The following is a 144,179-nucleotide window of genomic DNA, read 5'->3' as shown; positions in this document are numbered from 1 at the left end:
GTATAGTTTTCTAGAAAAGAAAATGAAAAACAAAAATTGCTTTTTGACTGGTTGCCATTTTTGAGTAGCCCTTAGCTATTTGACTAGTGATGCTGCTCATGATATCCTCGGCAGAGTCAAACATGGACATATGGAGAAAAGATTAGGCTATATGTGAAACAGAAGCAACGTTTTGTCTTTTTTTTTTGTAAAATTATATCGAAAGCTAGTTTAAAAGAGCAGGGACTTTTAAATTTATATTGTAGAAAACTTACGAAAAGTAACATCACATTTTTAATTTACGCTTTGACGATTACACCCACTAAATTTGGTTAAACAGGCATTTTTTCTTCTCAGGCAGTTAATATATAGTGTAACTTCGTTCAATAACAGGCGATATCAGTCAAATTTTCAGTACTACAGTGGAACACATATATATTTATTTCGATCTAAACCATGACAATCTTGACCAAAACCATGACGAATTTCTCGACTCTTAACCGAACCATGTCAATCGCTTAACCAAACCATAGCAATTCCGATATCCTGCTTATTCTGCGTTAATTTCGAGAAACAACAATTTGAATATAGATCGTTTGACCTCCAATACAGATTCAAGCATCTTATTTGCTTTTTATCTGCTCGTGTGACTAGAACTGAGGCAATAGTTTGGGGAAGAAACATAAATTAACCATGTCAAACTTATCCAAATTATGACAAAATCACTGTACTAAACGTTCCTCGATATGATGACCTTACTACCCGTGAGTCATATAATGTAGTTGTGATATCACATTATATAAAGAAATGTAGCATGCTAAGTGGATATCACAAGATGACAAGTGCAAATCAAATAACGACAAGTCCAGGTCATATAATGATAATTCCAGTCATATAATGATAATTCCACATAATATAATGATAATTCCATAAAGTATAATGGCAAATAGCGCATATTATATAATGATAAGTGACATCATATAATTGTGATTACATATAATATAAGTGAACGTCACATATCATGTTTATTATTGAATGATTTGTAATTAAAATAGTTCGTTTATATATGTGTTGGTGTTTGTTTTCGTTGCACTTGGGTGTTCTCGTGGTCTCCGTTTGTTTTCTTCGTATAGTTCACATGTTCCTTCGGTTTAAGTTTGTAAATAAATGCAACAGTAGTATACCGCTGTTCAAAACTCATAAATCTATAGAAAAAAAAACTAAGGGAAACGCATTAAATATAAGAGAACAACGACACAACATTTCAAATGTGATACACACAGAAACGAACTAAGCATTAGACAAAATCCGATGAGAATAACAAATATAACATTAAAACTAAATACATGACAATCGATATATGACTTTTGAACAACGACAACCTTATTAAATATAGATCTCTGATTTCGTTAAACTGTATAACGAAATCAGATATCTATATTTTTAGATTGGAACAACGGTATAATGCTACTGTTGTCCTTATAATAATATTTCATTATCGAAATACGATGTTATATCATTATGTTAAATATCCTATCGCTGTGATTCTATGTGATAATGATATTGTTTTGTAGCTTAAAGTAGGCTATTTATATTGTGCAATAATGTAAGTATGAATAAATCATCTTATGTAAGATAATATAATTCTTGTAAACATTTTACATTGAAATAAAAATTCACATTTACCTTTCATTGTTTGAAACAATTATCCGAACAAAATATAATTAGGATAACATATACCATCCATGTTAGTTTAATATCAGTGAAATATCTATCCGAACAATTATTCTTATATTAATGTTTTAAATTATGAACTTTGGATGATGAAATACCATGCATTGGTTGGGTGGACAGTGTATGCTAAAGCTTATGAAGTAATGAATGGACTATTTACATTGAGTTTCGTTGTGCATATATAATTATCTAAAAAATAACTTTTCATTTACCAGCAAACAAAAATATTAAAAAAGATCAATATAAAAATAACGTTTAATAATAATAATAAACGTTATAATTCAAAATATAGTTTATATGAAAATTCGATTCAGTTGTTAAAGGTAAAAAATTACAAACAACACTTTGATGTCAAAGCCTAGTTAAATAATGTATCATAATTGTCTTTTGGAAGAGAAGCCAAAAACACCAAAAGAACAATGTTACATTCAAACTCACAAATCGAAAACAAACTGAAATTACCATTGCAAAAAAACAAAAAACGAAAACAGCGAAAAGACAAAAGGACATACAACTCAACAAAAAAAATATTTGAACCCAACAAAGTACGGGGAATCTCAAGTTATCTGGAAGGGCTAGCTGATCCTGCTACACATGTCACCTGTCTTGTTGTTCATGAAAGTACAAATCTGGTGACAAGTCTAGTTCTGTAGTTAATATTCGAGAAAATGGGGACAAGTATGTGGTTACGACAATTGAAACATTTCCATCGTCATCTTTGAAACAGATATTCCATAACGACCAACCAACTCATGATGGCGTCTGTAAATTTGCGAAGGAATGATTTCAACTTCATCACTTGTTTGTACGCAGCAACCCTATATCGAGGAAATCGTCAAAGGAAATGTGAGCTCTGGAATACCATTTTAGTTGGCAGATATGTATTACGTATATATATAGGGGCTGCTGGAGTGTTTCTAGCATGCAATGCAAAGTTTATACTTGAAATTATCCTTTTTGTCGTATAGGTTTGTTATCAACCGATCTTCATTGTCGATTTCTAGTGCAAGTCAAGATATGAGGCAGACTTAACTGTACCTGATGTATATGTTGTATTCTTTATTTTTTAAGTTCGTTTAGAAAGATGTGTTAAATGTAGTCACAAAAATGTGAACTGTTTATCAAGATGACACAATTTTTTAAGCAAAATATGAAGTTAAAGGATATTGCTATGTTCTTTTGAAAGCATCCAAACTCCTACGATCCATTATTTTGACTATTCCTCAGACAAAAACAAGCATATTTTCAAAGGTTGAATCCCCGATGCGAAAAGATATAATTCCATACTTTGATTGGACGTTGCCAATGTGACTAATGACCTTTTCAAAACCCCTGAAAACTGGTATCTGTCATCGGGGAAACTCGACCTTGTCACACCATCCAACATTTTTCTATAACAAATAATTGAGAAAGATCTCCTGGGTTGTTTTATCTATGTTCATGATGCTAGTTCTCTGAATTTTGTACTACAGAAACTGATAAATCGAGTCAATTCATTTTTCAAACATCAATATACTCTTCTGTTAATTGTGCACTGTATTGTGCTGCGTTGTATAAATGAGTTCCAGGAGACTAATAAATTCCATCACAAGCTTTGAACTACGACAAAACTTCGAGATGTAATATACGAAACGTTTGATAGATTCTGAATATGTTGTATAAATAAAACCAAAGAGTCAGCGTCAATATTAATCCAAGAACTAGATGGTTTGTGTACTTTTCTTGGTTGCAATACCAATTCCCCAGGTCCCATGTTCAGTAGTTGAATTTACTTATTTTTAAGTAAATTGATCAAATTTGTATAATCGCCTTTCAATATTATTTATTTTTATTGATTGTGAAACATTTATTCCCAAATTCTGGTTTACTCTATCGGGAATGTGTAAATAATCATTTATGGACACACTAACTATTTGTCAAACCTTTCCAGATTGACTACAGTACGTTCTGTGTAACACTGCAACCTGCATATTTACCTTCATATCCAACCACTAAGCAAGGTTGCAAACCACTAATATAACTATTGTTGAGTGGGGAAACGGATTGACATGGAGATGCTGCAGTTGACATATCAGATATATGAACCATGTTCTCTTGTGTTGCCATTCTCCACTTTTGAAAGCCATTTTCTCCTATCAATAAAAAAAATCATGCTTGCCATTCCAATTATATTTGCAATGTCAGATCTATTTTGATCGACGCTTTGGATGGAAATGGACATATCTGCGTGAGTTGCTCGGCATAAAAATATATTTTGAATATATATCATATCCATATTGAAAAGAGCATAACGTATGTGACTTGTGTTTTTCCTTAGTGACACAAAAAGTAAGTGTGCTTATCACAAACGTGAATGTTGCAAATTGTTTTGTCTCTATTTTCCTCCATTTTCTCATCTCATCGGTGTCTATTTAAGCAACGGTACCATAACAAAAAGAAAAGAATAATTCGGAAATCTCTTTTGCTCAATTAGCAATTTTAATTAATATTGATATGCAAGAAGAATATGTGGGTTAAATGAAAACTGTGTGTGCCCAAACATGGAGGATAATTTTTGCAAGACAGAATTTCTACCTACCTATTCTATGAAAATTCTCAAGATTGTATACAAAAATGAAAAGAATGAGTCTATTGACGATTTTTTTCATATTTAGACTCATTATTTTTTATGAATATTTGGTCAAACACTAAAATCAGCATAACATCAGCATGTAACATAAGAACGAAGTATTAAAATCAGTTTAAAAAGGGCTTAACAAATCAGATAGATACAAATAGAAATGTATCTAACAATAACACAGAGTGGACGTGGTCCGGTACTTGTATATCCCTGTGATCTGAGAGTAATTGTAGATACTGACAGCTAGTTCAAAGCCACAAACAACTTATAAAAAAATCATGCATCTAAGACTCAATTACCAATGAGTACACATCCAACATCCAATGAATTTAAGATAGTGTTAAGACGTCACAAAAAGTCAGAGAAAAGCATGACCTTGTGCAATGCCAAGATACAGGTACAAACATTATGTAGATTCATGAATGTGTATATGTATATAACTTATTATCAAAGGTACCAGGATTATGATTTAGTACGCCAGACGCGCGTTTCGTCTACATAAGACTCATCAGTGACGCTCAAATCAAATATATTTATAAACCCAAACAAGTACAAAGGTGAAGAGCATTGAGAATCCAAAATTCCAAAAAAGTTGTGCCAAATACGGCTAAGGTAATCTATGCCTGGGGTAAGAAAATCCTTAGTTTTTTTTAAAAAGTTCAAAGTTTTGTATTCAGGAAATTTATAAAAATGACCTAATTAAAAATATTCATGTCAACACCGAAGTGTTGACTACTTGGCTGGTGATACACTCGGGGACGAAACGTCCACCAGCAGTGGCATCGACCCAGTGGTGTAAATAGTTATCAAAGGTACCAGGATTATAATTTAATACGCCAGACGCGCCTTTCGTCTACATAAGACTCATTCGTGACGCTCAAATCAAAAATATTTATAAACCCAAACAAGTACAAAATTGAAGATAAAATTGAGAATGGAAATGGGGAATGTGTCAAAGAGACAACAACCCGACCAAATAAAAAAAACAACAGCAGAAGGTCATCAACAGGCTAACTAAGGCCAGAGGCTCCTGACTTGGGACACGCGCAAAAATGCGGCGGGGTTAAACATGTTTGTGAGATCTCAACCCTCCCCCTATATCTCTAACCAATGTAGAAAAGTAAACGCATAACAATACGCACATTAAAATTCAGTTAAAGAGAAGTCCGAGTCTGATGTCAGAAGATGTAACCAAAGAAAATAAACAAAAATGACAATAATACATAAATAACAACAGACTACTAGCAGTTTACTGACATGCCAGCTCCAGACTTCAATTAAACTGACTGAAAGATTATGATTTCATCATATGAACATCAGGCACAATCCTTCCCGTTAGGGAGTATCATACTATCATAACATATATGAGAAGAACATAACCCGTGTCATGCCAACAACTGTTTTAGAATAAATGTGTTTAGTTCCGTGAAGAGCATTGAGCATTCAAAATTCCAAAAAGTTGTGCCAAATACGGCTAAGGTAATCTATGCCTGGGATAAGAAAATCCTTAGTTTTTCAAAAAGTTCAAAGTTTTGTAATCAGGAAATTTATAAAAATGACCACATTATTGATATTCATGTCAACAATAGTATTTAGTTTGCTTTTGATTTACTGATAAAACATCAATATTTATACAAATATAAACAATATTCAATAAGATAATTATAGTGTTGAATTGATAACCTTTAAGAAGAAGTTTATTTAAACGATAGATAAGTTTACCAGGATTGTTTCTAAATTTCCGGGCACGGTAAACAACATTTCCGTAAAAATGAGAGAATGTGCTCATTTTCACTTTAAAACCAATGCCTTATATCTATAGAAGAATTAAGTAAAGGTTTTAAGCCTGGCTTAATAATTTACCAGTAATACATAGATAACGCTCGTTAAAATAAATAAACAAGCACGGGCATAGCGAACTAGTTGTGAAATATAAACACCGTAAGATGATGAAAAAGGAACAAAACCTTTAAAAAAGGGAAAATTAACAATAGGGAACGAAAACTTGACGCTTGGGCCGTAACTTCAATTGTGCAGTTTCCCGTGGAAAACTGAAATATCTAAATCTAGGAAAGGACAGTTATTGTGTATTTCAATTTCCCATTTATCAGCAGTAATATACCCTCTGCCCCATCATATGGTGTTTACATGTCTCAGTTGATACGTTATGCTCGTGCATATTCACACTATACGGATTGTGCTCCTTACACAGAAACTGTTCCATCAAAGTTATGACATAGATAGATAAACAATTAATTATCTAATTACAAACACAATTCTATATTAATATTGTGGTAATTGTTATAAAATACATCAAATAACATAATTGCAAACCTAATCTGGAATGATATCATTTTTTAGAAATTTACTTGTGACGTCACTTTTGTGGCGTTGATACAGTCGTGTTGCGGACAGTTCGTGGATCTGTTGTGCTGTTTTTTTAGTGCTGTCCTATGTTGTTTTACGTGTTCGTTGTTATTCTGTAGTTAGCATGTCGAACGTACTATAATTGTATTGTTTATTTGTGTATTCCTTTGTACTGAATGTTCTTTAAAATTGTTTTTGTACTGTATTCCTGTCATGTTATGTTGTCATTTTAGTGATATGTTAAACATAAACATTGCCTTAAAAAGCGCGAGGTTGGCTAGTCACAAAACCAGGTTCAACCCACTATATTTCTTTTATTTAAAATGTTATGTACCAAGGCAGGAAAATGGCAGTTGTTATCTTTTAGTTCGTTTCTGTGTGTGTTGCATTGTTGTTTGTTTTTTGTTGCACAGTGTCTGTTCTTTCGTTGTTTTATTCTTATAGTTGATGTGTTTCCCTCGTTTTTTGTTGGTAACCTGGATTTTTTTGTCCCTCAATCGATTTATGACTTTTGAACAGCAGCATACTACTGTTGTCCTTATTTATTCCATTAGTCAAGTAAAACAATATACCAAAATATGGTTTGTCTTTAATCAAGAAAAAATTAAATACCTAGATTGTGTATTCTCAGGTCAAGTCAACTGAATATATGATTAGTAAATTTAAATTTGTAACTTTTAGAATATTTCTGACATTCTATAAAGCATTGCATATATATATATCGTATATATTGATACTCCATTGTAATATATGCGTCACAAAATAAAAGCATTATGCACTTCTCCTGTTCCCAGTTCTCTGTCGTGATTACAAGTGCTTCACATACCTCCAACAGTTTAGAATATTTATCCCGAAACTGTTTTAGCATCTATTAAACAGGCCTTATTTCGTGTCTTACTTTAACTTGACCTTGGTTTTAAAATCGAATGATTTTAAATTTTGTTTAAATAATTGAAAAAGATTTGAGTACTTGAACTCTTGTTCCTATTTGAAATGTTATAATCTAAGATGATCCGGTATTAACTTTTGAATGGTGTTGTGCCAGGTTAACCAATTTTGTTGGTATTTTTGTTAAATACTTACAAAAGGTGTTTACAAAGTTTTCGCAGGTATTAGGTCACCTTCTCTGAAATTATGCTCTATGGTTTTGATAATAATTTTATCCAATGAAATAATATTATTTTAATCAAATACATCCGCCAATCATGATACAATTGGATTATGTTTTCGTAACAGATATAAATATCACATTTAAATACTTTTCATTCCAAATTTTATTATAGTCTATGAATTAGAAAATGCACTACATTCTATCGCATTTAAAATGAAATATCATGGCAAATCGTCCTTCACAATTGTCCGTATTTGTCAGCATATAATTGCAATATCTCTGTCACCCGAAATAGACTTGTATAGTATTGTATGTTTTTGAAATACTACATGCTCTTGTTTATGGTGTATTGTTATAATTGTAATTCTAAGTGGATTTCAATAGAATGATCTTGAATAAATGAAAGTAACCTTCATTAAAACCAAATTTTAAATTACTGCCAAATATTAGTTTTGCATTGGTACACTGGACGATCAATTTCGCATCTACTCTAGCAGCATTATGCCAATTGAAGTCAACACCAATTATGCCAGATGAAATCATCAAAGAACATAACTTCCCAGAAAAATTAAGCACAGTAAATTTACCCTCTATATGGTGAATGGATTGATAGACCTTTTGCGTCAAGTGTTAAAATTATATGTTAGCATCACCGACGCACTCCCGCTGGAAAACTTACAACCTACTCATGCTACGACAGACTCCGGATCTACTTCAAACGTCAATTTAAGTTTTTGACTTGACCTGTCAATGATAAAACTCACAGCCTGTAACACTCCAGACGTGCAAGCTACTGGGAGACAACCGAGGTGATTTGTATGCTCAGTTTGGGTAGACTTTATTTCTGATAAAACCACAGTGTACATTTGTACGAAACTAAGCTGAGTGTCGAGGTTAATAGTATTAATTCTATTAGTATTAATAATATTTATTAGACCTAACAATACAGGTGTTGAGGGTAAGAGGTTTATCTTCCACACGTAACAGAAATTAAAATTTATTTAAGAATGTGTTAACCAATTTAATACAGCTTAAAATGTGTTATGATATTAATCACGAGTATGAAACGTGGCCAAAAAGCGAATCTATTTATTTATTTCAAACTATAAATCATTATTGGCGTCTTTAATTCAGCACAACGAAAGTTATTCCGATTTGTTTTATTTGGCAACTATGTTTTTTTTCCCTTTGACTAGCAGAATTTTGTTTTGCATTATTTACAACTATATGTTTCTTCCATTGGACATCCAAACATGATAATAGAAGGCTGTCAATGTGAATATATGCTTCGCCAAAACACTGTAAGAACTTCGTTATATGCTGCATAGCAACTGTGCAGATGTCAAATATTTTTTACAAGATATTTTGTTAAGTTTAAGGAATTTTTTGAATGTTGAATAAATATTTAAAACGTCAAAATCATTTTTTTTGTGTGTGTTTTTGTGCAAATTTCCATTTTACAGGCGCCAGACTATCAGTTTAAGACCTTTTTACTTTTAAAGACGCTCAACGTGCAGTATCGTAAGTTGGTCTGTAACTTTTTTTGGCTGGAAACATAATGACAATCACAGTACGGTGTAGTGTTGTTATTAATTTTTATTGTTTTATTTGTGTTTTCATCTTGTTCTCCTCTTGGTTGTGTTTTCTGTCCATTGGCGTATTTTGACATTTTGTAGGAATAGTACACTTTCCTAAAGCTCGACCCCGGTATGTGATTTTATCTCTTGGATGTGGTGGACTGGTTGTGTGTGCTGCTCTTTGGTCGGTTTGTTGTGGTTTCAACACATGACACAGTTGTTTTTTTTATCCATTCTCACTTTATTTAAAATGTTAAGTGCTCTTATCGGAGATCGTACTTTGTGTCTTCAGTTTTTTGACTCCGTAAAATGTGTTATGATATTAACCACGAGTATGAAACGTGGCCAAAAAGATAATCATTTATTTATTTCAAACTTTAAATCATTATTGGTGTCTTTAATTCAGCACAACGAAAGTTATTCCGTTTTGTTTTATATTGCAACTATGTTTTTCCTACGAATTGCAGAATTTTGTTTTGCATTATTTACAACTATATGTTTCTTCCATTGACACATCTTCACTTTATTTAAAGTGTTTAATGCTCTTATACTGAGACCGGTACTTTGTGTTTTCAGGTTTTTTTTGTTGCTTTGTTGCTTCGTGCGGATCTGATGAGTCTATCGCCCTTTTCAGACGAATTTCAAAGTTGTTTTGTTACACCACTGTCCCATATGTTATGAGAGGCATGATCACTCACAAACATGTTAAACACAGGTAACATTCTGTGTTTGCCTCTCCGAAGTCGGGAACCTGTAATTGAGTGGTTGACATTGGTTGCTGTCAGTCATGTTAGCTTTTCATGTATTGTTTTATAATATATCAAGCCGTTGGTTTAATTGTTTAAATTTGTTTATATTTTGTCCTGTATGTTCAATGGGCGTCAAGTTAGTTACCTATTCCCTATTCGTTACCTATTCCCTATTCCCTATTCGTTACATATTCGTTACCTATTCCCTATTCCCTATTCGTTACCTATTCGTTACCTATTCCCTGTTCCCATATTCGTTGCCTTTTCGTTACCTATTCCCTATTCCCTATTCGTTACCTATTCGTTACCTATTCCCTATTCCCTATTCGTTACATATTCGTTACCTATTCCCTATTCCCTATTCGTTACCTATTCGTTACCTATTCCCTATTCCCTATTCGTTACCTATTCGTTACTTATTTGATTTTTAATATCCTTCCCCCTTTTTAATTATTGCATGGAATAGTTTAATATGGCTGCCGTTACCATGGAAACGGCACAATTGTGAAAAAAAATCAGTTTTTGGTTTTTGGTGAACTGTTTGGATATGCTTCAACTCAGAATCATCATATTTTAAAACAATGTAGGTGCACACTATATACAGGTGTTGGATGATTTTGGCGATCATTGGAACTACTATGTTGCCATGGAAACTACACCAAAATTTTCAAAATTCTCAAAATGCTCAAAACTTCATGAAACTTCACAGTAATGATGAGCAACATTGGTAGATGTGACATTTGGAGTTGGAATTTCCAAAATAGGTCTTGTTACCATGGAAACAATGCAAAAGGGTCAAAAATTTCAAAAATAAGAATTTTGAGTAAACTGGATGAAACTTTACAGGAATGGTAACTGGCATAAACAGAGTTGTATTTTGAAGTTCGAATTTTCAAAATGGCCGCCGTAACCATGGAAACAGTAAAAATATCAAAAATTTCAAAATGTTCAAACTTAATGAAACTTTGCAAAAATGTTACTAGACATCTGTAGATGCTCTCTTTGACTTTTGAATTGTCAAAATGGGCTGCCGATCACCTAGTAATAGGGGGAATGGTGCCATCAATTGCTAGCAATTACAAATCTAGTTGTTAATACTCTTACATATGGTAATAGTTCTAAATTTGTTGAGGTAAAATGATCTTTTTATGACCTATTTATATGTGTTTGTGCTCAACCGATCCTTTTACTTCATGTTCGATACGCATTTGTTCCTTGCCTGTTTTTTATACGTTCTACCTTTTAACTGCTTTATGTACGTATGTTTGAAGATGGATCTTTGTTCGACGGGATGAAATCACCGTGTTAGCGCTTGCATAAAAAAGAAGTTGTGGTATGATTGCCAATGAGACAACACTCCACATTAGACCAAAATGACACAGAAATTATCAACTATAGTTCACTGTACGGCCTTCAACAATGAGCATAGCCCAAACCGTGTAGTCAACTATAAAAGGTCCAGCCATGACAACCTCATACAATTCAAACAACAAAACTGACGGCCGTATTTCATATACAAAAAAATAAACGGAAATATGTAACACAAAAACAAACGATAACTACTTAATTTCAGGCTCTTGTCTAGAGACAGGCACATACTAACATAATGTGGTGGAGTTAAACATGTAAGCTGGGTGTACATCGTTTCGGAGCATGCTATTACCTTGTTTAATTCGTTCCATCACTCGCTTATAATTCGCTTATAATACGAGTATCCTACGTTGCACCTTTTAAAACATCATTTTCAATTGTTTTGTTGTCTCTGGTGGAATATTTGGGCTCTTAGAGGTGATATAACTCTATAAGTGCATTTCTATCCGTTCCAGCGCTCGGATAATACCCTGTTAAATATTCGTTACTTATTCGCTTTTAATACGTTTGTTGTACGTTACACCTTTTAGAAAAGAATTTTCAATTAAGTTCATATCTCTGGTGGTGATAATGTGTTCTTATAGATGAAATACCCATATTAGCGCATATGTACTCGTTCCAGCGCTCGGATAATACCCTGTTACTTATTCGTTCCTTATTCGCTTTTTATACGTTTGTTGTACGTTGCACCTTTTAGAAAAGGATTTTAAATTGTGTTCATATCTCTGGTGGTAATAAAGTGTTCTTATAGAAGAAATATCCATATTAGCGCGTATGTTCTCGTTCCAGCGCTCGGATAATACCCTGTTACTTATTCGTTCCTGCTTCGCTTTTAATGTGCGGGGTATACGTTGCACCTTGAAATAAATCGTTTATTAATTGTGTTCATGTCTCTGGTGGTACAATGTGTTCTTAGAGATGATGTGACCCTATTAGAGCACATGTACCCGTTCCAGCGCTCGGTTAATACCCTATTAACTATTCGTTACCTATTCACTTATAATACGTTTGTTGTACGTTGCACCTTTTAGAAAAGGATTTTTAATTGTCTCCATGTCTCTTGTGGTAACAATGTGTTCTAAGAGATGAAATTACCCTATTAGCGCGCATGTACCCGTTCCAGCGCTCGGTAAATACCCTGTTACCTATTCGTTACCTATTCGCTTAAAATACGTTTGTTGTACGTTGCACCTTTTAGAAAAGGATTTTCAATTGTGTCCGTGTCTCTGGTGGTAACAATGTGTTCTTAGAGATGAAATGACCCTAATAGCGCGCATTTACACGTTCAAGCGCTCGGTTAATACCCAGTTACCTATTTGTTACATATTCGTTACTTATTCGCTTTTAATACGTTTGTTGTACGTTGCATCTTTTAGAAAAGAATTTTCAATTAAGTTCATTTCTCTGGTGGTAACTATGTGTTCTTATAGATGAAATACCCCTATAAGCGCATATGTACTCGTTCCAGCGCTCGGATAATAACCTGTTACTTATTCGTTCCTTATTTGCTTTTAATACACGAGGTATACGTTGCACCTTTTAAAAAAAGGATTTTCAATTGTGCCCATGTCTCTGGTGGTAGCAATGTGTTCTTAGAGATGAAATGACCCTATTAGAGCGCATGTACCCGTTCCAGCGCTCGGTTAATACCCTGTTACCTATTCGTTACCTATTTATCTATAGTACGCTCGGTTAATACCCTTTTACCTATTTGTTACCTATTCGTTACCTATTCACTTATTATACGTTTGTTGTACGTTGCACCTTTAAGAAAAGGATTTTTAATTGTCTCCATGTCTCTTGTGTTAACAATGTGTTCTTAGAGATGAAATGACCCTATTAGAGCGCATGTACCCGTTCCAGCGCTCGGTTAATACCCTGTTACCTATTCGTTACCTATTTATCTATAGTACGTTTGTTGTACGTTGCACCTTTTAGAAAAGGATTTTCAATTAAATTCATATCTCTGGTGGTAATAATGTGTTTCTATAGATGAAATACCCCTATTAGAGCGCATGTACCCGTTCCAGCGCTCGGTTAATACCCTGTTACCTATTCGTTACCTATTCACTTATAGTACGTTTGTTGTACGTTGCACCTTTTAAAAAAGGATTTTCAATTGTGCCCATGTCTCTGGTGGTAACAATGTGTTCTTAGAGATGAAATGACCCTATTAGAGCGCATGTACCCGTTCCAGCGCTCGGTTAATACCCTGTTAGCGATTAGTTACCAATTCACTTATAGTACGTTTGTTGTACGTTGCACCTTTTAGAAAAGGAGTTTCAATTAAATTCATATCTCTGGTGGTAATAATGTGTTCCTATAGATGAAATACCCCTATTAGAGCGCATGTACCCGTTCCAGCGCTCGGTTAATACCCTGTTACATATTCGTTACCTATTCACTTATAGTACGTTTGTTGTACATTGCACCTTTTAGAAAAGGATTTTCTATTAAATTAATAACTCTGGTGGTAATAATGTGTTCTTATAGATGAAATACCCCTATTAGCGCGCATGTTCCCGTTCCAGCGCTCGGTTAATACCCTGTTACCTATTCGTTACCTATTCACTTATAGTACGTTTGTTGTACGTTGCACCTTTTAGAAAAGGATTTTCAATTAAATTCATATCTCTGGTGGTAATAATGTGTTCTTATAGATGAAAAACCCCTATCAGCGCGTATGTACCCGTTCCAGCGCTCAGATAATACCCTGCTTCTTATTCGTTCCATATTTGCTTTTAATGCACCAGGTATACGTTGCACCTTGAAATAAATCGTTTTTTAATTGTGTTCATGTCTCTGGTGATAACAATGTTTTCTTAGAGATGAAATGACCCTATTAGAGCGCATGAACCCGTTCAAGCGCTCGGTTAATACCCTTTTACCTATTTGTTACCTATTCGTTACCTATTCACTTATTATACGTTTGTTGTACGTTGCACCTTTAAGAAAAGGATTTTTAATTGTCTCCATGTCTCTTGTGTTAACAATGTGTTCTTAGAGATGAAATTACCCTATTAGTGCGCATGTACCCGTTTCAGCGCTTAGTAAATACCCTGTTACCTATTCGTTACCTATTCACTTATAATACGTTTGTTGTACGTTGCACCTTTTAGAAAAGGATTTCCAATTGTGTCTGTGTCTCTGGTGGTAACAATGTGTTCTTAGAGATGAAATGACCCTATTAGCGCGCATGTACCAGTTCAAGCGCTTGGTAAATACCCTGTTACCTATTCGTTACTTATTCGCTTTTAATACGTTTGTTGTACGTTGCATCTTTTAGAAAAGAATTTTCAATTAAGTTCATATCTCTTGTGGAAATAATGTGTTCTTATAGATGAAATACCCCTATTAGCGCATATGTACTTGTTCCAGCGCCGGGATAATACCCTGTTACTTATTCGTTCCTTATTTGCTTTTAATGCAGGTTATTTACCGTGCGCTGAAACGGATACATGCGCGCTAATAGGATCATTTCATCTCTAAGAACACATTGTTACCACCAGACTTATTGGCACAATTAAAAATCTATTTCTAAAAGGTGCAACGTACAACAAACGTATTATCAGTGAATAGGTAACGAATAAGTAACGAATAGGTAACAGGGTATTAACCGAGCGCTGGAACGGGTACATGCGCTCTAATAGGGGTATTTCATCTATAAGAACACATTATTACCACCAGAGATATGAATTAAATTGAAAATCCTTTTCTTAAAGGTGCAACATACAACAAACGTACTATAAGTGAATAGGTAACGAATATGTAACAGGTTATTTACCGAGCGCTGGAACGGGTACATGCGCTCTAATAGGGTCATTTTATCTCTAAGAACACATTGTTACCACCAGAGACATGGACACAATTGAAAAACGATTTATTTCAAGTGCAGCGTGTAACCCACGCATTAAAAGTGAATAGGGAACGAATAAGTAACTGGGTATTATCCGAGCGCTGGAACGAGTACATACGCGCTAATAGGGGTATTTCATCTAAAAGAACACATTATTACCACCAGAGATATGAACTTAATTAAAAATCCTTTTCTAAAAGGTGCAACGTACAACAAACGTATTATAAGTGAATAGGTTACGAAAAGGTAACGAATAGGTAACAGGGTATTAACCGAGCGCTGGAACGGGTACATGCGCGCTAATAGAGTAATTTCATCTCTTAGAACACATTGTTAACACCAGAGACATGGACACAATTAAAAATCCGTTTCTAAAAGGTGCAACGTACAACAAACGTATTATTAGAGAATAGGTAACAAATAGGTAACAGGGTATTATCCGAGCGCTGGAACGGGTACATGCGCGCTTATAGTCGTATTTCATCTCTAAGAACACATTCTTACCACCAGAGACATAGACACAATTGAAAAGCCTTTTCTAAAAGGTGCAACGTACAACAAACATATTTAAAGTGAATAGGTAACGAATAGGTAACGAATAGGTAACAGGTTATTTACCGAGCGCTGGAACGTGTACATGCGCACTGATTGGGTAATTTCATCTCTAAGAACACATTTTTACCACCAGAGACGTGGACACATTTAAAAATCCTTTTCTAAAAGGTGCAACGTACAACAAACGTATTATAAGTGAATAGGTTACGAATAGGTAACAGGGTATTAACCGAGCGCTGGAACGGGTACATGCGTGCTAATAAGGTCATTGCATCTCTTAGAACACATTCTTACCACCAGAGACATGAACACAATTACAAAACGATTTATTTCAAGGTGCAACGATTACCCCGCGCATTAAAAGCGAATCAGGAACGAATAAGTAACAGTGGTATTATCCGAGCGCTGGAACGAGTACATACGCGCTAATAGGGGTATTTCATCTATAAGAACACATTATTACCACCAGAGATATGAACACAATTGAAAATCCTTTTCTAAAAGGTGCAACGTACAACAAACGTATTTAAAGTAACGAATATTTAACAGGGTATTATCCGAGCGCTGGAACGGGTACAAATGCGCTCATAGAGTTATATCACCTTTAAGAACCGAAATCTACCACCAGAGACAACAAAACAATTAAAATTCATGTTTTAAAAGGTGCAACTTATGATACACGTATTACAAGCGAATTATAAGCGAGTGATGGAACGAATTTAACAAGGTAATAGCATGCTCCGAAACTATGTAGACCCTGCTTACATGTTTAACCCCACCACAATATGTTAGTATGTGCCTGTCCCTAGACAAGAGCCTGAAATTAAGTAGTTATCGTTTGTTTTTGTGTTACTTATTTGTTGTCCGTTTATTTTTTTTGTATATGAAATACGGCCGTCAGTTTTGTTGTTTGAATTGTGTGAGGTTGTCATGTCTGGGCCTTTTATAAGTGACTACACGGTTTAGGCTTTGCTCATTGTGGAAGGCCGTACAGTGAACTATAGTTGATAATTTTTGTGTCATTTTGGTCTATTGTGGAGTGTTGTCTCATTGGCAATCATACCACATCTTCTTTTTTATGCAAGCGCTAACACGGTGATTTCATCCCGTCGAACCAAGATCCATCTTCAAACATACGGACATAAAGCAGTTTTAAAAAAGGTAGAACGTATAAAAAACAAATAAGGAACAAATGCGTATCGAACATCAAGTAAAAGGATCGGTTTAGCACAAACACATATAAATAGGTCATAAAAAGATAATTTTACCTCAACAAATTTAGAACTATTACCATATGTAAGAGTATTAACAACTAGATTTGTAATTGCTAGCAATAATGGATGGCACCATTCCCCCTATTACCAGGTGAGCGGCAGCCATTTTGACAATTCCAAAGTCAAAGAGAGCATCTACAGATGTTTAGTAACATTTTTGCAAAGTTTCATTAAGTTTGAACGTTTTGAAATTTTTGATATTTTTGCTATTTCCATGGTTACGGCGGCCATTTTGAAAATTCCAACTTCAAAATCCAACTCTGCCTATGCCAGTTACCATTCCTGTAAAGTTTCATCCAGTTTACTCAAAATTCTTATTTTTGAAATTTTTGACCTTTTTGCATTGTTTCCATGGTAACAAGACCTATTTTGGAAATTCCAACTCCAAATGCCACATCTACCAATGTTGCTCATCATTACTGTGAAGTTACATAAAGTTTTGAGCATTTTGCAAATTTTGAAAATTTTGGGTGTAGTTTCCATGGCAACATATAGTAGTTCCAATGATCGCCAAAATCATCCAACACCTGTATATAGTGGGCACCTACATTGTTTTAAAATGTGATGATTCTGAGTTGAAGCATATCCAAACAGTTCACCAAAAACCAAAAACTGATTTTTTTCACAATTGTGCCGTTTCCATGGTAAGGGCAGCCATATTAAACTTTTCCATGCCATAATTAAAAAGGGGGAAGGATATTAAAAATCAAATAAGTAACGAATAGGGAATAGGTAACGATCGATAATAGGTAACTAATAGGGAATCGGGAATAGGTAACGAATAGGGAATAGGGAATAGGTAACGAATATGCAACGAATAGGGAATAGGGAATAGGTAACGAATAGGCAACGAATAGGGAATAGGGAATAAGTAACGAATAGGGAATAGGGAATAGGTAACGAATAGGCAACGAATAGGGAATAGGTAACGAATAGGTAACGAATAGGGAATAGGGAATAGGTAACGAATAGGGAATAGGTAACCAACTTGACGCCCATGGGCCTTTTGTTGTAGCTGAATATACGATGTGGATAATATCCAAATCTTACCGCGATGTCATTTTGTCTTTGGTGGATAGTTGTCTTACTGGCAACCATACCACAGTTTCGCTTATTTCATATTGATTGCAGAGATGTGTTGCTCGTGTTGTGTGGATGTAAGAGTTAGATTTTCTACGGACAACTTTTTGTTCGTCCCTCAGCGGGATAATCATATGTCCCTGGCCAATGCACAAGATTATTGATTTGAGCGTAGGAGGCACATTTTAATAGCAGCAGGTGTTTAAATTGCTTCCAGTTGCTGGAATGATTTTCTGATGTAGCCTTGTATATCATTGTTATGTATGTACTACTGTTTTTATACTGGTACTGGAGAGTTAAAGTGGGTTTTTTCTATACGAATTTGTATTCTCTATTCTTTTTTTTGTAAGTGTTTTTGTCTTTAACCATGTTGATAGTGCGATAGTTTCTGAAACCTTTCATAGACTGGGGACAAATAAGAGCTTTATATATTTGTATCGACGCTTGTTAACTGTTAAATACTAAATGCAATTGCTAGATTTCTTTTCATTTTTTGATCGTTTGTTTGCAGTCTAATATTATATCCCACATCTCCTTTTTAATAATAATCATAATAAAAATAGATGTAGGGATTTGGCACAAGTAATCAAATATGGAACATTTTTTTCTTTGAAACAGCAGGATTTACAAATTCATTCTTATAACATACCTGTAAAACAATTACATCAACAAAAAAAGTAATTTCCTCTGGGGATGCTCTCATTATGATACTATTAACATATAAATAATTTATATTGCAAGTTTTAAACGAAGAAAACGGTTACTTAAACAGTGTTAGATATAATACTGAATAAAAGACACTGTAACATCTGATTCAGAATAAATTACTGCTTAACTAAAGTACAAAGGTGAAAATATGACCTGACATAACTCCTAAAATGTTTTTGGTTTCTCATTAAAATTCATTTACATCTCTGTCCTTGCACCCCTACCATTTGATAGCAAAGGTATACTGGGTACACTTCATTTAAAACCACCCGTGCAAAATCGTGCATAAATTGAATACAACTGCACCCATTTATATTTTAACAGTTATACTATCGTATTTAATTGAATTAATTATTCTTTAGTTCAAGTTCATATTCAAATCCATAGGTAATGCTAATGTTGTTGAATCTTATTCCCATTATGAAAATCTCAGCTTAACTTAAATCATATTTTGTGTGAATTAGGTCTCTTAACTTCCTCATAAGTAGATTTTTTTAAGCTATTATTCCTTTTTTTTTGTAATGCCACCCATAAAGTAAGTTTTTTGGAACATTTTCTTGATATTCAGATTTTGCATATTTAAACAAGTTTTTTTTAAAGCAGTTGCTGCATCCCAGTTATTAATGGGATATAAATTTCCTAGTCAACATCCAACTGTAATATACAGATTTTACCTATTTTAAACTTCAACATGTAAAGTGAATTCATGTATTAGGACGTTATCCTCATTGGGTATATCTAATTTACATCATTATATTTTGGTGTATGCAATATGACAAGTTTCAATAGTTTAGAAAAGGGCAGGAGTTTGATTTAATATTATGATAAAGCATGGAAAATGTAGGACACTAAATTAAATATAATGACATCAAGGTATAAATAGGTTTATATCAGTTGATCAGAAATTATACAATTAGATCATCTCTTTAATATTTAACCACTTTACATATTTTATCTATCCAAGGACAATAACTGAGAAAAAAATCTGTTTTTGGTTGTTGTTTAAGACTTCTTACAATTATCTTAAATAAATGGAAGCTTAAGAGAGAGCAAATACAATGAAATTTCCAATACAAATAATATAACATAGGGGCATAACTCTTTAAGAAATATTTCAAAGTCACTGGTCTCGAAGTTGCCCAAGACATTTCTATTATAAATCTTCAATAAAAATTTGATAAAAAGCTAGAAAGAATTGTACACATGAGAGTGCTTACAGTGCAATATAATTCATTTAATTAATATTTCCATGGGGCATAACTCTTTTAAAAATAATTGATTGCATTGATTTTCGAACTTGTCTGAGACATTGTTGATAAAAATCTGGTTAGATTTGGTCACATGAGAGCACTTACAATGAAATTTCACAAATATTATTTTTAAGGAGCATAAGCTGCACAACTCTTATAAGAAAATTTGATTGGCACTGATTTTAGAACTTGTCCGAGACATTGCTGAAATAAACCTTTGATATAAGTTTTAAACAAATCTTACAAGAATTGTTCAAGAGAGCGATAACAAGACTGGACGGATGGACATTACTCCCAATAGTTCTATGTACCCCTGCAATGCATTGGGCAAGGGACAATAAAATTATCATTCTTTATGAAATATTTTTCATAAGTGCGTAAACTGAATATATACATATTTATACATTAAGCTAAAAGGTATGATACAAAAATGTGTAAAGTAATTCATGCTTGTGTGGTAGAGCAAATTACTAGGGAGGATTAAACTTAAAAGTCTTATTATATTATATCATTCAGTGTTATTAATCTATCAGCAATGTTTACCAATGTTTACAACTTTTAACAGTGCTTTTCAATATTTTTAACAAAAATATATGCTGCACGCTGTTCAAGGCTGGTGTATGAATATCAATGCAATGTAATTATTGATTACTAAGAGATTCCAGGTCCTATGAATTACATATTCAGCACATGAAATCTTACTTAATTCAAATAAAAATTAAAAAAACTGACAATGAGATTGACAAAACCTGCAAAAAGAGATGAACTGATATAATGCAAGCTATTAAAATCTACACTTGAAATCTATGTTTGATGTTATCTATTCAATCTTATTTTCAATATCCCACATGGATTTTTACATTGTCCTTTACAAAGAAGAAATAGTAATTTTCAAGTCAGGCTACTTGCACTAAAAACAAGTTGCTTGATATATGAATGAATGGACTTTAAACGTCTGTATTCAGAATAATGTTAATATTATGTGCAAATTATTTAGTACCAGGTTTATAAATGAAGTCAAATTTTACATACTAGTTTCTAAGGTAACAGTTCAACTCAGATTCTGTTCTTTTTCCTTATTGCTATGAGTTAAAAAGAGAAGCAACAAAACTAGTTTTAAAGTTTTTAGATTGTGTCATACAGGGATAAAAACTAAAACCTACAGATACCAAGGCAATAATTTTATAACAGAACCAACAAAAAACGTCAGTTTCTAATCTTTAATACAACATTGGCTTTCCCATTTAAACATTATGCAATACATTAAACATTTTAATTTGTGTTTTAGAAATATATATTTGATACTGAAATTCATTTCAGTAGCTTAATAATTTTCTTGCAATTTATTATATTTTTGAAAACCACTCCAAATAACATACAATAGAATATCATAGATATAACATAACAATTCAAACAAACAATATGTACCATAATACTTTTTCCCAAAAATAACAAGATAACAATTTAACATAACAAAAAAACAAATCATTTTAAATTAGGTTTATTAATTATATTGTCTGTATAATGTCCAGCAACACATAGCACATACAAATCATGGTGATGAATTACAATACTTAGTGGTTGATATAAATTGTAGAAACCTTTGGGAAATTCAGTATTATAGCTTTTTTATGTTTAACACATTCAGAAAACACAGTGCATTTGTAAAAACAAATATTGGAAAATCAATTTTCTTGTTTCAAAGTCACATTTTCATGTCATAATATGTTTTAAATTTTCTATTTTAAAAACTAAAGATCTTGTATTTTATTTCAAATGTATTATTAAATCATATTTAAAAACATGAAATTGATGATGGCAATCCACTTTGACCCTCTATATAATGAAAAGCAACATTCACTTTGAACATGACCGACCGTGCAAGGGCTGTATAGCCAGTCAAGTCAGTGTCTTTGAACATCCACATTCTGACAATGATGTTACACCTCAGAGCATGCCTGGATTGATTGATTAATTATTGATGATTAACACTTCTTACAGCACACTTGACTAAATCATGGTGGCAGGTTTATTGATGGATATAGACAGAGTAACTGGAGATAACAGCTAAGCAGAAAACAAGCCTCTAAATTCCACATAGGCGTCATAGGTATAAGTGATTGTTGTGGATTCACTTTCTTGTTCATTCTATAAACTTGGTGTTGTTGGCAGCTTTTTGATAATCTGCTTATCAGAGGATGATAAAGCCTGAGTTAAATGCACGTTAAATGCTGTCCAATTGGTTTGAATATTTCAGCAATAACATCATTTAATAATCACACATCTTATTGAGGTAACAAATAAGCTTGATGGTCAGATTAAACAAAGCAAACAAGCTTTACCCACTGCATGAACCTATTATTTTCATCGTATAAATCAAATATAACCAAAAGCATGTATCATATTTTCATTTTGTATAAACCAAATATAACCCAAAGCATGAATAGTGTTTTCATTGATGTGAAAAAATAACCCTAAGCATGAAACAAATATGCTTTAAAGCCCCAGATTTGTTCTTGTCCTTTTCTCTGTCAGTCATTTTCCTTTACATAAGCCTTTATCACTTTAGCCATACTAGCTATATCGGGAGAAAAGATCTGACAACATCCTCCTATCCATGTAGCTCCTAAACCAATCCACTCTTTGATCTGTTCTGGTCTAAGGGGAGACGACTCTGCTCTACCATACCACCTTTAATAAATGTATAAGTACTGTAGATCAAAGGGAAAATAATATAGAAAACTAGAAACTCAAGTCAGGAAGGGGTCCACTTCTATACTTTTGGTTTTGGTCACTTTGAAACAAATGATTAATACTCATGCAAACAAAGCAATACATGTTCATTGGATGTCAAATTTAGATAAATTTTGACACAAGGAATTAATCATAGGATATTACGAATATTTCATAGTTTCTCAGAAAATTCATACTATGAATTTGTAATGTATTTTTGCTATCATTTTAAAATTCATTTTACTTTTCCATACAGATTCAATTTGAAACAGCAAACTAATGTTATGGAACAAATTTGATTAAAAGCCCTTGTAGAAATAGATGTTTCTCAAAATTTGTGATAGTTTCACCAAAAAAATCAGTTTTTACCTTTTTTTTACACAAGAAACCAAGTTTTACCTTTACAATAATATTCATTTTAAAATCCTACAACAAAAATCACAATTGTTTTAACAACAATTTGTATCCCACATTTTCACAAAAATTAATTGATATACCTTCCTTTTATAGATATTAACACTTTGAGTTAACTATTGAAATGGGTTGAGGCAATCTTGACCTATCATACAACATTGAAGTCAAAATGGATCAACAGACAGAGTGATCAAATAACTATAAGCCAGTGCAGACTAGTTTGCGGGGGCTTTAATAAAGAGATATAAAGATATGAAGAAATATTTTAGGTAAGATAAAACTAAATATTGTTTGAAATAAAGTTAATAAGTGGAATCAAGGCCATATTAAATGGTGTGCCAAGGTCACAGACATGTATACCTTACAAGGATTCTATATACCTAATAAAGTTGTCCATTTAATCAAAATAACCAAAATGATCAATTGATAAAAAAAACTGTGAGTAATCAGTATGCAATTTTTAAAGCTGTCACTGAACCATAAAAAGAAGGTCAAGGAAATGTACATGTGCCTTTTATAAATAAAAATCAGACCATAAGGTCTCAGTATACAAGATAAAGATTTTTCAGCTCTTCTGAATTGTGAAGCTCTTTAAAGAAAGCCTAAGATGTAGCCAGAATTTCATACTGTATATCTCATATTCTTCAACATTCATCTTTGGTTAGACAAAAATGAAAGTTAAAGGAACAGGCAAGGGAATAAAATAACAAACACTGAACAAAAACCATTACAGACATATAATGTTAGTTTATAAGGATGGTTATAATACTTACATATTTTTCAGTCTATAATTCAAAAGAACCTCTCTTTACTTGTTTCAAGACATTTAATGTAATTATACATACACATGTACACTGTACACAATTTCACAGTCAATTAGATTTGTTTTTTTAAATGACTCTTAATGAAATGGATGTACTTAAACATGTCTTATGAATAAGGCTAAGTAAATAAAAATATTATACCCTTTTTCTGTAGACCAATCTTCTCCACTGTTAGGTTTAATCATCACAGCTTTAGTTAAGTTTAAATGCTGTAAACTTTTTAATAAGGGGGAGATAAACCTTGGATGAGTACAGTTAATACCAACAGCAACAACATTGTCGCAGAATACCACTTCCTTTACTGCATCTGAGAAAACTTCACCATACCCTGTATGATTTTCATCCTATTCATTTTATAAAAAAAAGAAAAAACAAAATTTATATAACAATATATAAGATAGAAATCAAATGGATGCAGGCTAGATATATCTGTAAAATTCTTCCTGATGGAGGCAAGATTTTTAACAATTCTGCTTTTCATTTATGTTCCAAAACATTTTTATTGCTTTCACTGTGTTACCTTAATTCTTCCTTATAACATCAAATAAGTACTAATAATCATTTCCACTATAACTATTAGATCTTTAAGCTTTTTCTCTTTTATATTATATTCTTTTCTACCTGAATATTTAGCTTATTTCTTTGATATATCAGGAATTATGTATGAAACTTAGTTTGAATCAATAAGTACTTAGTTTAAATTAATAAAACGATTTCCCATGTTGCTATCTTTTCTCTAACATAACAAGTATAATAGGACTTATACATTTGAACAATACTTAAATGAAAGAATATCTATCTTCACTTACTTTACATGTATATGAAACCCAACACTTTATTCCTGGAAATTCTTCCGCTAATAAATCTACGACTGCTTTTGCCTCAATAGATGAAGGAATTGTTTCTATTGCAATATAATCAGGGTTGGCTTCAACTAATGCTTTTATTCTTTGTCTGTGGCCATCTTTAATTTCCTAAAAAAAACAAACAGCAATAAATGAAAAATATGAAATTAATATTTTTAGCATTCTTGACCTATACAGATTTAGCATGCAATTTCTCAAATCTTACAAATTTTTGGATATACTTAAAATTTTTATAATCGCTTTTGGTCTAAAATAGTACATTCTTCTTCAATGCCCTTTTAAAACTTTTTTTTTTAAATTTTCTAACAAATTTCTAATACATTCAATAATTTTATTTCATTAGATTATTGTTTTTAAGATCTACATAGAATTGTTTTCAGTTGTCAATTTATATCACTTGAAAAATTTATTTTCATACAATGGGAGACAACTCTATTTGATTTTTTTTCTAATAAGTAACTTATATTTATGAAGAGTTACAGTCATAAGAAACCTCAAATTAAAAAAAAAATATGCATATGTTTTTTATAACTAAATGGATAGTTTTCATTATACAACTTATGTACATATACTTTTTTCTGAGGAAAATTCTTTAATTTGTCCACATTTAGAAGAAGTTTACTTATTTTTAATTGCTTGCTTCCAGCAAGCAATTCGCCGACATATTTTCCGTATGCATAGTGACCCGAGCGTAACCCTCCTCGTAAAAATCCGGTGACCACAATACGCATGGATTTGTCATTGAAATAAACAAATATCTGATTATACATGTTAAACACGTGCTCAATACCCATGCTTTTTGTGATTTGTTTACTATAAGGTGACAATCGGTTAAACTCAGCTTCAAAACACAGCATTTAATGAGCAGCCATATTTGTTAAATCATAACAAACAGAGAGAAAAAAAATTGACGATTATATGATATATTTGCGAAAATAATGATAAAATCGTGCACAGAAGGCTAAGTTTATGATGTATACATGCATTGGTTCAAGAATTGGACAGACATTATTTTTCGCCACTCACTCGTTTCATATGACTTTAAGTGGATGGAAAGACAATTTAAGCACACTTTAATAATAAATATATTTTTATATAAAAAAAAATGCACATATAGCTCAAATCAGCTATAAATACAACACTTTACCCCACACAACCAAGATAATTTATATAAGATATTTTTACATGTCAAACTCTTGCAAAAATTTTTCGTCAATTCATAGAGAATAATACATGGCAAAATCCGTATCATATGTCGTATCATCCAGAGACATCAATATCAGCCCGAGGGCCTTTAGGCCCGATGGATGATTTTGGTCGAGGGTGATACGGCATGTGATACGGATTTTGTCATGTATTATACGCTTTATCATATATTTCAACAGAAGAGTTTTATATTATATGAACTGTTTTCTGATCCATAGCAATGGGTTACCTTCAGTTCTGCTTTTGTCTTGTTTCAAAGCTTTAAAATAACTGCTCAATTATTTATACGAAGCACCTAGGTTACCTTACAATCTGTTGTTTTGAAAATATTTTGTTTATTTTTGTATATATTTGAGTGTTTTGTATTTTTTATAGTTGCATTTAGTGTGCCAAAAAAATTGTTGTTAAAACTTGATGTTCGTAACGTCACATACAATATGAAAACTTGATGTTCGTGAAGTTACATACCAAAACAATGACGTCATTCCAAAAAATGACCTATTTTTATAAAAAAAAAATCTTAAGCAAAAAAACACAAATTTTTTTTACTTTAGTTTAAAAAAAAAAAAAAAAAAAACCAGGCATGCGATACAGATTTTACCATGCGATACGGGGTATGCGATACGGGTTTAGCCATGCGATACGGGGTATGCGATACAGGGTAGGTGATACAGACTGGAAAAAAGAACCTTTATTAGATATACAAAATAGCTGTATTTTGTACTAAATATATGATAAATCAAAGTAATCAACACCAAAATTTTACAATATACATCAAAATCTGAAAAGAACTAGTTGAACAGTTCCTAAGTTATATGAAGTCACATGTTCCAATTAAAAAAGGATTATAATTCTTGAACTGCATAAGAGAAAAGGCTCATCATGAAAAATAAAAAAAATTATTTAAAACAAGAAAACGATAAGCCTAATTTATATCAAAACAATTGACCAAAAACAGATATTATAGATATTAACCAATGAAAACCACTGAACTACAGGAAGCTGACTTAGGCTAAGCACATACAGAGTGCATATATTAAATAGAAGTTTATTTTGCCCACTTTCAATTATATTGACTTGTTGATAAGTTGGTGTACAATATCCTATATCAATCTACAATGTACCTGAACAGACATTTTGTCAATATAAGTCCCTGTATATTCTGATCCATCATGTAGTATGGCACCATAAGCTCCCACTGATCCAGCTACCTTTGCTTTGTAACCTTAAATCAGATATATTAAGAATTCAGCTATAAGGTGAATGATCACCATGATATGGAGAAAAAAAAAATTTGTCACCTTAGCTGATGCATTTTTAGTTGTGACCACTGTGCATTGTTATGTTCGTGATAAATTTTAAATGTACCATTTTCATTTCATTTAGATATGCATTTTTGTTTGGTAGCTTTAGTTGCTTTTACATCAAACTCAATTTTCCTTGTATGGTTTTGTTGTTCATTTTTAATAAAAACTTGTTGGTTTAGTTTAATTTCACTTCCTCTTTGTATACTTTTGGTTTAAAAATAAGGGAATGTACATGTGGAACAGATACAGATAAGTACCGATATTTTTTTATACATAACAAGTATTCTGAAAATCTGACCAAAGGTTTATCAGGTTGTATTTGTGTTTTTCGCATGATAAAAATAAGTGTTACTATGTTTCACCAGCAAACCAGAAGAAAACTTGAAAAGTTACTTTTATGGTAGTTTTCTAGTGGCATCACCCCTCACCCACAAATATTTTTGCTGAAATATTTTAAATATACCATACTCTTTACTATTCAATGGGCATCGGGTGGTGCCATATATTATTCAAATTGACTGGCATTGGAAACCCTTCATGTGAAATCATGTTATAATAAGGTAAAAAAAGATGATGAATTTCTGTAAAAAATAGGACTTAAATGAAATCTATACATAATTCAGGCTTATTGTATGTCATGTGCTGCTATTTATAGGCACTTATAATATATGATGCAGATATACATTTTTCTATATTATATCTCCAAAAATAATACATTTAGCAAAACATACACAGCAAATTGACTTGAAAATTGTAAATGTTGCTATTCCTTTTAGATTATTTTTACACTGGTATTGTAATTTACAAGTATTTTCAAATTTCAAAACCTCACCTGAAACTTTGCTAGCTTCTTCAACTGCTTGTTGTGCCAGTTGAACACTCTTCTTAATCAAACTGTATGCCTGTTCTTCTGTTACCCCTGCATGCTTTACAAACCCTTCTATTGATGCTTGATAAGATCCAGTCAATATTATCTCTGAACCAGCTTCTATAAAACTAAAATATTACAAAATGAATGAAGCCCTAGAATCAGCTGTTACAACAAAATTTATGTACTTTTAAAACAATTTGTTTTTAAAATGAACTTGTTTATATTGTATGATTTAAAACCTCAGTAATATCCTTGTGTTTTTTACTTATTTTTAATTGCCTTTATGCCATGTATGCCAAAATCTATATTTATTGATTTTGATGATTTATATCAGGTCTGTATGATCTGAATTTTTTGTAAAGATGTTTTTGAAATGCTAAATTAATCATTTTAAAATAAAATTTGCTACTATAACTATAATTATGATCTTGTTATAAGGTGTGGGCTTTTAAGGTCACTGCTGAAGGACTAAAATTGCCTTCCTATGATATATTGGCAATGTATTAGAACTTGATGATTTTTCCAACAGGTACTCCAGAATTCAATATCCTACACTTTTTCAAATAGATTTCTTGAGTTGATAGGAAAGGTAGGGCAAACATTTCTACAAATAAACTTTGTTAGAGTAGGTCAAGAGAAAACAGCTGCTTACTTAAAATATATTTATTCATTCTTACTTTTTATGGCACTGTACAAATGATGCTGGGTTAGTTTGAAGAAGTCTGGCTGACCAAAGTGGATCTTTCTGAAAGTAAAGTACTCTTTTATTGAAGTTCTACATAGACCCTATAGAATGAAGAAAAAAATGTAACCATAAGAATCAAAATCTTGTCACCATTTTGGGATTTTTTTACTTTAGAGGTCCAATCCCATATAGGATCATATAGAGCTATACTAAACTATCCTTAACCCCAAACCTTACCCTAACCCATACCTAAACCTAACACTAGCTCAAACCCTTAAACATAACCCTAACTTAGAACATCCCCTAACCTAACCATAACCATGACTGAACCCTAACTCTAACCAAAAACATTTGTGCACAATACATGTACATATAACTTTTGGCAGCACTTAAACCATCGGTGATCATTGTTGCTTTATGCTTTTTGGTAGGGTTGTTGTCCCCATTTCCCATGATTCCCATATATAACTGCCTGGTTTTCAGGTTTGTACATAATTTATATAAGATAAGATAAGATATTTGTATTCTAATTAATGCCCATGAAGAGCAAAGTAATTTATTACGATGATTTTTATAAATGTTACAATAATATTGACAAAAATCATAAATATGAATTTAACTTTTCCAATTCTAAGATGTTAAACCACAGCAAGATCTGAGCCATACACATAAAAAAGGCATATGTATATTAAACAAACACCTAGAAGATTTTTACAAAATTAAAATTAAGATTTTCCATAGTCCACTCTTTCATGTATTTGGAAATGTCAAATAGGAGAACTGTTCTCTTTTGAGTAATGCTTACAACTCTCTCAAGTTCTCTATAATATATATTTCTATATTTATTTGATGATTACAGATCATCACTCTTTATCGACACCAACTTCTGAAGCAAGGTTGTTGGCTCTCCGGACATTCCCAAAACCCTGTGTTTAACACTTGATTGCTGAGTTTATGAGCTTCTGTCCTTGCTGGGAAGTTGCATCGACACATGTGAAAAAGGTGTTTTACTGCTAGATGGTCCGAGTACACAGTTATGTCATAGTGCATTTCTTTTAGACAATAAATGAAAATTAAAAAAATCCCACCTGCCCTTTCTCAATAATATTTTTACAGTTGTTGTACTACTTTTGAGACAAACTATATCAAAATTATTGAAAACTTCATCAGCTCTAACTCAAAATTTGGACAATTTTATGTTAAGGGGGTCTTGAAATCTTTTGACAGCTTCCAAAGTGCTATTTTTTTAACCTTTTTCAGCTGGACCTAATCACTACTTAACATTAATAATATATCTAGGACCCAAATTTTGTACAGTGTCATTTCACCCCCCCCCCCCCCCACCCACCCTTTTCTATCTATGTGAGGCATAAAACATAGAGAAATACATTTGGAAGGGGGATAAAAAAAACATTGGCAAGTAACACACTGTCCAGACTCCACACTACATTCGTTACTGTGTTCTTAGACCAGATTATATTAAAATGCAGATGCAGTATTGATTTATATATCCAGCTAAATTCAATAGAAAAAAATATCCATTTATTTCTGTGCTGTCAGTGTTGTAGTTGTGTTTGACAAATTTAATATAAAACTTTATGGGGCTTTATGCAATTATTGCAAACATTTCAAATTCCTGTACATTTACTACTAGCAACAACCTATCGTAAATATAAAGAAATTCAACCTCAATTAATTTATTTCCCAATCTAGCAAGTTCCATTGATGTTCCACCATCCAGTATCGTTATTTTGGACATGTTTCTTTCTCAGTCTCAATCAGTGTCTATAATCGATTGAGCTGTTTTACTTTCACTTTCGGTTTGTATCGCGGAATATGTCGTGGTTTGTCGAATGAGTTATTTATAGTCTTCCATCCTGGACTTGTACTTTCGGCAACCCGTACCATATTTTTTACCAAATGGTACCCATGATTTATTTGATATTATTTCTATACATAGTTTTTGTAACTTTTTTTCGTATATCATAAGATAGAAAAATATGAATAAAAAAACTTGCATTGCTAATATCCTGGACCACTCTTTTTCCTGAAGGTGCTGGTCATTTGTAGCCTGAAATAAAGGGGGGATTAATTACGGGGAATCATGAAAGGGGGTTAGTAATTTTTTAATAACTTCATATGTGTTATGTGCGTTGTTGGTTTTTTTTTTGGGGGGGGGGGCGTGACGAGGGTGCATGGATTAAGTTTTGAGCATATTTATATATTATAGATATAGGAAGATGTAGTGTGCGTGCCAATGAGACAACTCTCCATCCAAGCCACGGTAACAATTTAAAAAGTAAACCATTATAGGTTGAAGTACGGCCTTCAACACGGAGCCTTGGCTCACACCGAACAACAAGCTATAAAGGGTCCCAAAATTACTAGTGACCATTCAAACGGGAAAACCAACGGTCTAATCTATATAAACAAAACGAGAAACACGTATAATTACATAAACAAACGACAACTATTGTACATCAGATTCCTCAGATGTATATCAAACATGAACAAAAACACAAGAAAGTCCAAGGTTACTATACCAGCGCCGGCAAAATATTGTCCCGGTTATATTTGAAATATATAAGTAAATATGTTGGAGTAACCATCAGCAACAACGTGGGATAAACACATATATAATACAGCAGGCAAAGGAAACAAAACGTTGCGGGATTTATATGTAGAACTTGGCCCTTAAAGGCTGTACAAAACCTATAAAGGCAGCTGTGTATGTATCCATTGTAAGACCTGCAGTGGAATATGCAAAGCGGGAAAGCCTCGAAGAACGGAGGAAAACAAACAGATTATATAAAAAAGAAGATGTGGTATGAATGCCATTGAGACAACTCTCCACAAGAAACCAAAATAACACTAGGGGCGGATTTAGGCGGGTGCGTGGAGGACGTGCGCCCCCTAGCAAATCATGGGTTGCCCTTTGCTCAATAAAGTATCTGAACAGACGACGAAAATTAATGTCGTCGCATTGAATCTGTTTTTACATTCAATGAAGTATATATAAAACAGTAAGTTTAACAGAAGCAACGTGATTACTAATTTTACTGTCTGACCTACGGTGTATTCAAGTTCTATAAATATATTATACTTCAAAAGAAGATGTCAAACGCGGTACTGCGTTTGATGACAAATATCATAGGCGTTTAGCAGTTGAAGTTAAACAATTGTGACAGTGTAGTTGCAGATTTTATAAACAATTTCTTTCATAATCGAAGTTCTAAACACCCCCACCTCACTTTCCCCACGAAGAAGGTAAAAAAGCCCTACCCGCGATTGGGTTGGTTATTTCATCATGGCACGTCCAAAAAAGCAGTCCAAGTTAGATTCTATCTTAATGAAATATAGAAATACTGGTTCAAGCGAAAGGTTAGTTTATTAATTTGTGGCATTATTTAATATCTCTGTATCAATATACATGAATGTTTCTCACTTGCAACCTGTTACTGAAAAGTTTGGCGAAGCATGCATAAACGGTCAAGGCACCAATCCGCACTTCCGTATTGCATACGATTCCATGAAAATATACATACCTTCGTAAGGATTTCATTCTGATTTAAGTGGTTTGCGATAAAAAAAAAAATGAATATAAAAAATTGACACGACCTCCGAAAACAATAAAGAATAATAATAAAAAAAAAATATGAAAAAACATATGAAAGATCATGAAACGTGACAGTTTTTGGCATATTTGATAGATTTTTCATATCTAAGCTAGAATCGGAGCGTTTTTAATATGCCGTATGGTATCCCAAAGTAATAAATTAACAGTCTATACTACCAATTTATGTTGAAAAGCATGGTCGATAATTTCTTTCACACGATTTATCAATTTCACAATGGAAATGGTAAACAAGGTTGAAAAAATTAAAAGTTTTGGTAGAGCTATATTCAGAAACACATCGAGATTTTAAACTATCCAGAAGTTCTTTAGAGTTTTGTTAAGAATCCATGGCACACATGGTTAATACCACAACGCCAGTAAACAGTTTCATGGTTATTTTTGGAGTTCTCTTTTCACTGCGGACATAATTTCGTCAATCTAAGGGATGTTTCTTTCATGGAACACGCAGATGAGCCGACAGTGCTCATTTATTCATAGAAACTCAAAGAAGTACGATTTACAAACAAAGACAGTATAAGTATGGAAAAACTTCTCAAAATTAGCAAAGCGGAAAAAACTCTACCTTTTTTTGTATTATATCAAGTACAGTTTTAAGAATGAACATTGGTTTTCCCGTTTGAATGGTTTTACTCTAGTACTTTGGTGGCTTTTAAAAGCTTGTTGTTCGGTGTGAGCCAAGGCTCCATGTTGAAGGCCGTACATTGACATATAATAATTTTTTGGGGAAGCTTTGTAATAAGATACATTAGGAGTTATAAATTACTTTTTTTAATTGTTATTTGGATGGAGAGTTGTCTCATTGGCACTCACACCACATCTGCCTATATATATGATGGTCATCAGTGTTTTTTTGGTAAACCAAAATTTGTTATCATCGGATAGGATATCTATCTAGGAATTTACAAAGACGGGTGTCATGTAACTTATTACAAAGCTTCCCCAATGATACAGTTATGTGATTCCCCAGGTATTTTATTACAAAGCTTCCCCAATGAATCAGTGATGTGATTCCTCAGATATTTTATTACAAATCTTCCCCAATGAGTCAGTGATGTGATTCCTCGTGTATCTTATTACAAAGCTTCCCCAATGAATATGTGATTGTGATTCCTCATGTATCTTATTCCAAAGCTTCCTCAATGAATATGTGATTGTGATTCCTCATGTATCTTATTACAAAGCTTCCGCAATAAATCAGTGATGTGATTCCTCGTGTATCTTATTACAAAGCTTCCCCAATGAATCAGTGATTTTGATTCCTCATGTATCTTATTACAAAGCTTCCCCGATGAATCAGTAATTGGGATTCCTCTTGCAGGTATCTTATTACAAAGCTTCCCCAATGAATCGGTGATTGTGATTCCTCGTGTATCTTTTCACAAAGCTTCCCCAATGAATCGGTGATGTGATTCCTCGTGTATCTTATTACAAAGCTTCCCGAATGAGTCAGTGATTGCGATTCCTCAATAATTATTAGGAGCAGATGAATCATTCCTTTTAATGTAAGTGTGAATAAAGTGAGTCAAGTGTGGTCCAAGGTTCAGGATATTTACCAAAATTAAAATTTTAAGGAAAAATGGTAGTAAAAAGGTTTGACCATAGTATTGGAGGTAATACCTAAGCCTGCATGTTGTTTTATCAACCTTTTTAGATGACATTGCAGTAGATATTTCAGTTTCAGATATCATACTGTCAAGTTCATGAAAACATTCACCTTTTTAAAAAAATATCAGTTTTTGCTCTACAAACTAAAATCGTTCTTCAAATTCATCGTTTGGTTTTGTTACTTTTTTAAAATGGTTCAACCAATATGATGGGGCAATAAATGCAAGTTTATGATCTATATATATATATATATATCTTTACCCTGCCAGGTTATTTCTCATAAATGAAAGGTTACAGTCAAACCACTTTTTTGCCAACACGTTGTGAAATGAAGCGATGTTGTCATGATACAATGTGAAGGATGTGACATATATATGTGTCCATAAAAGAATTCCACTTATAGATACAGAATCATGTATGAAGCTACAAAATAGTAAGACTGAATTGTTTTGCTCAAAATGCGTACAGCACCAGTACTATATGTCTGCCTCTACGTATGCCGATGAGTGATTACCAACAGCAGGTTGTCTACATAATCAGTAACTGTTCGGATGCGCGAAAACAAATACACAGAAAAAGAGTAGAGAAAACAAAGCTGTAGAAACAATCATATATATGCCTGTACCACGTCAGGAGTATATCCAGTGCATGGTTGTCATTTGTTGCTGTCTGTCGTCATTTTCTATTACTTTAGTGTTCTTATTAAGGTGTTACCCATTGTTGAAGACCATACGTTAAAACGTAGTTGTTTTAAAGCATTCAATGAGTTCAAACATTTATATAATATTATCAATGAAAAGAGATATAAGGTATAAATTTCAACGACAGAGTAAACCTTCTGTACATGGTCAAAATACTGTGAAGCTGTTCTATAAGTTATACTCTTTGTTTACTAGATGGTGGTTTTGAAGGTAACACCGGGCGCATTGCATTTATGCCATTTTTAAAATTACAATCTTTCATTTGCGCCACAAGGTAATATTTCATTTGCCCCAAATAATAAAAACTTCATTTGCGCCATTTTACAGGTAATTCAGGTAAGCAATAACGGAAGCGTTAAATATGCACTGCTCTACAGTGTTTGTCTCAACAGCATTTCTCTGGATAATGGGTGAGTTCAATGCCACCCTCATTTCTGAAGCCGAGAGTCACTAAGGTTTATAATTGGGATGAGTTCAATGTCACACTCATTTCAGAAGCTGAGAGTCACTAAGGTTTATAATTGGGATGAGTGCAATGCCACACTCATTTCAGAAGCTGAGAGTCACTAAGGTTTATAATTATATATAGTGTTCACATGTTCGAGGTGTCAAGGTGGCCATTTTCAATTTAGACATAAAACAGGAGAATAATTCAAAAGCGTGTAATATTTGATGACCACACTTTTAGTTTATTATCAGATCATACGTTCTGAAAAATGGAGACCAAGTCGTGTATTTGTACTCCAAATAGAAATAAACCTTGCAAAGCAAGTATAACAACTGAAATGGAGGTTCATAAAAAAACGGACTATCTTTTATCATTATGGTATGCACTTGAGAGGAGAAATTATCCGGAAATGAATACATCAATGATAAATATACAAACTTTAATTATCAATAGTTTTTTTTTTTAAATATGTATATGTTTTATACCATTTACCTGTATTTACCTGTAATAAGGTTTTATTTAGGCGCAAATGAAATATTGTTTGTGGCGCAAATGAAAGATTTTTTTGGCGCAAATGAAATGCCAATTGGCGCAAAAGCAAAGCCCCGATCACACCATATTTAAAGTTGAGTGACAAAGCCAACAAATCAAGTTGAATGAACAATCCTACCTACAGGCTTAATTATGATTCGTTTAGAGAAATATTCAAACTCTAATTTTGACCGGTCGTAGAATCGAAAAATTGTGCAAATTTGTAAAGTTTTAGGTAAAAGTTCGGTAGTTGAGTTTTTCATAAGAGTTAAAAACTTTCATCAGTCGGAAGATACTATCTGAATTGCGGGAAAGGCAAAAATCTCCCAATCAACTAAAGAATAAACAATAGCAGTTCATTTTGAATTTAAATCAATTGCACCTTCAGGTGGGCAACAATAAAAAGGCAGTGACGGAACAGGAAAGGATTTTCATTTGATATTTTACATGACAAGTACATTTAAAGATATATTTCTTATTTTTATGTAGTCAGTTCTTAAAAATATTCAAATTTTATAATTTTGATTCTGTTTTGAATTAAATTCCGGTTGCCAGTGGCAAATATCACACTAAGCTATTGAATAAATGGTTTAAAAGAAGCCACAGGCACTTGTGTCAGTCAATATGATGGGGTTCCATACCCGTACGAAAAATGGTTTAATTGAATGAAATTTAACATGAGTTGTCACATTAAAAGCATAGATCTAACGAACTATAAAATCATAATGATACTAGTCACAGATTTTTGTCGGAAGTTTTAGATTAATCTGGGAATCATTAGAAAAAAAAACTGTTGTGCGGGATTTTCTCGCTGTGTTGCCGGAGACCCATTGGTGGCCATTGGCTATTTTCTGCTCTTTGGACGGATTGGTGTCTCTATTAGCATATTCCCCGTTCCATTGTCAATTCAAGTTTATATGTAATCTCATTTTTTTTCATCAGTTTCAGAATTTATTAGAGGCTAAAAATCTCAAACGTGACGGTCACTATTAAGTCAATTATATATGTACAACGTCCCAGCTACAGCCACTTGTCTCTGAAATTGTTTCACCTGTATACTTTAATGATTCTTAAACACATTATATGTTAGGTAGGTAGTTTTGTGTCTGTGGTCCAGCTGTATTAAAGTATACCTTTGTGATTAATAACAATTATTATAGATATATAATACAATATGTCTCTGTTGACACTTGTTTGGTAAACGTGAGTTATATATATATTTTCAAAATGTTGGAAAACCGTGATCGTGACGGTAATACAGCTGTCTGACTCACTTTTACCTACTACATGATAAAGTTAAATTAAAACACCTGTGTAGGTATGAAAATTGGTCACGGGTGACTGCACAAACAGTTCGGAACATTTTGGACTTTTTCGATCACTCAAACATAATATTGTTTACAAACAAAGTTAGCATGCATGTACAGTCGGTGTCAATTACCATTGAAAAAAGTATTACATTTGTAAGGAAGCGTATCACCTTCACCAGTTGAAAAGAATATAGATTTTATAAAGGTAGATATGCATTTATTTTTGATTGATAGTCTATAATGCCGTATTAAAATGATTGTACAATAAAATATAAAATTATTTGAAGTAACCTGTTCTGCCTGGAATTTGGGAGTGTTCTTTGGACGCGAAACATTGGACTAGAAATCTGAAACCGAATTGGAATACCGACCTAAGTGGCAAATGGACACCCAATAGGGCCTTGTTTAAATAAATGAAGAGAAAGATTTTAATAACTGGAATGTCTAAACTTGACAAGGATAGTGCATATTATTGGGGAAAACATAATACAAGTTTAGTTACACCTGGCAGTTGCTGATTCTTGCTGATCCAGGGGGTAGGAAGGGTTTTGGGCAATGGAACCTACCTTTTTTTGACAATCAATGCATTTGATTGGTGACTCTATGGGTTTTAAAAACGACCTTATATATCCCTGTAAACAAGTCAAGGAAAAGCAGGGACTACTGACCACTGACTGAGTGAGTTTAACCATTTAACTGCACATGGTGTTACACTGTAAACAAGTCAAAGAAAGCAAGGATGTTCTTACCAATCAGTTAAAGTGTAAACAAATCAGGGAAATCAAGGATGTTCTTACCATCAGTTAAAGTGTAAACAAATCAGGGAAAACAAGGATGTTCTTACCATCAGTTAAAGTATATACAAATCAGGGAAAACAAGGATGTTCTTACCATCAGTTAAAGTGTAAACAAGTCAAGAAAACAAGGATGTTCTTACCATCAGTTAAAGTGTAAACAAATCAAGGAAAACAAGGATGTTCTTACCATCAGTTAAACTGTATACAAGTCAAGAAAAACAAGGATGTTATTACCAATCAGTTAAAGTGTAAACAAATCAGCGAAAACAAGGACGTTCTTACCATCAGTTAAAGTGTAAACAAATCAGGGAAACAAGGATGTTCTTACCATCCGTTAAAGTGTATACAAGTCAAGAAATACAAGGATTTTCTTACCATCTGTTAAAGTGTATACAAGTCAAGAAAAACAAGAATGTTCTTACCATCAGTTAAAGTGTAAAAAAGTAAAAAAAGCAAGGATGTTCTTACCAATCAGTTAAACTGTAAACAAATCAGGGAAAACAAGGATGTTCTTACCATCAGTTAAAGTGTTAACAAATCAGGGAAAACAAGGATGTTCTTACCATCAGTTAAAGTAAACAAATCAGGGAAAACAAGGATGTTCTTACCATCAGTTAAAGTGTAAAAAAGTGAAAAAAGCAAGGATGTTCTTACCAATCAGTTAAACTGTAAACAAATCAGGGAAAACAAGGATGTTCTTACCATCAGTTAAAGTGTAAACCAATCAGGGAAACAAGGATGTTCTTACCATCAGTTAAAGTGTAAACACATCAAGGAAAACGAGGATGTTCTTACCATCAGTTAAAGTGTAAACACATCAAGGAAAACAAGGATGTTCTTACCATCAGTTAAAGTGTAAACCAATCAAGGAAAACAAGGATGTTCTTACCATCAGTTAAACTGTAAACAAATCAGGGAAAACAAGGATGTTCTTACCATCAGTTAAAGTGTAAACCAATCAAGGAAAACAAGGATGTTCTTACCATCAGTTAAAGTGTAAACACATCAAGGAAAACAAGGATGTTCTTACCATCAGTTAAAGTGTAAAGAAATCAGGGAAAACAAGGATGTTCTTACCATTAGTCAAACTGAAAACAAGGATGTTCTTACCAACAGTTAAAGTGTAAACATTAGTCTATGAAAATTGGAACATCATAATGATGTGTTAAAAAATGTACATTTAAAGAAAAACAAGGATGCCATGACCACTTAAACTGTAAACATTAAAGGAACTAAGGATGCCCTTACCACAGTGAAACTGTAAATGATCAAGGAAAATCAAGATTGCCCTGACCACCAGTTAAACTGTAAACAAGTCACGGAAAAGCAGGGACATCCTGACAACAATTAAACTGTAAACAAGTCAAGGAAAAGCAGGGACATCCTGACAACAGTTAAACTGTAAACAAGTTCAGGAAAATTGAGACATCCTGACGACCAGTTAAACTGTAAACAAGGCAAGGAAAAACAAAGAAGCCCTGACCACAGTTAAACTGCAAACAAGTCTAGGAAAAGCAGGGACATCCTGCCAACAGTTAAACTGCAAACAAGTCAAGTAAAAGCAGGGACATCCTGACAACAGTTAAACTGTAAACAAGTCAAGGAAAAGTAGGGACATCCTGACAACAGTTAAACTGTAAACAAGTCAAGGAAAAGCAGGGACATCCTGACAACAGTTAAACTGCAAACAAGTCAAGGAAAAGCAGGGACATCCTGACAACAGTTAAACTGCAAACAAGTCAAGGAAAAGCAGGGACATCCTGACAACAGTTAAACTGTAAACAAGTCAAGGAAAAGCCGGGACATCCTGACAACAGTTAAACTGTAAACAAGTCAAGGAAAAGCAGGGACATCCTGACAACAGTTAAACTGCAAACAAGTCAAGGAAAAGCAGGGACATCCTGACAACAGTTAAACTGTTAACAAGTCTGAAAACGCAGGTTCATCCTGACCACTAATTAAACCTGAAACCATTTTTTGTAAACAATAAATTCAAAAATACATTCCAATCAAAGATTTTTTTTTAATACCCAATAGAAAATATTATTTCTTTGGAAACTGCATTGTATTAAGTGTACTCCTATAGATGCGTAATATTTACCAGATTTGAAGAAATTGATAATTATCAGCATTGTCTTGAACAAGTTAGAAAATCAAACTGAGGACAATGTTCTCCCTAGCGTACATTTCTTAAAAATTATCAACTGTTTTCTAGACAGTTAGCCACTTTGAAATATCAATTTTATGGAAAGTTTGCATTGTAGTGTAAGTCCTCCCAAGTCTTCCTTTATTTAGGAAACATACAAAAAGTTTTCAAAGTTTATTGACCTTGGACATGTTCAAGTGGACAGATATAATATGTGTCAAAACAGGATACCCTGTAACTCTGTTCTTTTGTTCTTTTTGTATTTGTGTTTAGACCAGTGTTTTTCTTTTTCAGTGAATGGTCGAAAAAGTGAATTGAAGCTCAAGGAAATGGAGTTTGACAAATCAGTCCTGGAAAAATTATCAGCAAATGAAAGACTAAAAATTAATCGACAGTTGCGACAAAAACAGATTGAAAGTTACCTGAGGTTTGTTAGAGATCTCAAAGAAAGAGGTGGTGGTTCCATCAAAAAGCCATGCAAACCTAACAGAAAGAATACTAGACCTACATTTCCTGAAGATATACTGCTCCAGGATGCTGTGGAGAATTTTGATGATAAAGAAGGTTAATTTAGATTACAATTCAATAAGTTTGTTGCTAATGTACATGTGATATATAAAGATACTATATATAACAGGCTATTTTATTTGAACTTGGAATTATATTTAATTATGGAATTTGCATAATTTCTTGTGTTTAAATTTTTTGATAAATTCAATGTTTATGTGGTATTATAATCTTTTGAGTGGTTAATAAAACTTTCCATACAATGTATTTGGTTAGATAGTGTTGTGCGCGGCACAGTACATTCTATTGAAAATATACTATTTTCTTTGTAATAGAAAGTGTTGTGCGCAGCACAGAGCATTTCAGTACAGAATAAACATGGAATTTATTAAAAATTTTAATAACAAGAAATCAAGCAAATTTCATAATTAAAAATAATTCCAAGTTCAAATAATAGCCTGTTATATATACTTTGCAAATTACAGCCGGTTTCATTGACTGTGTAGGCAAAAGTATGATCTTTGGTTAGCTTGCTTGTTAGCTGAACCGTGAAGTCAGGTATAACTACCCTTCTTTCCAAGTGGGTAGCCTAGATTGGTTATCTGTTGGACTAGTCTACTCTTAAAAGAGGGTACTCCCGTAGTTTACCTAACCTAATAACGACTTCACAGTTTAGCTGGCAAGCTAGCTAAGTAAAATATTACCTTTGCCTTCACACTCAATGAAATCGGATGTAAAACTATTTAACTTTTTTAAAACAATCTATGTTGTCACATATTGTAAAGAATGATTGTATGTGGCTTAAGTAGACATGCACTACTTTATAGTAGAAATCTATATAATCCTTTCTTTATCATTGAGAATTTGAGTTAGACATGTACCTGACAAGTATTTCGTTACAATACACTGTAGTAAGATTGCCATATTCATCTATACATTAACATTTGTACTACTTGTACCTGGTTTTTATCCATACCCATATAACTGCTTCAAAATTCTTTATTGTTTTATTTTTAGTAACAAGATCATTACAACATGGTTCTAACCACAATTTTAGAACAGGAAATGGGACATCATTGTTGCATAAGGTGAGTAAGAAAGAGCTGACATTTACTATTCACAAATTTTAGCCGTCTCTTCAGTATGATAGAGCTTCTTTATTCATGTAAGAACCACAAAATATCATTTAATAAAAAATATTTAAGGTGCAATTTCTATAATTGTTTGAAATCTTTAAAAATTTGTTTTGATCCATATAACATTCCAAATATTTCTTTCATAATATATGATCAGTGCATCAACCTGGACAAAATTATTAACTTTTTAAAAATTATAAATTCTTGGTAAAATTAATGAATATTTTATATAATTTATGCTGCTACATGTAATACACTCATTTCAGTAAGATAGGGATACAGAAGGAGCAAAGACGAGGGTAGTTATAGAACTAAGAGAGTGTAAATTAATCATGTTATAGCCAAAAGAATTATGTCAGTGGAAGAAAGTTGATAATCTGTTGCAAGTCTATATATATAGTCACTGATTCCCTGACAGATCCAGACTTGGGTGCATTTAGAACTCTCCGTCTAAGAAATAAAAAATGTAATAAATAGTTAAAAATAACAACCAATTTATGTCGAAATATGGTTCTTCAACTTTTGATTATCAGGAGCCCCCCCCTCCCTTAACATCAAACCCTGGATCTGTGCATGAAGTCATTCAGCTCAGTATCATATACACAGTACCTTCATATTTATTTTAGTGTGCATCAGATGACAATGCAGTAACAGCTGCCATATTGATTAGCCATGGAGCAGACGTCAATATACAGGATGATGATTGGTGGACACCTTTACACACTGCTTGTTCATGTGACTCTGTGGATATGATACAGTTATTACTCAATGTAAGTTGTTATGTGTTTCAAACAGATATATGTACATGTACTTTTAATTATCATAGAATTGAGAATTAATCCGTAATGTTTATCAATAAGTCTATGAAAGCCCACCATTCCCCTAATAAAGTAAAATAATGGACAATTTATTAACTTTTTTGCTTGTAACGAGGAGAATTTGGATTTTTTTAAATTAAAAAAAACCCTGTAAGTCATAATAGTAAAGATAGAGTGATACAGTTTCCAAATAGGATATTTAATATTATATATATATCACTCAAATGTATACTTTGTGGAAAGTTGACTCATTGGCACTCATATCACATCTTCTTATATCTATTTATTTCCAAAAAAACAACATTACTATTGTCAAGAAATAAGCTAATGGCTTTAATCCTTTAATTTGTTGGTCTACTTAAATGAATTATGTGTGACTTTAATTTGTTTAAGAATGGTGCTGATATCAATCTGGTTGATGTTGATGGATTTTTCGCTGGAGACCATTGTCAGGATGGATCAGAATGTCAACAAGTTATCAATAATTACATGGAGACCCATGGTATGTATAATTATAATACACTTCTTTTTCCCCAGCACTATACATGTAGTACAATGGTCTATAGAGTTGGTGGTGTATATGTGCTGAAAGTGTTAACATAACTCTGACCTAATTTTCATGATTCAGTGGACGTGTCGCCAATGCGGGACATTACTATCTTAGAATCTGTCGCCTGAGGCATTAACATTTAGGTTCAGTCTGAGGAAAAAGTATTTTATACATCAATAACTTTGTCAAACCTTCATAGAATTTTATGAAATTTGGACAAAAACTTGATTATGAACAAATACAGTATCCAGAGCAAAAATTTTGAAACATATATTTTCATTTTCCCATATTGTACTGATAAATGAACTTAAAGATTTTTTATAACAGTAAAACATTCAGATTCAGCTTAAGGTAAAAGTTTTCAGTCATGAATACCTTTGTCAAACCTCCAAGGAATTTTATGAAATTAGTACAGAGGCTTGTTTATGACCAGAGACAGTATGATCTACATGTATCTATATCAAAATTTTGAAAATATTTATTTTAATTTTTCTGTATATTTTTTGGTAAATAATTTTGTGTAAGTGGACTAAGTTTTTTTTTACATTTAATAACTTTTGAAAATATGAATGTACTGGTAATATTAGTTTAGTATTTTTCATCTTGGATCAAAACCAATAAATTACACCTATTATAAGATAAGAGATTTATTTTGTGAAAATAAATTGACTATTTTTTCCCTGTCAACATTACACTTTTACACTGACAGCAGCAATCACAGGCAAGACAAACTGTTCTGCAGAACCATTTACAACTTTTTATGGTTCATTGATTCATATCAATTATATTATTTTGAAAATAAAATATCTTATCTGATCATATCAAGTTTAGTGATTTGGCTGCTGCGTTAAACATTGCTTGTCATGAACATGCATGAAATAATTGCTACTAGCTAGATATAGATATTTAAGTATATGTCTGCCTGGCATGGTTCATCTATCCTTGACCTCATTTTCATGGTTCATTGGTCAATGTTTAGTTTTCAGTGCATGCACTCTTGTTTAATCAACATATACTTATGTAATAGGGCTCAAATTGAAGCAAAAATAATTCAAGATGGTTAGAAAAATCTAACTGTACCATTTAAAGCATTAATTCTTACTCAAATAAAGCCAAAACGTTATGGTGGACCGAAAGAACGACAGGAAATGAACATTTGAAATGCACATTTTTGATTTTTTTTTTAAATATTTCTAACAGTGGCGATTTAATAAAAGTAAGATATGTTATTCTTTGAAAAAAATGGAACATAACGTTTTGAAAAAATATTTGTCACCATAATTGTTTTTGAGAAAAAAAGAGTACCGGTAGTATAATATTGTTTACTCAATCCCTTCCATTAGCCTCACAAATTGTGCCAAAAATTTAAAAGACGTTTCAGGAAAAGACGTTTGGGAAAAGATGTTATATTTCCCTGCTAATTTTTCAAAGGCAGTATGACGCTAATTTTTCAAAGGCAGTATGACCGTGTGGCAGACAAATGTATTTATAAACTATGACTTTGTTGGATAGTTGTCTGGATAGCACTCATATCGCATCTTTTTATTTATATGGAACCAGTATCTGGATGCGATAAAAGTTCAGTTAGTGTTACTATTGTGTCCGTTTCTGTGTGTCGGTCTATAGTACAAAGCAGGGTTAATTTTTATACGCCCGGGACGGGACGTATTATGGTATACCGTTGTCGGTCCATCTGTCCGTCCATTGTCCACACTTCGGACAATAACTCAAAAACACTTTCACCAATTTCCATGAAACTTAAGTGAATTGTTTATATCTATTGACGTTAGCTACCTTTCGTTTATTTTTAATTTCAGATTTAAAGTTTTGGATTTATGGGGCTTCATTCATAAAAAAAGGGGGATTTTTAACACTTCGGACAATAACTCAAAAAGGCTTTCACCAATGTCCATGAAACTTTGATGTCACAAATAATACTTAATCAAATCTGACGAAAACATGAAATTTGTAAAATCTTTAGTTCTATTTAAACCATTAAATTTCTTGTAAAAAAATAGGTTCCATGAATTTTGTATACGCCCGTCGTCTTTCAGACAGGATGTATTATGGTATACCATTGTCTGTCCGTCTGTCCGTCCGTCGTCCGCACTTCAGACAATAACTCACATAAGCTCCCTTTCCATTTTATAAATATAAAAGGTACTTGGTACTCAGAAAGTTTGTTGTGAACAAGATAGAATGTATGGATGAAAAATTCAGACAACAAACTTAGGTAAATTTGAGGTAGCCTTAATAGTGCCATTTTTTTTGTGCATTTTTATTTATTATTTGGGGGGGGGGGGTATTTGACAGGGCTCACACTATTTCTAGTTGATCATATAATTTCATTAAAAGACAAGTTAAAAGAGCAACGGGCGTATCATGTGCTAAAGCGCAGCCCTTTATTATATTATATTTCCATTTGATGTTTTTGTTCTGAAAATTCATTCAATATGCCACTTGACATCCGTCATCCATAATCATTATTTATTTTACTTTTACTTTACAAAGAAGTGTTTTTCTTGTACTGATTATATTACGCAGTCTATATTTTCACATATCAAATCGCCTGCACTGTAGCCGTTCTGCTAGACCACACGACCACCTAGACTTCACAAAAATAAAGCTTTCGGTGGCCTGGTGTTACCTTTTCTCATCTATCTGTTTTTCAGATACTTCAAAAAATATGTCAACATGAATTATATTTGGTGTATAGAATGATTGCATGCATTTTGCACATGTCTGTCATGGTCTATCTGCCCTTGACCTCATTTCCATGGTTCATTTGTCAATTTCCATTTATGTAATTTGTCCTGTCTCTCAGATACATTGTAATTGAGAATAGGTTAACTATATTTGGTATATGGTATGATTGTAAGGTGAACACATTTGTTTGGCAGGGTTCATCTGACTTTGAGGTAATTTCTATTGATCATTGATAATGTTAACTTTATTGGAAACTTATAGTGAAACATTATATATGGTTATCTTCATACATGTATTACACATTATCAGCACCTGTTCAATCATGATAATTAAGCAAGCGAGATATGTCAGGCTGTGCACTCTTGTTTTAATATTTACTTTTGTACAACTTTAGATTTACTATAAAACTAGTTGTTATTATTGGTTTTTGTCCAAAATGTTTTTAATGATGTGTAGGAAAAAACCTTACTCTGTGTAGAATATGTATTAAGTAAGAAGAAATTTTGTAATGTTCATTAATGGTAGATAGATGGATTTTGTTAACAAACAGCACAGTATCAATAAATAGGTATAATTTGTCACAATTTTCCAGAAAAGAGAATCATGCATAACTGGGATTTACAAAATGATACTTCATATCATGTTGGTGAAATGAGTGAAAACTTAGATGTTCCTATCTTTATAAGGTTTAAAACTAGAACTTCCTGTTTTGAACAGAAAATAAATTGACTTTCTTTATTAGTATTGAGTGAAAACCAGATGACGGCATGCATATAATGATACTTCCTTTTGATCTCCAATAAATTCATTGTATTTCTCTCCAATTTTTCCTTTAATTTATGTAATAATGTTGATATGCATACTATTTTTAAATGGGTATTTTTTCATTTACATGACTTCAATATGATCTAATTTGTTTTAATGTATCATTCATGCTCAAGCATTCATGCACTTTCACAAAACTTAAAGATAGATATTTCAGATTTGTGTTTTAACCCCTTTAGTGCATGTAGTACAAATGAAAGCAACATTTTTGTAAGAACACCTTAAAAATATATTGTTAACATCTCTTTAAAAAAACAAAGGTGAATGAACTCAGGAAAAAAAATATCAATGAAGATATTTATTTAAATGAAAATTTTCATGATAATATGAAAATTATGACATACATATAATAATGAAAAAAACTTTATTAACAAAAATAGATCCCAAATAGGCGTGACCTAAGAATGTTACCTGAAGTCACTTTCTGTTTACTTTCTGTGTATCTGTTATCTTTATAATTTATATAGGATTGGATGCTAATAGGAAAAAAGAAATTCAGTTATGGAAACCTCGTCAGATGTACAAGGATGTTGATGATCATTTATGTAATGGTGGATCCCCTAACAAAATCAATGACAATAAAGTGTCACTTGTAAGTCTGAGCTTAATTAACAATGGAATACAGTGTAACTTGTAAGTCTTAGATTAAAACTAACAATGGAATAAAGTGTCACTTGTAAGTCTGAGCTTAATTAACGATGGAATAAAGTGTAACTAGTGAGTCTGAGCTTAATTAACAATGGAATAAAGTGTCACTTGTAAGTCTGAGCTTAATTAACAATGGAATAAAGTGTAACTTGTAAGTCTAAGATTAAAACTAACAATGGAATAAAGTGTCACTTGTAAGTCTGAGCTTAATTAACAATGGAATACAGTGTAACTTGTAAGTCTTAGATTAAAACTAACAATGGAATAAAGTGTCACTAGTGAGTCTGAGCTTAATTAACAATGGAATACAGTGTAACTTGTAAGTCTTAGATTAAAACTAACAATGGAATAAAGTGTCACTTGTAAGTCTGAGCTTAATTAACGATGGAATAAAGTGTAACTAGTGAGTCTGAGCTTAATTAACAATGGAATAAAGTGTCACTTGTAAGTCTGAGCTTAATTAACAATGGAATAAAGTGTAACTTGTAAGTCTAAGATTAAAACTAACAATGGAATAAAGTGTCACTTGTAAGTCTGAGCTTAATTAACAATGGAATACAGTGTAACTTGTAAGTCTTAGATTAAAACTAACAATGGAATAAAGTGTCACTTGTAAGTCTGAGCTTAATTAACAATGGAATAAAGTGTCACTTGTAAGTTTGAGCTAAATTAACAATGGAATAAAGTGTAACTTGTAAGTCTGAGCTTAATTAACGATGGAATACATTGTAACTTTTAAGTCTTAGATAAAAACTAACAATGGAATAAAGTGTCACTTGTAAGTCTGAGCTTAATTAACAATGGAATAAAGTGTCACTTGTAAGTCTGAGCTTAATTAACAATGGAATAAAGTGTAACTTTTAAGTCTTAGATTAAAACTAACAATGGAATAAAGTGTCACTTGTAAGTCTTAGCTTAATTAACAATGGAATAAAGTGTCACTAGTAAGTCTTAGATTAAGACTAACAATGGAATAAAGTGTCACTTGTAAGTCTGAGCTTTAATTAACAATGGTATACAGTGTAACTTTTAAGTCTTAGATTAAAACTAACAATGGAATAAAGTGTCACTAGTGAGTCTGAGCTTTAATTAACAATGGAATACAGTGTAACTTGTAAGTCTTAGATTAAAACTAACAATGGAATAAAGTGTCACTTGTAAGTTTGAGCTTAATTAACAATGGAATAAAGTGTAACTTTTAAGTCTTAGATTAAGACTAACAATGGAATAAAGTGTCACTTGTAAGTCTGAGCTTAATTAACAATGGAATAAAGTGTCACTAGTAAGTCTTAGATTAAAACTAACAATGGAATAAAGTGTCACTTGTAAGTCTGAGCTTTAATTAACAATGGTATACAGTGTAACTTTTAAGTCTTAGATTAAAACTAACAATGGAATAAAGTGTCACTAGTGAGTCTGAGCTTTAATTAACAATGGAATACAGTGTAACTTTTAAGTCTTAGATTAAAACTAACAATGGAATAAAGTGTCACTTGTAAGTCTGAGCTTAATTAACAATGGTATACAGTGTAGCTTGTAAGTCTTAGATTAAAACTAACAATGGAATAAAGTGTCACTTGTAAGTTTGAGCTTAATTAACAATGGAATAAAGTGTCACTAGTGAGTCTGAGCTTAATTAACAATGGAATTAAGTGTAACTTTTAAGTCTTAGATTAAGACTAACAATGGAATAAAGTGTCACTTGTAAGTCTTAGCTTAATTAACAATGGAATAAAGTGTCACTAGTAAGTCTTAGATTAAAACTAACAATGGAATAAAGTGTCACTTGTAAGTCTGAGCTTTAATTAACAATGGTATACAGTGTAACTTTTAAGTCTTAGATTAAAACTAACAATGGAATAAAGTGTCACTAGTGAGTCTGAGCTTTAATTAACAATGGAATACAGTGTAACTTTTAAGTCTTAGATTAAAACTAACAATGGAATAAAGTGTCACTTGTAAGTCTGAGCTTAATTAACAATGGTATACAGTGTAGCTTGTAAGTCTTAGATTAAAACTAACAATGGAATAAAGTGTCACTTGTAAGTTTGAGCTTAATTAACAATGGAATAAAGTGTCACTAGTGAGTCTGAGCTTAATTAACAATGGAATAAAGTGTAACTTTTAAGTCTTAGATTAAGACTAACAATGGAATAAAGTGTCACTTGTAAGTCTGAGCTTAATTAACAATGGAATAAAGTGTCACTAGTAAGTCTTAAGATTAAAACTAACAATGGAATAAAGTGTCACTTGTAAGTCTGAGCTTTAATTAACAATGGTATACAGTGTAACTTTTAAGTCTTAGATTAAAACTAACAATGGAATAAAGTGTCACTAGTGAGTCTGAGCTTTAATTAACAATGGAATACAGTGTAACTTTTAAGTCTTAGATTAAAACTAACAATGGAATAAAGTGTCACTTGTAAGTCTGAGATTAATTAACAATGGTATACAGTGTAGCTTGTAAGTCTTAGATTAAAACTAACAATGGAATAAAGTGTCACTTGTAAGTTTGAGCTTAATTAACAATGGAATAAAGTGTCACTAGTGAGTCTGAGCTTAATTAACAATGGAATAAAGTGTAACTTTTAAGTCTTAGATTAAGACTAACAATGGAATAAAGTGTCACTTGTAAGTCTGAGCTTAATTAACAATGGAATAAAGTGTCACTAGTAAGTCTTAGATTAAAACTAACAATGGAATAAAGTGTCACTTGTAAGTCTGAGCTTTAATTAACAATGGTATACAGTGTAACTTTTAAGTCTTAGATTAAAACTAACAATGGAATAAAGTGTCACTAGTGAGTCTGAGCTTTAATTAACAATGGAATACAGTGTAACTTTTAAGTCTTAGATTAAAACTAACAATGGAATAAAGTGTCACTTGTAAGTCTGAGCTTTAATTAACAATGGTATACAGTGTAACTTTTAAGTCTTAGATTAAAACTAACAATGGAATAAAGTGTCACTAGTGAGTCTGAGCTTTAATCAACAATTGAATACAGTGTAACTTGTAAGTCTGAGCTTGATTAACAATGGAATAAAGTGAAACTTGTAAGTCTGAGCTTAATTAACAATGAACTAAAGTCTTAGCTTAACTAACAATGGAATAAACTACTAATTGTAAGTCTGAGCTCAATTTACAATGGAACATAGTGTCACTAGTAAGTCTTAGCTTAATTAACAATGGAATAGAGTGAAACTTGTAAGTCTGAGCATAAATAACAATGGAATAAAGTGTCACTTGTAAGTCTTAGCTTAGTTAACAATGGAATAAAGTGTCATTTTTTAGTCTTAACTAACAATATAATACAGTGGAATAAAGTGTCACTAGTAAGTCTGAGCTGAATTAACAATGGAATAAAGTGCAACTTGTAAAGCTTAAATTACAATAGAATAAAGTTAACTTCAAAGTTTTAGCTTAGCTATTAATGTTTTGTTAAATGTATTTTGTCACAAAGTTTTTGCACTTGGCTTTTTTTGTTAACCATTTGGTTTACTTGGTTTTTTTCAGTTACACATAGCCTGTGCTAATGGGTACAAAAAAGTCATAAAGTTGCTTATGAAACATGGTGCAGACATAAATATTAAAGATAACCTGTACTGGACCCCGTTGCATGTAGCTTCTAGATTTAATCAGGTCAGTTCATGTATTGTAAATCTTTTCTTGAAATTGTTTACTTTGTTACTTGAGTTTTGTGTTTTGCTCATTTCTTGTTGACTCAATGGAAACATTAGCATCCTGCTTACTGTTAGAATTTATTTGAGCCAGTTTCAAATACAGAAATCATCTACAATAGGATATCTTGGAGTAAAGATGCAGATAGGATGAAAATACCCTCAAAGACCATTGCTCTGACATTTAATATATATATGTATTACTATAAAACAATCAAAGATCTGCCATTAAAACTCAATTCTCAAAATAAACTAGTTAACAAGGTCAACTTTGGAATGGTGGTCTTTCTTTGAGGTTGTAAAGTGTACGTCTTGCACACATACTTATAGGTTATATGAACCATTGTGTGTACTGTTGTTATAAAGGTAAAAGCATTATGTCCATAGGAAAATGATACCCAGAAAGTATGGTTGAAAATAAGTCCGATGTTTGAACATCAGGAGTAAGATTTAGCTTTCATTTGCAGTTGGAAACAGTCAAAACTTTGATCAAGCAAAAAGCAGATTTAAATGCTTTAGACAACGAAGGAAATAAACCATCAGCTTTAGCAGGAAGTAATGAGATCAAAGCTCTCCTTCTAAAGAGAGAAAGAAAAACTAACAGAGATTCTGAATCATCAGAACTAGATGGTGAAGATGATGATGATGTAGAAGATGAAGATGATGGCCTACAAGGAGGGGGTATAATAAGAATTAACAGTAAAACAGTGTAAGTTTTTTTTTTATATGATTTTGTATCTTTGGAATGTTTTAGAGGTGAGAATAGATCATTTAATTTTCCTCTTTCAACTATAAAAAGTTTACAATTAAAATTCTTTTTAAATACATTCATTAAATAATATAAATGATATATTTTCTATAAAAAAACTCATTTTGGAATTATTGTTCTCCTTTGAATCTTCCTGGCCAATTGCATCAAAATTTAGCCAAGACCCCCCTAAGCATTTCTAGTTTTTTGTACAACTATCCTGCCTGCAAACCAATATGGCCACCATGGCAAAAATAGAACATATGGGTTGTGTGAAAAACTTTGAATTATTGTAAATACGAGTATTAAAGTAAAAACAAGAAAAGTCAAATCTACTGTAGATTTATTATTATTCGTTGGATACCAATTGTCAGAAGGTTTTGTGTGTGGAGGTGAACCACAAATCAAAAATCCACAGAGTTGCCAGTTTTACTCAATCTACTTAACTTGATACCCAGAAAAATAAAAGAATCCACAGTAGTTGGTATATTGAATGACTGTAAGATTTACTGGTCTGTTTGGCTGGTGTCATTTGACCCTGACCTCATTCATTGTTTAATGGTCTATATTAAGCATTTATATTTTGGTTTGTTTTTCAAATACAATGAGAAGTAGGTCAACTATATTAGGTTTATGGAATGGTTGTAAGGTGTTCATGTTGGACTGACAGCTTTGATCTGATCTTGACATCAATTTTTATGGTTTAAAACAATGTTAACTTTAGTATGTGTGGTTTGTCTACTTCTCAAGTACTATAGGCTATAAGGTCACTATATTTGGTGTATGGAATGATTGTCAGGTGAACATGTCTGACTGGCATGTTTCATATTACCTTAACCTCATTTTCATGGTTCATTGGTCAATATTATGATTTTGTGGTTTGATCTGTTTCTCTGGTACTAAAATCAATAGGATTATGGAATGATTACTGAATGTACATGTCTGTCTGGCATCTGACCGTAACTTAATTTTCATGGGGCCATGACTTAATTTTCGTGGATCATTGATACTTGTAGTAAAACCTTCATATTACAGATTTTCAACATGAACTTTATTTTAAGTAAGACAGGTGATACAATTGAGCATGTGTACACTTTTTGTTTATTTACACTTGTGTTATTGCAGTTTATTTTCAATATGAAATTTTTGCAAACAAACAACACTAAAAGAAAAGAAAAAATATAAACAAATAATTTATTTACTTAGTAGTTGATATTTTGTCTTATTTCCTGTGGAAGATCATCACATACTTCATTGTTTTAAAAAATAAAAAGGAAGAGTAAAACTTGTTCTTTATCTACTTGAAAATGATAATTTTTAGGAAACCCCGCCATTCAAGTGTAGGAAAAATGGATAGTCTTCTTGAAGGAAGGCAGTATATGTTAATGAATGGCAAAGATTTTGGTGGACAAAAAAGTAAAACAGAACAAACTGTTGGAAGAATAAACATTGAGGACAAATGTTTCTCTGAAGAAAGGAATGTAAAGAATGATGACAGTGATGAAGAAGAAGTTTATGTTTCTAAAATCTGGAAGACTGCTGACATTACCAAGGTAAATAAGGTTAACGCTCAGTCACCTTATCCTACTATTCACCTTTAGAATACTTCTTAATTATAAATCTTTCTGTAAAATACAGAATCTCTGTATACAATTTTTGAATATGAGACCGACTGATGTTTTTTATTGATTTTTAGTTTTACATGGAGGTTATCAATTACATTTGACTACCATTAATAATTGGTTATTTTTTATACGACCGCAAATTTTGAAAAAATTTTCGTCGTATATTGCTATCACGTTGGCATCGTCTTCTGCGTCATTGTCGTAGTCGTCGTCGTCCGAATACTTTTAGTTTTCGCACTCTAACTTTAGTAAAAGTGAATAGAAATCTATGAAATTTTAACACAAGGTTTATGACCATAAAAGGAAGGTTGGTATTGATTTTGGGAGTTTTGGTCCCAACATTTTAGGAATAAGGGGCCAAAAAGGGCCCAAATAAGCATTTCTTGGTTTTCGCACTATAACTTTAGTTTAAGTTATAGAAATCTATGAAATTTTGACACAAGGTTTATGACCACAAAAGAAAGGTTGGGATTGATTTTGGGAGTTTAGGTCCCAACAGTTTAGGAATAAGGGGCCAAAAAGGGACCCAAATAAGCATTTTTCTTGGTTTTCGCACCATAAAGTTAGTACATGTAAATAGAAATCTATGAAATTTAAACACCAGGTTTATGACCATAAAAGGAAGGTTGTTATTGATTTTGGGAGTTTTGGTCCCAACAGTTTAGGAAAAAGGGGCCCAAAGGGTCCAAAATTAAACTTTGTTTGATTTCATCAAAATTGAATAATTGGGGTTCTTTGATATGCCGAATCTAACTGTGTATGTAGATTCTCAACTTTTGGTCCCTTTTTCAAATTGGTCTACATTAAGGTCCAAAGGGTCCAAAATTAAACTTTCTTTAATTAAACGTTCTTTGATATGTTGAATCTAAAAATGTACTTAGATTCTTGATTATTGGCCCAGTTTTCAAGTTGGTCCAAATCGGGGTCCAAAATTAAACTTTGTTTGATTTCATCAAAAATTGAATAAATGGGGTTCTTTAATATGCCAAATCTAACTGTGTATGTAGATTCTTCATTTTTGGTCCTGTTTTCTACATTAAAGTCCAAAGGGTCCAAAATTAAACTAAGTTTGATTTTAACAAAAATTGAATTCTTGGGCCTCTTTGATATGCTGAATCTAAACATGTACTTAGATTTTTGATTATGGCCCCAGTTTTCAAGTTGGTCCAAATCAGGATCTAAAATTATTATATTAAGTATTGTGCAATAGCAAGTCTTTTCAATTGCACAGTATTGTGCAATGGCAAGAAATATCTAATTGCACAATATTGTGAAATAGCATTTTTTTTTTAATTAGAGTTATCTTTCTTTGTCCAGAATAGTAAGCAAGAAATATCTTATTGCACAATATTGTGCAATAGCAAGAATTTTTTTTAATTGGAGTTATCTTTCTTTGTCCAGAATCAACTTAAATCTTTGTTATATACAATATACAATGTATATTCACTTTTTACTACCAACTGATAAATTTAAATAATCTTTACCATTCAGTGATAACAAGCAGTTTTTTTACATCTTAATATTTTATGATGTATTTAAATGAGTAGTTATTGTTGCAAACTCCATTAGAATATTTTAATTGAGATTAGTTTTAGAATAAGGGAAAGGGGGATGTGATTAAAAAATTGGGTTCAATTTTTCTCATTTGAAATTTCATAAATAAAAAGAAAATTTCTTCAAACATTTTTTTGAGAGGATTAATATTCAACAGCATAGTGAATTGCTCTAAGAGAAAACAAAAATTTTAAGTTCATTAGAACACATTTATTCTGTGTCAGAAACCTATGCTGTGTCAACTATTTAATCACAATCCAAAGTTAGAGCTGAATCCAGCTTGAATGTTGTGTCCATACTTGCCCCAACCGTTCAGGGTTCAACCTCTGCGGTCGTATAAAGCTACGCCTTGCGGAGCATCTGGTTGTATTCTATCATTAAATCTGAACCCTTAGAGATTAAAGCTTCTATGCCAATGCAAATATAAAATTTTGTAAAAAGTCTTATTACAACAACACTTTAGGGATTGCTGCAGAAAATTTATTGATTTTCATGTTTTGGTGCCTAGTGCCTTAAATTAAATGTCATTTGTTTCTCAACAAATACACATCTTAAGATTTTGAAATTTACTCACATACAGGGTTTACTACATTCTTGAACACATTTTTTACCTCCCCTTAAAACATTTCATTTGATGATTATTATTGTCCACTTTGTTTTTTCATGCATAGCTACTTTTTGTCGTTTTCATCTTATATGCTTTATCAAGTGTTAAAAAATGAATGACACAAAAATTATTCAATTTTGTGCTGCTATTCAGTATATTACTTGTCAAATGCATAATATAGAAAGATTATCTCAGCATGTCTCTGCCTTTTCATTCCAGTATTGGTTTTGTTTAAATGTTGAAAATACAACAGCATTAAGTTTTCATTTTTGGAAAGTTTGCACATTTTCCCTGTTCTTTCCTTAGACATCACTAAATTAACTAGGACATAGCCATCTTCACCACTAATTCTACATACATTAAGAAAAAGTTCCCATACTTCAAATGTCTTTGAAACATGCACAAATAAAATGAAAATTTGGTTAAATATATCTTTACAGCTGTTATACTCAAGTATGTATGTCTTTAGATTGTTTTCTTGTGTTGCTTGCTAGATGCATTATTGTTATTATTAAAACGAATTAGAGTATAGGTATACTGATACAATACAATTCAGGTTTAAATCAATCACAATAAATTGCAGATTTAAAGATAAAAATGGAGTTTTAATATGAAATTCTCCTCTTACTTGTCAATCCTATTAAATGACTAAACTATCAGACTAACATAGTTTTGTGTAACAGCACTGATCTTATTGTAGTTCAATTATAACAAATAAATATATATTTTATTATAGTGTCACATATTGATTGACAATATTTACAAATCACAGTATACAATAAAACAATCAATACCCAGTCATAAATTTGACTTATGAGACACTTATATAACAAGATAACTTCTGGTATGATCTTGTATGTGTAACTTCACATATAAAAATAGAAATTTTATTACTCTTAAGCAAAAACTGTAAATAGTAAAGAACAGAAAAGTTGATTATTATATGTACATTTTCACAATATGTAACTAATAGATGTAAATCAATTATATTAGATTCAGCTACCAAAAGTAAGAGACACAGATAATTTAAAGAATTTAAGTGATATATCGGAAGAAAGTGTACTGTCACACATTGAAAACAGATATAAAGATGACCAGATATATGTAAGTATATAAATAGAAGCTCTGAAGGTAGAATCAAGATGTCCAGGTATATCAAGTTAAATGAAAGAATTAAAAAGTGCTGTGTAAAAGAGGGGCAAAAGATATCAGAGGGACAGTCAAACTAATAGATTGAAAATAAACTGACAATGCCATGGCTAAAAAAGAAAAAGACAAACAGATAAAAAATTGCATACATGACACAACATAGAAAACTAAAGAATGAGAAACACAAACCCCACCAAAACCTGGAATCAATTATGGGACATGGCAATCTTTGTTGATGTAGATTTCTTTTGTTTTGTCTTCATTTGAAATAATGATGAGAAGATGTTATCATAATCAGTAAAGAATTTACAATGTTATTTCAGACAAAGATTGGTGATGTACTGCTTGCTGTTAATCCATTCAAAGAACTATCAATATATGCCAAACAGGTACCATATATATAAGTTCATGGTACCAGAAATAAAGGTTCACAGTCTCTATTTTAAAAATATAGGGATCTCAGTGGCTGTGTGGTCTAAGTTGTCAGCTATCACTAGCCTGACAATACTGAGCCCATTTTGAGTTTGAATCCCCACATTGCAGGAGTGCTAATTAACAGTTTTCCTCTCCTCGCACTCCTGCTTACTCCACTAAGTAACCATAAAGCAAAATAAAGTTAACAGTGGCATTAAACACCAATGAATCAATCAAGTAATACATTTTTATGTAAATACAATTTATTGATATATTTATTTGTCATCGGTCAACATTTTTCTTCATCTGTAAAATAATAGAAATGGGGAATTTGTCAAAGAGACAACAACCCGACCAAAGAGCAAATAACAGCTGAAGGCCACCAATGCAGCGAGATAATACCAGACCCGGAGTTGTGCTTCAGTACTTGTATGTGTAGCACAGCGGAAACATCCTTGTAAAATAATGTTACTAAAAGTTTGGAAATTTTAAAACAGCAGTTTTCTTAGAAAAAAGATATCAAGGGAACACTCAAAAACACTATATGTTTTAACAGGCAATGTCAAGGTCACAAGACATAAACAAGACCAATAACTCTGTATTGACCCAGTATTGCAATAGTTTTTATAATGGGAAGAATAGAAGACCATATATTTTCACGTCAAATAGGATTATTTGAGGTCATGTGTTCAATCACAAACAGAATCAAACCAAAGGCTTCTAAATAATTGGTATCAGATGTTTCTCATAGTGCTAGACATTCAATGGTAAGAACAAAGATTGGTTGGAATGGAGTGATGATGCTGTGTCTAGGTAGAATTTTATTTCTTCATGTGGATTAAATACCAACATTTAAAATTAAAAATGGATATTTGCTGCTGGTTGTTTAGCAACTATTAATCAAACATTCAACTCCTTTCTATTGTAGGTTTCTACTTTGTATCACATGACAGGAGATTTAACCTCCCTACCTCCTCATCTTTATTGCACAGCTGAGGAGGCATATGGTTCAATGAGGAATGATAAAACCTCCCAGTGCTGTGTCATCAGTGGTGAAAGTGGAGCAGGAAAGTCTGAAACATGTAAACTATTGGTCCAACATCTGGCTAGGGTAACTGGCAGTGAAGAGGGTAACTTGAATAACAAAATTAATCAGGTAATTATACAATCTATAGTTACTGGCAATGAGGTAGCTGTTCATAGAACTATTTGATCTACGAAAACTTCTATTTTCGTGGATATTGATTTTGTGGTTCTTAAAATGTTTGCATACATTCCCATAGAAAATTTGCAATTCTTTGAACATTTAAATTCATGGTGACCCTACACACACATATAATCTACTGTTAGTATCCAAACAAATAATAATGAATCCACAGTATTTCCAGATATTCAACAATATATTTTCACATTTTGTGTCTATTGTTGAACAATTGTAATAATAAATGCACATAAACATTTCTGAATGTAACTTATAATATATTTGAATAGCAGGATAATACAGTTTGTTGATTAAATATTGGTCACAAATGACTGCATGCATAATTTAGATATGATCTTGATGTTTTTAGGTGAATCCTTTGTTAGAAGCTTTTGGGAATGCACAGACGATGATAAATGATAATTCTAGTCGCTTTGCTAAATTTATTGAATTAATGTTTAGTCAGCAGGGAAAATTAGTTGGAGGTAAGAATTCTGTAGAGATATTTGACAGCTTATTGGACAGTTGGCTCCGTGTAGAAGACCGTATTTTGTAATATTATGGTTTACTTTTACTTGGTTGGAGAGTTGTCTCATTGGCACTCATACTGCATCTTCTTATATCTAGTTATATATTAGTTACATTTTCTATGCTCTTATACCAGTAACTAAATAAGTATACCAGCTAGTAGTTAAAATATGCTTTTTTTTGTTGTTCCTTTATGCTTTCATGCATTTACAGTTGAGGCCTACTTTAAATTGTATATATTGAGGACTATATCATACCCGTAGCCAGGGGGGTTCGGATGAACCCCCCCCCTTGAAAACAAATAAGGACTGTTAAAGGCAATGTTCTGTTCGAATTGTGACTGTTAAAGTCGAGTTTGTGAGTCCAACGAACCCCCCTTTGGAAATTCCTGGCTACGGGCCTGTATATTGTATTGTAATTATGCCCCACCTATGATAGTAGAGGGGCATTATGTTTTCTGGTCTGTGGCTCCGTTCATTCGTTCGTCCGTCTGCTCGTTCGTCTGTTCGTTCGTCCATTTGTTCGTCCGCAGGCTAAAGTTTTTGGGCAAGGTAGTTTTTGATGAAGATGAAGTCCAATCAACTTGAAACTTAGTACACTTGTTGCTTATGATATGATATATCTAATTTTAAAGCCAAATTAGACTTTTGACTCCAATTTCATGGTCAACCGAACAAATAAAATGAAAGTGGGATTTTCAGGTTAAAGTTTTTGGTCAAGGTAGTTTTTGATGAAGCTGAAGTCCAATCAACTTGAAACTTAGTACACTTGATTGTTATGATATGATATTTCTAATTTTAAAGCCAAATTAGACTTTTGACCCCACTTCACGGTCCATGGAACATGGAAAATGATAGTGCCAGTGGGGCATCCATGTACTTTGGACACATTCTTGTTTTTAAATGATTTGCAATTGAATGTGTAAAATTAGAACAAGGGATTTCTTATTTTTCAATAGAAAAAAATAATTTACACAAAATTCCACAAAATGAATAAAAGTTATGTGTTTGGTATCTGTATAAATGAAATGAGATCAAACAGAACATGTTACAAAAATACATACTTATGAATGACTTGTATGTTTATGATATCTTTCTTCTGTAGCCAAATTAACAGAGTTTTTGTTGGAGAAGTCTCGTGTTGTCTACCAGAATGAAGGAGAAAGAAACTTTCACATATTTTATTGGATGTTTTCTGGACTAACACCAGAAGAATTTAATTTATTCCATCTGCAGTCTGTTAATGCTCATAGGTAAAGTTGCTTGTCTTAGATGTGAAGGTCAGAGTATAGGGAATATCTGTTTAAACATTATTTTATGTGGTACAAAAGCTCTCATTTTTAGCTCACCTGGCCCGAAGGGCCAAGTGAGCTTTTCCCATCACTTTGCGTCCGGCGTCCGTCATCGTCCGTCGTCCGGCGTCCGTCGTCCGTCGTCGTTGTTAACTTTTACAAAAATCTTCTCCTCTGAAACTACTGGGCCAAATTGAACCAAACTTGGCCACTATCATCATTGGGGTATCTAGTTTAAAAAATGTGTGGCGTGACCCGGTCAACCAACCAAGATGGCCACCATGGCTAAAAATAGAACATAGGGGTAAAATGCAGTTTTTGGCTTATAACTCAAAAACCAAAGGATTTAGAGGAAATCTGACATGGGATAAAAATGTTTATCAGGTCAAGATCTATCTGCTCTGAAATTTTCAGATGAATCGGTCAACCTGTTGTTGGGTTGCTGCCCCTGAATTGGTAATTTTGTGGAAATTTTGCAGTTTTTGGTTATTATCTTGAATATTATTATAGATAGAGATAAACTGTAAACAGCAATAATGTTCAGCAAAGTTAGATATACAAATATGTCATCATGTCTGAAATGGCCAGTTGACCCGTTAAGGAGTTATTGTCCTTTATAGTCAATTTTTAACCATTTTCTTAAATTAAAGTAATCTTTTACAAAAATCTTCTCCTCTGAAACTACTGGGCCAAATTCAATCAAACTTGGCCACAATTGTTATTGGGGTATCTAGTTCAAAAAATGTGTCCGGTGACCCGGTCCACCAAACAAAATGGCCGCCATAGCCAAAAATAGAACATAGGGGTAAAATACTGTTTTTGGCTTATAACACAAAAATTAAAGCATTTAGAGCTAATTTGACATGGGGTCAATTGTTTATCAGATCAAGATCTATCTGCCCTGAAATTTCCATACGAATTAGACAACTCTTTGTTGGGTTGCTGCCCCTGAATTGGTAATTTAAAGGAAATCTTGCTGTTTTATGGTTATTATCTTGAATATTATTATAGATAGAGATAAACTGTAAACAGCAATAATGTTTAGCAAAGTAGGATTTACAAATAAGTCAACATGACCGAAATGGTCAGTTGACCCCTTTAGGAGTTATTGCCCTTATAGTCAATTTTTAACCATTTTTCGTAAATCTTAATTATCTTTTACAAAAATCTTCTCCTATGAAACTACTAGGCCAAATTAATCCAGACTTGGCAACAATCATCTTTGGGGTATCTAGTTTTAAAAATGTGTCCGTTGACCCGACTATCAAATCAAGATGGCCGCCACAGCTAAAAATAGAACATAGGGGTAAAATGCAGTTTTTGGCTTATAACTCAAAAACCAAAGCATTTAGAGCAAATCCGACATTGGGTAAAATTGTTTATCAGATAAAGATCTATCTGCCCTATAATTTTCAGATAAATCTGACAACCCATTGTTGGGTTGCTGCCCCTTTTAAGGTAATTTTAAGGAAATTTTGCTGTTTTTGGTTATTATCTTGAATATTATTATAGAAAGAGATAAACTGTAAACAGCAATTATGTTTAGCAAAGTAAGATTTACAATTAAGTCAACATGACCGAAATGGTCAATTGACCCCCTAAGGAGTTATTGTCCTTTAAAGTCAATTTTTAACAATTTTCATAAAATTTGTAAATTTTTATTAACATTTTCCACTGAAACTACTGGGCCAAGTTCATTATAGATAGAGATAAATGTTAGCAGCAAGACTGTTTAGTAAAGTAAGATTTACAAACACATCACCATCACCAAAACACAATTTTGTCATGAATCCATCTGCTTCCTTTGTTTAATATTCACATAGACCAAGGTGAGCGACACAGGCTCTTTGGAGCCTCTAGTTAGATTAATGTCATTTTTATAGAAATATATATGTACCGGTAATATCATGAATAAACAACTTAGTTCTTTTTTATGAATTTAAAAAAAATTAAAAAATATATTGTTGAAATAAAGCTTTATATTTAGGACTGACAACATTCTATCAATGGTATAGAAGGTGAGACATTTCAGTTTATTCCACTGCATGTTGATTTTGATAGCGAAATCAACATTTGATTGGTTGAAACTTTGACACGTGACGTCGAACAAAACTTCATATTCACCTCTGAGTATCATATTCCCCTCTGACATGTTGGGACTAATTCGTGCGACGTTATGCGCGGTTTATGTACATAACGTCTTGAACTTCTTATTTTCTAAATAGCAATAGCAAATATCATTATCGTGTTCAAAGTTATTTCAAACGTTAAAACAAAAAGACTAATTAAATAATCAATGTTTATCTGTACTGTTTATCAATACGTATGTTGTGTTCAGTAATAAAAACAAGCCAATATAAGTCTGAAAAATGTCGGTATGCAAACTAATATTTGAAGTTCAGATAGTATACAAAGCTTAGGCAGTGGAATAAAACAATCATCTCCCTTGGCCTCCGGAGATATGAAGATTTGTTCACCCCCAAAAAATCACATTTCCCTCGGGCAGAGCCCTCGTGAAATATGAATATTCTTGGGTGAACAAATCTTCATATCTCCCTCAGGCACGGGAAATAAATGTATAGTGTGCACTCTTGTATGATTATTTATTAAAAGTTGAAGAAGTAATGAACAAAGTTTTATTTTACAGATATGTAAGAAGTAGAGTTGAAATGACACAACTACAAAATAAAGAAAATAAAGAGAAATTCTGGGACCTGAAAAAATGTCTTGGCTTTATTGGATTTTCTGCAGATGTAAGTTTGATGAGGAAAAGCCTATGTTTGGTAACATTTTTAGTAAAATTACAATTATAAGTCTGGTGTTGCATTTGAATACTGTAAATTCAGAAATTATTGCGAGGTTTTTATTATTGCGAATAATGCGACTGAGTTGTAAACGCAATAATTAAAACTCGCATTTTGCGATATTTTAACTGAATTCAGCATGACTTTTCTCAAAATCGTAAAAATTAAAATCGCATTCAAGTGTAAAATCGCAATAATAAATGCACGCAATAATTTCTGAATTTACAGTATTTGAATACACAGAAAGAAAAAAGTTATTATTAAGATTTGTATGCAAAATGTTCATCTTACTCTGTAAACTCACATTTGTAGAATTTTTGAAGATTTTCTAGTGTTTGAAACATTTTATTTCACCAAATTCCTTAATCCTTTCCTCAATTGATTTTTTTTTCATACTTGATTTGCATAGGATTTTTCAATAAAATGCTGAAAGTTTGCGTGAAAAGAGGGCCGAAAAGTACTAGAGGGACAGTCAAACTCATAAATCGAAAAATAAACTGACAACACCATGGCTAAAAATGAAATAGGCAAACAGACAAACAATAGAACACATGACACAACATAGAAAACTAAAGAGTAAGCAGAGTATCAATGTATTGCAAAAAAACAAATATTTCATCAAATAATTGTAAGTCAAGATATTATTATTAATATCCTTTTCATATTGGATACAAATTTTATTGATTCTGATGTTGACATTTCATAGTCAAAGTGTTTCAACTGAATATGGCAAACATTAAAATCGCATTTTATTCTGAAATGACAAAATTGCAATAATAAATGCACACAATAATTTCTGAATTTACAGTACATTTATATAATTTATATATTGTGTTGTTTCTTTTAAAACTATTTGTGATTCATTAAAGATTTGAATTATTGCCACCTTTTCTTATTTCTTTATATAGGATATTCAGAATTTACTGCTGACCTTGGCTGCAGTAATCCATATAGGTGATATTACCTTCTTTCCCCACAGTAAAACAGATGCTGCTACTATTGCAAATGAAAACAAAATTGAAGAAGGTAATGTAAATTTAGTTAATACTTTTAATTCAACAGTATAATTTACATAGTTTAATCTTACTTTCATCTTGCAAATAAATGGATTATAATAATATTTTATAAGAAAATAAACGACAATTTTAATTTTGAGAAGTATTTATTTTGCAATATTTTTTTTTATATGAAATGAAATATATCATAAAAGCATGCATCTACTTCAGCAATTTTAGGAATGAGACGAAATCTTACACAAGCCATTATTGGTCAGCTTTATGGAATTTGATGTACATTTTAAAATAAAGCTAGTTTTGCATTTCTTGGTCTACTTTCTGATTGTGTAGAAAGAGATACCTTTGCAGACCTGCCAATTTCTATAATTTTGCATATTGTTTTACATTTCAAATTTGTGACATGCTCATAAAACTCAAGAGTATTAAGGAAATTGCTATCAATCATTTTTATGTAATTGGAAATTTTAAAACGAATCAAAATACATTGATAGATATTTAAAGGGACTTATGGTTATATTTTTTAATTTCTTAAATCTATTTATTGCAGTTTGTTGCTTGTGCTGTGTGGATGCAGTAGAATGTGTTCCCATGCTTGTGGTGTATGCCCTCATATTGTTATAATTTCTTATATCTATTATCACCATGCTTCAGACCTTTATTTAACTTGTGAAGTTCTGATCTAGCTAATCCATTGTTATGGTTTGGAAATATAACTTTATACTTTTATACTTTTGTCTTTAGTGACTAGTTTGACTTTGATTTTTAGGGATATGTGATAATAAATGACAATTTTATAATTATAGTGTCCTCCATGCTTGATGTATCACCAGAGGAACTCAGTTCTGCCTTAGTAGCAGAGTATACAACAACAAGAGGTATGTAAATGTTAAAAAATCCATTTGAATGCAAAGACTGAATCTGTATTTTGCAGTTATTTACAAATATATTTACTTTATATGAAGAGTTTACTTTTTTATGATTTTATTTGTTTTGAAGCATTATATGCTTATAAATTTATTTTTTTGTGTCATTTTCTGCAAATTTGTACAAATATTATCTTACCTTAAAAACTTGGGACTAATTTGATGATCAGACAAAAACTTAAAAGGGGGACAGTTTTGAGGGTTTTATTCTTTAGAGGAGATAGTACTTTCATTTGTTACTCCTGTTCCGAATCTCACAGAATGGATGACTGAGAGTACTGAAATCTATTTCAAAACCAATACCGGTAACAATTAATAAAAAATCTCGTGTATCTAGGACTAAAATATTAATCAGTAAGCATCCAACTTATAATGAATTTTATAGTATAAAAATGTCATTTACAGTCACAGAAAAAATAACCTTGTGTAGGATATTTTTACACTGCAACAAAGAATATAAACTTACAAAAAGTGTGCTTAAGGAGGCTCGCGGGTATAAAAATTTTAGAAAAAAATTAAACATTTATTTTTTATTTCAAATTTTATTTATTACCTTAAATAGTTGTTACTTTATCATATGGTACAAAAATCTTTCCAAAAAATAAATTCGTGTTGGCCCCAGGTGACTTTTAACATGTAGATATCATTGAAAAAGCTCCAAATTATCTCCCTTTGGTGCAAAAATGTCATTTTGGGGCATTAAAATTGAAATATCTTTTTTAACTCATCGGTGACCTATATTTTTTATTGTTGTTTTCGAATAAGCTGTACATAAACTAAATAATTGCACAATTTAAGCGATTTCTGTAATTTAGTTCTTTTTTTATTTTGATATTACCTCTATTTCTCCTATTAGTTCAACAGAAAAAAGGGACATTAACAAAAACGTATGCTTTTTTCGATGGCACATTGTGAGCGTAAATGAACAATGACCCCATTTTTTAATTTAATTTTTCTATTAAGTATAAGATAAAGTTCATTTATAGAAAAATATAGCGACATCCTATATTAAATAAAAAAATTGATTTAGACCCGCTAGCCCCCTTAATCATAAATATTTTTTTTGTTTTGTTGTTGTTATTGTTATGGCTTGTCCTTGGTTTGAGATTTTATTTTTAGATGCATGCTATTTTTGTATTAATCAGTTGTTGTTTGTTACCAATATATTATATTCTGATTTGGGATTTTTGTTTTTATGTTTGGAATAGATATTGTAGACTTAATAAATAAAAATTTATTTGTTTGAATTATTAAATTTCGTTTTCATCTGAAAAAGAAGTAGCAATTAACAGAGGCTTACTAAATCTGTTTTTATTTATTTTTGTTTTGCATGTGTGCATGTGGTTTGCATGTTGTAGGTGAACAGATAAAAAAAGACCGAACTGTACAACAAGCTTCTGACTGTCGAGATGCTCTCGCCAAAGCTATTTATAGCCGATTGTTTAGTTGGATTGTTAATGGCATAAACCAACTAGTTGAACCAACATATTACAGGTACAACTATTGAATATTTTATCACTATTAAAACCTCTATTCTTAAGCATTGGAAAATGAAAGACAACCTCAATTTCCAATTCAAATGAGAAAATGAGGGATTGTAAGATAAATAAGACAGTTTAGAGATGCTCACAAAAATATGTAGGCAAGTAAAGAAAGTTCATAAATAGAATATATAATAAAACTCGATTATGAGATAAAATATTTTGTCAAGTATTACAATTTTAATCATAAGAAGCCTTTAAACATCTCATTTTTTTTTATGGGTAGAGTTATGTCCCTTTATAACAACCTCCATCTGATAGATAATCATATATAAGTTGATTAAAATTTTTACTTAATTATTAATTAATGGAATGGAACATCTCATTAAACTTATAAGCTGCTGTAGGGTTAGATATATAATAGGAAGGTTTTAAAAAACTATCAAGATACCCAAATAATTTAGTATATTGTACTTTGGAATACTGAATGATATTTTTTTTTCTAGAATTGAACAGTATAATGTTGGTATATTGGATATATTTGGCTTTGAAAATTTCAAAGTGAATAGCTTTGAGCAGGTAAATAGTTTTCTTTAGAATTAATGAGAAAGATTTACAAGTTTACTTTTAACTCTACAAAAGTCTATGTGTGAAATTCACACTTGACATCAAAGATAAAGTTTAGGTTTCATAAATAATCATCCAGTTGCCAAACTTGGAGATACTTTAATATGTAGATAACAGACATATTTCAATTGCTTATTATTCTTGAACAAAGAAGGAACATAATTTTACCTTACTGTTCAAATCTGTTGACTTGGTTTTGTCTTTTATCATATTTCAATGATTTTGGATGATATTACAGCTTGAAAGATTACATATATATAGGAGTGAAATAACATGATGCTAGATTACTAAATATTAACACACAAAATTGTTTTGATGATTTGAGGAGTTTTACTTTGGGTAAATTATATAAAAACAAAGAGATGCTGGATATATTACCAATGACACAACTATACATCAAAACCCAAAGGACAAAGATGTGAACAATTGTACAGGGTACCATATGTCTCTCTGCAATGAGCAAAACTGTATTATATTGTAGCTATAATAAGCTAAGTGATGGCAAAATGTAACACAATTTAAAAACATTTGATTGTCTGCTATCTTTTAAATTATACAATATTATGTACATCTTTTCAAAGTTCATTTTATTTTTAAGATTTGTATCAACTTGGCTAATGAGCAGATGCAGAATTTTACCAATGAGCATCTATTTAACAAAGAACAACAGGACTGTTTGTTAGAAGGCATTAAATTGGTGGATTTAACTTACAAAAATAATCAGTCTATCCTGGATACCTTTATGGAGGTAACTTGCAAAACCATCAGAATTGAAGAGATTATTAATATTTTCAAGAATTAAAGCGTCTGATGATGATGGGAGTTTTTAATTATCTTGACTGGCTATACAGCCCTTGCACGGAGGTGTCTTTCTCTATCTTGGATTTTGAAATACCAGATAACAATCGGTCTAGATCTTTAATAAAATGTGCAAATTTCGAGAGTAGAATGTGATTCATAAGATGTTTTATCATATTTATGGATGTATTTGAAAAATTTTGTTTAATTATTTTTTTTTCAACTTTTCCACATAAGTAGAGACAACTCAAATGTAAGGGGAGATAATGCAGGTAAAGTAACTTTTGCAATAAAATGTGTTGTAAATTAACCAATTTTATTTTATAGCAAGAAAATTTGAATTCTATTATTTCTGCGACCCCATATTTTCTTTTTCTAATCTTAAAGCACATAATAAGAGCTATCTTCTCATATTTTATCTCAAAATTCTGTTTTCAATGCATTATCTAAAACAAAATTCTACAATTTTGCACAACCTGTAGTGGGAATCAATGTAAGCCTGGTGACCCCATACTATTTATTATATTTTTGAAAAAAGCATGATATAAACAACCTTTTGATGAATAAGTAAAATATTCTATGGATTTTAATTTAGAAATTTAGACCCCAAGCTACCTAAAAAGTTAATGGTAAATTCTTAAGGAACACCTTTCTTTATTTTCAAATACTACATATTTTTTCAGTATCAAAAAGTTGAAGTCCCTTTAGTTGAAAGATGACTTTGATATTTAATTTGAGATAAACATTTTCACTAAATATTCAAAAAGTTCCACTCTTTAAAAAAATTTGAGCTGCAGCTCATTCAGAGTGGGCATTAAGTGTAACACTTGTCCTTCTGTACACCTGATTGTCCGTAAGTTCCTTCAAAGAAGCTGCAAGACCAAATTTTATTGCTTTATAAAATGATAGGTGGAAGACTCTCCTAAAGGTCATGTTATTATGCCCCACCTACGATAAAAGAGGGGCATTATGTTTTCTGGTCTGTGCATCTGTTCGTTCGTCCGTTCGTCTGTCGTACCGTTCGTCCATCTGTCCTTTCATTCTTCCGTCGTACGGTTCGTCCGTCTGTCCCGCTTCAGGTTAAATTTTTTGGTCAAGGTAGTTTTTGATGAAGCTGAAGTCCAATCAACTTGAAACTTAGTATACATGATCCTTATGATATGATCTTTCTAATTTAACAGCCAAGTTAAACTTTTGACCCCAATTTCACGGTCCACTGAACATAGAAAATGAAAGTGAGAGTTTCAGGTTAAAGTTTTTGGTCAAGGTAGTTTTTGATGAAGTTGAAGTCCAATCAACTTGAAATTTAGTACACATGTTCCCTATGGCATGATCTTTCTAATCTAATGCCAAATTAAATTTTTTATCCCACTTTTATGGCCCACTGAACATAGAAAGTGAAAGTGGGGGTGGGGCATCCGTTTACTTTGGACACATTCTTGTTTTTAATATACAAATACTGTTTATTTTAGAAACACACTGGAGTATTTGCAGTACTAGATGAAGAAAGTAGATTTCCTAAAGCAACAGATCTGTCATTAGCTGCTAAATTACATCAAGGACCAGGTATCAGTTATCTTAAATATTTCATACTAATTTATAAGACATTTCTTGTCCATTTTGATAAATCTTGCATTAGTATTGAAAGGCTACAGTTAATAAATCAGAACGTCCAAAATCTTCCAACTTATGTATTTTATTCCTGCTGATGATTTATAATAATATTTCCACAGTTTGAAGCTAACTGAAACAATTCACAAATTATAATATTTTTTTTTCCAGGAAAGAAATTCTCACATGTATATAAGTCACCAAAAGATGGTGGTGGAACATTTACAGTTGTCCATTTTGCTGGAGCAGTGACTTATAATCTACTTGGAACACTGGATAAAAATAGAGATACACTGCCTAACTCCATTATGTATACTATGAAAAGTAAGTAACTGTGAAATTCACTTTAAAAAATTTGAATATCAAAGCTACTTTGTTAGCTGAAAGAATAAGTGGAAGTACAGCTTATTTGAAAATAATAATAAAAAAACTTAGGTCACCGATGAGAAAAAAGATATTTCAATTTTGATGCAAAAAAATGGCTTTTTTGCACCAAAGGGAGATAATTTGGAGCTTTATCAATGATATACACATTTTAAAAGTCATCTGGGGCCATTGTTTTGGTTGATTTTTGTACCATATCATAAAGTAAAATCTGATAGCGTAATAAATTAAATTTGTAATAAAAAAATAAATTGTTTATTGGATTGAAAAGTTGTTGATTATATATAGTAAATAACTTTTTTTGACTCCACATTTGATGATTGGAATACTGCACAGACTTTTGTCCACAGTTGAATAAAATTGAGAATGGAAAAGGGGAAGATGTCAGATAGACAACAATGCTACCAAAGAGCAGAAAATAACTGAAGGCCACCGATGGATCTTTAATCCATTGAGAAAATGGCCCGAGAACACAGTTATTTCGTAGTGCACTTCTTTTAGACATTAAATTCAAGACAATAAATTCAAATTAAAAAAATCACACCTGCTCTTTCTCAAAAAGATTTTTACAGTGTAGTGTACTACCAGTGAGACAAATGTTATCAAAATTATAGAAACTTCTACCAGCTCTAACTCAAAATATTGACAATTCTGTGTTAAGGGGGTGTAAAATTCAGTTTGACAGAGTCAGACGTGATAAAATTTGACCTCTTAGAACTGGACCAATTCACTACTTAACATAAAGATTCAGCACCAAAAGTTTTTTGACATGTAATTACATCCCCCTACTTAATATTTCATGCATTTAATATCAAGAAATAAATTTGGAAAGTGTATCAAATAAAACATGCAAGTTATACACTGTTTACACTAGGGACTATATTCGTAGACAACGAAAACCAAAGGACGATAACTGTGTCCTTGGACCAAATACCACACCCAGAGGTGGGCCTCAGCTGGCTCTTGAATAAGAATGTGTACTAGTTCAGTGAAAAGGGTAAACTGTATGTTATCCTTTAGTTGTCCTTACAAGTTAGAAATAATGTTAGGCTACTATATAAGTGATAAGTTAATGTTTTACCATATTTTCAGCGAGTAACAGTCTGTTGATAAAGGATTTGTTTCAGTCAAATATAACAAGAACAGGTTCATTAGCCCCCAGTGCCAGACAACAAAGATCCAGGAGAAATACATCTAAATCTCCATTTGAGTTCTTTAAGAAACTGAGAGGTGGAAAGGCAGACAAGGTAGGCAAGATAACAAAACTAGTAAACAGAAGGGATTGTCTTGATATTCTTAGCATTCCTGTCTGTGTGTGCTCCAAAACTGTATATGACCTACTTTTAATACTAATTTGTGTTGAGAAACTTCCATAAGATCAAGATGGCCACATAACCATCATTTTTTTTAAGTCTTTTTAAACTTATTAGCAATATTGCTTTTTAACTTAGTTTATATCTTAGTTTATATCTCAGTTATTAGGTGTCATGTAATCATATAACGTATTGTACAGAAATGTCTAGGGAGAATTAGCATCTCACAAAATATAGGTTACTATGACTTGAATACTTCAATACTCTATATAAAGATAAACAATAATGTATACATCTCTAATACCAAGAAACCTGCAATATACAAAAAATATTACAAGAGAGGTATTTCAAGTTAAAGTATCCTCTACTGTAGGCTTAGTAGTAAATCATGTGAGTTTTGTCATATTATTTTTTCCCATTCTTTTATAGATAAGTATTTAATTATTTTTTTCAGACAAAACAGCCTGCCAAACCAATGACCGCTTCAGAGAGGAAAGGACCAGCCACAATGGCTTACCATTTTAGGGTATGTTACAAATGTCATTATTATATAGCATTTTGGTATTACATTAAAATACACATATTAAAATCATATTATAGACAACTTTCTACCATAAAAGAACATGGCTGATATGGCTGAGATTAAAACAGGAGTACAATGCACTTTGTCTATTATCTTGAAAATCACTGTAACCGGAGAAAATCTGTCTGAAACAGAAATGTTGGGAATGTTGAGATCTACTTACTCTGGTTGTGAAATAAAGATTTTCCCGATTTTTATATTTTTTTGCCTATTATCAAGAATACTATAATTGATAGTTATAAATTTAGAAAATAGCAAAATTTATCAGTAAATAAGTCCACATGACTTCAATCAACAGTCAACTATAAAGAGTTATTGCTCTTAAATAACAATTATTACCATGATTTGCGTTATTGACTTTTATCATAAACGCTATAATTTTTGGGGAACTTTGAAAAGCAATGATGGAGAGTGGCTATAATGATTAAGATGAACATTGATTCAAGTGATCAACTCAGGCTCTTTTAAGCCACTAGGTTTTTAGTTTTTTTGAGTTTTTCAGTTCAAGACCTTTGCAACTTTAATGTCAGTTAGACATCAAACCAACAGCTATGTTAGTTAAGTGGGTCTCATTGGGGTTTAAGCGTGACGCGTGATTGCCAATTTTTCGTAAGAGGGAAACGTGAAAGTCAAATTATTGTGTCGTGAAAACGGGAAATGAGGTCTTGCGGGACCTGGGAAATGACAAAAAAATTGAGAATTGCTTATGTACATAGTGTAAGTGGGATACGGGAATCTAAGAAAACAGTGAGCGGGATCTGGGATCAGAACCCCCCCAATGAGACCCCAAGTTAATGTATCTAATTCAATGTACCTTATCAGAATTAATGTCTCTATTTCAGTGTTCCTTATCAGAATTAATGTCTCTATTTCAGTGTTCCTTATCAGAATTAATGTCTCTATTTCAGTGTTCCTTATGAGAATTAATGTCTATTTCAGTGTTCCTTATCAGAATTAAATGTATCAATTTCAGTGTTCCTTATCAGAATTAATGTATCTATTTCAGTGTTCCTTATCAGAATTAATGTATCCATTTCAGTGTTCCTTATTAGAATTAATGTATCTATTTCAGTGTTCCTTATCAGAATTAATGTATCCATTTCAGTGTTCCTTCTCAGAATTAATGTCTTTATTTCAGTGTTCCTTATCAGAATTAATGTATCTATTTCAGTGTTCCTTATCAGAATTAATGTCTCCATTTCAGTGTTCCTTATCAAAATTAATGAATCCATTTCAGTGTTCCTTATCAGAATTGATGTCTTTATTTCAGTGTTCCTTATCAGAATTAATGTATCCATGTCAGTGTTCCTTATTAGAATTAATGTATCTATTTCAGTGTTCCTTAAAATTAAATGCATCAATTTCAGTGTTCCTTATCAGAATTAATGTATCTATTTCAGTGTTCCTTATCAGAATTAATGTATCCATTTCAGTGTTCCTTATTAGAATTAATGTATCTATTTCAGTGTTCCTTATCAGAATTAATGTCTTTATTTCAGTGTTCCTTATCAGAATTAATGTATCTATTTCAGTGTTCCTTATCATAATTAATGTATCCATTTCAGTGTTCCTTATTAGAATTAATGTATCTATTTCAGTGTTCCTTATTAGAATTAATGTATCTATTTCAGTGTTCCTTATCAGAATTAATGTATCCATTTCAGTGTTCCTTATCAGAATTAATGTCTCTATTTCAGTGTTCCTTATCAGAATTAATGTATCCATTTCAGTGTTCCTTATTAGAATTAATGTATCTATTTCAGTGTTCCTTATCAGAATTAATGTATCCATTTCAGTGTTCCTTATTAGAATTAATGTATCTATTTCAGTGTTCCTTATCAGAATTAATGTATCCATTTCAGTGTTCCTTCTCAGAATTAATGTCTTTATTTCAGTGTTCCTTATCAGAATTAATGTATCTATTTCAGTGTTCCTTATCAGAATTAATGTCTCCATTTCAGTGTTCCTTATCAAAATTAATGAATCCATTTCAGTGTTCCTTATCAGAATTGATGTCTTTATTTCAGTGTTCCTTATCAGAATTAATGTATCCATGTCAGTGTTCCTTATTAGAATTAATGTATCTATTTCAGTGTTCCTTAAAATTAAATGCATCAATTTCAGTGTTCCTTATCAGAATTAATGTATCTATTTCAGTGTTCCTTATCAGAATTAATGTATCCATTTCAGTGTTCCTTATTAGAATTAATGTATCTATTTCAGTGTTCCTTATCAGAATTAATGTCTTTATTTCAGTGTTCCTTATCAGAATTAATGTATCTATTTCAGTGTTCCTTATCATAATTAATGTATCCATTTCAGTGTTCCTTATTAGAATTAATGTATCTATTTCAGTGTTCCTTATTAGAATTAATGTATCTATTTCAGTGTTCCTTATCAGAATTAATGTATCCATTTCAGTGTTCCTTATCAGAATTAATGTCTCTATTTCAGTCTTCCTTATCATAATTAATGTATCCATTTCAGTGTTCCTTATTAGAATTAATGTATCTATTTCAGTGTTCCTTATCAGAATTAATGTATCCATTTCAGTGTTCCTTATTAGAATTAATGTATCTATTTCAGTGTTCCTTATCAGAATTGATGATCAAGGTCCAGTCCTCTACACCACATATAATTAGATGTTTGAAACCAAATACTACAAAGGCAGCTATGACATTTATACCAGAATATGTTCTAGCACAACTGAGATATACTGGTATCAGTGAGACAATCAAAATAAAGAAGTTTGGATATCCTTACAGGATCAAGTTTCATGACTTTGTCAGTAGGTATGTAGTGATGACATGTAGAGAGAAGTTTTCTAACACTTGAGATTAAAGAATACATAAGAAAACATTTCATGAAAAACAAGCCTGAAAGATACATATCTTCATTCTGCTTTGTCTCTTTTTTAATGGGTTTTATTATGAAACTACAATAATAGAAGGAAAGAGAATGTTGAATTAATGACATTCAACATATCTGTTATCAGCTTTACTTGATAGATTTAAATCATTCGGTTTTTTGCTTTGACCATTAATTCAAGTTGTATTTTCAGATATAAAGCATTGATGTTGTCTTGTTTACCTTCCCTATGATACCTGACTGATTGTATTTTCAGATATAAAGCATTGATGTTGTCTTGTTTACCTTCCCTATGATACCTGACTGATTGTATTTTCAGATATAAAGCATTGATGTTGTCTTGTTTACCTTCCCAATGATACCTGACTGATTGTATTTTCAGATATAAAGCATTGATGTTGTCTTGTTTACCTTCCCTATGATACCTGACTGATTGTATTTTCAGATATAAAGCATTGATGTTGTCTTGTTTACCTTCCCTATGATACCTGACTGATTGTATTTTCAGATATAAAGCATTGATGTTGTCTTGTTTACCTTCCCTATGATACCTGACTGATTGTATTTTCAGATATAAAGCTTTGATGTTGTCTTGTTTACCTTCCCTATGATACCTGACTGATTGTATTTTCAGATATAAAGCATTGATGTTGTCTTGTTTACCTTCCCTATGATACCTGACTGATTGTATTTTCAGATATAAAGCTTTAATGTTGTCTTGTTTACCCTCCCTATGATACCTGACTGATTGTATTTTCAGATATAAAGCTTTGATGTTGTCTTGTTTACCTTCCCTATGATACCAGACTGATTGTATTTTCAGATATAAAGCTTTAATGTTGTCTTGTTTACCTTCCCTATGATACCTGACTGATTGTATTTTCAGATATAAAGCTTTAATGTTGTCTTGTTTACCTTCCCTATGATACCTGACTGATTGTATTTTCAGATATAAAGCTTTGATGTTGTCTTGTTTACCTTCCCTATGATACCTGACTGATTGTATTTTCAGATATAAAGCATTGATGTTGTCTTGTTTACCTTCCCTATGATACCTGACTGATTGTATTTTCAGATATAAAGCATTGATGTTGTCTTGTTTACCTTCCCTATGATACCTGACTGATTGTATTTTCAGATATAAAGCTTTAATGTTGTCTTGTTTACCCTCCCTATGATACCTGACTGATTGTATTTTCAGATATAAAGCTTTGATGTTGTCTTGTTTACCTTCCCTATGATACCTGACTGGTTGTATTTTCAGATATAAAGCTTTAATGTTGTCTTGTTTACCTTCCCTATGATACCTGACTGATTGTATTTTCAGATATAAAGCTTTAATGTTGTCTTGTTTACCCTCCCTATGATACCTGACTGATTGTATTTTCAGATATAAAGCTTTGATGTTGTCTTGTTTACCTTCCCTATGATACCCGACTGATTGTATTTTCAGATATAAAGCTTTGATGTTGTCTTGTTTACCTTCCCTATGATACCCGACTGATTGTATTTTCAGATATAAAGCTTTAATGTTGTCTTGTTTACCTTCCCTATGATACCTGACTGGTTGTATTTTCAGATATAAAGCTTTGATGTTGTCTTGTTTACCTTCCCTATGATACCTGACTGGTTGTATTTTCAGATATAAAGCTTTGATGTTGTCTTGTTTACCTTCCCTATGATACCTGACTGGTTGTATTTTCAGATATAAAGCTTTGATGTTGTCTTGTTTACCTTCCCACTCTATGATACCTGACGTTGAAAAATGTAAAGAAATGTTCAAATTCTGTGTGATCAGTGAAAAAGATGGATATCAGGTAATATGACAGAGTTTGTTTATCATATGTATAACTGAGATGTGATAACAATAGATTTAATATTGATTAGATTAACATAAAGGTCAACACATACTGCTCTGGATATTGTTAAGTAAATGTTTTAGCACAGAGCATGACATAGATTGAAAAAAAAACGTAGGTCATATAAGTTACATCATTTACTAAATTAACCAAAGTAAAGTAATTTTGACTTTTTGGGACTATTGAACAGATATATCATGTTATGGAGGGGTATTTGCGAAAAATACAAGTTGATGGACATAAATTTCCCGAGCCGCTAGGCAAGGGAAATTTTGTCCCAAGACTTGTATTTTTTGCAAATACCCTCCATAACATGATATATCTGTTTAATTACACCGAATAAATTTTAATTTAAACTCTCTGTACTAGGAAAAGGAAATATTTATTTGAGGACAAGTACTGTCATAAAATATACCGCAGGAACTATACAGGTACGTATACGTGTTCGCACTGTCTTTATGTAACGTCATATCCGAAAAAAAAGACGGGAAGATGCTCGCAAGGGTAAAAAAGGAATATCCAAAATGGCAAATACATGTACCATGGTATTTGAGGCATATTCACTGGCAGTGGTGAAAAAAGGCAGATCCGTTTGAAATGAGGAAAATATGTTAGAATATGCGAAAAATACACTGGCTATCAGCCAATCAAAAGCTGGCATTCTTATATAAGGTGTAATTACTACTGCAATTTCACCGAGTGTCAACTATGTTTTTAAGACTGTTTAACGAAAATTCTCATACTTGTTATGATTGTTTGGATACTATTTTGCAAATAAAACAGTGACACAACCTTTTTTATATTGTTCAACTGTCGTTTTAAAATATTGAACTTGGTCACTGTTGATATGTTATTGTTCATTTAGCTCATACTTGCCCATACCAACAGTAATTATATTTAATAACCATTGTCCATACACCTCTAATTTAAAAAAAAAAAATATTTCAAATTATTTGTAAAGTTTTGATACCTTAACTAATATTTGGTACATATAAAATCATATTTTGAAGATGTTTTTACAATTACACTGAGTCATGATAACTTTGCCACTGCCCCTTTATTACCATGGTAAATTTAAGTCATGATATCAAATAACCAAAGCATTCCAGATACATGGTTTAGTCAAAATGCTTCAATAAGTATTTTGAATTAAGTTTTGTTGGTAAAGTCTTCATTCAGTATGTTCAGAGCACATATACCAAACCAGGGTATTTTTTTCCTTTCATGAAATATTTACCTCCCCTTTTTGTATGTCTGATTTTCAATGATTGATGAGCCTTAATATTATGTATAATGTTCTAGTAATTATGTAGGGGTTCAATTTACCAGGGGGGGGGGGCAATTTTCCATATAAGGGTTTTTTGGGGGGGATTTTACCATAGCAGTACATGTATTAGGACAGGGTCAATTTTCCATGAGGTTCAAAATGCCATATGACACCAGCAATTGTATTTCAGATTGGTAAAACCAAAGTATTCATGACAGACGGTGTTGTATGTAATGTTGATAAAGCCAATGATGAAATACTAAAGAAACTTGTCATATCCCAGTCAGGTAAGAGGATATCAGTTACAGGTATATCAACAAATACACCAATAAAGAAATCCATGAAGAAAAAAACCAAAACATATCACTCTTTTTATTTATTTGAAATATCTTTAGTTGAACTCAATGAGATGGCAGGAGACTTGTATATTTATCTTCAGAAACAAGTCTGTGTACCTTTTCATGGTATGTTCCTTCTCATCAACCTCAAGAAACTATTGAACATACCGCAATAATTCTGTTACACAAATGCAGCTTGAAGAGACTGATCATTTTTCATCTATAAAAATCTTTGCAACCCTTTATTTACCAGTCCAAATTTTCATTTGTTACATTCTACATAATAACAGCAGAATAAAATTGAGAAAGGAAATGGGGAATGTGTCATATCATATTATTTTTACTGATAGATTTTGGACAGTGGCCCTTTTCCCTGAAAAATTTACTGATAAAAATACTTGCTGTTCATGAAAACATCAGTATAACCTGTGAACAGACTTCTATGGAGGATTTATTATGTTGCATTCCTTCTTTGTATCTTCAAAATTATTTTTCTGCTTTTATTAAATTGTATGTTTAAAGTCATTCACAATTATTTCAGCTGTCAGGAGACATAAAGCAATACAAGTTTACAAAGAGAAGAAAGCAGAATTTACTAAGAAGCAAGCAGAGTCTTCTAAAAAGCAAGCAGAAGATAGAGCTAAAAAACAAGCAGAAGATAGAGCTAAAAAGTCAGCTGAGCCAAGTAATCAGTAAGTTGTACTCCATGTTGTTATTAATAAGAATTAGAACTGAGGTTCAACTTATTGAAGAACCAAAGAGTTAAAAGTAACTTAATCTCAAAGTTTATCAATTAGTGGAAATGCAAATTGAGCCAAAACTACAGTGACCTCAATTTTGTATTCTGTTTGATTGAAAATAAATATCATCAAACATTTCTATATTTTCACTTCCAACTGTGGATCTCCACAATATAACGTCCAAGCCGTCTGATGTTTAATTGAAAATTGGTTGTTTATGAGTTGTGGTTTATTGAAATATTTAGTTTTTGTCGAGACTGCAACTTTTGTTGCAGAAAGCTCGACTTAGGGATAGTGATCCGGCGGCCGCGGCGTTAGCTCACTTCTTAAAAGCTTTATATTTAGAAAGTGGAAGACCTGGATGCTTCATACTTTGTATATAGATGCCTCATGTTACAAAGTTTCCATCAGTCACATGTCCAATGTTCTTCATTTTCATGGTTCAGTGATCACTTGAATAAAGAGTGCAGATTTTTTGTAATGTTGAATTCTCTCTTATTATAAGTAATAGGATAATTATATTTGATATGAGTGTACCTTGCAAGGTCCTTATGCCCGTCAGACAGTTTTCACTTGACCTCGACCTCATTTCATGGATCAGTGAACAAGGTTAAGTTTTGGTGGTCAAGTCCATATCTCAGATACTATAAGCAATAGGGCTAGTATATTCAGTGTATGGAAGGACTGTAAGGTGTACATGTCCAACTGGCAGGTGTCATCTGACCTTGACCTCATTTTCATGGTTCAGTAGTTATAGTTAATTTTTTGTGTTTTGGTCTGTTATTCTCATATTTTATGCAATAGGACTACTATATTTGTTGTATGGAATGATTGTAAGGTGTACATGTCTAGCGGGCAGATGTCATCTGACCTTGACCTCATTTTCATGGTTCAGTGGTCAAAGTTACGTTTTTGAGTTTCGGTCTCTTTATCTAATACTATAAGCCAAAGGTCAACTATACTTGGTGTATAGAAATATTTTATGATCTATATGTTAGTGGCACAGGTTTTCTTTGACCTTGATCTCATTTTCACGGTTCATTGATCATGCAGTGTTCAGTTTTTGTGATTTGGTCTATTTTTCTTAAACTCTAAGTAATAGGTCAACTATAATTGTTGTATGGAAGCATTGTTAGCTGTATATAGTTTAAACATATTTATTTATCGTGGATTGGGAAACAAGTTTTGCAACTTATATTAATCCCTTTCCACTTTGTGGGTGCGAGTGCTGCCTTGTAGCGGCATTAGCCTACTCTTTTTCGAAATCTACAAGGGTGTCTTTAACGTTAATATGTCTGCCTGGCATGGTTCATCTGACATTGACCTCATTCTCATGGTTCATTGGTCTTTATTTAGTTATCTTGGTTAATGTTAAGTTTTATGTGACAGTTGTAATAAAGCTTTATACTTAGACTATTAACATAAAATCAATGATTAGTAAAGAAGGCGCGACATTTCAGCGTGTGCAATCTTGTTTATAGTTAGGCTTGTGTTTTTTGTAAAATTATGCATGTGTTTGTCCACCCATCCTAGTTTTGATTTGAAAAAGGTCTCCATAAAATTATTTAAGATATGACACTTCAATGATTAATTGAATTGGTTCATACAGCAAAGGTTTTGTAACAATAAATCAGAAAATTCATTAGGAAAAACATATTAATTTTTACTAATAGTTTTTGGACAGTGCCCCTTTTCCCTGAAAAATTTACTGATAAAAATACTTGCTGTTCATGAACACATCAGTATAACCTGTGATCACATTTAGTAGTTATATATTTTGTGAATAACGTGGCAGGTTTTCAAGATTTTCAATTCTAAATGGAATTATTTATATTTATTCCATTCTCACAACCCCACCATGAGGTAGCTAAGGCAACTGAGCATATAGTGCTCCCTATGTATGCTATTTCATTTCTATGTCCTTCCTTCATTCTGAAATGAGCAGAACTTACTCTTTGTAAAATCTGTCTTAAACTTGCTGTGAGATGAGAGCATGTTTGCTCTGTGTTGAAGGCCTCTGTAATTTTAAGATAAAGAATAGCAATAAAAGCTAAGTGTCTATGCTTTTATTTGTATTTTTTTCTGTGCATGTATCGGTACTATGATTTGAGCTATGGATGGATACCCATATCCTTTGTATTTCTATCATGAAAATTGAATTTGTCTGAACTTTTTATACCCTTCCTCAATAGCAGAGAAGCATTGTGTTTTACTGTCTGTTTGTAATTCCATCTGCCCATACCAGGTGAAAGATTATGTTTAAGGTAGTCTGGTTACATCAACCTAATACTTAGCACACATGTTCCTTATGAAATTAACTGTCTAGCATGTATATCAAACTAGCATTTTGTTCATGAGTTATGCCCCTTGGAATAATTAATTATATTGTAAACCTGAATTGTTTTTACTCTGAAGCCTTCTTTTCTCTAAGATATTCATAAAAAGTTTATAAGAACAAACAATGTGTTAGTTGCTGTCTAGATAAATTATGTGAAAGGCAGGGGACATTGTAACTCTGTTCTTTTATTTAGAAAGCATTGAATTCGTAGAAGTTTAGAGTTTAGAGTTTCATCCTCAAAGATCAACTATTTTCAACACTGTCTATATAATCCTGTTAGTTGTGTCAAAGCACAATAACTTATATTATGCCAAGCAGCCCGAGTCTATAAAGATAGAAATAACAGATCTGACTTAAACACCTAAACTAATTTTAATCCTTTATAGTTTTCTACCATTTTATGTTGTTTTTATACAATATTCTGTAAACCAAGCTGTAAAAAGTCTTTAATATAAGATGTATCTTAGAAGGAGGAAAGATCATTGTTCTATTGTTTTATGTTTAGTGTTTAAATTCAGAAGATAAGAGTTTTTAAATGCATTTTATTAACCAAATTATGAAAATTGAGGAAGTTTTTGTTAAAATCAATTATCTTCAGTTGACAAACTTATTGAAAGTGAATTTCCTCTTTATTTCCTTTGTAATGTGAGATCTAGGTTTGAGACAACCCTCATGTATTTAAATATAACTTAGCTTTGTAATGTATCCAGCAATTTGCAAAATGTGACTTGCAGAACTTTAACCTTGGTTGTTTGTTTTTTTTTAAAGTATAAAGAAACATAGGATTATTCTAATTTAGACATTGGATTATTTCAGAGTACCAGAAGAAACTGGATTATTTTAACTTAGAGGTTGAATTATACTTTCAGGGTAATAGAAGAAATACTGCATACCTTTGATGATTTAGAAGACATGATTGAGAATCCTTATACTGATGCCATAAGTTACAGGCCTTATCAAGGTCAGTTATAGTTAGTTACAGGCCTTATCAAGGTTAGTTATAGTTAGTTACAGGCCTTATCAAGGTCAGTTATAGTTAGTTATAGTCCTTATCAAGGTCAGTTATAGTTAGTTATAGGCCTTATCTAGGTCAGTTATAGTTAGTTATAGTCCTTATCAAGGTTAGTTATAGTTAGTTACAGGCCTTATCTAGGTCAGTTATAGTTAGTTATAGTCCTTATCAAGGTCAGTTATAGTTAGTTATAGTCCTTATCTAGGTCAGTTATAGTTAGTTATAGGCCTTATCAAGGTCAGTTATAGTTAGTTACAGGCCTTATCAAGGTCAGTTATAGTTAGTTATAGTCCTTATCAAGGTTAGTTATAGTTAGTTATAGGCCTTATCTAGGTCAGTTATAGTTAGTTATAGGCCTTATCAAGGTCAGTTATAGTTAGTTACAGGCCTTATCAAGGTCAGTTATAGTTAGTTATAGTCCTTATCAAGGTCAGTTGTAGTTAGTTATAGGTCTTATCAAGGTCAGTTGTAGTTAGTTATAGGTCTTATCAAGGTCAGTTATAGTTAGTTACAGGCCTTATCAAGGTCAGTTATAGTTAGTTATAGGCCTTATCTAGGTCAGTTATAGTTAGTTATAGGCCTTATCTAGGTCAGTTATAGTTAGTTATAGGCCTTATCAAGGTCAGTTATAGTTAGTTATAGTCCTTATCAAGGTTAGTTATAGTTAGTAATAGGTCTGATCAAGGTCAGTTATAGTTAGTTACAGGCCTACATCAGACTCGGACTTCTCTTGAACTGAGACTTATATGTGCGTATTGTTATGTGTTTACTTTTTTATATTGGATAGAGGTATAAGGGGAGGGTTGAGGTCTCATTAACATGTTTAACCCCGCCACAATTTGTGTCTGTCCAAAGTCAGGAGCCTCTGGCCTTTGTTAGTTTAATCCATTAGAGCAAAATGTACCATAGTCATATGCTAACCAATTTTGGTTGGGTTAGCTTTTTATCTCAAGTTTTTCTTTGTTATTTTCCAGAATTTAAAATCATTCCAGATTCGAATAATTCCTTGTTTGAACAAAGTTACTTTATATTTTGGTCAGCAGGTTCACAATGAGCTGTAATGTGTCAGGTATCAGTCTTGTATTACAACTCTAGTTTCCAGTCCATGTCAAAAGATGGAGGAAAACAAAATAGTCCAGTTTTTTCTGTTTGATTATATGTTTATGCAGGTGAATTGAAACATATATATAGAGTGAAAATAAATCTGGCATCTTTTTGGGGATATCAATCCAGGAAAGTGGAAGGATATCATGTTTACTGGAAGTGGTGCAGCCTACTAAAAACAGCAAACAGAAAGTAGAAAAAATATGTTTTTAACTTTTTATTCATCGTGGCATGACCCACTTTTTTTTCTCGATTAAATCACAATTTCACATTAGTACATACAGGATAGGAACATGTTTTTTTATCTATGTAGCATGTTTTATTTTTATACCCCCGCTTTCAAAAAGAGGGGTATACTGTTTTACCTCTGTCTGTCCTTCCGTCAGTCCGTCAGTCCGTCCGTCCCATGAATATTTTTCTTCGTATTTTTCTCAGGAACTACGATACAAGGATTTCTGAAATTTGGTTTCAGGGTTTATTTAAGTCAGCTCGCAGTTTCATTTTATTTTCAAAGGTCAGCTTTTGCATGGTTTTGCATGTAAGCCTATTGAGCAGTCAATTACAAGACTGCATCCTGTATTAACGTATCCGTCAATTACCTTCTTCCTGTTAACCATATTTTTTCTAATCTGCTGAATGAACTTAAAATTTATCATTACACTTTTCTTAGAATTACAAACAGAATACCTTCATATTCGATCTACAGCTTAACTGTGCTGAGTTTTTGAATTTGGAGCACTCTTCTAATCTGTCAGATAACTATACTTCCTGTTTGCTGATAAGTTGTTTTAAATCTTCACACTTTTCTCAGAAACTGTTAAACAGAATGACTAAATATTTTGTCAGCAGCTTGTCAATGACAACTTCTTATGTCTATCTATCTATCTACATAATACTTCTTAACTTCAATATGTTGAAGATTACAAGAAGGCACATGCTAGGGAAACAAATTAAAACTAAACATATTTACAATAATTGCAAGAAAAAACATTTTTTATTTTTATTTTTTTTTGTATATAGTTAAAAACATGGTTTGATTTAGCAATACATATGTGGTTTTGCACCAGACTTAAAAGCTTCTAAGTCTGGGCTACAGGCTACTTGATATGGTAGGGTATTCCACAACCTTATTGTTCTAGGAAAAAATGAATACAAATGATAGTTTGTGGGAGAGAATGGCTGTATAAATTTATGTTCTTTGGATGGTATTAGGTATGTATTTACTGGGATGGAGACTAATTGGTGTTGAATTTTGTATAGCATGGTGACGGATGCAAGATTTCTTCTTTGTTGTAATGTTGGCCATCTTAGATGTTCAAGCATGGCTGTTACACTGCTTTGATAGCTGTATTGGTTGAGTGTATACCTGGCAGCTCTTCTCTGTACCATTTCGATTTTATGTATTTGTTGTTTCTGCCAGGGGTCCCAGACGACACTGCAATATTCAATTTTTGGTCTTACGTATGTTTTGTAAGCCAGTTCTTTTGTTTTTATGCTGTTAGTTTTGACGTCGTTTTATAAATCTCAGTGATGCATTTGCTTTGTTCGTGATGTCATTTATATGAGAATTCCATGTCAGATCGTTTGTGATGGAAACGCCAAGATATTTTGCTTTGTTTGTTGATTTTAAAATATGATTATGTAATGTGTATTTATAGATGATTGGTTTATGTTTTCTTGTTATGTGGATGATTTCACATTTGTCTGGGTTAAAGGACATAAGTGAGCCTTTTTCATACATCTTCTTCCTGTTTGCTGATACTTTATATTTTTCCATATTTTTAATAAATTTTTAGAAAAATTTGTCACACTTCATATTTTAAATCTGCATCTTGTCAATGATGAGTTGTAGCATGTAACCTTTTTTTAGATCGGCCAGACACCTACTTCTTAGTTTCTGATACTTTAAAGTAGCTAAAACTGATATAGTGATGTGTACCTCACATCTCCATCCATTATATAATTACATTGTATATTGTATGGACTGTAACATTTTACATAAGATATTTCTAATTCTAAAATTATCACATTTTGATAAAGTATTCATCAAATAATTTACTGAGGTACGCATAGGTAAGTATTAATCACATTACTTTAAGAAAAATTAAAGATTCAAATAATGATTGGATCATTTTAAAAAGAAATGTAAAGTTCATTAGGACATTCAGCAAGTGCTATGCAGAGCCTATATGTCCCTGATTGTTCATACTGCAAGCTCATATTTATTCACATCATTAATTGAGATAATTGGGGCTAATTTAGAAGAATTATTTGGAATAACAATCAATAGTCAGTTTTATCAGTGTTGTGCCAGGTTTATACATGGAACAAAGGAATGTTACTATGAATGGATCAATACTATCAACACTTTTACAGATGTCAGCTCTGTATTTCTTGGAAGTATTCTAACCTCATACACATCTTGAGGATACAGATCAAAAATTGCTTTTTCACCTTTATCTAATACAATTAATTTATGTAAATATTTGTGTATAGACAGTTACATAATTTATTATCAGTGAATTGTCAATCAATAAGTTTTAAAGGTTGTAAGAAATTAAAAATTCATATTTATAATAAAAAATATCTTTATTTAATATTTTTATATATATTATGAAACTAATATGAAAATATTTAAAATTTCATTTTAAAGTAATATAGAGTTATCTCCCATTGGCTGAAGTTTAAAAGTCATTAACATGCCATCTGTCATATTGGACTAAACACAATCAACTGTCAAGTTTTGTCTGTTAATTAAAGATAAGATAACTGATTCTCTTACCTAGAGATAGAAAATGTTCTTGATTTGATGAAAGATAGATGTTAATTTGCAGAAAATATTTTGAGGATGCAGATAGATGGATCCATCAATATGATAATAATGGAAAGTTTCATTGCCAATTATTGGACTCATTTTCTCCTACATATGATAAGCATACAAATATATCATTTTTAAGATCTACAGCATGGATAAACAACCTATATTTGACTTTCAGCTGGGTTTTTTTTTTAATTCTTAATCAAAAACCACAAGTCCTTATACTAACAATGCTTTGTTAGCAGGTCCGACTATTTTTCATAGACAAAACAAGACATTATTTTATTTAAGTCTCACCTCTTCATTTTATAAAACATATAAATAGTTAAAAAAAAATATTAGATTAAGGGGAAATAACTGAAAAAATGATCCCCAAAAACTGCTTTAGAAAATTATGTGAAAAGTGAGGCATTGAATATATTTTGCTGTTAAAAATAAACCAAAAATTTCTAAAAATGTTTTATTTCAATAAGTTACAAATACATTGTGTTTTTCAATAATTTACTAATTTATAATGCTTCAACATGGAAAAATGAAAAATACTTATTGTTTATAGGTTTTCACAAATTTAATTGTTCAGCAATTCAAACTTATTTAACCTGAAGTATTTCTTTATAATTCAGATCCATTCCCTAATACTAATGCTACATTTAAAATAATTTATTTTTAATTATGTAAAATATTCATCTATTTCCATTAATGCTGAAGTCCTTTCCACACATCCTCAGTTTGTACAGTTGTGAAGTTGAAAAATTGAGTCTATTCTTAAAATAAAAAGCTTCAACAAGACAGCTTTATATTAGCTTACAGTCACATTTTGCCTTAAGAAATATAGATATTCCAAAAGTAAATGTTTAGTATTGTATATTTCTAAAATCTTTACGCAGATCCACTTTTCTCACCCAATTTAAAATATAATTTTAGACTTGAATAGCTTTGTAATCCATTCATCTGGCCAGTTTTAAATAAAAATAGTTACTGATTATTAACATTTCCTCTTATATTGATAAAAAGTAGCTATTATTGTCCAAATTATAAAAATATGAAGCGTTTTGTGACTGAGAACAGCATTAATGTTCATGCATAATTTAATTTTGTCCTTTTAAAGCAGCATTTTATTTAGAAACATTTCTTGTATTTTGTTCAGTTTTTTACACCAAAAAAAAATATAACTTGATTTGCCAATCAATTGATCACATAGAATTGTGGAAAGAGGACATTATTAATCTGCCTTTATTTGTCAGTGTGTGTGTCACCAAATTATTTCAATATCATTTAAATACAGATGTTACAGGAAAACATTACAAGAGGATAAACACAGATTGGCAATATGGTTTTTAAAGAAAAAATGTATTTTTTGTTATTTTGATTATTAATATGGTTGAATGCCCATAAAGCCCCCAAAGGGAAATCAATACCATTAACAATCCAATCCATTGTGCAATGTTTACAAATATTTTGTGAAAACAGCAAATTCATATAAAAGGTTTGGAAAATATTTGTTTATTTTTGTAGGTAAAATTGATTAATGAAAAATAATTATTGAAAATGTTTTGATATTTTATTTGCACTGTTGAAATAAATATTGAAGAAAATATGTGATTAAGCAATAAAAAGCCTTCTTTTTAAGATTAGGTGTAACCAGTTTCTCGTAAAAAATGATATTTAACATTTCTATTGAATTTAAGACATTTTAATTGCGGCTTCACTTACAAATTACAACTATTTTATTGATTGCACATCACTTGTGCATATCCTGCATGTTCCCCACTTACAATTGAACAACCCATCTGCTGCTGAAGCAGACCTGTGAGTGAATCCTGTCAACCCTAGATGACAAGTGGACTACTCCACACTGTATTATTTTAACACATGGGATCAAATTATATGCTTTTAAAGATATTTAAAAATTAATATTTGCATAAATATGGATGATTTGGAATGATGATATTTGATGGTAGCATCTTGTCCTGGTTGTCATTGATGTCAAGGTAAGAGGTCACCAGCTTCTTTGTTATTTTTTCTGATACATTGTATTGATTATTTGTTAAGGTGACAAAGTCTGATATCAGAAGTTATTTTAAGTGGCTTTTGTCATTAAATTGTCATATTATTTGTAAACATTCATTATCTTTTAGTCAATTTTGAGTTAGATAAAAAAGAATTTTTGATTCTGAATGTCAAATGTGCTATAAAGTTTTATTCAGACACCATCATTTTCTGTACAATCGGACAGCATTTAATTAATTATTGAGGATATACATGATATATAAGGATGCATGTTCTTGGTAAATGTTTTCTTTTTTTCCCAATAATTGTTTTATTGATTTGTAGAAATAAATACTTCAGAGTTGAACTAGCAATTTTTGCAGACACAAGCTTTGATATTTCATTATTATAAGATCTTATAAATTAGATCAATGTACCAAAGAAATAAAGATCTTTATACCAATGCTTCATAAAAGACGTAGACGATAATAATCTGAAGGAAATGAATATGATAAAATCAGAGAATAATTCAAATAATATTCTTTATACTAAGTTGATCTGTAACAACTTCATAATATTATGTGACAAGACAGAAGATGCTAAAAAAATCTGCAAGAGATTATGTTTTACATGTCATGACTTTAGATGCTGATGAATCTCCCACGGAGACTGACTTAAATGCATCCTGATATTTGACGAATCCAGGAAGATTCTTGTTTGTTGTAAAAGATATTAAATTTGATATGATTATGGGCACCTTGTCATAAAATTAAGATTTTTAATTCATGATGAGAGACAGGAAAGTAACACTTCTGGTACATGAATCATCACACTTATACACTACATTATATAACATGTAAAACATATACACAGATTTTATGTCTGTTTTATATATTTCAGACATCCTAAAACAACATGTTCCAAATTTTATACACTATAACTCCCAGATTCCAAACAAAATGTTCCAAAAATTACAGTCTAGTTTCCAGATTCCAAACCCTTCTTTCTCTCCTATATAACCATGATAATTATATTGGAAGATTGCCTGAATGATTGAATAAATATGCCTAATATTACAAGTTATCTATTGTAAAGGATTACGTGGACACTGAACTGTGTAAAGCTTAGAGTTTTTCTCAAAGACTGATTTTATCATACATTCTTTTAAGTACCTTAAGAGATATAAAAAAGGTACGAAATTGAGTACTCATAAACTAGATAAACCTCACCACATCTTTTAAAATTTACAAGTTCAAATCTGTGACTGTTGTAAGAAAAGTTTGTTTTTGACATATAAAGATTTTTTGTAGCACCAGTTTATCCACAACTGACTTAGACTCAATGCAGTTTTATATAGCTTGAAATGTGGTAATGGCACTTATCTGTAAGTGTTTTTCAAGACAGTATATGTTGACTCCTAGATGTAGTTTTTTATGCCCCAATCTCTAACTTAGGGATTATGTTTTATCCTTGTTTGTCTGTAATTTCGTATTTATAGCAAATTATGTCTTCATAATGGTTTATGTTCTCTAACTTAATTTGCCTTAAACCTATTTGGTGTCACATTTACAGCTCTTGAGTTGTGTCTCTTTATAAATTGGAAACATTTCTGGAGTTGCCATTTTCACACTCTGACTGTAAATTCAGTGGTTGTTGTTTGTTAATGTGTTACATATTTGTTTTTCGTTCATTTTTTTACATAAATAAGGCCGTTAATTTTCTCGTTTTGAATTGTTTTACATTGTCTTATGAGGCCTTTTATAGTCTTTGTTAATTGTTGAAGGCCGTACAGTGACCTATAATTGCTAATGTTTGTGTCATTTTGGTCTTTTGTGGATAGTTGTCTCATTGGCAATCATACCACATCTTCTTTTTTATATTTACTCGGCTCACACAAATTTTATGAAATGGATATACAATGTTATTACCAAAAACATAGATCAAAGTTCAATTTGGGTTGTATAGCTTTAATGTCCCTTTTTAAAAAGACAAAATGTTGTATTTGCCATGTATAAACATTTTTTTTGTTTTGTTGTCTCATTGGCATACATGCTTCATGAAGTGTTGACCCTGCAATAACTTGAAAACACCTTGACCAAATCTTTTCAAATTTTGATATGTTGTTTCCTGTGACTAGACATGCTAGAAGAAGGTTAAGTCCTAACTTCAAGATTTTGGCTTTTGTAGTTTATGAGTTATAGACTCTTAAGTAGCGTTAAGTGATACTTAGGGCATTGTCCATTTAATAACTTGAAAAGGCTTAGATGTGTCTTTTTTTTAATTGATCCTGTTTGAGGGTCCAGATTTCCAAATATATTTTTTCGTGCATTTACATACAGTTTTTTCTCACTTATATTATAGTTTATTTTTGTTTATTTAGGTCCTCTTCCAGATTTTCCACACGATGATGCTGAGATGAATGGTCAAGTACAATATAGAGGGCTCCCAGCCCCACCCCATGAAGCAGTAATATTTGAAGGGGATGGGATGCCACCTCCTTGCCCTAGAGAGATGTATTCCCAGGCAGGGGTTTATGATGTCATACCTGGTGACCCTGTAAGTATTCCCTCAGTATTTTGATAAATTTTGAAATCAAAGGAAGATTCATCAATGAAACAGATTGGTTTAAGTAAAATGAAAGATCAATCTCCAGATACCGCAGATTGAAGAATAGAAGGTGGGCAATAGGTCAAAACCGTCAATATAAAAAAGAATATGTGGTGTGATCGCCAATTAGACAACTCTTCACAAGAGACCAGAAATTAACAACAATAGGTCATCAATGAGTGAAGCCCGCACTTTATTTGGGGTATAAAAAAAACCTGTAAGGTGTGTTTGTCTGTCAAACAAGATTTATCTACCCTTGACTTCATTGCCATAGATCATTAAAAAATTTAAGTTTATGTGATGCTTTAAGTAAAATCTTTATCTTACTTTCAACATGAAATCAATGTTCAATAAAGCAGGTATGACATTTTATTGTAAGCACTCCTGTAATTTTCAGATTAGTCTTTCCAAAGATATTTTATTTTAATTATACAAAATTTATTTGATTTGAGAAAATCCATTCTCCTACAGTATGCATTAGAATGGAAGGAAATTCTATACAATTATTAACCATCATAAGGAAATATGTATTTTTTAATTTCAGTAATTTCAGAATAGTTCCTCAAGAGTAATTTGTTAAATAATGGCTTTATATTTTTTTTTCATTTTTTGTTTGTCCACTAGTCTGTCAGCTTGTCCATATTTAATTGTTCCAATCTGCCCAATCCTCAGAGTCATATTTCAATTCAAAGTAACTATATATGTCGCCACAGAAGACAACAGCACTCAAGTGATTTTAATTCATTGCAATAGTTTTATTGGTTGACATATTTTGCCAGAAAGCATTGCATCTCCTGAAGAAACTAAACTTGCTGGTGAAACATTTTAAGAATTAAGAATTCTTTTTGTTTTATAGCACAACCAAAGGAGACAGAAAAAGCCTGCTACTCCTCAAAGGAGTCCCAGTACACGATTGAGTAGTCAGGTAACAACTTCATGAATTACAATTGTTCAGTTTATAAAGTTTGAGAGATATAAAAGGAATTACTTCATCATGTTCATCATTACATTCCAAAATGAGATGACTGTGACCTATGTAAATTTAAAAGATGACACATTTTGTACTTTTAAAAAAAACAGTCGTACATTATTTTTACATTACCTCATTATAGAAACCTTTATTAAAGTTTTGTATGCCAGACACAAATTTTATCTACAAAAGACTCATCAGTGACGCTCAAATCAAAATACTTAAAAGGTAAAATAAAGTTTGAAGATTGAAAGCAGTGAGGACAAAATATTTCAAAAGTAAAAGTTTCAGTCATCTGCAATCCTTAACCAATAAACTTGATAAACAGATTGTACAAATGTATTTGATAGTTACATCTCCTAGGATTGTTATAATAATAGGGTAATTCACATGCAGTTATTTTATAGGTCTTGATTGATTAAAAATCAATTTTATTTATTTCTCCTTAAGCTATAGTGTTTCTAAGATATCATTTGCGAATGAATATAGTGCCATAGAAATTTTATGTGTCTGAATAACTTTTCTTGATTTACCATCAACTGGAACACCCTAACCAAAAATTATGAAAATATACAGTTTGCATACTTTAATTTGTGAAGAGCTACTTAGTATTTGACCAAAAAATATTGAAACTATTGTGCATGAAGCATGTAACAACACTGCATTTTACCATTACCAATAAGTTTTATTTTAACTCTGTATTTATTATTCACATATTATATATGTGAATAGAAGATAACAGAAATATATCAATGTGACAGCAACCCAACTACACAGAAACCAATGAAGACAACTGAAGATCAATATGATGTCTTCAACAATAGATGATTTACTTGAACTTCAATTTCTATGTCAAGTGAAAGTCCATATTTCATTTCATTAGAACAAAGTGCATTTCTATACACTTGAAAAAGTATAATTGTTTTCTATACACATGGATTTTGGACATTCATATTTCTCAAATTAATTAAATTATTTTATTATTTCAGTCTGTTCAAGATGATGTATTTACAGATCATCCACATTCTCCAAGACAACACACCTCACCACAGCAATTTACCCATCATCAACAACAAAGCAATATTGCCCATCAACAACAAATTCTTCGCCAACAGCCAGCATCACCAAAGATGAAACAAAAGCATATGTCACATCCTGATCCTAGCCAATCAAAACCATTCTCTTATTTTGGAACTGGTGGTCCAGCACCACTAGTTCATAGGCATTCAGAAGGTCAAATACCATACAGATCAGATCGTTCTCCTAGTGATTCAAATTACGAACAAGTGAACAATTATCATAATGGACAAACAAGAACTGGTTATGAAAATATGAGTTCTCCTAATTATAGAGAACCACAAATGGGAGGTATTGGACATCCTTCTGGTAGTCCAGTTTTACAACGACAATCATCATTGACAAGGAAAGCATCTTTATCTCCTGTGATGACCAGAAGACATGAATCTCCCAGAACTAGTAATCAGAGAAGTTCTGGTCAACGTGGTCCTCCATCATTTCCTGCTCCCACAACACCAGGCTATGTCAGACCTGTCTCCCCACCTCTTCCTCCTCACCCAGTAGGGTATGATCAACCACCACCACCACCTCCTATTGAAAAAATTCCAGGGCATCAATCTGTGACGTCATTTGAACTCGGTAGAAAGAAAAGACAATCTGGTGAAACAGACATAAATCGTAACCAAGTTCAGGACCCTCACTTACAATATCCACGTCAGCAATCAACAGAGGGATACAGTCCTTTACATCCTCAACAAGGTTATTATCCAGGACAACCAACAGATCCATATAGCCCCACCCATCAACAACACAATACTGGATTAGTATATCAACAACAACAACAACAACCATATGGTGCTGGATCACCACATCAACAACAATACTATAACCAACAACAACAACAATATACTCAACAGCAATATAATCAACAACAACAACAGCAATATACTCAACAGCAACAACAGCAGTATATTCAACAACAACAGTATACTCAACAGCAACAATATACACAACAACAAATGTCTTCACAGGTTCCATATACTCCCCCTGTTCTTCCAGTTTCTGGTGGTGGGCTTGCTGATCAATTAACCAAAGTAAAACTTAAATCTAAATCTGTTAGTGTTGAAGGAAGTGAGGAAAAGAAGGCAGGAGAATTGGCTGCTGAGCTGGGAAAAGTTAAACTGAAACCAGCAAAAACTAAAGGTGAGTTAGGTAACTGCAGTAGAAACATCAGCAGTGTTCCAATCAATCAACTATTGTACATAACTCAAATTACCTCTACATTGACAATGGTAGGTTTGGTGAACTCCAACTTTGTTGTCAATATAGTGTACATAACTCAAATTATCTCTACATTGACAATGGTTAGGTTTGGTGAACTGCAACTTTGATGTCAATATAGTGTACATAACTCAAATTACCTCTACATTGACAATGGTTAGGTCTGGTGAACTCCAACTTTGTTGTCAATATAGTGTACATAACTCAAATTACCTCTACATTGACAATGGTTAGGTTTGGTGAACTCCAACTTTGTTGTCAATATAGTGTACATAACTCAAATTATCTCTACATTGCCAATGGTTAGGTTTGGTGAACTCCAACTTTGTTGTCAATATAGTGTACATAACTCAAATTACCTCTACATTGACAATGGTTAGATCTGGTGAACTCCAACTGTGTTGTCAATATAGTGTACATAACTCAAATTACCTCTACATTGACAATGGTTAGGTTTGGTGAACTCCAACTGTGTTGTCAATATAGTGTACATAACTCAAATTACCTCTACATTGACAATGGTTAGGTCTGGTGAACTCCAACTTTGTTGTCAATATAGTGTACATAACTCAAATTACCTCTACATTGACAATGGTTAGGTCTGGTGAACTCCAACTTTGTTGTCAATATAGTGTACATAACTCAAATTACCTCTACATTGACAATGGTTAGGTTTGGTGAACTCCAACTGTGTTGTCAATATAGTGTACATAACTCAAATTACCTCTACATTGACAATGGTTAGGTTTGGTGAACTCCAACTTAGTTGCCAATATAGTGTACATAACTCAAATTACCTCTACATTGACAATGGTTAGGTTTGGTGAACTCCAACTTTGTTGTCAATATAGTGTACATAACTCAAATTACCTCTACATTGACAATGGTTAGGTCTGGTGAACTCCAACTTTGTTGTCAATATAGTGTACATAACTCAAATTATCTCTACATTGACAATGGTTAGGTCTGGTGAACTGTAACTTTGTTGTCAATATAGTGTACATAACTCAAATTATCTCTTCATTGACAATGGTTAGGTTTGGTGAACTCCTACTTTGTTGTCAATATAGTGTACATAACTCAAATTACCTCTACATTGACAATGGTTAGGTCTGGTGAACTCCAACTTTGTTGCCAATATAGTGTACATAACTCAAATTATCTCTACATTGACAATGGTTAGGTCTGGTGAACTGTAACTTTAATGTCAATATAGTGTACATAACTCAAATTATCTCTACATTGACAATGGTTAGGTCTGGTGAACTGTAACTTTGTTGTCAATATAGTGTACATAACTCAAATTATCTCTACATTGACAATGGTTAGGTCTGGTGAACTGTAACTTTGTTGTCAATATAGTGTACATAACTCAAATTACCTCTACATTGACAATGGTTAGGTCTGGTGAACTCCAACTTTGTTGTCAATATAGTGTACATAACTCAAATTACCTCTACATTGACAATGGTTAGGTCTGGTGAACTGTAACTTTGTTGTCAATATAGTGTACATAACTCAAATTACCTCTACATTGACAATGGTTAGGTCTGGTGAACTCCAACTTTGTTGTCAATATAGTGTACATAACTCAAATTACCTCTACATTGCCAATGGTTAGGTTTGGTGAACTCCAACTTTGTTGTCAATATAGTGTACATAACTCAAATTACCTCTACATTGACAATGGTTAGGTCTGGTGAACTGTAACTTTGTTGTCAATATAGTGTACATAACTCAAATTATCTCTACATTGACAATGGTTAGGTTTGGTGAACTCCAACTTTGTTGTCAATATAGTGGTATTTAAACTAATTTCTTATGACAACTTATCCGTACCAGAGGTATCTGCTAAAGGGATTTATACCTATATGAATCTTCAGAGGTGTTGGTTCTGCTGTTTTCTATTACTAAAATTAGTATGTAAAGTTGTATTAATTATACTTCAGCATGCTCAATTGATACAGACTGGAAAGGAAACAGAGAACATTAGTTTATTAATTAAAAACTTTCTTTTAATACTTTGAGAACATTTTTTTACTTAAAACTTAATTTTGGTTATTGAGTTTAAGAATCTGTAGTTTAACCATTAACTAAGTTTAGTAAACATAGTTGTACATTAACATTGAATGCATACAATGATCTGCAATGTACAGGTACAACACAACAATATATGAAGAGTTTGGAATTAGCTATCACTAATATATTTATTATTAAAAAATGTCATTCTAAACAGCCACAAAATGTCCTTGTATGACAAACAGCCGCAATTCAGTGAGAGTAGATAACATCATTTTCAAGATATTTAAATTATTTTATAATGGAACAAATGGACATTTCAGGAAAAACAGGAGAATTCCCTGTTACTTCTTAAAGTCAAATGCAAAATTCATAAATCCTAAAAGCAATGCCATTTCTAAAACATGATAATGATACATAACTAAATGATTTTTTTGTTCATTTGTGCCAACTTTTAAGTTATATATAATTATTTTATAGAAATGACTTTGTTAGTAATATTTCATTATATTTTGACAGGTTTGTTTAAAAACAAATACAAGGAAAGAGAAAATCTGAGATTTTGAAATGGGAGATATATAACTATTGCTCAAACTTGTTTATCTAAAGGGGAGATAAATCATTTATCTTTTTATTCTTGAAAAACAATTTATCTAAATAATTCCCACAAGAATTGTTCTATTTCTTGGGCTATGCCTTTGTTTTATTTACCAAATAAAGATATTCTCAATATGGTTGATATGTAATGGGAATTTTTGAACCCATATTCCTTTAAAATAGACAAATCTATTGTAATACAATTTTACTGTATTTCACTTTGAACTAATTTTTGTCTCCCTTTGACAACATAGATGAGTTCATACTTACTTGTAGTTTTTTGTTTGAACATCAAAAATCTAAAAGCTGTTTTTGTATTGTTTACTTTTTTCTAAAACAAACTTTTTGAATAATAAGCAATTTTAAACATTTGCTATTAGATTTTTTCAAGACAAGAACAATTTTGTTAATTTAGATTTCAAGTAACAATTTGTCTATTTGTTGGTGTTCTTTTCAAACCTATTTACATACCTGTTTCAGATGGAACAGTATTCATTCCTCGACCTAAGGAACAATTTATGTACTAGAATATACATTGTATCTCTAAGTTGCAGTCTCTATCTAAAGTTTGAGGGTAGTAATGACCTTTACCTTCAGGCGTCAAACAGTCATATTCGGCTAACATTAGCGTCAAATTAGTAAGAATTTTAGCGTGATTCCTCAAAATATTGTTGTCTAGCATTTTCAGAGGTCTCAAATAATTATAGTTACCATCATTTTGGGGTAAATATTAATGTGATTTCTTCAAAATCAATCAACTGTTTTATTGTCTAAAAGAAAGTGTACATTTGATTGTCATGCAACAAAAATAACAGTTAACGTCATTTAGCATTTTTTTTTTACCGTTATTCATCATAAAATTACCCCCATTACCACCGTCAAGTATGCATTAACTAAAATATGCCCCCTATATAATTAATTTACTTTTTTGGTGCTTTTCAGGACCAACAAAGTAAAATAATTCTTAACATTTACATAGAAAATAAATAAACTATCTAATTAATCTGACATACATTGGTAATCACAGAAAAATATCTTATATATAGTATTCTAAACACAGAAACCCTAAAAGACCACTTTCCAGTTTGTCCTTCACTGGAAAAAACTCATCAATTATGCACACCTTCATGACGTCATTTACCAGATAGAGGGGATCGCCTGTATCCCTGCACTATTATTACTAATCAAGTATAGAATAACTATAAAAAGGATAAAATTATACACCATTTTCATTTCATTGATATATATATATATATATATATATATATATATATAGGACGTACAGGCAACTAAAATATGGTGTGTCTCAAATTCCAATGGTTGCACTTGTGTCAGACATTGAAAGGAATTAAACCAAGCATTTCTAATAGGGATAACGATAGCCTTTTTATAATTTTCACCACTTTCTAACACAGATTAAGAACCTACATTCACAGCTAACAGGATTTCTTTCATTTTAATATTCAGAAACTTATGTGAATTTGTATGATTACCATTTACCTTTTCCACTATCTGTATACACCTAAAGTGCTTTGTAGCCTTTTATCATGCAGTGCATACAAAATTGAAAGAAATTCTCAAAAACTCATTTTCACCTGTATATGATTCATAATTTTTCCACACCTGATTCATTCCTCAGCTGGGATGGTCAGAACATGCTGTATTTTTTTCCAATCACTATTTGTATTTGTATAAATCAACATAAGTAAGGTACACAGAAGAGCAGCATAGCTCCCTTAGAGTAAATACAATTATCCAACTTTATGACCTTGTTTACCATATACATGTATATATAGTCAGACCATATGGATGTAGGTATATGGAAGTAATTAATATTAGAATGAAAGTAGGTACTTATCCCCAACTTCCTGAAGTTTAGAAGAATTATTTATAAATAAACATTTTACTTGCAGAAAACATGTCTCCACCTCCAGAGAAAACTGAGGCACCTGCTGGCTTTCTATCAAAGTTAAAACCTACTGGTGCTAAACCCTGGGAGAAAGGTAAGATTATTTATTAGTACTGATAATTTTTATTGGCGATTTTCATCTATGATAAATTGAAATAAAGTGGTGCTCTTGTAGAAGGCAAAGAACTATGAAATTAATGACATTACTATACTTTTACGAAAGTGTCAGTAACAAAATGTCAATTGTAAAGCAAGCTAGAGGTGTAAGGGATTGTTGAGAATTAAAAAAATGTTTAATCATGCTGCATTTTTGCGCCTGTCCCAAGTCAGGAGCCTCTGGCCTTTGTTAGCCTTGTATCATTTTTAATTTTAGTTTCTTGTGTATAATTTGGAGTTCAGTATGACGTCGAATATCACTGAACACATATTTGTTTAGGGGCCAGCTGAAGGAAGCCTCCATGTGCTGGAGTTTCTCTCGCTGCATTGAAGACCCATTGGTGGCTTTAGGCCGTTGTCTGCTATATGGTCAGGTTGTTGTCTCTTTGACACATTCAACATTTCCATTCTCAATTTTATTTGATATCTGTCATAAATTATGGGTCACCATCTATTATAGACTATTTGTTTCCTTGAGTTAATTTTAAGAATTCAATCCACCAAAGTGAATTTCACCTTTGATTTGATGACTTTATCATTAGTTAGGAATGAAATATTCTTAGCATGGGTAACATGAACTTCATCCTTAGCTTGCAGCATAAATATAACAGTGGATTACAGCTTTACTCATGCTGCCAAAAGGGAGAAAAGGGTTAGTCCTATGATATTCACACTTATGACTATCAACAGAATTTTTAATAGATGCATGTTTTTAATGATTGGATGTGTTTATTTTGTTTCAGATACTTCTCCTGAACAAATTCCACAACAAGAGGTAGTGGTTGAGGATCAATTTGATGAAGATTATTTCCCTCCCCCACCACCAGACTTAGAAGAGTTACCTCCTCCTGAGCCGGTCAATGGATTTCAAACAACACCAACAAGTTCTAAGCCTCAACAAAAGAAAGGTATTTTATTTTATATCAATACAAATGAGAAAAATAGTTACGATATAAATAAATCTGGACCTTTTTGGATCTTTCATATATACCATAATAAGTGGCATACTCCTATATAGCCTGAAATTTTATGTGAGCTGTTTTCATTTCTAGGCATCTATTAACATGATTGTTGAAAACCTAATCTTACATGAAAACACCAAGGTTAGTCTTTTAAACCAGGCATGGACTGACTTGTGCAATTAAAAAAAATATGAATAGAGATCATGTCCCTGATTGCATAACAGTATAAATGGATACAACTAGAGAACTGTAAAAGGGCAGTAAAACTTGAAAAAAGTATATTTGCTGATTGCAGGTTAAGCTGATTCCAATTTTCTTTTGTGGTTAATAGAAATTTTAATAACTAAATAGGAAAAATTTCAGAATATCATATTGAAGCATATACTTGTACAATTTATATTTGTTATTTTTGGATCAAATGATCAATTTATTTATAACAAAACTTAGGTTATTAATACATTTCTAATCTTTAATGACCTTCACACCTATACAAATATGAAATACAAATTGAATATGTATTGTATTATCTGCTGTTGTTTTTTCTATGGTCGGGTTGTTGTCTCTTTGATACATTCCCCATTTCCATTCTCAATTTTGTTGTGACATTACTGCTATCAGTAAAGGAAAATAAATGTCATTGCCATGGAGGTTAAATATTAAGAATTGCTTGATTGTTTGTGTCTTAACCCCATCTTAAGTAATCATGGCATCATGACTTCAAATTTTAATTGATGAAGGAAGTCAGAGTGTTGGGAGAGTACCAACAAACTTTGACAGGAAAACTGCTATTCAAAGTCAATTAAGATGGGAGTTGAATTCACCTGCTACATGTGGGACTGATTCATGACTCCAAAACAGCAAACAAACAAAAAAGCAAAGGAACAGCACACTTACTGCTGTTCTTCATCTCACATTTTTAGCTCCTCAGTTGTGGCCCATTCACTTTGAAACTTTTTCATAGTTTGAAAATTTTGTAGTGATAGATAAACTGACCATCTTAGACCTTGTGTGTATTATGGCATATAGGATTTACTTTGAGAGCAAATTACATACATGTAGTTAATCAGCATGACCTTTTGTTTATTAACAGAATTTCATATGATAAAACCTTTTTTTTACAAATACTGGAAAACTTTTGATTTTATTCAAGAATTTATAATTTTATGAATAAAGGGAATAACAAAAAATATTTTGTCATTGTACATTGGACCATTAAATAATTCTTCAACTATATTTTGAAAATGGGATCATTTTCTTTTTCAGTAGTTTAAAAACAAACATAGTGACATACTTGTTTGAAAATAGATTGATACATTAAAAACATAGGCAGTTATAACGTATCCCGGTACTGTTTCTTTGTAGTACATGTAATAATGAAAATTGGAAATAAAACATTTGCAACAAATTTCAATGTTTTTTTTCTGGCACTTTCCTTTACAATTTGGAGCTATGACCCTTAAATAATCATAACTTGCATTAAAAGGTCAATTTTGGTACTTTTTTTCCATGATTTTTTTTTTTTTTTTTGACATAATTAACCTTGGCCGCCATCTACGATCCAAAAAGTTTTTATATTGATGTAATCTATATCAAAATTGGAATCTTTTGATTTCAAAACATTTTGGATCGCAGGTGGCAGCTAAGGTGTTTCTAAAGCTTTTAGGTCTGAAAAATGCACAAAATCGTCATATTTTGATAAAATGCCCCAAATGGGCTTACTTTGGAGAATGCCCCAAATGGGCTTACTTTGGAGAATGTTTTGTACTTTTATGAAAAGAACTGATATCTTGAGAACTCAAGATATTTGAAATAGACCCATTTACGAACCACATTCAGACCTTTTGGGTGTTTTATGATAAAGTTAATATTTTAGGCCTTTTTGTGCCATAAGTGAACCTTGTCCTTTTTAAAATGATTTGTTTATTTACCAAGGAATACAACCAGCTGAGAACTACTTGTGGTCTCCTCATGAAAAATAATGCAAAAGTGCAAAACAAGCAGAATACATGTATATTAATTTACAACACAACATTGGAGAAAAACTTATACTTTCATGTATACACACATGAAAACAGCCAGCTGAAATAAAGACATTTTTTTAGTTTTTACTGTTGGTCCAAAAAGTGACCCTAGTGATTCCTTTTCTTTGCACAAGTGCTTGCAATGGAATTAACATTAAATGATTGTTGGTTTCTTAATGTCCAGTGGCAAATACTTCATGTAGAACTTTCACTACATAGTAAAATATATTAAGAAACATTCTAACAAATAAACCATATTGAAGGGCAATGTTTGTTGAGCTTGTGACATTATTTCTCAGAAGTGAAACACAGCTACCTCTATTCTGTTGGCATTAGTGGCATCAACCTTTATTTATACCCCGCTATAAAAAAGGGGGGTATACTGTTTTACCTCTGTCTGTCAGTCCGTCCGTCCCATGAATATTTTTCGTCGCAATTTTCTCAGGAACTACAATACAAGGATTTCTGAAATTTGGTTTCAGGGTTTATCTAAGTCAGCTATACCGTGTGATGCGTTTTCAGATTGATCACTTGACAACTTCCTGCTTACCGAACACTTGTATGATTTTACACATGATAGCCAAGTTGAAAATTTTTCGTCACATTTTTCTCAGGAACTACAATACAAGGATTTCTGAAATTTGGTTTCAGGATTTATATAAGTCAGCTTTACCGTGTGATGCGTTTTCAGATTCATCACTTGACAACTTCCTGTTTACTGAACACTTGTTTATTTTTACACTATTAATATTATCCACTTGCGGCGGGGGTATCATCAGTGAGCAGTAGCTCGCAGTTTCACTTGTTTAGTCTGTGTTAAAAATTGTTTTAGACATCAGTTACTTTGACTTCATGGAATTTAAGGAAACTTGAATGGTGCTTTTGTGCTTTTAAAACCCCAATTAAATAACTAAAAGGATTTTTCAATTCATTCAGGTTTTTGACTTTTTGCAGTTGACAATTACATAGTCTAGGATTTCACTTTAAAGACATCACTAACTTTGTTAAAAATTCATGGTATGTTTTGAAACTTGAAAAAATGTACAATCTTCTTCAAGGTCATGAAGGTAGAGAAATAGAATCTGGAGAAAAAAGTGTTTTTTTTTAAAACCTGTGTATTTTACTGATAAATGGACTAAGGTTTTAGTTAATCAACATTACACTTTTATACTGACAAAACCATTCACAAATTTTACTTGTGAATAGTGACAGAGTTTGTTTTAATCTATATTTTGTTCCTGTTTTTAGGAAAGTGACTATGGTAGTTCTTAAGCCAAGATCACGATTTTTACATTTACATTCTTAGTAAATTTAAAAAATTCAGAAAAAAATATTATTCGTTATTCATCATCTACTATTCCTCATCAAATATAAATGGGTTGATTTAGTGGTATTATCCGTAAAGCTGTGGTTATCCATCATTTTTAATGAGTCAATCTTTTGAAAATTATATTCTCATTTCTTGCTTAACCCAAAACATAAAGTATTTTATACTCAAACCACAACACTTAGGCTAGTACATAAACAAAAACACCATATCAATATGGGATCAGCTCGCCAGTTTTGCATGGAAAATTTATCAATCATATAAAGTGTCTTTTACATATGACATCTGCACTGACTGCTGCCATGGTGACATACCTATAAAGACAAAACAGAAACAGTCAACATTGAAATAAATGAAAATTATGTATGTTCTCCAAATTATTTTTCTGCTTTTGAAATTTGTGTAACATAGGTTGCAATTTTTAACTCAAAACTTTAACAGAAGTTTATTGTCCAATTTAGACCAATGGTCAGGATTTATTAAAATTTAAAAAAAATACATTTGAATGTATACCTGGATAATCACATGAATTAAAACAGCAATAAATACATTCAAGCAAGTAAACATCCATTTCAAGTAGAATTCTTGAAGAAAAAAAATTTGGATTACCTCCCTTCCACCAAGTTAAAGTTTGAAATATTCTTTGCACATTGAATAGTAAATGAGATATTCTCATGGTTTTCAGTGTTAAAATGTTTGGTTGCTACCTCATTGATGTATAGTCTAGATCTTTTATTCATATCAAATCTTTATAAAATAAATTATATGAAAATTGTATAAATTTTATGCTTTGTTACATTGTGTGCACAATAGAAAAGCATTACATTTATGTGTAAGTTATTTTAATATGACACAGAACTTTCATAAGAGATCAAAAGGATTTTTTTTTACCAAAACACAGAAATGTTATAATCATTTTAAACTTTTAAAATTATTAAGTTGTGAGAAACTAATGATTTCCAAATTAAAGATAAGCTTATCAGGCTGAGAGGGCATACGTAGGTTAAGCTTTTATCTAGATTTCTTCATTTTTGAAAAAAAGATCTGCTCAAATACCACTTAGCCAGTAGGTATCAAACTTTAAACATCCTTAAGGTTTTAGTTGCAGACTGTCACTTATACTTTATGCCGCCTTAAAATCGATATGGCCACCATGAAAAAAATGATGATAAAAGACCTATTTAATCATTTTAAAGTAAAGCAATCTTGTTAGAAACAAAAGTTAACTTTATGGATACATCCTTCTTTAAACTTAACTTATAATAATTTATGATCTGTTAAATTTTTTAAATGTTCAAGTTTACAAAGTATCAGATCTATAGGAAGACATATCGCCCAACCTTGACATTATTCTTTACATATTGAATCTGTTAATAGAATATGAATAAAAAATTGATGACTTTCAAGCACATTTTTTTATGAAGACTCCAAAGACCATTTTGAATAAGAAACATGATGAATTATCAGTGATATACTAAAGTCAGCTTTCATTAAAAATAAAGATGTGGTATGATTTCTAAGGAGACAACTCTACAAGAGACCAAATGATAAACGTAAATTCAAAGATTGTTTATTGTTTTAATAAGCTTGAATTATCTCATATAAAGATTTAGTAACATCTTTTCGCTTAACATAGCCATAATTTTTTCATAAGACCTGCAGATCAGGTTAGATAGACATACACATACACAAAAAAATATATTCAGCGTAGCCTACTTTTCATGGATCATTAAAATCTTTAGAGGTTTCAACTAATTTTTACTCATTTACGCAGCTATGTTATTTTTGGGTCATGAATTTTCAGAGGCATACTTATCTGATATATCTATATTTTGGCATTAATCAGTGAAATTTATCCTCTCAGGTAACCTGTTTAGCCTCTTGTTTAAACATTACAAATTAATATCTTTTAATGAAATAAAATATGTGAAAGTAAAAAGGTTTAAAAAATATATTGTTTCATCACGAAAAAATATAAAACTCTGTGTTAATGTCAGAAAGGTCATATATAGATAAAGGATTGAAATTTGACTCTTTGTTATATAACATTTTCTACAGTGGCAGACCCAGTCTGAGGGCCCAGTAGGAACCAGTATAATCTTTACTCCAAACAGATTCCACAAATTATTATGTTTAAATAGCTTAGATAAAGTTTGATAGGAAGGAGTGGAAGCTATTATCCTCTGCTGTACATCACTCCTTCCATATGATGTATGTAATACATGTAATAACTTAATTAATGAAGAAAGAGGTTCATAAGGGTACACGTTAAGTTTCGGGATATCAAATTATTATTTTTTTGGCAGTGAATTTGATAAATTTTACACCTGGTGCATGAAAGATCAGTCAATCACATGAAGGAAAAATTATTTTAATACAGATGTTTACAGATTTATTGATATTTGATTGAAGTGTGTTTGCCCCCATGGCGTGCCTCACTCTCACTTGCAATTTGGGATTGCAGCAACAGACAAGATCAGTGTCTTGAGATTCGTGCGTTTTCCACTTCCTCCTGACTTATTTGGAAACCTCCACATTTTTACAAGTTTTTTTTGATGAATTTAACTGAATTATAATCATTCTAGGTGTGAATACATAAGAAATAGTTTTTGGAATTGTAAGATTATCACAAATCAGGTAAGTAGATCTGTTAATCAGTAACTATTCTATGTTAATTTCCAGGTGTAGATATCATGGTTGCTATGTGTACAATGTCTTCAGTTTCACTGCTGTTGTTGATGAGGTTTTGTTGCTTCCTTGTGATTTTTAACACCACAAACATCATGTTTTCTCTCAATGTGTGACCTTGAAATATCCCCTTATTCCATTTGTATTCAATAATTGAATAAATTAATAGGTAAACATCATGTTTAGAAAAACAAAATATTTGAATTGATATATCTACTATCAAAATGACTATGACGTAGCCATAGGATAATTTGCTTTCCTTGTCCAAAATGGCTGTTAAATCACAATTGAATTGAAATAGATATTTCTAACATATAGATAGAGAAATTTAATGTTTTATATATAGGTATGTTTATAACTTGATTTTGGGTGCTATATATACCTTGCATTGCACAAATATGATCACATTCCACATTTAAACAAATCTCCCCATTATAAATCATTAAAACAACCGGCCTTTAAATAAATTGAGCTATAAAAAAGTTGGTTTTTTTTGTAGATATATTGCTAAATCAATATCCATGTAGTATCTACTTTCATGAGCTTTTTTGTATTAAATACTATAATGTTTCCATGGTTATCTTGGATTATCATTTTGGATTATTGGATCAGGTAAATCACAGGTATATTAAGCATCAAAATTCACAAGAAAACAACAAATAATTTGGATCTCAACTGAGGTGAGGAATATTATCTAAATCTTATTTGAATTTAAGGAACTATTTTTTCAAGAGATCTTTAATATTTTACAAATTGATGGATACTTAAGTGTTTGATAAAGTTCTTTGGTATACAATTGCCACACCCTTATCTCAAATCTGTTTCATTGGCATTTCTGATCTGATTTGTTTTCTTCTGTTGTAACTTTATGTAGAGAACATGAGTATGGCAAATAGCCAGAGAAAATAATAGATAGAGATATTTTAAGAATTGCAAAAACCTGTTTCTCTCCATCATTATCAACCTCAATTATTCATTTTTTAATGTTTTGAAAGAAAACAGCATGCATTTCAGGATTTGATTTATTAAAAATGATAAAAAGTTTGTTTGGATATGAAATAAAAATACCCTTAGTTCAGAATTAAATCAAAGAATTCAATAAAAACAGATTGCATCTATCACTTCATTAAAAGTGGAAATAAATAAACAATTTGTTCATTGGTTGTTGGTTCTGTAACATCCATATTCAGAAATTAGACATGAAATAGTGAAAAATGTTCATCTTCTACCTTAAAACTTGGTATATGATAAGCATATATCCTGACAACTGACATTTTTACAGTTCAGAACTATTCCTATAGTGCAAGATAATTTGCAAGTTTTATAAATCATGGTTGAACAATTTGGTTTAATAAAACAAATTGCAATTTGGTCAAAATTTTGAATGAGTTGCAATTGGTGGATAGCAACACTAACAGTCAAGACACTGTAAAAGAGAGTCATTTGAACCATTTTACCCCAAATTATGTAGTATGTAACTCCTTTAAGTTTTAGTGCTTTTGTAAGTGGCTTTACAGTGATACAGATTATGCTGTAAGATGTTTCTTTTATGATCTTCTCTATCTTATTTGATGATATTTAGAATTATGTTTCTATATACTTTCTGGTCAATATTTACACCAGAGCAAGCCCAGTATGTAAATAAAAGATGGTGCAGTGTAAACAAGCTTCCTACTGGGCTGACTAAATGTTTTCTTTCTTTTCTTCTCTCCTTGTGATGAAGTACACACGGCTGAGGTTCAAAATGGGAAAATCATTTGTTTATTATTCAGACCAAGTATGCAATGTCTAAAGTATTATTTGGAGAAAATGAGCCCTTAAAATTAAAAAAGAGGATAGATTTTTGAATTATTTTATTTTTTGTTTTAAAAGAATGAAATTGTAGATGGTCTAAGATGGTTTCTTTGCCCCCACTGGTTGCCTCTTTTGAAAAGTTTGGGATTTTTGTATCTTATCATCTGAGTGAATTAGATTTCTATCTAGGTAACATGGCTCATTAATTGGTGCTAATACAGATGATAGTCATGATGGTGGTTAAACAGTGCATGGTTCTGTAATAATTAAGACCACTAACTGGTTAGAGGTTTATTGACATGGCATGACTGTCTGATTATTGTAACACCTGTCCTATGCTTGATACACAAGGTATTTACATTTGCATCAAGGATGCAGGAGATATACATCTTTACACAAGCTTGGTCTTTTTTATATGAAACAAAATTTTGACAACATTTCTTCAAATACCAAATTTTACCTCTGAAAACAAGAAGTTTATGTATCTTGTCAATTTGTTTTTAAAGTTTAAGTTGTGGAAATAACTCTTCAATAAGTTTTGCTTTTAAAATGTGAGTTACATGTTAGTTGGACAGCAACTCAACAATACATAAAACCAAAATACACCTGGAGGTGAACATAATCTTTAAAGGTAGACAAGTCTCTATACAGTATATCAAGCTCTAAATAGTTCTGTGTCTAAAAATACATGTAAATTATAAGTATCAAAGATCTTATATCATCTGAAAATTCTCAAAATAGCTAAAATGATAAAACCTTTGATGAGGTTAAATAAGTACAAATAATTTTTTTAATGTTTACTGTTTATCTCCATGTAATCATACAAAGATAATCGTTGGAATGTTGTTGATAAGACTTTTATTGTTAATAAAAACCAGATCACAAATAATTTACTGTTAATAATGGCTTTATTAATAAATATTATCTTGATGCATACTTATCTATCTTGAGAATTAATAGACAAAAAAATCAGCAGGGAGCTTCTTAGTTAATTCTTCACTTTTGATTACTTTTAAATTATGTCTTCTTTTAACTTGTAATGATTGGAAAGTATTTATTTTTAGTAAGAATGTTCTGTAACATTAGATGAATATCTACTTTGGAAAATGTAAATTCAAAAATACATGTGAGAGGTCTTGTCGTTACTTTTGGTTATTGTTTGTAAATTTTTTCCCTTCCTTTTTCCATTTCATCCAAGCATTTTGCATGAATGATACCTTTATGTGTGAGGTCTTCTACAAGCAATCTCGTATGTTTGAATCAGATGAAAAACATAACAATTTTTTTAAATTTTTATGCTCCATTTATGAGGATTATGTTTTCTGGTCTGTGCATCCTTTCTTTCGTCCATTCCTTCATTCGTTGTACCGTTCCTTCGTTAGTCTGTCTGTTCGTTCATTCGTCTGTCCGTCCATCTGTCACCCTTCAGGTTAAAGTTTTTGGTTGAGGTAGTTTTTGATGAAGTTGTAGTCCAATCAACTTGAAACTAAGTACACATGTTCTCTATAATATGATCTTTCTAATTTGAATGCCAAATTAGAGATATTCCCCCATTTTCACGGTCCATTGAACATAGAAAATGATAGTGCGGATGGGGCATCCGTGTACTGGGGACACATTCTTGTTGGTTCTGATTTGCCTGTTTGTTAAATTTCTTCTCTCCTGAAAAATTTAAAAATGAGGGCAATCTTATGTTGAAACACAAATAATTGATGAACCGAAGGCCTTCCTCAAAGATTTTTCTTGTAAAATGTTGATCAGGTAGTCTACAAGGTAATACTTGAGGGTCAAACATGTAGTTCCCATTGAAAACTGAAATCTTACTAAAATTTGTTTTTCATCTACTGGTCTGAAACTTAATTTGGCCAATCAAACTTGGCAGACATTTCAGACGATTGATTAAAACAAAGGATCTGAAGCTTTTTTTGTAAGAAGTTATCCACTTCATTTACAAAACTTGTATTATCTTTATTATTAACAAACAAGATGTCTACATAGCATAGTACATAGTTGTGGGCTCGGTTGTGGGAGGACTTCCTGACAGAATTGATGAATGATATTGTCATCAAGAAGTTTCTGTAACTAAAGGAGTGCTGGAATGTTACTCCACAAAAAGCAAATTAGAAATTTGCTTTGCACTTTTCAGTAGGCTTTGGAAATGAATATAGCTGTCTGCACAGTGCAGGTTGATTTTTCCTCAGTGAAACACTTCAAATGCACTTTGAAAAGAAAGATTTATAATTTGCAACAATATGAAGTTACACGATACAAGTTACTTAATTGCTTACATCGTTGTCCCTTTGCTCATACCACATCATCTTTTATTTATAATTTGTGGTGTATTTTTAGTTCTATGGCCATTAGTTGTATCACAGTTCCATTCCACACATTATAACCTGGTGACTGAGAACAACAGCATCTGACTTCATCAGAAATATTTGTACAGAGGAAGCAAAGACACTATAAATGTCAGTCTGATTCTGTCTTGTAGAGTAATTACACACTTCTAACACACTACCTGTCTTATTGTTTCATTCTCACCTATAAATACCAACTAGTCTTTATGGCTGATTCTGGTATATTGGCCCACTTTTCCAGTTGTTACACACATAATGTGGATAATAAGTACTATGGCCTAACTTGACTCTTCTGTACTATTATTTATCTCCAGCAGGGAACAATTAAGCCCCAGTGTCGTTCATGCAGATGCCAACAGATAACAATAACCTGAGTTACCAATAGTTATGTCATACATTGTAACATTGCTCATATATCATTTATTCATACACAACATTGGGATAAAACAGATAAGGATACACTTTCTACTTACCAGTACTTGTTGTAGAGGTATTTTATAGCTCCACAACATAGTTGTCAGGGCCATATAGTTTTACCTTTGTCTTTCGTTCTGTCATTCCATCATTCTGTCATTCCACAATAAACCTTTATACAAATTTTTTTTCAAAACGCCTTCTGACCGATATTGGGCTGATTTTTAGTATATGAGTTAACCATGAGTTACAGATGAAATTTAAGTTTCTTTTTGATATTTTTGCCCAAATGACAGGCTTTGGACTTTGATAAATTGTTGAAAGTCACAGCTATATAGATTTTTTTTTTAAATGCAATCAGATATTAGGCTGATTCTCTTATTCTGTTAGACTCAGTCAAACAAAAGAGTTTGCTGCTTCTCCATGTGGTAAATAGGATGCAGCTCTGATCTGGCAATTTCCAAAGTTAGTTTGTTTTGAATTAAAAATCCTTGAAAAAAATGAGAATCTTTTTAAAAAAAATATTGTTTTATTTTTTCAGGAGGTGGTGCACCAAGTCTTTCAAAAATGGCTAATATTGAAATAGACCTAAATAACATAGGTAAGTTTTGAGATACTTGGGATATCGAAGAAGGTGTTCAAAAAGCTCGTTATGTTATTAAAAGTTGTGACAAAATGCAATATTTCAACAAGTTATTACAAGATGTAACGTGACAGTACCCAAATTGCACCTATTTAGCAAAATAAGCAAATTAAAAGAAATTAAACAAAAGCTCTGTTATAAGACTTTTGACGAGACAAATTTAAGCATGGATGCAATTTGGGTACTCCTCATTAGAAGAATCATTGATGGTTTGAGGTCAGTTCATACCAATTTTTCTATGATTCCATATGGATTCAGAATTAAATTGGTGATATCATATAGTAATTAATGATACATCTAAAAAAATAAACACATAATAAAACTTTTGGCCAAGGCATAAATAAACCTAGGTTAAAAAACTGTCAAAATAGGTGCAATTTTGGTATCATCACGTTAGGCATGGTATGTACTGAGTTTTTGTAATAAATAATTAAAGAAATGCAAGGCAGACTGTTGATATAAATTTTATACAGAATATTGAATTGGTGACAAATTTTTACAAAATGAAATAAGGGAAACAACTTTTGTGTTTATAATTGTAAAATTTTCAAGTAAGAAACTTTTTATTTTACCATTTAGGAGGACTGACTTTTCAAGCACAATAAATTTCAAAACTTTTTGGGGTTTTTGTATCTTCAGAGTTAAGTTTAGAATTAATTTTACAGATTTAGGAATATTCCCTGCATTTAAAATGTTTGGAAAAAATATAATTATCACAACTACCAATAAATATGTTTCCTTCAACAATTGTTTCTCTTCCAATGTTTCATCATCTATTGCCAACTTGATAATTAAGATAATGGCTTAACACTAATACATGTAATATAACAGTTGTGAAAAGAATATCAAAATTATGACGGAGGGTTGTTTGATTTCAATAAGTTTTTGTAGAGAGTGTCTTAATAGTTACAAATGATTTTTGTTATTTTTGATGAATTGTAAGTGCACATGTATGTATTCAGAATCTGTTGATGAAAAATAGCTGCCAAGAATAAGATATGTAAATAGTATTGTATCATCCGTAGAGGTTAATTAACTCTGTAATGTTAAAGGTAGTAGAAACTACTAGAAAGTAAAATAGCTGGAGAAATTCCAGGTTGTCTTTGTCTATATTTACTTGTAAATGCTACTGATAGGAACAACATGGAGAAACTCTCTGCTTGTACAAAGATAATTGATAAAACTATTGTTTATAAACTTGCGTAGGAAAGCATATTTAACAGATAGTTTATGATTGTAAAAAAATAAATAGAAAGGGTATTTTTGGTATGTATAAATACAGGGAAAATTAACATAATAAAAATCAAATTTAACGTTTGAATTAGCAATTTCACCTTATCAAAACTTTAACTTTGAAAAGAGCAAAAAATTGCAAATATTGCACCAAGTTATTATTTTTTACATTCAATTTTGTTTCATCCATAATGGGACAACAGTATGATTTTTATACCCCTGCTATAGCAGAGGGGGCATTGAGATTACCCTTGCCTTCTCTACGTACATCTGTCTGTCCGTATGTACATCCCAAAAATTGGTTTCTGTTCTCTAACTTTAGTTTGACTCAACCAAATGTTATGAAACCTATCAACAATGCTTATTACCACAAAACACAGATCAAGTTTGAATTTTGGTGGTTTCACTTTTACCATTTTAGAGTTATGCCCCTTTATAACTTTTGAGTTATGGCCCTTTATAACTTTATATGCAAGCTGGTGCATCATCTGTTTCCCATTGGCACATTCCCCATTTATTTTCTCAATGCCTTCATATTGAGATATTGGGCTGATTTTTTTCTGGCAATAGAAGTCATAAAATTTGCAAAACCTCATTATTTTATTAGGATGACAATATTTTTTGTCATGTTAGGTATATACTCATATGACTTGACTTTAATTTCAAGCTGATCAAAGTTTTGTTTTTAGGAAAGTAATTTAATAATATTTGATAAGTAAATTAGTTAGAACTTGAAAGTAATGCATGTCTATCTTAAAATTCCTTGTGGATATATTCAGAAATTATTTATAGAATAAGGTTACAACTACCTCAAGCAAAACTGATCTTAGATGTATTTTGTTATTTATTTAACCTTTTTGCACTAAGGGGGAGTAAAGCAAACACCAATCAATCAATCAGTAAATTTACCACAGTTTGAGACATCATTTTCTTTTTGTAAAATGTTGAGACTGAGTATGAGTTTCTTGTAACTTCATCTAAATTCCATGCATATTGATCTTAAAATAGAGTTAAAACAGCTTTCTTAGAGGAGAGTCTATATTTAACTGTAAAATTAGAATGCCTTCTTAAAATTCTTACTGCTACAAACATCTGGTATATTTAGAAAGTATCTGAAATGCTTACTCATACATCAATTAACTTCACTCATCCCAATTTAGAATCAACTTCTCAATTTATCAACATGTTTCATGCATTAGTAATTTTGTAGTATAGTCGGTTTAAATTAAAATTGTTTGCCTAGTAAAAATTTGTAAAAGGAATTCCGATGTTAGAAAAAGGGGGCAGGAAGATACCACGGGGGGGCAAGGAAGAAGTGGTTTTAGAAAAATCAAACATTGTCATACATCCATAAACACCCCAAATACAAAACATTTTACAGAAAACTGAAGATTAAGCAACACCAAAAAAATATTCAAAATCATTGGGATAAAGTAATAATTTTTTATGCGACTGCTGATTTCTTGTCCATTTTTAATGTGGTGTAATTGATAGTCTTTTTGGTTCTTTGATATTCTGAATTTAACCATGTATTTAGATTTAAAATGTGTGGCCTCTGGGTTTAAAGTGGTCAACATAAAGGTCCAAAATTAAAGTTGGTTGGATTTCAACAACAAAAATAGTATATGGGGGTTTTGATATGTTGAAACAAACTGTGTATTTAGATTTTAGATTATAGGCCCCATTATTAAAAACTGGTTCACATTGAGGCCTAAAGAGTCCATGTAATCATGTGTTTAGAAGTTCAACTGAATTAAAAAAAAAAATCCTCAATCCACAATGATAAATGAATCATCAGAACTTCCCATAAAGGGTAATGGGATTCTGGTTTTCTGAGATGAGTTTCTATGGAATTAAAGGCCATTAAGAAAAGTTCACCAGACAATTGTCTAAGGATTTTGGACATAAGAGTATATCTAACAGTGAATAGAAAAGCCTTTAATTCAGTCAGTACATGTATACCTACATATATGAAATATTAACTGATCTAGATTCAAATTAAAAGACAAAAGAATAACATTTTTTAAATATAATAATAAAATGTGGTACAATTGTCAAATAAGATAGACTTAAGATCACATTAACACCTTCATTACTGAGCAAAACCCATACCACATAGAAAGACCCAGATATGACAACTGTAAAGCAAATCCAAACAAGAAAACTAACCACCAGATTAATGTACAAAACAATAAATTAAAAACAAAAATTATACAGCAACAAATGGCAACCACCAAATTAGAGGCTCCTCAACTGGGAAAGACACATAAAGAATGTGGCAGGGTCAAACATATATGCTGAAACCATACCTTTCCCCTTACCTGGAACAGTGGTGTAAAAGTACAACATAAGAACAAGCTATAACAAGTGTGTATTTTTCAGATTACAACCAGATTCCAGGCTACACACCCATCACAGCAGCTGTACCAAACTGGAAAAGAGACATGATTGAAAAGAAGAACCAAGAAAAAGTAGAAGAATATATTGTAAGTTTGTATAACTCTATTTATATTTGCCTCCTAATTTGCTATATTGTTTCACCTTGTTAGAAAATTTGCATTATTAGCCATTTATAGACTATACGGGAATTTTGTCAATTTGAACGAAAAGGAATATATTGGATACCGTTTTAAAAGGTTTATTTAATATCTGTTATTTGCAGGGCAAATTTATATTTATATCAAAATTTAAATTTAAAAGGTTTTCGTCTTTTACACTTTTAGAAGTGAATATAAGCATTTAAAAAATTGTAATTTTTGATTAAAGGTAAAATGTTGCCATGCTTGCATCCATATAATGTATGAACTGGAAAAAAATACATAAATGGAAGTTCATTGAGTTAGTTTATAAGTTATTTAGGTAATTTTACTACATTTTGTGATAAAAAATTCTCTTTTTGAGATTTTAATATTCATATGCTGATCTTCAATGTGTAGTTCATATATCTGACAGTATAAAATTTGCAAACAAGTTTTAAACAGGTTAAAAAATTATTGGAAATGTAGCCATGTTGATTTACACCATCAAGTTTTTTTTTCTATTCAGTTCATTATTAATCATAACAGCTTAATAACATATCTGACATCTTATTTTGACATGTGACCCAACTGTTAAAGTCTAAGGATGGCTGAATAATGCAGTTTAAGGTGATTTGACAATATGGTTTATAGATAATAACCAGTACACGTATTCCTTGCTTGTTTGAATTAAACTTAAATAGATGTAGGCAAGAGGAAGAGGTCAATAGGTTTTGGGGTCAATGGTCAAGGTCATTGTTACTTATAAATAGCTTAAGTCTGTTTGATTGGAATGAAAGATGAAAGATAAAAGGAAGGATTAGAAACCTGTTGATTTTTGGGACCATCAGTTGGCTGTGCCACCTTTTTTAGTTGTTTCAATTTGGTCAGTGATGCCTTTTGATCCAAATTTTATAAAAAAAAACAATGTTTCCTTACAGCAAGCTCAAACAAATATGTTAATGGTATGGATAAAATCTTTGAGGTACAACATTTAGGCTCTGCAATAAATAGAATTCTATTAGGTTGCATCAACTTTTTGATTTTGACTTTGTGACTGGGGGAAACTGATATAGGGGAAATTGGCCAAACCTCCTTTTTCTCCTGTTGTTTGTTACTGAAGAGACATTTTCACAGTAAACCAATGTTCATTGACCATTGAATACAGTTATTTAATTTGGTCTTATATATGTTATGACCTTGAGTATGGCAGAAAACTTCGAATCAGACAAAATCCTTCATCAGTAATAATTATGTTGTGTTGGTCACATGGTTTGGCAAATCATAGCCAAGTTTACCATTTCTGAAACCAAATCATATGTGCAAGTCTAAAAATTATCCAATTTGAATGCTGGCATCAAATCATCTATCACTCCTCAGACATCTCATGAGATATCTCATCCACAATAAATATTTCCTGATTCTTACAGGAATTTCTTAAAAGAAAAGAGGTAAGTTTGGCAGATCAAGTGTTCAAAATAAGTTTATAAAATTAGTGTTGAGCTAATAATATGTGTCCTATATAAGTTTCTGTTCTCTTACAAAAACACTGATGTCTGTCATTTTTATGTAAAAATGTGTTTCTTATTTGAAAATTTTGTCATTTCTCAATTGGTGAATCAGCAAAAGGACACTGAACACTATTGAAATCTTGAGGAAACATTAGATATCTATAAAAAATGTCTTTTTGAAAATTTTATAGTTGATCTTAATTTTAAGTTTGAATATATACTTATTGTGAACACTACATGCCAATGCATAATGTTAAATGAAAAAGAGGCTGAAATTACTTTTCTACTAACAGTGTGTGATAGTTGTTTGATTTGATTACGAATATTATTAGTTTGCTTTATTGTTTTGTATTTCAGGTTTTATTTTATCAATGGAAAATATTACAGCTTGCTTCAATGTATCAAAGTATTGTCTTTAGATAAACCACAAAATGTTGTACAACAATGCTTTGCTTTAAGAGCAATACCAGCATGCATTGTTTTTGTCTTCATACTTCATGGTTATATATGAAATCTTATAAATTCCTATAATCAAATTATGATTCTTTTATTTGGAATTTATGTAACAAAAAGATATATCAGAATTATTTGAGATTCATTTAAACTTCTAGGTGCAACTTAGACGACAAAAAGAAGAACAAGAAAAATGGAAGGATGTACCTGAATGGAAGCGAAAAATTTTAATGGAGAAAGCACAGCTTAAACAAAATGAAGATTTTGAGGTGGATGAGGTAATTCAAAATTAAAAAGCCGATCACCAAGTGTTGGTGTTATCATAATAAGACATGTTGTTCAATTCCATGAAAATAAACAACTGCTGTCACAAAATTTACAGATGTTTGTTTTTTGCATGGTGTGTTTGTGGTTAGATTGAATGCTATTTTTCATTAACTTTTGTCATGCTGAATTGTTTTCTTGATTTTTCCTGATTTTGGCTTGAACTGAGCGTGCAACCAGAAGTAGTTGTTCATTAAGTGGATTTCAATTATAGTCATGATAACTAGTTATATTTCTCCGGTTAACACTATTTTTAAAAGATTGAGGCCTCTGAATTATGTGTGTGTCGAAAACATAGGGAAGCCATAACCCATGCAGAAAAAACAGTTTTATACAATTTCAATTTTCCATGTTCGCATTTGAGCTCAAAATGTTAAACATGAGACACATGACAGCATCAGGTTGAGGGAACATGCATCTACTTCAAAATCAATATCATAAAGTTGACCGCTTAAAGTATTCAGAGCTTTTGGAGCAGAAAAACTGTTTGTTTTGGTAAACCCATCATTCAAAATTAATGTCATAAAGTTGACCTTTTAAAATAAGCAGAGCTTTTGGAGCAGAATAACTGTAGTTTAGGTAAAACCACCATTCACTTATTGCAAACCAGGGTTATTAACAACATGAAAATTGGTTTGAGTGGTTTATGAAATACAAAAATGTCTATTTGTGTCATTACTAAAAATAGTTGCATGAATTTGTGTGCACGAACTAACAAATAACTAATTTATGTTTTGTAGGCCAGGAAACAAAAGGAGAAAAAAGTAAGCCATTGATATTAAATACATTTGTATTCTCTTTAAAGCAGTATTATTTCAATGTACAGTTTATACATGTACCATTTCTCTTTAAAAAAAAAAAAGGATTACTATACAAGAATTCATAAGATCTCATTTTCAATGCTTTAAGTTTTGTCATTCTAAATTTGAATTATGATGAGCATAAGATATTGCGCTATCCTTGATTAGTTATGAGACATCAGTTTTACGGTATCCTGACTACAGAAGATTGATGTTTTAGATTTTGATGGAATGGTGTAGATTTTCTCCAGCCTAAATATTTTGTTATCATCAATACTAATAATTGAATCTTCATTCCAATTGTCTTCCAATTCCTGCATTTATGTTTTTTCATCATTGAAATTATTCAGTCATTATTGAATCCATATTTGTATCAACAAGATGTTTCCAAAACAAATGGTAAAATAATTCAATTGTTAAATCTTAGTAATACAAAGGGAGATAATTCAAGGGAAATAAGTCTGATCAATAGACCAGAAACATTTTATGAAACTTTTGTTGATACAAACTCTTTTCCAATAAATGTTTTCATGTTGATGTATTTACATTGTGTGTTGAAACTATGCATGTGTTTGCATTTTGTGTGTGATCATATTGATTGTTTGTAGAAATTTGAATCACCAGACCAAGTCAAGTTAAAACCAGTAAAACCGAAATCTGAATCTCAACCAAAAGAATCATTACAAGAAACACCCATTGAAGGACCAATGGACACAAAACCTCTACAAGAAATCAAACAAAACATTCCAGCTTTTGAAACAAAAAAGCCTGAAGTACTCAAGACCATTCAGACTAAAAAAATAGTGCTGGTTGAAACAGAAAAATTACCACCACCACCCCCTCCAGCTGTTGTGGAGAAACCTAAGAAGAGTGCACCTGTACCTGACCCTGATCTTCCCCCACCTCCTCCTCCCCCAGATGTCATGGATGATGTTGTAAGATAGTTTTCTATATGAAATGCGATGAGTATAGCCATGGTGTTAGAAATCATATAAATCATTCGTATAAAGGAAATCAAGTTTCAATGTTTAAAAAATCAAATTGCATTTTGTGTACACCCTTTCACTATAATGAGATGTCTGTTAGTAAAAACTCTGGTATCATACATTGGACACAGTTGAAAGCTGTATAACCTTAGTTTATCACTGTATATACAACAGAAAAATATTGGAAACTTTATCATGCATGTTAAAAACACAGCTAATATTGTTATTCTAAAAGCATAAATGTTTTGTTACTAATATGAAAGAAGTCAAAGTGTAAGGTCATATGGATTTATCTAATCAAGTTCTAAATGAACTATCATTCAACATGGAATCAAGTTTCTGCCAGGTGCACAAATATTTCCTGAAAATATAGATTATCTTTCAAAGCAGGAAGGTCAGTGTAACACAAATTTTGTGTCTGATAACTTTAGATATTTTGTTTTATATTTCCCAGCAAGAGAGCTGATATGTAGCACTATGTCATATAATCATGGTATTTGAAACTGTTCTTCCTGTTATCACATCCATTTCTTCCCTGTGAACCACATTGATATTGTTTACAAGTGCAAAGTCATGCTAGTGAACTTTTTTTGTATATGTGTAATATTTTTTTTCTGAATCAGTTTTCTTCCAGTGATCAACACATTTTGAAGTATTGAGAAATCCTAAAATTAATTGAACCAACTACTGTTACAATACTGTTACGATTGTAAAATGACTAATATCACATTTGAAATGAGTATGAAAGTACTTACACTAGATAGTAAACCATGTAAACATAAATATAAAGGGCACTTTGAGAAGATATGTATGAACATAGAAAATTGTGAAATCTTTTATTGAATTTAGTGTTGATAAATTATTGCATGATGTCACAGGGTTTTAGCATATTAACAATGATTCAACCTTGAAGCTTAAATCAATTACCCTTTCCCATTTTTATGGGTAACTCAGTGTAAGGTGCCTGAACTTTATTTCAATTTTGTTTGTTTTTCAAAAGTTTCTTATTTTCCACACGTATACCATGGACCTTCTATATATTTTATCTGTTTATACCTCTGAAAATAAATACATGCAAATACAATGAAATCCTGGGAGCAGTCCTTAAAAAATTGAATCCTTCCACACACAAAAATGTAATGTGTATTTAGAAATTGGTAAGCCTTGCATAAGTAATAAGTTTTCCAGTAGTATTGTTCCATATCCCTCCTATAAAGTTTTAAACAATTCCTCTTAAACTTTGTATCCAACTTCTGGTTTGGGTATTATTCAAGTCTTTTAAATAGAAGTATTCTTTTTTTTCAATAAGAAATTATAATGCCTGTGAATTTTAATCATACAATATAACCTGCTGTATTCAGTCAGAGTACACATGTACATGTATATCTTTTTCTTTCAATAGACTTCAATGATATCTTTTCAGGAGAGAGAGGATGAAAGAAGGAGAAGAGAAGAAAGGAGAAGGGAGATAGAAACTCAAATGGATCAAGAAGAAGATTCAGGTGAAATTCCAGCATGGAAGAAAGAAATTATGATGAAACGAGGAGGGGCTATAAAGAACTGGGGGGATGAACGAGAAGATATAAACGATATTGAATAGGTTATTTTGATTTTGTTCAAATGTGAATTTTTCATTTTCAATTGTTAAATTTTGGAATTCTAAAAATAAAATTTGTTAACAATCCATCAGGTAGTGTTTAAAAGGACTAGTAGTGGTATATAACTTTTAAACAAGAACACAGAAAAAATTTATGCAAAATATTAAATAACTTTCCATAACAATCTCGATATTTTTTATGATTGAATTTTATCTAAATTTTTACAATTGTAAGATGACTAATATCACATTTGAAATGAGTATGAAAGTTATAAATGTGGTTGAGAGAGCTGCATGTTCATTTAATGAGCTATGTATATTCCAAAGGATCAGAAACTTACATTTTATCAAAATTGATGTGAATATTTATAATGTATTGTTGTCAATATGTCTATTTTTGTGCAGTAGATTTTGTTTTATGTGTTAAATATCTTAGAAATGAAAAAAGTTACTGATCTATGTGGCAGAAAAATCATAGTACTCAAATTTTAGCAGGGTAACTGTACAGAACAGTATTTGAATAAGTGTATGAATGATTTTCTGCACAGATGTTTTGAAGAGAAATCTTTTTTATTTTCCACATACATATGTAGTAGGTCATTATATTCAATTTATACAAAAACCAAAAAAATATGGTGCTAATTAATGCAATATTTGCCATTTACTAACCTCAATATAGTGATGATAGCTGCAACGAGTAGATCCTGATTGCTATTCTGTGAAGCGTTTTGTAATTAGTATTTCCAATACCATATATAGGATGATCTAAGGTAAATGGGTCTAAATAAAATGTCAACAACTCCCCAAGTGTATATTATTAAAGGTTCAGTCCTTATACGTTGGAAGGGTGATCGAGAATGTGTGACATTTAATTAAGTCTCAACTTGAAAATCGTCAGGTGTTTGAATTTTTTGTTCAGTTCTTAGAGAATGACCACCATTCTGAATGAGAAAGCAAGCTTTTACAGTATTGATTGGCTTGTTTAATTGGCAGATATCAATGTTAATTGAATGAAGTTTAATATTTGATAACATGAAAATAAAGTTTCTATTTCCAAATTCTATGAGAAGATTTTTGAAAATTTTAAGAAATTAATGTAACATTTCTTGTTCATTTAGATATCAGGATTGAAAATTAGACAGAATTTCATTGGATGTTCACAAACAAATTGATATTTAAGGATGTACTAATGAATATTAAATAACTTCTGTTTACAGGCAAAAATGTTCGAAAAGTATCCTTAAAGAAAAAATAAGTATATCTCAAAGAATGATATTTTTGTATTGAGTGATATTTATAATTTTGGGTGATATTATAATGTGTGAATATAAGTTTACATTATTAAAACATTGATACTCAATTTCATGCTTAAAATATATATATAAGCTGTTACAAGGTTTTTTGAGAGTGTCACAAAATTATGAAAATTAATTAATTTTATTTTCATGCATTTTGCTCTTTTCAATTTTTTGCTGAGAAATAGCATGCATTTCTGCAGTATAATATATGCTAATGCACATATATATGCATTATAAATCATGTTTGCATGACTTTATTTTCATGTTGATTATTTATAAGATTGATTTCATGTATCAACATTTGGAAATGTTTTAATCGGCAGATAAAAGCACTTTATATGACATAAAATCAAGGACTTATATCATAAACTTATATTTAAAAATCGTCAAATTTAAAAATTGAATGTCACTCAGCCAGCTGCTTATGATTTTCAAACAGAATTGAAAACTTGTCTAGCTTGAATATATTTTTTTTTAAATGCATTTTTAAGGCCAATAACGCAGCATTATACAACATAAAAATGGCAGTTTTATAGATAATTATTGCAATGAACTTTATATTCTTACATTGTTATTTAGAACTGTGTTGTAGGCTTTCTGAAGATTGTTATATATATTTATGTGGAGTTCAACATCTGCTATATCAAGAAGTTTCTTGGAAGAGTGCCATATGACAGAACATTAGTTTATAGTGTCATTTCTCTTTCAGACAATTTATTTAAACATTATTAGATTTAATTTATATTATGTTGATAGTTTTAATTTATGATAGCGATTTAAATGGCTTTATTTGGGATACAATTTAGCATACATGTCATTATAATACATTATATGTTCATCAGTTAATACTTTAGTTCTAAAAAAAAGTCAAAATCCACATCTGTCAAATAGCCAAAGGTGGTGATATAGTTTAAGCAATTCCAAAATGGTTAAATTTTTTGGAATCAATTGAGTTTTTGACTTTTTGCCTATATTTTACAAGTAAAATCTCCTAATTTATCAAACTTCTTCCTGGTTTGGATAACTAGTGAAGGTGGCTGCATATTCCTATCATTTAGAAAGTATTATCATATTTGGTAAAATTTACAATAATTATGAATGATTTGTCTTGTCCTATATCTCCACTAGTTTCATAGTATTGAATTTATATGAAGATCTGAACACTTTTGAAAGTTTCCTAATTTTTAAAAATTGCTTTACATCTATTTATAGAATTTTTAAGGAATGAAGTTTATGCAATGGTTTACATAGCAAGGCAGATTTTACTATATATTATGTACAGATGAAATCAGAAATCCTATTAATTTATGTATTATTTTTTATGTATTTTATTATTTGTTTACATTTATTAGTGATGTAGTCTAAATCTTTCAAGTGCAATATACATAAATGTTAGTTGAATCTCGTACGTTTTTGAATTTTCGCTGCTTGTAAATTTTTAATTACTGGTGAATACAAATACTATTATTCTTGAATTATCATACAAATTTCAAAAATTTGAACCTGGTCATATGTGTTGAAAACTGTAGTATTGTTAGGGGTCATTATTGGAAGAAAAAGGCTTTAAACTAGAAGAAAAAAAACTTTAAACCGAAAATTGTGCATCCATAAAAAGAATATTACCAGTGTTTATATCTTTTTTATACGACCGCAAATTTTGAAAAAATTTTCGTCGTATATTGCTATCACGTTGGCGTCGTCGTCGTCGTCGTCGTCGTCGTCGTCGTCCTGCGTCGTCGTCGTCGTCGTCGTCGTCCGAATACTTTTAGTTTTCGCACTCTAACTTTAGTAAAAGTGAAAAGAAATCTATGAAATTTTCACACAAGGTTTATGACCATAAAAGGAAGGCTGGTATTGATTTTGGGAGTTTTGGTCCCAATATTTTAGGAATTAGGGGCCAAAAAGGGCCCAAATAAGCATTTTCTTGGTTTTCGCACTATAACTTTAGTTTAAGTTAATAGAAATCTATGAAATTTTGACACAAGGTTTATGACCACAAAAGAAAGGTTGGGATTGATTTTGGGAGTTTTGGTTTCAACAGTTTAGGAATTAGGGGCCAAAAAAGAGCCCAAATAAGCATTATTCTTGGTTTTCGCACAATAACTTTAGTTAAAGTAAATAGAAATCAATGAAATTTAAACACATTGTTTATGACCACAAAAGGAAGCTTGGTATTGATTTTGGGAGTTTAGGTCCCAACAGTTTAGGAATTAGGGGCCAAAAAGGGACCCAAATAAGCATTTTTCTTGGTTTTTTGCACCATAGCGTTAGTATAAGTAAATAGAAATCTATGAAATTTAAACACAAGGTTTATGATTATAAAAGGAAGGTTGGTATTGATTTTGGGAGTTTTGGTCCCAACAGTTAAGGAAAAAGGGGCCCAAAGGGTCCAAAATTAAACTTTGTTTGATTTCATCAAAATTGAATAATTGGGGTTCTTTAATATGCCGAATCTAACTGTGTATGTAGATTCTTAATTTTTGGTCCTGTTTTCAAATTGGTCTACATTAAGGTCCAAAGGGTCCAAAATTAAACTTAGTTTGATTTTAACAAAAATTGAAACCTTGGGGTTCTTTGATATGCTGAATCTAAAAATGTTCTTAGATTTTTATACGACCGCAAATTTTGAAAAAAATTTCGTCGTATATTGCTATCACGTTGGCGTCGTCGTCGTCGTCGTCGTCGTCGTCGTCGTCGTCTGTCGTCGTCGTCGTCGTCGTCGTCGTCCGAATACTTTTAGTTTTCGCACTCTAACTTTAGTAAAAGTGAATAGAAATCTATGAAATTTTAACACAAGGTTTATGACCATAAAAGGAAGGCTGGTATTGATTTTGGGAGTTTTTGTCCCAACATTTTAGGAATTAGGGGCCAAAAAGGGCCCAAATAAGCATTTTCTTGGTTTTCGCACTATAACTTTAGTTTAAGTTAATAGAAATCTATGAAATTTTGACACAAGGTTTATGACCACAAAAGAAAGGTTGGGATTGATTTTGGGAGTTTTGGTATCAATAGTTTAGGAATTAGGGGCCAAAAAAGGGCCCAAATAAGCATTATTCTTGGTTTTCACACAATAACTTTAGTTAAAGTAAATAGAAATCAATGAAATTTAAACACAATGTTTATGACCACAAAAGGAAGGTTGGTATTGATTTTGGGAGTTTCGGTCCCAACAGTTTAGGAATTAGGGGCCAAAAAGGGACCCAAATAAGCATTTTTCTTGGTTTTCGCACCATAGCGTTAGTATAAGTAAGTAGAAATCTATGAAATTTAAACACAAGGTTTATGACTATAAAAAGGAAGGTTGGTATTGATTTTGGGAGTTTTGGTCCCAACAGTTAAAAAGGGGCCCAAAGGGTCCAAAAATTAAACTTTTTTTGATTTCATCAAAATTGAATAATTGGGGTTCATTAATATGCCGAATCTAACTGTGTATGTATATTCTTAATTTTTGGTCCCGTTTTCAAATTGGTCTACATTAAGGTCCAAAGGGTCCAAAATTAAATTTAGTTTGATTTTAACAAAAATTGAAACCTTGGGGTTCTTTGATATGCTGAATCTAAAAATGTACTTAGATTTTTGATTATTGGCCCAGTTTTCAAGTTGGCCCAAATCGAGGTCCAAAATTAAACATTGTTTGATTTCATCAAAAATTGAATAATTGGGGTTCTTTGATATGCCAAATCTAACTGTGTATGTAGATTCTTAATTTTTGGTCCAGTTTTATATTGGTCTAAATTAAAGTGCAAAGGGTCCAAAATTAAACTAAGTTTGATTTTAACAAAAATTAAATTCTTGGTCCTCTTTGATATGCTGAATCTAAACATGTACTTAGATTTTTGATTATGGGCCCAGTTTTCAAGTTGGTCCAAATCAGGATCTAAAATTATTATATTAAGTATTGTGCAATAGCAAGTCTTTTCAATTGCACAGTATTGTGCAATGGCAAGAAATATCTAATTTCACAATATTGTGAAATAGCAAATTTTTTTTTAATTAAGAGTTATCTTTCTTTGTCCAGTATAGTAAGCAAGAAATATCTGCAAGATTTTTTTTAATTGGAGTTATCTTTCTTTGTCCAGAATCAACTTAAATCTTTGTTATATACAATATACAATGTATATTCACTTTTTACTACCAACTGATAAATTTAAATAATCTTTACCATTCATTGATAACAAGCAGTTTTTTTACATCTTAATATTTTATGATGTATTTAAATGAGTAGTAATTGTTGCAAACTCCATTAGAATATTTTAATTGAAATTAGTTTTGGAATAAGGGAAAGGGGGATGTGATTTAAAAATTGGGTTCAATTTTTCTCATTTGAAATTTCATAAATAAAAAGAAAATTTCTTCAAACATTTTTTGAGAGGATTAATATTCAACAGCATAGTGAATTGCTCTAAGAGAAAACAAAAATTTTAAGTTCATTTGAATACATTCATTCTGTGTCAGAAACCTATGCTGTGTCAACTATTTAATCACAATCCAAATTTAGAGCGGAATCCAGCCTGAATGTTGTGTCCATACTTGCCCCAAACGTTCAGGGTTCAACCTCTGCGGTCGTATAAAGCTACGCCCTGCGGAGCATCTGGTTGATTATTGGCCCAGTTTTCAAGTTGGCCCAAATCGAGGTCCAAAATTAAACATTGTTTGATTTCATCAAAAATTGAATAATTGGGGTTCTTTGATATGCCAAATCTAACTGTGTATGTATATTCTTAATTTTTTGTCCAGTTTTAAAATTTGGTCTAAATTAAAGTGCAAAGGGTCCAAAATTAAACTAAGTTTGATTTTTGTTAATCAAATTCTTGGGCCTCTTTGATATGCTGAATCTAAACATGTACTTAGATTTTTGATTATGGGCCCAGTTTTCAAGTTGGTCCAAATCAGGATCTAAAATTATTATATTAAGTATTGTGCAATAGCAAGTCTTTTCAATTGCATAGTATTGTGCAATGGCAAGAAATATCTAATTTCACAATATTGTGAAATAGCAAATTTTTTTTTAATTAAGAGTTATCTTTCTTTGTCCAGTAAAGTAAGCAAGAAATATCTGCAAGAATTTTTTTGAATTTGAGTTATCTTTCTTTGTCCAGAATCAACTTAAATCTTTGTTATATACAATATACAATGTATATTCACTTTTTACTACCAACTGATAAATTTAAATAATCTTTACCATTCAGTGATAACAAGCAGTTTTTTTACATCTTAATATTTTATGATGTATTTAAATGAGTAGTAATTGTTGCAAACTCCATTAGAATATTTTAATTGAAATTAGTTTTGGAATAAGGGAAAGGGGGATGTGATTAAAAAATTGGGTTCAATTTTTCTCATTTGAAATTTCATAAATAAAAAGAAAATTTCTTTAAACATTTTTTTGAGAGGATTAATATTCAACAGCACAGTGAATTGCTCTAAGAGAAAACAAAAATTTTAAGTTCATTTGAATACATTCATTCTGTGTCAGAAACCAATGCTGTGTCAACTATTTAATCACAATCCAAATTTAGAGCAAAATCCAGCTTGAATGTTGTGTCCATACTTGCCCCAACTGTTCAGGGTTCAACCTCTGCGGTCGTATAAAGCTACGCCCTGCGGAGCATCTGGTTTAGAGTTAACTGTACTTAAAGAATTGAGTATGAGGTTCAACATATTTGATGCTTTAAAAATGCAAGTTTTGTTGGTAATTTTGCTTTTATTACTTCTAATTTTGCTTATACTATACATTTGTTTTCAACTTGTGTTAAACATTGCAAATAGTGATAGCTTCCATTGATCTTTAAATATTATAAGTGGTGCATTTTGGCAGAACTAATATTATTAGGTTTAAGGAAAGACCCTAAGTGGGATTTCATTTTGTTTTGAATGTTAAGACAACACAAAAATGATTATTAGTTCTTTGAATTTTGACAAAGTTAAAAGTGGATGAATAACTTCATTTTGTTTTAATTTTTTCCATAAACTATTTTTATAAGAGTAATGCCAGACTTAACCATTTTGAAATATAACACTGTGCTAATTCTTATTTGATTTGCACAATTAGGAATATTTATTGATGTGTTAACTTGATCAATTTGCTCTCAAAATCCTTCTCTTACAAAGTTTATATAAAAAACTTTCTGTGTCGAATGTTTATTTGAATATGTCAGGTCCAGTTTACACATCAATATACCCGAAAAATTATGTTTTAATTCCAAAGTTCTGAACAATTGAAAATTGGCTGAGCAGTACCGGTATATTCACAATTTTTAAAATAAAAAAAATAATCAGGATGGAAAATTTTAACATAGTTAAGATATCAAGTACAATAAGAGTTCTGTAAATTGAAGAAGTAACTGTATTAGTATTAGTCCATATGTAATACATATAAAAATATACATTCTTACAAAACTGTCGTTAACTCTCATTAAAAAACTTTTTTTTTATGAAAAGAAAATATGTTTCTTGTGTGGTTATTGATAAAAATTTAATACTGAGTTTCGTTTATCCAACAAATTTTAACCTAGTCTTTTTTCATGGTATCTACCAATATTTTTGGACAAGCATTTTTGTCTTCCAGAATTTTGAATTTTGATACCATGTCTAAAAAGCATACATATTGCATAGTAAAGAAGTTAAGACATTTCTTCTTCTCAACTTCTTCTTCTGATATTATTATATACCAATTACATTTACTTTCTCTGTATTTGTTATTCAAATGTATTTCATTGTCTTTTTCTGTTGTATCTGACTGAGATAAAATAATTGTTTTGTAATTTTGTAAGCTCTTACATTAATTATCATTGTCTGGTTATATGTATCATTATGCAGGACTTAACAAAGCCTTGATTAAAAATATAAAACATTTCCAATTAATGGTTTATTTGATGTTATATTGCCAGTTTTTAATCCCTGTCTTTCTATGCTGAAACTGTAATCGTCAGAGAACTTCTTATTAGAGTTATTGCCCTTTATGTATGGAGAGAGAAGGGGTGGGGGGATTAATTATTTTAATAAATTTTGATTTTTTGCCTTATTCATATCTTATAATCTATAATAGAAAAATATAATCTATATAATAATTTAGAAAAGGGGGGGGGGGGAGGGGGGTAGAAGGGGTCCTTATCTCGAAATCCCAGGCTTTAAAACACGAAATTTTGAGGTCCCAAAATTTAAATAAATTTAATCCTAACGTCCTGAAATTCGAAAAAGATCAATTCTTCCATCCCTAAAGGATCTATCTGGAAATCCAGAGCTTGAATAAACCTGATCCCGGAGTCCCGATAAAGTTTCTACCCCATCAATATAGGACCAGAAAAAGATGTATAAAATTCAGGTGACCTAAGGCTTAAAGTTATATAACTGGGAGAATACCCTATTCATACTAACTGTGATAATAACTTTCTGTTCATTTTTGTTTCTGTATGGATATAAAAATGTTATTTCAATCCAAGACCATACCTGCCAAGTTTCCAAAATGCCCAGGGGGGTTTTGCAAGCAAGATGGATGCCATACTCCTTAAAAACCTTCAAGGAGGCCTTTTTTTTGGGCTTCTTCATACTTTTAAAAGCCTCAATTTATTGTAAAATTAATTGTTTTGTTAAAATTGTGGACATAATTGTTTTGTTAAAATTGTGGTTATAATTGCTCTTTAAAAATTTCAATTTGGGAGCCTCCATGGGGGAAATCCCCCGCAAATAGTGACAGTTGGCAGGTATGTGCAAGACAACAATTGTCTGGAAATGACTTTCGAGAAGTTATGCGAAAGGCTAGTTTTGGTGCTTCATACTGCTTAGATATAGGAAGATGTGATATGAGTGCCGATGAGACAACTCTCCATTCAAAAAAACAATAAAGATTTAATACTAAGATAAAATAAACATGTGAAAGCTTTCTCACAGGCAAACAACCAATAACTGAAAAATATAGGGGCATACTCTACAAGCACAGGGACACATTCTACTGCATCCAACATACGAGTAACAAACCCTGCAGTAAATAGATGTAAGATGTGGTGTGAGTGTCAATGAGACAACTCTCCATCCAAATAAACAATGAAGATGTAATACTAAGATAAAATAAATATACAAATGCTTGATGCTACAAAGTTTCCTTGTCTAATTTCCAAGACCTCATTTTCAATTTTCAGGGCCTGCCGATTCTGTCGCAGAAAACTCAACATAGGGATAGTGATACTGCAGGATAAGCTAACTACTTAAAAGCTTATATTTTAGAAGGTGGAAGACTTTTTTGTAGTGTTAATTTCTCTCTTTATTATGATTAATAGGATAACTAATTTTAGTATGTGTGTACCTGATATTGTCCTGATGCCCGTCAGAGTTTTCATTGGATTTTGACCTCTTCATGGAGCAGTCAGTGAACAAGGTTTAGTTTTCATGGTCAAGTCTATATATCAGATACTATAAGTAATAGGTTGTCTATATTTAGTGTATGGATTGATTGTAAGGTGTCCAACTGGCAAGTCATCTGACCTTGACCTCTATTTTATTTGATCAGATGATTAAGTTATGTTTTTGTGTTTTGGTCTTTTTTCCCCTATACTATATGCAATAGATCAAATATATTTGGGGTATGGAAATATTTTACAATGTGCATGTCAGTCTGGCAGTTTTTATTATACGACCGCAAAATTTGAAAAAATTTCGTCGTATATTGCTATCACGTTGGCGTCGTCGTCTTCGTCCGAATACTTTTAGTTTTCGCACACTAACTTTAGTAAAAGTCTATGAAATTTTAATACAAGGTTTATGACCACTAAAGGAAGGTTGGGATTGATTTTGGGAGTTTTGATCCCAACGTTTAAGGAATTAAGGGCCAAAAAGGGCCCAAATAAGCATTTTTTTGGTTTTCGCACAATTACTTTAGTTTAAGTAAATAGAAATCTATGAAATTTTGACACAAGGTTTATGACCACAATAGCAATAGCAAGAAATCAATTGGAGTTATCTTTCTTTGTCCAGAATAGTAGTTGAATCAACTTAAATCATTGTTTTATACAATATAAAATGTATATTCACTTTTACTGCCAACTGATAAATTAAAACAATCTTTACCATTCAGTGATTACAAGCACTTTTTTTACATTTTAATATTTTATGATGTATTTAAATAAGTAATTAATGTTGCAAACTCAATTGGAAATTGAATTGAGATCGGTTTTGGAATAAAGGAAAGGTGCAGAGCATCTAGTTTGACCTTGATTTCATTTTTCATGATTCATTGCTCAGTGTTAAGTTTTTGTGTGTTAGTCTCCATTTCTCTGAAACTATAACAAATAGGTCAACTATTTTTTGCAAGGAATGAATGTAAGGTGTATGTGTCAGTCTGGAAGATACCGCATTTTTAGCTCACCGGGCCTGAAGGGCCAAGTGAGCTTTTCTCATCACTTGGCGTCCGTCGTCTGGCGTTAACTTTCACAAAAATCTTCTCCTCTGAAACATCTGGGCCAAATTAAACCAAACTTGGCCACAATCATCATTGATGTATCTAGTTTGAAATTTGTGTTTTTTTACCCTGCCAACCAACCAAGATGGCCGCTATGGCTAAAAATAGAACATAGGGGTAAAATGCAGTTTTTGGCTTATAACTCAAAAACCAAAGCATTTAGAGCAAATCTGACCTGGGGGGAAATTGTTTATCAGGTCAAGATCTATCTGCCCTGATATTTTCAGATGAATCAGACAACCCATTGTTGGGTTGCTGCCTCTAAATTGGTAATTTTAAGGAAATTTTACTGTTTTTGGTTATTATCTTGAATATTATTATAGATGGAGATAAACTGTAGACAGCAATAATGTTCAGCAAAGTATGATTTACAAATAAGTCAACATGACCAAAATGGTCAGTTGACCCCTTTAGGAGTTATTGCCCTTTATAGTCAATTTTTAACCATTTTTGTAAATCTTAGTTAACTTTTACAAAAATCTTCTCCTCTGAAACTACTTGGCCAAATTTTACCAAGCATAGCCAGAATCATTATTAGGCTATCTAGTTTAAAAATTGTGTTTTGTGACCTGGCAAACCAACCAAGATGGCCGCTATGGCTAAAAATAGAACATAGGGGTAAAATGCAGTTTTTGGCTTATAACTCAAAAACCAAAGCATTTAGAGCAAATTTAACAAGGGGTAAAAATTTTCATCTGGTCAAGATCTATCTTCCCTGAAATATTTAGATGAATATGACAACTTGTTGTCAGGTTACTGCCCCTAAATTGGTAATTTTAAGGAAATTTTGCTGTTTTGGGTTATTATCTTGAATATTATTATAGATAGAGATAAACTGTAAACAGCAGTAATGTACAGCAATTTAAGACTCAAAAATAAGTCAAAATGGTCAATTGACCCCCTAAGAAGTTATTGTCCTATATAATCAATTTTTAACAATTTTCATAAAATTTGTAAATTTTTACTAACATTTTCACTGAAACTACACGGACAAGTTCATTATAGCTAGAGATAATTGTAAGCAGCAAGAATGTTCATTAAAGTAAGATGTACAAACACATCACAATCACCTAAACACAATTTTGTCATAAACTGCCTGCTTCCTTTTTTTAATTCACATATACCAAGGTGAGCGACACAGGCTCTTTAGAGCCTCTAGTTATGTTTTCATGGTTAAGTTTGTTTCTTCTATACTAGAACCAAAAGTCAACTATATTTAATGTATAGATTGATTATAAGGTGTACATGTCTGTCTGGTATGGTTCATCTGACCTTGACCTCATTTTCATATTCATTGGTAGTTTTTTAGATTTCCTGGTTAGGTCCGATTCTTAGAAACGAAGCAATGGGTCAACTATATTTGTTATACTTTGGTTGACAATGTTTTCTCTGCTGCTATTTATATATTGATGTATTGTATGAATGTTAGGCGTTCATGTATATCTGATTTAGTTTATTTGACTTTGACCTCATTTACTTGGATGATGGTAAGTAAATGTAATTATTGAAGTAAAGCTTCATATTTAGGACTATCAACATCAAAATCAATGTCAGTAAAGAAGGCAAAACATTTCAGTGTGGGCTCTCTTGTTATATATGATGGCAAACAATCCCAACAATTATGAAAGCTTTCTGTGCAATTTTTTTTTCCAAGAATTTGCTTTCACAAGGTTTCAATATGATAGGATAATCCAATAACTCCTGATAAAATATGGATTCTAACATGATGTCCTTCAAACGCTTTGAGTACACACCTGTGGTAAAATATGAATATATAGCCAGGGCTGTTCCAATCTTACTTCCACGTCATATGCTTTTTAATAAATGAGATGCCCGATGTCATAGAGCATTTTACTGGAAAATACATGCTTGTGAAACTGAAAATCATCACAACAAGGAAACGTAAACAAACAAAGCTTTATAAAGGAACATAAGCTACAGTAAAAGTGGTACTACCTAAATGATCTTCTTTGGCATTCTTGTGGCATAAGATTTGTGGATAAGTTTCAGACCATTTGTAAAAGGGCATATCTTTAAAAAGGTGACACTTCCTGAACTGTAAAAGTGACACCACCAAAATTCAAACTTGATCTGTGTATTGTGTATAAGTGTCTTAACATTCGGTTGAGGCAAACTCAAGTTAGAGAACAGAAATCAATTTTGATACAGACAGACATAGGGGCACACCATGGCAAAACGTAATGCCCCCTCCAGGTCGGCACTACAACAGGGGGAATGAAAAAATGACATTTGTTTCTGGTGATGATTATAACTAAAAAGATTAAAATTTCAATAAGGTCCTTTAGGAACACTGTAAAACTTCCAAATAAAGTTTCTTATGCGATCATAACATGATTAATTTATGTCAGATATACTGGCATTGGCAAGTGAAGACAGTAAACAATGATAAATGTACTTTATTATGAGAAGTAATGAACAAAGTTGTAACTAATTCACACTATGCTTTTATCCAATTTGGTTTCTTTAAATTCTCTTGTACACTAGGTCAAATTTTAGTCAGATCGTATAATAAATCATGATCTATATTTTGAAATTATCTGTAACATAAAGTTCAGTAATAGTGAATAAACTAACTGAGAAAATCTACTAAGACCATAAAAAATCTACTTTCATCGTAAAACTACTTATTTAAATTACCAAGATAATTATTTTTAATTTCATATCCATTATTTTTTAAATTTCCATTAAATTGATTACAATAACAAATAAAATAACTTGTACAACTGAGAAAAGATCTTTCATCTACAAACCATCTTTAATACAACTAAGGTTTACCTACAAAAGATTTGGCTCGTCAAACTCTTTAGGTAACCATACAACATCAGATAAAGTCATCAATAATAAAACACACAAAAAAATAAAACAAAGACAATCTCATAACAGAAAAATCTCTTTTAAGCATTGCAATTATCCCCATAAAGCATGATTCAACTTAAGGCAACATTGTGTTTTATGATTGATCATTGAAATTGGATCAATAGTCAAGTAGTAAATGGGACGTCATCATGTTCAATAAGTAAATCATACATTACAGGGTTTAGCAAAAAATAACAAGAATAAAGCACTAATACAATTATACATGAACATTTTATATGCTGAAATTCTTACGGATCTTCAAAGAAAAAGCAAATAAGCTTTTGACAATAGTGTATCTAAAACATACACTATGATTCAGCAAAACTATTCCAATATGCTCTGGCCTGAAATTCTATTTCAATTATGGCATTAGCCATAGGGACTGATCCTACATTAACCCGCAAAACTAAACAAAATTTTAAAATGATATTCAACAATGGTATCTTTATGAAATGTAACTTCAAACAAAAATTGTATAGACTGGTATATGAGAAAACAAAGACATTATAATAGCATGTATAATATTTGAGCACTTAATTATCTATTCACAAATTGCAATACTGTTGTTTACCCAAGTACACTAATTACAGTAACTTTGTAAATATTTATGTCAGTCACAAAAATATTACATACTACCTTTAATTTTTTAATAATATGTAAAATGAAGTAAAATCTTCATATAAATAATTGCACAAAGCTTGGTATCTAGATACATCCTGTTTAATATTATGCCATATATGAAGATGAGTGACAAATTAAGATTGTAATTACTCCTAGAAGCAAATGGCAAATTTTAAGGGAAACAAATAAATATAAAAAACCTGGAATGCTGTAAAAATTTTAAGTGACTAGATTTTGTTTATCAATAATACAATGAGCGGAAAACATTTATATGAGGCAAGTCTGTGGATGATAACATTTACACTGGCATATAAACTGTCAACTGTTATTGCACCCTAAAAAATATTCAACTTGGAGATGTTCTGTAATGATGCTTCTGAAAAGAAAAAAGATATTTGTTAAACCTCCTAACCATAATATTATCTATCAATGGTATAACATCTTATTGTGGATTCATTTAATTTTTTTTAGTACAAATTTCCGTGGATTGCCGAAAACATACTTTATTGTGGATATGCCATTTTATGGTTTTTCCCTGAGTGCATACAAGCTAATAACAAGAGGCTCTCAAGAGCCTGAATCGCTCACCTTAATTTTTTGGGTTAAATCTCTCATCAATGATTATTTTGGCTTTTCAAATTATTTAAATGTTCTTTGAATCGACCTATTTTCTTCAAAAGCAAAAAAAAAAAAATTCTCCTATGTTCTAATTTAGCCATAGGAGCTATGTTTCTTGACATACAAGGAAATAAAATATAAAATTTATACTAGATACTCTGAAACTCATTTAGCCTAAGTTTGGCTGAAATTGATACAGCAGTTTCAAAGGAGAAGATTTTTTAAAGTAAGTCAACATGATGAACAAATTGTAAAAAAGTCTTTAAAGGGCAATTACTCCTTTAGGGGTCAATTGACAATTTTGGTCAAATCGACTTATTTGTAGATCTTACTTTGCTTAACATTTTTGCTATTAATAGTTTATCTGTATCTATAATAATATTCAAGATAATATTCAAAAACTGCAAAATTTCTTTAAAATCATCAATTCAGGGACCTTATATATCTGAAAACCAGTTACCCAATTTGGCTGAAAATTTCAGGACAGGTTGACCCTGACCTAATAAATACTTTAACTTCGTGTCTTATTTGCTCTAAATGCTTGAGTTTTTGAGATATAAGCCAAAAACTGCATTTTATCCTGTGTTCTATATTTAGCCATGACGGCCATGTTTTTGATGAAATAGAAAATAAAACACAAACTTTATTTTATACACCTACTGATCATTCAGTTGAAGTTTGGTTGAATTTGGTTGAGTAGTTTCAGAGGAGAAGATTTTTTAAAGATGAACAAATTGTGAAAAATTGTCATTTCAGGATAATTATTTATAAACCCCTTAAGGGGTCAATTGACAATTTTGGTCATATTAACTTATTTGTAGATCTTACTTTGCTGATCATTTTTGCTGTTTACAGTTTATCTTTATCTATAATAATATTCAAGATAATGACCAAAAACTGCAAAATTTCCTTAAAATTACCAATTAAGTGGCAGCAACCCAACAATGGGTTATTTGATTCATCTGAACTTTTCAGGGCTGATAGATCTTGACCTAATGAACATTTTTATCCCACGTCAGATTTGCTCTAAATGCGTTGTTTTTGAGATATAAGCCAAAAACTGCATTTGACCCCTATGTTCTATTTTTAGCAATGGCGACCATGTTTGTTGATAGATCAAAACTTCGGATACAATTTATAAACTAGATACCCTAAGGAACATTCAATTAAAGTTTGTAAGTATTTGGCCTAGTAGTTTCAGAGAAGATTTTTGTAAAAGTTAATTAAGATTAACGAAAAATGGTTAAAAATTGACTATAAAGGGCAATAACTCCTAAAGGGGTCAATTGACAAATTATGGTCATATTAACTTATTTGTAGATCTTACTTTGATGATCATTTTTGCTGTTTACAGTTTATCTTTATCTATAATAATATTCAAGATAATGACCAAAAAACTGCAAAATTTCCTTAAAAATTACCAATTAAGTGGCAGCAACCTAACAATGGGTTGTTTGATTCATCTGAAAATTTCAGGGCTGATAGATCTTGACCTAATGAAGATTTTTACCTCTTGTCAGATTTGCTCTAAATGCTTTCGTTTTTGAGATATAAGCCAAAAACTGCATTTGACCCCTATGTTCTATTTTTAGCAATGGCGACCATGTTTGTTGATAGATCAAAACTTCGGATACAATTTATAAACTAGATACCCTAAGGAACATTCAGTTAAAGTTTGGAAGTATTTGGCCTAGTAGTTTCAGAGGAGAAGATTCTTGAAATAGTTTACGACGACGGACGCCAAGAGAAGGCATAAGCTCACTTGGCCCTTCGGGCCAGGTGAGCTAAAAAAGCACCTGTCCTATGTCAGGAACCTGATGTTCAGTAGTTTTGTTTGTTGATGTGGTTCTTAACTGTTTCTCGTTTTTTTATATAGATTAGATCATATTGTTTTCCAGTTTGAATGGTTTTACACTAGTATTTTTGAGGGCCTGTTAAAGCTTACTGTGCGGTTTGAGCCAAGGTTTTGTGTTGAAGACTGTAGACCTATAATGTTTTTTCTTTCACAAATGACTTAGATGGAGAGTTCTCTCATTGGCACTCATACCACATCTTCCTATATCTACATGTCTATTAATACTTACTCTAAAAACAAAGTAAAGATTATTGTCCTGCTGCTAGTAATTGTTGTTGTACATAATTATTCCGTTTTGCACAATTTCCAGGTTGTACACTGTTTGATGTGTAAAATGAAACTACATATACTGTAATGAATAAAAAGTATTAATTACATATAAAGCAGGTGTTTATTAATACACTATAAATACAAAAAGTATGACATAATCTGCTTAATATGCTGGTGTTTGATTAATGGGATCTATCACATGGTTTTTATACATGTACATGTATTCAATCATCTTTCTTCTGATATATTCATTCGATTGAAAAAACTGTGTTCTGCCCCAGATGCTTTATTGTGCATTCCAAGCTGCAACATTAACAATTAAAACTTATTACATTTCAAATTGTCCTTATTTTACCCTTACATTTTTAGTGATGTTAAAATTACAATTTTTGTAGTTCATGGTCATTTACTCCTCCCAGGAATGTGTATATAATCTGAAATTTCATTCCTCTAGATTTATCCTCCATATTCATGCTAGTGGAGCTGTAGACCATTTTCACAAGGAATGGAAACAAAATGACAGGAGACAGGGAAAGAAGATGTTATAATGTTCATGATATATATTTCAATAAAATAGTTCTCATGGTTTGACTCAATAACATATTTTCTTGTTGAATATATAAATGAATCCCGTTTAAATCATTGCTGCAGATATATAAACATTTTTGTCACAAATGTTTTGTAAGTGCTGAAAAAAAACTAAGTGACATTATTAGACACCTTCTTCAAAATGAATGAAATTCGAAATATCAATTGGTATCAGACTGATCAGAACACTGATGAGCTCAATTTTTAAGCAAACAGACAGCAGATTCATTGTACATGTACATGTATTTGATCAGAAGTCTCTCAATACCGTAACTAATTAATATAGCTAAAGGCTTTTTTTTATTTTATTGTGGAATAGAAGAGAATTCATTTCAAAAATTTCTGTTTTCATAAAAATAAATAAGATGTGAATCTACTGACCACATTACTGCCCTTCTATTGGCATGTCTTGTCACTGAATACAATTACTGTAGATACATTATATTCATCCTTGGGATACATAAACATTTTCTATAGGATTATTTGCAGATTTTGGCAAAACCACAAAATCGTATATCCATGAAATTAGAATTTCTCGATGTAAATTCATTTATTTACAGGTTCTGTAGCTTACCAAAATATATTGCCTACGGCCATTTTCATTATACAAAGACTTTGAAAGAAACCAATGACGGAGATTTTGTTACTTTTGACAACTGATTAATTTTGAGAGATTTTTTACAGCTGAATTGACAAGAGTTATCTTTCATAGAACATTTGTATCTTACAATTGTTTGTCTTTGATACATTAAATCCAGCATCACTCCCACATTTGGCTGTTATACATTTTTCATCCTCTCTTAAAATCATAAATTTAAATTCTTTCTGTACACCATCTACTGGTAGTGAAACTTTTACTGAACCACAAGCCCCAACGCCACTCTGAAATACTTTATCCATGCTCTGGAAAAAAGGTACTCCTGGCTGTAAAAAAAGAAAAGAAATTATTGACAGCATTATTAAAATAATAAAGGATAATACATATATACATGTACATTGTATAAACAGGGAAGACACTGCGAATAGAGCTTCTAAATAATACTTCAGAATCTCAAAAAAAGAAACTTCTGTGTTGTAAACTGACAAGGAATAGTAAGATCTTGTTTGCATGTGATGCTACAATATTTTCTTGTTGCAATATTGTCATTTTGTTATTTGTATCCTTCTACTTACATATGCATGTACTGGTGGGCTAAGATATTTTTCAGGATTAAAACACTTCAGTCCATTAAAATTTTCTCCAAACATTTATATGATAAGAAAAATGTTTGTATGATCTCAGCCAGCTGCTATAGGTACGTACCAATAGAGAATCAACCTACTGCACCTTTTCATTCATTCATTCAATTCAATGAATTTTAAATTATTATATTACGTTATATTATATGGGTCTCACTAATTAGCAACAACAAGCGACAACAAGAATTATTTTAGCGACAACAAGCGACAAGAAGACTATTTAGCGACAAGAAAACATTATTTTTTTTAGATATAAAGAAATTTGAATGTAATGTGTTTTTTTTTAAATTTACTAGCAGATATGTCTTATTAAAATGTTTTATTATATAGATAGACGAAGAAATGAAACATTTGTGAGGAAGAAAGAGAATGTGAAGTTTATATTAGTATATTGGTAGATGAAGAAATTAACATTTGTGAAGAAGAAAGAGATAAGGGGGGATAGGAGGGGTCCTGATCCCGAAATCCCGGCTTAATAACACGAAATCCCGAAATCCCAAATTTAAATAAAGTAAATCCCAAATTATAAGATAAATAACATGTTCTAAAACACAAGGAAAAGTAATATCATAATACAATAGTTAAACGTAATACTGGCCATGGCTGTTATACATTATAGATGATAAAATAAATATGTAAATAATGTTTCATTTTTTTCTATAAATTTTAACTTTCTTGTCGCTAAAATTATTTTCTTTTGCATATTCTTTTAATATTTATTGCAATAATTAATTTTAATTAATAAGAATATGTTTTCTTGTCGCTGAATAGTTTCTTGTCGCTTGTTGTTGCTAAAATAATTTTTGTTGTCGCTTCTTTTCGCTTGTTGACGCAAAAATTCTTGTTGTCGCTAATTAGTGAGACCGTATTATACCTATAACTTGTTCAGTAATTGATAATTGAATTTTATGATAAAACTTAATGACTAATGTTAAAAATAAATCCCAAAATCTGTAAAGCTCTGGGATTCACATAATTAGCAGGGATTAAGTATCAAAAGCGATTTTCTATTGACTCAAGGGTTCCAATAGGAATTAAATTGAACAAAAATAATAAAAAGTAACAAGTGTGATGCTGGAGAAGTGGAGTGGAGGACCACACCTCGTTTGACTGTTTTGAAATTAAACATGCTTTGACAGACCAGCATCTGCATGAAACGTTCCAAATATAGTGCAAGAGAATTGACACATGGTCAGTGGGCCTTGTGCATACAATAAAAGCATATTTTTTCTTTCAAAGGCTCTATGGGATACGATTTTTTTTACTGTTTTAAAATTTAGCACGGTACTTTGTCATGTTTCTAGTGCACAAACTTACATGAAAATCCGATGGATCTGACGCATAGTACTGGTAATTTGGTGCTGGTCCAAATATTCCGCAGACATTGCCACACACACAATTTCCATCATTTAAAAGATATTTCACCCAGTCTCCCCAACCTGCCATAGTGATAAGTGATGCCGGTAAGATTTCTTCTCGTGCAGTGTTAAAGAGACAAATTATTGCGCAAAAAGGAAGTGGTTTCTTTTTTGGTTTCAGTTTGATATATCAAAACATGAACCAAACAAAAACCTTAAATTTTCCATACGTTCGACACTTGATTATAGAAAAGAAATAAATCATATAAAACATGAAATTGAAAATGTTTTATTTTTATAGAACTACTTTCCACTGAAATAGCGGTTGTTCGGCTTACTGATTGTAAAATCAGGAAACAGTAGCGGATATCAATTTCGGATAAGGAAGTTCGGTTGTTTTACACCTGAAGTGTTGCTTACATTTAAATCTTACACATCTTACTTATAACTAGAAAAGGTGCAATTAATTTCTAGTTTCTTATTAGAGATTTAGTTGTTACAATAACTCTTTAAATTATGGAAGTGAAGTTTGGGGTGTAAGCCAAGTGTTCAAAGATTCAGATCCATTTGAACATTTACATATTAAATTTATTATAGAAATTTTAGTAGTACAGTGCAAAACAACAAATGTAGCCTGTTTAACTGAGACAAACAGAATCCGTTTGTACTTTAAAATTCAGCTTTCAGCTATAAAATTTCTAAACCACATTGTAAACTCGCCTAACACTTTAGTCCATAAAATCTGAGACTACTATAACACATGTAGTCTCAGATAAAATATATAATAATGTAGAGAAAACAAGTAAATGGGTTAACATTGTAAAAGACTGGTTCAATAGATTAGGTTTTGGTCATCTCACTTTTGATACTTTAAAATATCACATAAATAGTACCAACAGGGAATCTATGACCAGGCTTATCAAATTATGAATTGTTCTATCAATAAATGTGAAAAATTAAATTTCTTTTGTCATACTAAAAGAATTAGAAAAAGGCCCCCATGTATTGATATGTAAATTAAAAACTGAGCGATCATTTTTCAGTAAATTTAAACTAAGTGCCCATTCCCTAGCAATTGAAAAAGGGCATTATACCAACATTGGTTTTACACTAGTATTTTTGGGGCCCTTTATAGCTTGTTGTTCGGTGTGAGCCAAGGCTCTGTGTTGAAGGCCGTACTTTAACCTATAATGGTTTAATTTTTAAATTGTTATTTGGAAGGAGAGTTGTCTCATTGGCACTCACACCACATCTTCCTATATCTATTGAAAGAACTAAACGCATTTGCTTATCCTGTAACAGACAAGAAATTGAGGACGAATACCATTTCTTCTCAATCTGTCCATGCTATACATTGTACATCATTGAGGGATACCTATATACAAAATATTAATAAAAATCTTAATTTCAATTTTATTAAACTGCAGTCCACTATAACACTGAAGCATTTAAATGTACTTTTAAATAGCAGTCTACCAGTCATCATAAAAATCACCGTAAAGTATATTAATAATTGTTTTTTATTGAGAACATCTGTATAACCTGTATTTCTTTTAATATGCAACCTAATTTTTGTTTGTGTTCTTTTTTTAATTGTTCATGAACATTAATAATGTGTTAACTGTTAATATTTATAGCCTTTTTCTTCTTCGCTGTGAATACCAATGTCACTCTAATATATTTATAATCAATTCAACTATTGTCAGTTTGTTGTCTTAATTTTGTATACCATAACCATTTAATGTAAATGTGTTTGTGCAAATAAAATATTGTCTATCAATGTCTATAAGTTATGTTGCTTTATGATTTATTTTGGAAAAAAAAGTTTGTTTCCAGTTTTTGGAGAAAAAAATAATTTGTTTGTGACCCTGAGAAAAAAAATAATGTTTGTTTTGCTTCTATATGTAATGCTAAAATTGAAAGAAAAATTTGTTTTCGACTTGTCACGAAAAAAGTAGATTGTTTTTCGCCACAGGCGAAAAAAAAGGTTTGTGCGAAAAAAAATCCATAGCCCCCCCAGAAAATCAAATGGTTGCTGCCTAAATAAAAGGAGCAATTTATGTTATTGTGTGTATGTAGTTTATTGAATATCGACTCTCAATAAAACTTTGAATCTTGAACATGCTTAAAAAAAAAAAAATTGTGAGCCATAGAAGAGTTCAATGAAAAAATGTATATTAAAAATGTACTTACATGTCCAACGCTATAAAATGTGTCCTTTCAATCTGACTTAACTTCATGATAAATACTATTAAATTCTGTCCTGTCCATATTGGTTTTCATAGATATTTGTATTTAAATGTGCAATTGGTAAAACCTAGAATGATTGGGTTTGGTGCTTTCATTTCTCTGGACTCATATTTTGGTTCTTATTACTTTGTTATCCCACTGATTGAAAAAGTATGGGACAGATACTAACTTCTGAGTACAAATAAATTAACCTTACCATATTCTAATTTGTTTGTCCTAAATTGCCAGTGCTAACATATATTCAATGCTTGAATAACTCATAATGATCATATTGCTTTAAACATTCTGTAAATATGAAATAAAAGGAGGTCTAGAGTAAAGGCAATCCGACAACAACAACAAAACAACATTTAAAAAAGAAAAAAAAAACTTGTTGTCTAGGCTTAAAAATGCTATGTTCAGTTCTTTGACATATTGCAAACCAGATGCTCCGCAGGGCGTAGCTTTATACGACCGCAGAGGTTGAACCCTGAACAGTTGGGGCAAGTATGGACACAACATTCAAGCTGGAGTCCGCTCTAAATTTGGATTGTGATTGAATAGTTGACACAGCATAGGTTTCTGACACAGAATGAATGTATTCAAATGAACTTAATTTTTTTGTTTTCTCTTAGAGCAATTCACTATGCTGTTGAATATTAATCCTCTCAAAAAAATGTTTGAAGAAATTTTCTTTTTATTTATGAAATTTCAAATGAGAAAAATTGAACCCAATTTTTTAATCACATCCCCCTTTCCCTTATTCCAAAACTAATTTCAATTAAGATATTCTAATGGAGTTTGCAACAATTACTACTCATTTAAATACATCATAAAATATAAAGATGTAAAAAAACTGCTTGTTATCACTGAATGGTAAAGATTATTTAAATTTATCAGTTGGTAGTAAAAAGTGAATATACATTGTATATTGTATATAACGAAGATTTAAGTTGATTCTGGACAAAGAAAGATAACTCCAATTAAAAAAAATTCTTGCAGATATTTCTTGCTTACTTTACTGGACAAAGAAAGATAACTCTTAATTAAAAAAAAATTTGCTATTTCACAATATTGTGAAATAAGATATTTCTTGCCATTGCACAATACTGTGCAATTGAAAAGACTTGCTATTGCACAATACTTAATATAATAATTTTAGATCCTGATTTGGACCAACTTGAAAACTGGGCCCATAATCAAAAATCTAAGTACATGTTTAGATTCAGCATATCAAAGAGGCCCAAGAATTTGATTTTTGTTAAAATCAAACTTAGTTTAATTTTGGACCCTTTGCACTTTAATTTAGACCAATTTTAAAACTGGACCAAAAATTAAGAATCTTCATACACAGTTAGATTTGGCATATCAAAGAACCCCAATTATTCAATTTTTGATGAAATCAAACAATGTTTAATTTT

At 31.5% G+C, this 144,179-nt stretch overlaps 3 protein-coding genes across 3 annotated transcripts; 1 reads left to right on the top strand and 2 right to left on the bottom strand.

Moving 5' to 3' along the window:
- Positions 1–21,716: 21,716 nt before the first annotated feature.
- LOC134712441 (uncharacterized) lies at positions 21,717–30,957 on the bottom strand. Its single transcript, XM_063573977.1, has 7 exons — positions 30,825–30,957; positions 29,130–29,197; positions 28,414–28,577; positions 27,399–27,499; positions 25,012–25,176; positions 24,344–24,546; positions 21,717–22,922 (listed from the first exon to the last, which is right to left on the bottom strand). The coding sequence occupies exons 1-7, from the start codon at positions 30,894–30,896 to the stop codon at positions 22,763–22,765; spliced, it is 933 nt and encodes a 310-aa protein (XP_063430047.1). The 5' UTR covers positions 30,897–30,957; the 3' UTR covers positions 21,717–22,762.
- Positions 30,958–37,464: 6,507 nt separating this feature from the next.
- Positions 37,465–122,012, top strand: LOC134712440 (unconventional myosin-XVI-like). Its single transcript, XM_063573976.1, has 41 exons — positions 37,465–37,574; positions 40,607–40,876; positions 41,837–41,907; positions 42,582–42,725; positions 43,167–43,275; positions 47,322–47,446; positions 51,016–51,141; positions 51,647–51,888; positions 53,249–53,480; positions 56,707–56,817; positions 57,186–57,251; positions 58,205–58,432; positions 58,848–58,962; positions 60,110–60,257; positions 62,944–63,049; positions 64,009–64,126; positions 64,920–64,991; positions 66,398–66,533; positions 67,027–67,099; positions 67,746–67,895; positions 69,418–69,511; positions 69,728–69,880; positions 71,033–71,187; positions 71,708–71,779; positions 74,423–74,628; positions 76,410–76,521; positions 78,021–78,117; positions 78,710–78,860; positions 82,116–82,207; positions 90,550–90,725; positions 91,633–91,701; positions 92,736–93,966; positions 98,574–98,663; positions 99,469–99,633; positions 110,830–110,889; positions 114,547–114,650; positions 116,111–116,131; positions 116,803–116,922; positions 117,709–117,732; positions 118,377–118,703; positions 120,178–122,012. Exons 2-41 carry the CDS (start codon positions 40,642–40,644, stop codon positions 120,352–120,354), a joined length of 6,303 nt encoding a protein of 2,100 aa, XP_063430046.1. The 5' UTR covers positions 37,465–37,574; positions 40,607–40,641; the 3' UTR covers positions 120,355–122,012.
- Positions 122,013–133,504: 11,492 nt separating this feature from the next.
- LOC134712439 (uncharacterized) lies at positions 133,505–140,733 on the bottom strand. Its single transcript, XM_063573974.1, has 4 exons — positions 140,489–140,733; positions 138,661–138,856; positions 137,304–137,423; positions 133,505–134,977 (listed from the first exon to the last, which is right to left on the bottom strand). Exons 1-3 carry the CDS (start codon positions 140,615–140,617, stop codon positions 137,323–137,325), a joined length of 426 nt encoding a protein of 141 aa, XP_063430044.1. The 5' UTR covers positions 140,618–140,733; the 3' UTR covers positions 133,505–134,977; positions 137,304–137,322.
- Between the last annotated feature and the right edge of the window lie 3,446 nt (positions 140,734–144,179).

This window comes from Mytilus trossulus, chromosome 3 (genome assembly GCF_036588685.1).
Source record: "Mytilus trossulus isolate FHL-02 chromosome 3, PNRI_Mtr1.1.1.hap1, whole genome shotgun sequence".
Classification (NCBI taxonomy): domain Eukaryota; kingdom Metazoa; phylum Mollusca; class Bivalvia; order Mytilida; family Mytilidae; genus Mytilus; species Mytilus trossulus.
The sequence above is the reverse complement of the archived record's forward strand: the minus strand, read 5'-3'. Positions and strand labels throughout refer to the sequence as shown.

What these genes read in the sequence shown, in the direction of transcription:
- LOC134712441 (XM_063573977.1), bottom strand. Translation starts at nt 30,896, where the DNA reads ATGTCCAAAATAACGATACTGGATGGTGGAACATCAATGGAACTTGCT. An exon ending in TGGGAAATAAATTAATTGAG is followed by an intron (nt 29,198 to 30,824) that starts GTTGAATTTCTT and finishes CTTTACTTTCAG; the next exon opens with AAAGATCCACTTTGGTCAGC. An exon ending in TTGACAAAATGTCTGTTCAG is followed by an intron (nt 25,177 to 27,398) that starts GTACATTGTAGA and finishes TGTTTTTTTTAG; the next exon opens with GAAATTAAAGATGGCCACAG.
- LOC134712440 (XM_063573976.1), top strand. Translation starts at nt 40,642, where the DNA reads ATGGAGTTTGACAAATCAGTCCTGGAAAAATTATCAGCAAATGAAAGA. An exon ending in TAATTACATGGAGACCCATG is followed by an intron (nt 43,276 to 47,321) that starts GTATGTATAATT and finishes TAATTTATATAG; the next exon opens with GATTGGATGCTAATAGGAAA. An exon ending in TTATTGGATTTTCTGCAGAT is followed by an intron (nt 63,050 to 64,008) that starts GTAAGTTTGATG and finishes TTCTTTATATAG; the next exon opens with GATATTCAGAATTTACTGCT.
- LOC134712439 (XM_063573974.1), bottom strand. Translation starts at nt 140,617, where the DNA reads ATGGCAGGTTGGGGAGACTGGGTGAAATATCTTTTAAATGATGGAAAT. An exon ending in CAGATCCATCGGATTTTCAT is followed by an intron (nt 138,857 to 140,488) that starts GTAAGTTTGTGC and finishes CTTTTTTTACAG; the next exon opens with CCAGGAGTACCTTTTTTCCA. An exon ending in TGTATCAAAGACAAACAATT is followed by an intron (nt 137,424 to 138,660) that starts GTAAGATACAAA and finishes TATTCATTACAG; the next exon opens with TATATGTAGTTTCATTTTAC.